The sequence below is a fragment of the Mobula birostris genome, chromosome 17, assembly GCF_030028105.1.
Source record: "Mobula birostris isolate sMobBir1 chromosome 17, sMobBir1.hap1, whole genome shotgun sequence".
NCBI classification, from domain to species: Eukaryota; Metazoa; Chordata; class Chondrichthyes; order Myliobatiformes; family Myliobatidae; genus Mobula; species Mobula birostris.
The window spans coordinates 67,464,348-67,608,526 of record NC_092386.1 but is presented as its reverse complement, the minus strand read 5'-3'; the positions used below and the strand labels follow the sequence as shown (position 1 = coordinate 67,608,526).

General features: G+C 42.4%; 1 protein-coding gene across 6 annotated transcripts; it reads left to right on the top strand.

Annotated features, from left to right (window-relative positions):
- Window positions 1–29,873: 29,873 nt before the first annotated feature.
- On the top strand, window positions 29,874–116,691 carry slc20a2 (solute carrier family 20 member 2). Of its 6 annotated transcripts, none has more exons than XM_072281866.1 (11): window positions 29,874–30,146; window positions 76,964–77,523; window positions 84,831–84,971; window positions 86,889–86,974; window positions 87,064–87,160; window positions 88,599–88,718; window positions 88,809–89,012; window positions 96,314–96,902; window positions 107,302–107,487; window positions 112,170–112,254; window positions 114,704–116,691. In XM_072281866.1, the coding sequence occupies exons 2-11, from the start codon at window positions 77,235–77,237 to the stop codon at window positions 114,866–114,868; spliced, it is 1,962 nt and encodes a 653-aa protein (XP_072137967.1). In that variant the 5' UTR covers window positions 29,874–30,146; window positions 76,964–77,234; the 3' UTR covers window positions 114,869–116,691. The 6 variants fall into 6 exon arrangements, with proteins under 6 accessions (XP_072137967.1, XP_072137964.1, XP_072137968.1 ...); XM_072281863.1 differs by lacking the exon at window positions 112,170–112,254 and adding an exon at window positions 111,258–111,342 and having other exon boundaries at window positions 29,875–30,146; XM_072281867.1 differs by lacking the exon at window positions 114,704–116,691 and adding an exon at window positions 111,258–111,342 and having other exon boundaries at window positions 29,875–30,146; window positions 112,170–112,250.
- The last annotated feature ends 27,488 nt before the right edge of the window (window positions 116,692–144,179 follow it).

The window sequence follows — 144,179 nt, the reverse complement described above, 5'->3', positions numbered from 1 at the left end:
GCCAATCGATATTTGGGAGATAAAAATCTCCCACCACAACAACCCTGTTATTATTACACCTTTTCAGAATCTGTCTCCCTATCTGCTCCTCGATGTCCCTGTTACTATTGGGTGGTCCATAAAAAACATCCAGTAGTGTTATTCACCCCTTCCTGTTTCTAACTCCCACCCACAGAGACTCAGTAGACAATCCCTCCATGTCTTCCTCCTTTTCTGCAGCCATGACACTACCTCTGATCAACAGTGCCATGCTCCCACCTCCTTTGCCTCCCTCCCTGTCCTTTCTGAAATATCTAAAGTCTGGCACTCGAAGTAACCATTCCTGCCTCTGAGCCATCCAAGTCTCTGTAATGGCCACAACATCATATCTGCAAGTACTGATCTACACTATAAGCTAATCTGCTTTGTTCATATTACTCCTTGCATTAAAATAGACACATCTCAAATCATCAGTCTGAGGGCGTCCCTTCTCTATCACTTGCTTATCCTCTCTCTTGCACTTTTTCCAAGCGTTCTCTATTTGTGAGCCAATTGCCCCTTCCTCTGTCTCTTCAGTTCGGTTCCCACACCCCAGCAATTCTAGTTTAAACTCTCCCCAATAACTTTAGCAAACCTCTTCACTGGGATATCGGTCCCCCAGGGATTCAATTGCGGCCTGTCCTTTTTGTACAGGTCACTCCTGCCACAAAAGAGGTCCCAATGTTCCAGAAATCTGAATCCCTGCCCCCTGCTATAATCCCTCAGCCGCACATTTATCCTCCACCTCACTCTATTCCTATACTCACTGTCGCGTGGCACAGGCAATAATCCCGAGATTACTACCTTTGAGGTCCTGCTTTTCAACTTCCTTCCTAACTCCCTGTGGTCTGTTTTCAGGAACTCCTCCCTTTTCCTGCCTATGTTGTTGGTACCAATATGTACCGCGACCTCTGGCTGTTCTCCCTCCCACTGCAGGATATCGTGGACGTGATCTGAAACATCCCAGACCCTGGCACCTGGGAGGCAAACTACTATCCGTGCTTATTTCCCACGTCCACAGAATTGCTTGCCTGACCCGCTAACTATAGAGTCCCCTATCACTGCTGCCATCCTCTTCCTTTCCCTACCCTTCTGAGCCACAGGGCCAGACTCTGTGCCAGAGGCACGGCCATTGTTGCTTCCCCCAGGTAGGCCGTCCCCCCCCCAACAGTACTCAAACAGGAGTACTTATTGTTAAGGGGTCAGCCACAGGGGTGCTCTCTAGCCTCTGACTCCTGACCTTCCTTCTCCAGAGTGTTACCCACTTATCTGTCTCGCAAGGCCCTGGTGTGACTACCTGCCTATAGCTCCTCTCTATCACCTCCTCACTTTCCCTGACCAGACGATGGTTATCGAGCTGCATCTCCAGTTCTATAACCTGGTCCCTAAGGAGCTGCAGCTCGACGCACCCGGCACAGATATGGCCATCCGAGAGGCTGGGAGTCTCCAGGACTTCCCACATCTGACACCGAACACAGAACACTGGCAAAAATATACTTCCTGTCTGTATTCTATGCAGGCAACCTACCTCGCCTCAACCTGTTATTGCCGAAACCCCATTGAGCCAAAGCCTTCCTACTCTGTCTCCCTCTACTTTGTTGCCCGCTCTGTAAAGCTGTCTCCTTTTAAACTCTTCTCGCTGTTCTACCTGGCTGACATCCACACTCTTGCGCTGTCGTGACCCGATCAAACTGCTGAAGAAATAATTGTCTCTTTTTAAACTGTTCTCACTTTTAAACTCTGCTCGCTATTCTAACTGGCTGACATCCAAGATTGACTAACATCTTGGTTGGTAAGATGGGTTCTAAGAAGATTTCAAAAGAGGGGAAATGGGGAAGAATTTAGAGGAACAATCCAGGGACTGTGAATGAGCTACTCAGTCAGCGTGATGTGGTACTTCAAATTGGTATCTTCTGTGCTTGGACTCGTCCTAGCATCCACTTCTGCAAAGAGCTGTTGGTCTAGCCACTTGGGGATGGTGCTAGGGCATTCAAAGAATGGCCAATGGAATAGATGTGCCCTGATGTGTTTAATACCATATTCTACTTACTGATATTTCAGCTTCCCAGTCTTCCAGATTACAAAATATGGTTTTAGGCAAATGTAGAACAAACATTTTCACATCAATTGACATTGCGTGCAACACTTCTCCAACTCCAGGCAAGTCAGAAAACTACTAAGTTTGCAAACAATAGTCACTATGGATGTAGGGAAGTGGTGATCACTGCAAAGATCGAAATAGAGAATAATACATGATGCAGAGAAAGGTCTTGGATTCTTTTTAACAAGTTTCACATTTTTATGTCTACACTGGGGATGGAGATACGTTGGGTGGGAGGAATCAGGTTTTCCCGAATGGAGGTTCTGACACATTTGTGGTTTAAATTCTAGTTGCTTACTCTACAATATCAAAGTGAATGGTAAAAGCTTTTTGCAAAAATAGTAAAAATAAATGCAATGTTAGCATTCATTTCAAGGGATCTAGAATATAAGAGCAGGAATATGATGCTGAGGCTTCTTAAGGCACTGTTGAGGTCTTACCTTGAGTATTACGAACAGTTTTGGGCTCCTCGTCTAAGAAAAGATCTGGCATTAGAGAGGGTCCAGAGGCTGTTCGCAAGGATGATTCTGGAAATGAAAGGGTTATCATTCAAGGAACATTTGATAGCTCTGGATCTGTACTCACTGGAATTCAGAAGGATGAGGGGGGATCTCATTGAAACCTTTCAAATGTTGAAAGGCCTAGACAGAGTAGATGTGAACAGGATGTTTCCCAGGGTGGGGGAGTCTAGGACAAGCGGGCACAGCCTCAGGATAGAGGGGCATCCTTTCAAAACGGACATGCTGAGAAATTTATTTAGCCAGAGGGAGGAGAATTTGTGGGATTTGTTACCACAAGCAGCTGTGGAGGCTAGATTGTTGGGTGCATTTAAGGCAGAGCTTGATAGGGTCTTGATTGGACACAGCATCAAAGGTTACGGAGAGGCCAGGGCTGAGGAGGGAAAATAGCATCAGCCATGATTGAATGGCGGAGCAGACTTGATGGGCCAGATGACCCCTGTCTTATGGTCTTATGATAGGAGTCCCCTAATCTAGGTCATGGAAATAGGTACGTCTGTAAGAAAGGTTGAAAGTAACTTCAATTTCCTAGAAGGATATAGCTTCATCAACACTGCTAATTACATTGGCCATTTTGTTAGCAATATATTATAATGGTTGGTTTTTGGATTATTTATGCTTCTGTCCAAAAGAAGGATTATAATAAAAAGGTCTGTGAGGTATGAAAAAGCTTGAGCGGATTGCTCACGTGAGTATGTAAGGATTGTGAGTATGTGAAAGGACATTAGGACTGATTATGTTTAAAGTTATGAAAGTAATTGTGAGGCAATATGAAAGAACTACGAGCAATGAGAATAGGTCGAAGGATTATTTGTGGAAGTATGAGAGAGGATTGTAAGTATGAAAAGAATTTGGGTGTGTGAGAGTCTGAAATATTGATCAAAAATTATTTAATACCTATCCATGCATGTACTTAAGCACTGTGTGAGACGAAGTACACAACAGTTCTATCTTAACATTGCTCCCATGTGGAGTTTTGATCCGAAATGTCAGCAATTCCTTTCCATTAACACCTTTTGACCTGATCATGGGTCTGGCAGCTCCTTATTCAGACTGCACAACCTCAATGGCCCCTGTTTGAGTGAAATGGGAAAATTGTGGAGGTGTGAATAGATGGTGAAGTTCAGGGTGGTGGTGGGCTTGAGTAGAGAATTGGATCTAATGAACAAGACCAGAGGAAGGAGATTCTCTGATGCGTGGAGGTGGTGGAGATAAAGTCTCCATTGTGGGGGCAGGGGATGAGAGAGATTCTAGTGTATGGGGTCAGGAATTTGGAAAGAAACCCTTAGTGTGGAGTCAGGAAAGAGGAAAACATTCCAGCGTGGAGTTAGGGAAAATGAGGAGAGATCTGTGTGGAACCTGTAGAGTGGGAAAGCCTTTTGTGGGTTGAGGAGAAGAAGAGACCAATTTTGTGGAATCAGAGGAAAGAGGAGAAGACTCTCGTATGGTGTTGGTGGAGAAGATGAGGGTATGATTGAAGGATATGAAGAGTAGTCAAGTTGAGGGTGGAAAGAAGGAAAAAACTCTTGGTAGAGGTAGTGGAGAAGGGCAAACCTTGGAATGGAGTAGGGGGAAAGAAAGGGAGACATTGGGGTAGAGTTGGGAGAGAAGTGAAGACTCTGGAAGCTCAAAAGTGGTTGGAAAGTATGTAAATGCTGCTAAACAACAAATGACATCATATTTCTGAGACCACACTAGCCTTTTAAAATGTTTCAAACAAAAAGCAACTGAAAACCTGCTTCATTAACAACATCTACATTTTCAAATGTTCTACCATTTGTTCTTTTCCAAAGTAGAGATAATGGCTTGGACTCGTGCAGCAGAATTGAATGAATGAGAGTACAAAGGATGAAAATTGAAAGAAAAAATCTGCTGATGTTGGTAAAGTCAAATTAAATAGAAGATGCTGTTAATATTTAATAGGTCAGGAGGGAGAAACAAAGTTAATGTTGCTAGTCAATGACCTTTTATCGGACCTAGGAAAATTTAGAAATCACAGATGTTTTAAGATGCTGAGAAGGGGGAAAGAGTGGGGAGAAACATGTTCTCTAGTCTACAGTAGGCTGGAGACCAAAAGATGTTGAATGACACAATAAGTGATATTGGGGCAGGCTGGAAGAAACTTGGTAACTGTGGTTGATGTAAATAGAAGAGATGATTGAGAATAGAGGAAAGGAAGAAAATATAATGCTGGAACACTGAGATAGGTAACTCTCTTTTATTCATGGTAGCATAGTGGTTAGCATACACTTCACAGTACAGATGACCCAGGTTCAATTCCCACCACTGCCTGTAAGGAGTTTGTTAAGGAGATTGTATGTTCCCCTCGTGACTGTGTGGGTTTCGTCTGGGTGCTCCAGTTTCTCCCACAGTCCAAAGATGTACCATTGGGTGGGTTAATTGGTCACTATAAATTGTCCTGTGATTAGGCTAGGATTAAATCGGGGGATTGCTGGGTGGTGCAGCTCGAAGGGCCGGAAGGGCCTGTTTCATGCTGTGTCTCTTAATAAATAAATATCACACTTCTGACAATAGAGAGCTGAAAATATTCAGTTCAGGCAGCACCTAAAGGCAGAGAAAATCTGAATAATGTTACAGGCTTGTAATCTTACATCACTCTGCTTTGATACAAACTAGACGGCTAGTTCTCCAAAGTTGCTGAATTCAATGTCAAGTCCCAAGGGCTGTAAGATACCAGGACAAAAAGTATCACCATGTTCCTCAGGCTTATGTGGGAATTCACTGGAACAGTATGAGAGGTTAAAGACAGGGATAAAAGAATAGCATGGAGAATTAATGTGATAGGCAACTGGAAGCTCTGCTCATCCTTGGGGACTGAACAGAAGTTGTCTGAAAAGTAGTCACCCAAGCTGTGTTTGATCTCTCCATTGAATAGACCACATTGTGCGGATAGATGGCAATGTACCAAATTGAAAAAGCTGCAAATGAGTTCAGTCACATTAGAAGAAGTATTTGGATTCTGGATAGTGAGAAGGGAAGAGGTAAAGTGAGAATTACCTAAGAATACATTACAAGACCAATGAATGTTGGTAAAGTCAGAAAAGTGAACAATGGAATCACAAAGCAATAGTAAATGCAGATTGGAGTTCACCTTTGAGAACACTGCTACTTAGCCCACAGGGGTGACTATAAGTTTACAGTTACCTATCACTTTAATTTTCCATCCACTCCTACACTTCCTGTCTTTGGTTCTTACACAGCTCCAATGAAACCCTACGTAAAATTGAGGGACAGTTACGTGTTTTCGACCTGGCAATTTACAGAATTCATCAATATAAAATCACCAGTCTTTCCATTTTGTGTCAAAACTAATCATGAACATGCAATGTTAACTACTTTTTCTCTATCCATGGACGCTGCCTGGTCTGTTGAGTACTTTCAGCATTCTGAACTATTTAAGAGAATAAAGCTGCTTTCTGCCCCACCAAAACCATTGCGATAGGTGGAGTCAAATCACCATTAGCTCCATTTGTGAAACTGGAAGCTTGGTAGTTGGGTCACTCTCAGCTTCACTCTAAAGCTAGGAACTTTGAGTCTCTGGCCCACTGTCTCCTTGGCCATTAAGCTCTATTTTTTTATTCTTTCTTACTTCTCTTCTAATACTTGTATATGTGTGCACTTGCAATGCTACTGTGACACTGTAATTTCTTTTGGGATCAATAAATGATCTATCTATCTCAGCAGTTTCAGCCCCACTCCCAAGGCTGGTTCCCTGTTATCTTGGCTCACCTTTAGCCCATGACTGTAGTCAGAATTCTGGAGTCAAACTTGCTATCAACCAGAAAATTCAGGGTCGAAAGCACACTATGCTATGTAATCCCCTTCAATGCTATGAAACCAGAGGGGGGCCAATATTCTCATTGGCAAGATTGTTAGAGCTGTCAGGGAGGGTTTAAACTAATGTGGCAGGAGGGTGGGAACTGGAATGAAGGGACTCAGGATAGGACGAATGGTATAAAAGCAAAGATAGCGTGCAGTCAGACTGTCAGGAAGGGCAGGCAGATGATAGGACAAAATTGCAGCCAGCAGGGTGAGTATCAGTGCATTAGGGATGCAGAATCAAAAAGGGTAGCAAGTGCAGTACTCAAAGTGTTACATCTCAATTCACAGAGTATAAGAAATAAGGTGGATGATCTTGCTGCATGATTACAGATTGTCAGGTATGATGTTGTGGCCATCTCTGAATCATGGCTGAAGGATGGTTGTAGTTGGGAGCTGAATATCCAAGGTAAAACATTGTACAGTATCAGGGGAATAGGAAGGTAGGCAGAGGGGGTGGTGTGGCTCTGCTGGTAAAGAATGGCATCAAATCAGTAGAAAGATGTGACATAGGATGGGAAGATGTTGAACCCTTACAGGTTGAGTTAAGAAACTGCAAGGGTAAAAGGACCCTGATGGCAGTTATATACAGGCCTCCAAACAGTAGCTGTGATATGGACTACAGATTACAATGGGAAATAGAAAAGGCATGTCAAAAGTGCAATGTTATGATAGTGATGGGAGATTTTAACAATGCAGGTTGATTGGGAAAATCAGGTTGATAATGGATGTCAAGAGAGTGATTTTGTTGAATGTCTACGAGATGGCTTTTTATAGCAGTTTGTCATTGAACCTACTAGGGAATCAGCTATACTGCATTGGGTGTTATGTAATGAACTAGAGTTGATTAGGGAGCTTAAGGTAAAAGAGCTCTTAGGAGATAGTGATCACAATATGATTGTGTTCAACTTGAAATATGATAGAGAGAAACTAAAGTCTGACATAGCAGTATTTCAGTGGCGTAAAGGAAATTACAGTGATATGAGAGTTGGCCAAAGTAAATTGGAAGGAGATGCTGACAGGGATGACAACAGAACATGAGTTTCTGGGGAAAATGAGGATGGTGCAGGACAGATATATTACAAAAACAAACAAATACTCAAATGGCAAAATAGTACAACTGTGGCCGACAGGGGAAGTCAAAGCTAATGTAAAAACAAAAGAGAGGGCATACAACAAAGCAAAAATTAACAGAAAGATAGAGGACTGGGAAGCTTTTAAAAACCTACAGAGAGCAACTGAAAGAATCATTAGAAGGGAAAAGATGAAATATGAAAGCAAGCTAGCAAATAATTTCAAAGTGGATAGTAAAAGCTTTTTCATGTATGTAAAAAAGAGAAATAAGAGTGGATATAGAACCACTAGAAAATGAGGCTAGAGAGATAATAAGGGGGTACAAGGAGATTGCAGATGAATTAAGTGAGTATTTTGCTTTCAGTCTTCACTGTGGAAGACACTAGCAGTGTGCCGGACATTGTAGTGTGTGAAGGAAGAGAAGTGAGTGCAAGGGAGAAGGTATAGAACATAGAATAGTACAGCACAGTACAGGCCCTTTGGCCCACAATGTTGTGCCGACCCTCAAACCCTGTCTCCCATATAAGCCCCCACCTTAAATTCCTCCATATACCTGTCTAGTAGTCTCTTAAACTTCACTAGTGTATCTGTCTCCACCACTGACTCAGGCAGTGCATTCCACGCACCAACCACTCTCTGAGTAAAAAACCTTCCTCTAATATCCCCCTTGAACTTCCCACCCCTTACCTTAAAGCCATGTCCTCTTGTATTGAGCAGTGGTGCCCTGGGGAAGAGGCGCTGGCTATCCACTCTATCTATTCCTCTTAATATATTGTACACCTCTATCATGTCTCCTCTCATCCTCCTTCTCTCCAAAGAGTAAAGCCCTAGCTCCCTTAATCTCCGATCATAATGCATACTCTCTAAACCAGGCAGCATCCCGGTAAATCTCCTCTGTACCCTTTCCAATGCTTCCATATCCTTCCTATAGTGAGGTGACCAGAACTGGACACAGTACTCCAAGTGTGGCCTAACCAGAGTTTTATAGAGCTGCATCATTACCTCGCGACTCTAAGGTGCTCAAAAAGCTGAAAGACCTAAAGGAACATAAGTCACCCAGACCACATGAACTGTACCCTAGTTCTGAAAGAGATAGTGTTAGAGATTGTGGAGGCATTAGCAATGATTTTTCAAAAATCAATGGACTCTGATATGGTGCCAGAGGACTGGAAAATTGCAAATATCACTCCACACTTTAAGAAAGGAGGAAGGCAGCAGACAGGAAATTATAGACCAGTTAGCCTGATCTCAATGTTTGGGAAGATGCTGGGGTCAATGGTTAAGGATGAGGTTATGGAGTACTTAGTGACGTGGGACAAGATAGGACAAAGTCAGCATGGTTTCCTTAAGGGAAAATCTTGCCTGACGAACCTGTTGGAATTATTTAAAGTAGGATAGATAAAGAGGATGCGGTGGATGTTGTATATTTGGACTTTTCAGAAGGCCTTTGACAAGGTGCCACACATGAGGCTGCTTACCACGTTAAAAGCCCATGGTATTACAGGAAATTTACTAACATGGCCGTTGAAAGGAGGCAGCGAGTGGGAATAAGAGAATCTTTTTCTGGTTGGCTGCCAGTGACTAGTCATATTCTGCAGGAGTCAGTGTTGGGACTGCTTCTTTCTATGCTGTATATAAATGATTTAGATTATGGAATAGATGGTTTTGTTGCCAAGTGTGCAGATGATACAAAGATTAGTAGGGGACACATACTGTTGAGGAAACAGGCTGCAGAAGGCCCTGGATTTGGAGAATGGGCAAGAAAATAGCGAATGAAACACAATGTTGGAAAATTCATGGTCATGCACTTTGGTAGTAGAAATAAATCTGCGGACTTGCGGGTGTGAATTGGGATGATGTTTTTGCAGGGAAATGTACTATGGACATGTGGTCGATGTTTAGAGATCTCTTGCGGGATGTTAGGGATAAATTTGTCCCGGTGAGGAAGATAAAGAATGGTAGGGTGAAGGAACCATGGATGACAAGTGAGGTGGAAAATCTAGTCAGGTGGAAGAAGGCAGCATACATGAGGTTTAGGAAGCAAGGATCAGATGGGTCTATTGAGGAATATAGGGAAGCAAGAAAGGAGCTTAAGAAGGGGCTGAGGAGAGCAAGAAGGGGGCATGAGAAGGCCTTGGTGAGTAGGGTAAAGGAAAACCCCAAGGCATTCTTCAATTAGGTGAAGAAAAAAAGGATGACAGGAGTGAAGACAGGACCAATTAGAGATAAAGGTGGGAAGATGTGCCTGGAGGCTGTAGAAGTCAGCGAGGTCCTCAATGAATACTTCTCTTCGGTATTCACCAATGAGAGGGAACTTGATGGTGAGGACAATATGAGTGAGGTTGATGTTCTGGAGCATGTTGATATTAAGGGAGAGGAGGTGTTGGAGTTGTTAAAATACACTAGGACAGATAAGTCCCCGGGGCCTGACGGGATATTCCCCAGGCTGCTCCACGAGGCGAGAGAAGAGATTGCTGAGCCTCTGGCTGGGATCTTTATGTCCTCGTTGTCCACGGGAATGGTACCGGAGGATTGGAGGGAGGCGAATATTGTCCCCTTGTTCAAAAAAGGTAGTAGGGATAGTCTGGGTAATTAAAGACCAGTGAGCCTTATGTCGGTGGTGGGAAAGCTGTTGGAAAAGATTCTTAGAGAAAGGATCTATAGGCATTTAGAGAATCATGGTCTGATCAGAGACAGTCAGCATGGCTTTGTGAAGGGCAGATCATGTCTAACAAGCCTGATAGAATTCTTTGAGGTGGTGACCAGGCATATAGATGAGGGTAGTGCAGTGGATGTGATCTATATGGATTTTAGTAAGGCATTTGACAAGGTTCCACACGGTAGGCTTATTCAGAAAGTCAGAAGGCATGGGATCCAGGGAAGTTTGGCCAGGTGGATTCAGAATTGGCTTGCCTGCAGAAGGCAGAGAGTGGTGCTGGAGAGAGTACATTCAGATTGGAGGATTGTGACTATGGTGTCCGACAAGGATTTGTTCTGGGACCTCTACTTTTCGTGACTTTAATTAACGACCTGGATGTGGGGGTAGAAGGGTGGGTTGGCAAGTTAGCAGATGACACAAATGTTGGTGGTGTTGTAGATAGTGTAGAGGATTGTCAAAGATTGCAGAGAGACATTGATAGGATGCAGGAGTGGGCTGAGAAGTGGCAGATGGAGTTCAACCTGGAGAAGTGTGAGGTGGTACACTTTGGAAGGACAAACTCCAAGGCAGAGTACAAAGTAAATGGCAGGATACTTGGTAGTGTGGAGGAGCAGAGGGATCTCGGGGTACATGTCCACAGACCCCTGAAAGTTGCCTCACAGGTAGATAGGGTAGTTAAGAAAGCTTATGGGGTGTTAGCTTTCATAAGTCGAGGGGTAGAGTTTAAGAGTCGCGATGTAATGATGCAGCTCTATAAAACTCTGGTTAGGCCACACTTGGAGTACTGTGTCCAGTTCTGGTCACCTCACTATAGGAAGGATGTGGAAGCATTGGAAAGGGTACAGAGGAGATTTACCAGGATGCTGCCTGGTTTAGAAAGTATGCATTATGATCAGAGATTAAGAGAGCTAGGACTTTACTCTTTGGAGAGAAGGAGGATGAGAGGAGACATGATAGAGGTGTACAAGATAATAAGAGGAATAGATAGAGTGGATAGCCAGCGCCTCTTCCCCAGGGCACCACTGCTCAATACAAGAGGACATGGCTTTAAGGTAAGGGGTGGGAAGTTCAAGGGGAATATTAGAGGAAGGTTTTTACTCAGAGAGTGGTTGGTGCGTGGAATGCACTGCCTGAGTCAGTGGTGGAGGCAGATACACTAGTGAAGTTTAAGAGACTACTAGACAGGTATATGGAGGAATTTAAGGTGGGGGCTTATATGGGAGGCAGGGTTTGAGGGTCGGCACAACATTGTGGGCTGACGGGCCTGTACTGTGCTGTTCTATTCTATGTTCTATGTTCTACTATTTCTAAATAGGGAGAAAATCCAAAAATCTGAGATGCAAAGGGACTTGGGAGTCCTTGTGCAGAACACCCTGAAGGTTAACTTGCAGGTTGAGTCAGTGGTGAGGAAGGCAACTGCAATGTTAGCATTCATTTCAAGAGGTCTTGAATACAAGAGCAAGGATGTAATGCTGAGGCTTTATAAGGAACTGTGAGACCTCGCCTTGAGTATTGTGAACAGTTTTGGGTTCCTCATCTAAGATAAGATGTGCTGGCATTAGAGGGGTTCCAGAGGAGGTTCACAAAGGTGATTCCAGGAATGAAAGGGTTATCATATGGGGAACATTTGATGGCTCTGGGTCTGTACTCACTGGAATTTAGAAGGATGAGGGGGGATCTCATTGAAACCTTTTGAATGTTGAAAGGCCTAGACAGAGTAGATGTGGAAAGGATGCTTCCCATGTTGGGGGAGTCTAGGACAAGAGAGCTCAGCGTCAGGATAGAGGGCCGTCTATTTAAAACAGACATGCAGAGAAATCTCTTTAGCCAGAGGGAGGTGAATTTGTGGAATTTATTACCACAGGCTGTTGTGGAGGCCAGGTCATTGGGTGTATTTAAGGCCAGGATTAATAGTTTCTTGATTGGAGACAGCATCAAAGGTTATGGGGAGATGGCCAGAATATGGGGTTGAGCAGGGGAGAAAAGGATCAGCCATGATTGAATGTGGAGCAGACTTGATGGGCCAAATGGCCTAATTCTGCTCCTAAGTCATATGGTCTTAGGGTCTTTCCAAGAGCAAGTCACTGGATGTACACTCTGAGTCCCAGGGGCAGACAGCTAGGTCACCATCAGACCCACACACACTTTAAAGTAATTGGATGGTGATGAATTGGGGATTGTTGGCTCACTTTACAGTGCATCAGAGTGCAATGATTTGAAAATGTCTTTGACTCACTCTTTCACATTTTATCAAAATTCCCTGCTTTTGTAACACCGAATTCTGTCTGCTATAGTCTCAAATAGTTCGAAAATGTGTCGAATGAAAGGTGTGAAGAGAAGATCTGAAAGGACTCTTTTGCACTGGGGAAATTTCACTAGAAATTCATAATTGCAAAATGTAAAAACAGTTGAGAAGATAACTATATCCAGTGATTGGAAGAGGAAGCAATTTATAAAAGAATTGTCAGCAATGAGGTAAGTTACTAATATACAATCTATACTCCCCCACTTCCCACTAGCTCACCCTTTATTTTTATAACATCCCTACTACAATAACATCAATTACTAGCCACCTTGGCAAGACTGAAATTTCTCAGGAGGACCAAGAAAAGTAAGGTTGTTGGGACAGTGAAATAAAATGAGGAAAAGCTTCAATAATATGTTTATCCTAATTCAAAACAAAAATGATGCCTTGAATTAAATCAATAATCTGCTATAGGCAATGACACAATTTATTTCATTCATTTCTGAAATACATTTAAAAATAACACAGACTTGAAAACATGCAATCTACTAAATTACCAAATTGTGGTCGAAGGATGATGATGTACTTGCTTAGCCTTGAAGTTATTGGTTAGGAGTACCATGGTATTAGGACCCCATCGGGTTAGTCACGGCCATAAAGAGACTGACCAATGCATGACAGAACAAGCAAAAGCACCAGCTTTCCATGATTGTACCTCAGTGACCAACATAATTAGAGGCTAGATTTTTTTGTAAAGTTTGAGCTATTTTGGAAAAGACTTCAGAATTAAATTAAGAAGCTGTGGAGTTATGTATCGTCTCATTTTAAACTCAAATCAGTTACTTAGTAAAGCACAAAAAAAAGCAACAGGCAGTAGCTAATAACTTCAGCCAGTGAGAATACAAAGCAGCATGATCATATGTGTATTTTTAGAATTAGTGAGTAGAATTGACTCAGGACAGCATTCCCCCAACACCGTCACAAATTTTTCTCTCTCACAAATGTAACAAGTATTATAAGATGTCATCTTATGTTACCCAATGTTACCACCCCTTCCAAAAAAGATTAATATTTTTTGCTTTTTAATTCACAATCTTCCCAAATGAAAATGATAAAGCTCATTTATTTAAGTTTCTGCTTAACAAATGGAGCAACATTGACAGCAACTTGAGCTTAATATATACAATATACAAAGCTTCTCTGATGGGTAGGTGTGAGATGACAAAGGCAGCAAACACATGAATGCAATGAAAAGATAATTTCATTTTAAATGCAAGGACTTTGGGATTAGGAGTTAAAGATAAGCTGCAATGTGTCATTTTGTGGTCCCTGAAAGATGTAAAGTATACCTGACACCAGAGATTAGTGCACACACATGTAATATATACAGTGGCATGCAAAGGTTTGGGCACCCCAGTCAAAATTTCTATTACTGTGAATATAGTTAAGTTAGTAGAAGATGAACTGATCTCCAAAAGTCATAAAGTTAAAGATGAAACATTCTTTTCAACATTTTAAGCAAGATTAGTGTATTGTTTTTGTTTTATACAATTTTAGAGTGAAAAAAAGAAAAGGAACGCCATGGAAACGTTTGGGCACCCCAAGAGATATGAGCTCTCAGATAACTTTTACCAAGGTCTCAGACCTTAATTAGCTTGTTAGGGCTATGGCTTGTTCACAGTCATCATTAGGAAAGGCCAGGTGATGCAAATTTCTGAGCTTTCTAAATACCCTGACTCCTCAAACCTTGTCCCAACAATCAGCAGCCATGGGCTCCTCTAAGCAGCTGCCTAACGCTCTGAAAATTAAAATAAATGATGCCCATAAAGCAGGAGAAGGCTGTAAGAGGATAGCAAAGCGTTTTCAGGTAGCCGTTTCCTCAGTTCGTAATGGAATTAAGAAATGGCAGTTAACAGGAACGGTGCAGGTTAAGTTGAGGTCTGGAAGACCAAGAAAACTTTCCGAGAGAACTGCTCGTGGGATTGACTGCAAAAGACCTTCAGGAAGATTTAGCAGACTCCAGAGTGGTGGTGCACTGTTCTACTGTGCAGCGACACCTGCACAAATATGACCTTCATGGAAGAGTCATCAGAACAAAACCTTTCCTGCGTCCTCACCACAAAATTCAGCATCAGAAATTTGCAAAGGAACATCTAAACAAGCCTGATGCATTTTGGAAACAAGTCCTGTGGACTCAAAGTTAAAATAGAACTTTTTGGCCTCAATGAGCAAAGGTATGTTTGGAGAAAAAAGGGTGCAGAATTTCATGAAAAGCACACCTCTCCAACTGTTAAGCATGGGGGTGGATTGATCATGCTTTGGGCTTGTGTTGCAGCCAGTGGCACAAGGAACATTTCACTGGTAGAGGGAAGAATGAATTCAATTAAATACCAGCAAATTCTGGAAGCAAACATCACACCATCTGTAAAAAAGCTGGTGATAAAAAGAGGATGTCTTCTACAACAGGATAATGATCCTAAACACACCTCAAGTTCCACAATGGACTACCTCAAGAGGCGCAAGCTAACAGTTTTGCCATGGCCCTCACAGCCCCCCGACTTAAATGTCATTGAAAATCTGTGGATAGACCTCAAAAGAGCAGTACATGCAAGACAGCCCAAGAATCTCACAGAACTAGAAGCCTTTTGCAAGGAAGAATGAGCAAAATTCCCCCAAACAAGAATTGAAAGACTCTTAGCTGGCTACAGAAAGCGTTTACAAGCTGTGATACTTGCCAAACGGGGTGTTACTAAGTACTGACCATGCAGGGTGCCCAAATTTTTGCTTTGGGCTCTTTTCCTTTTTTGTTATTTTGAAACTGTAAAAGATGGAAATAAAAAAGTAATCTTGCTTAAAATATTAAAGAAATTTGTCACCTTTAACTTTATATAGGCATTCGTCAGTCTCGTGAGACCATGGATTTGCACCTTGGAACGTTAGCAGTAGAAAGGAGAGACAAAAGAAAAAAGATAGGTGCCCAGCATGGAGCAGCACTTTTTAAACTACATAGATAACAAAAATTCCATTCAAATTTGCATATGAGAGTCAGCCAATGAGAACTCCATTATTCAAACAATGCAGCATCAAAAGAAGCTTCCAGAACTTTCCAGAATCATAAAAATGTAACCTCTAGGAGACACGCTGAACATATACTATGACCAATAGGAAGCATACAAGGCAATTACTTATATATAAGTAACTATATAAAATAAAAGAAGACAATTAATTGTTAATCTGCAAAGCAAATAACAATTAAACAGTTGAATCCAGCAATTCCTCCTTTGATTCTAAATCACACATTTAGAATCATTAGTTCTGTAAATTCAGAGGCCTAAAAACCTGTGGTGTCTACATTAAGTATGATGGTGGTGGTTGTCTGTCATGTCCAACGATAACAGAAAACCTGTGCAGGAGAGTTTTAACGTAAAAAAGCCGTTGCACTGGGGTAGTCCCACTCTCTCGACCTCGGAGATCTGGGTCCAGTGGTATGAACGTCACAACTAGGTCTTCCTTGGTTGCAGTAGATGACCATGGCTTCTGTGCCTCGTCATGCCATCACTCTCCACTTAGTGTTGCAGAGCCACTTCTTGGCCATTGGATCTCATGCACAGAGTTAAGTATAAAATAATCAAAAACTACCTAAGTTATGAAAATATCAGAGGGTATATATCTTTCAAAGTATTCGTAGGATTATGTTATGATTAGACAGATTAATAGGCACTTTTACGTGAGTTTAAACTATTTCATTAATGACCGCCCTTAAACAAGTAAAAAAGATTCAAAATATGATAAAGCATATTAGTACAAATATTAGTACACATTGTAAGTAGGGAAACTGGAAAAATATAACAACTAATAAGAAAATAAACTTCATAATGTCCAGTAGTTGTCTACGTGCTTGAAGTCTTCCGACTGTTTAGTGATTTGCTTATGGTAGCCAAGCAGGTTAGGAACTGGGTCAAGAGGTTACTAGCATGTTAATCACACTGCTTGTTGTCCTCGTCATGCACCACTTTAGCTCCCTTGCAGTGGTGAGCATCCACTTACTTTTGCCTTCGATTTTCATTGTTGTTGGTAATTTGATAGGGATCTTCCCACCCAGTGGATTCTTATGCAGTTACTTAATCAGCACCCACTCGCCTGGAATCAGGGTGTGTCGTCCTTCTGTTGGATCACTCCAAACAGCAGAAACCTAGTAAGAAGCAAACTGGACAGTCTGGGATAATTTCACACAGTAGATAACTAAACTGGCTGCCAGAATCAGCCTATCTGAAATCGAGGGCTCCTGGCAGTGACATGGAACACCCTGTTATCACTTAGAACGGACTTAGTTTAGTTTTCTTGTTCGGAGTTGTTCTGATGCTACGCAAGACCACAGGAAGAGCCGTAGGCCATGACACACCTTCCTCATGATACCTAATCAGTGGTTCTTTGATGGTTCCATTCATTCGCTCGTCTTATCCTGATGACTCTGGGTGACGTGAACGTGAAAAGACCATTCAATTTTCATCAGTCGACATAATTCCTGACAAACCCTCCCAGTGAAACGTGTTCCTTGGACAGAGTCGATGTGACATGGCAATCCCCATCCAAGAGTATAGTCCTTGATCAGAGTTTTTGTTGTGTGTATGGCAGTGGCCTTCCCTGCTGGAATAGCTTCCACACATCTTGAAAACTTGTCCATTATTACCAGTACATCTGAGTTTCTATAACACTTTGGTAAAGAAATGCAGCCCACTTGTAAATGTAAAAATGGACCAGGAGGGGCAGGACACTGAATTGTGGTAGCCTTTCTGCTGCTCCAGGATTTGTTTTCTGGCATGTCATGAATCTTTCAAACATTTGTTAAGTTTGTGCCCTGAACTTTGGGTTCCACCACCACTGAGAGATGTGGTGATCATATTTTACACTCCAATGTGTCCTAGGGAGTGTATCTGCTGTGTCTGATAAGGAAGCAATATAGTTGGAGACTACATTCCATAGTCTGGAGATATGGCACTGTTTAACCTCCCACCATTCTCCATCCAGAACCTCTTTTCCTGGTTAGAGCATTGAGCTTGCACCTCTTGAATATCTTCTATGTTAATCTTAGATATAGTTCAACATCATTTCCATAATTCCAGTTGTCACATTAACTGCAGATGTGCCCAGTATTTCTTTTATTTCTTTTCCTTCTTTTACTCCTTCCCATGCAGCCCTTTGTGCAATTTCATCCACGAATGCATTTCCCAGGCTTTCCATAATAGTGATTTTGGATTGGCTTTTATATTTTAATGGAGCAATTTTTGATGAGGATTGTATGACATCTATAAATTCTTGTACTAGTTGGCCATTCTTGGCTGGGGTTTCAACAGCCTTAAGAAATGCCTTTTCTCTCCATAAGTTTCCAAAATCATAAACAACTCCAAAAGCATATCGAGAATCTGTGTCGGTATTAGCTGATCATCCTTCTGCCAACTTACAGGCTTCAATCAAAGCTTTTAGATCTGCCTGTCGTGCAGAGGTGCCAGGAGCCTTTTTTCTGATACCAGCAGCTCATTTCCAGAAACAATGGCCATTCCAATTCCTTTCTCAACCATTGAGAAGTTATCGGTGTACAGAATCAGATTTGGGTTTGATAAAGGTGTTTCTTTGTAATAATTTGCATCTTCATGGTATATTATTGTTCTTACACAGTCACGGTCAACATAGCCTTCCATTTCCAATGGTAACAGTGTGACTGGATTCACTGGACCTGCTCATTGAATGATAATTATACTAGGTAGCTTAAGAGCAGCTGTTAGATGAGAGGACCAACTCTTTGTCAATAAAGTGTGTATTGAGTGTGGACATTGAATACTTAGAACTTGACCAAGCATGATGCTAGAAACAGCCATGACTACCAGATAGGTTGCCCGCACTGCTCGTAAACATGGACTCCCATCCTAATGCTACATTACCCAATTTAGCTGAATATAACCAACAGAACACTGCTGGTCTCCATGTTCTGAGTTAAGACTACCATCATTGGGATTAGCAATGGCTTCATCTTCAGTCCTGCTTGTCTTTACTTCTGGGAAAACTGTAACATAGCTGTTAACCTTATTGTTTTATCACTGTCATCCTCATTTGAGTCACTAGGGGCCACTGTACAGTCCATTTCATATCCAACTGGTAATTCCTTGGAGTTCAGATGGTGCCGCTGTCTCGGAGGACTGTCCGATGTAGGCTACACGTTTTTGGAGTTCAGTCAATGTTGCAGCTTTGGGGGCACTGTTCAATGCAAAAGGTGTTTACACTTCAGAAATAGTGTCACAGAGTGTCACTAGAAGTATCACTATAAACATCACTAGCAGGACTGCCCGCTTGAGGTCAAGGTTCGGTTTCCCCAGGTCGTTTCAGTTTGCTTCTGAACTCTGTAAAATACACTTCGATTTCATCATGTTGCTTTTCTGCTAATTAACAGAGATTTGCTCTTTAGACTTTTCACTGTCTACATCATGTAGTTTTTGTAGTTTGTCACAAGTTTTGCTTTTCACAAGACAGGAGAAAGGAGCAGAAGTAGGCCATTCAGCCCATTGAGTCTGCTCCAGCACTCCACCATGAGCTAAGCTATTCTCTCATCTAGTTCCAATTTCTGGCTTTTTCCCCATATCCCTTGATACCCTGACTAATTAGATACCTATCAATCTCCTCCTTAAACATCCTCAATAATCGGGCCTCCACAGCTGTACGTGGCAATGAATTCCACAAATCCACGACCCTCTAGCTAAAAAAATTTCTCCTCATCTCTGTTTTAAATGGGTACCCTCTAATTCTAAGACTGTGGCCTCTTGTCCTGGACTCACCCACCAAGGGAAACAGTCTTTCCACATCTACTCTGTCCAACCCTTTCAACATTCGAAATGTTTCTATGAGACCCCCTCTCATTCTTCTATACTCTAATGAATACAGTCCAAGAGTCAACAAATGCTCCTCATATGTTAGCTCCTGCATTCCAGGAATCATCCTCATAAATCTTCTCTGAACTCTCTCCAACATCAGAACATCCCTTCCAAGATAAGAGGCCCAAAACCCCACACAGTATTCCAAATGAGGTCTCACCAGTGCCCCGCAGAGACTCATCAACACCTCCTTACTCTTATACACTATTCCTCTTGAAATGAATGCCAACATAGCATTCGCTTTCCTTACTGCCGATCCAACCTGGTGGTTAGCCTTTAGGGTATCCTGCACAAGGACCCCCGAGTCCCTTTGCACTTCCGATTTTTGAATTTTCTCCCCATCTAAATAATAATCTACCCGATTATTTCTTCTTCCAAAATGTACAACCGTATATTTCTCAACATTGTATCTCATCTGCCATTTCTTTGCCCACTCTCCTAAATTGACCAAGTCTCTCTGCAACCTTTCCGTTTCTTCAACACTTCCTGCTCCTCCACCTATCTTGGTGTCATCCGCAAACTTAGCCACAAGACCATTTAATCCATAATCTAAATCATTGATATGCATTGTAAAAAGAAGCGGCCTCAACACCGACCCCTGCAGAACACCACTAGTAACCGGCAACCAATCAGAATAGGATCCCTTTATTCCCACCCTTTGCTTTCTGCCTATCAGCCAATGCTCCACCCATTCCAATATCTCTCCTGTAATTCCATGGGCTCTCATCTTATTAAGCAGCCTCTTATGCGGCACCTTATCAAAGGCCTCTTGAAAATCCAAATACACAACATCCACAGCATCTCCCTTGTCACATCCTTCCTATAGTGAGGCGACCAGAACTGGACACAGTACTCCAAGTGTGGCCTAACCAGAGTTTTATAGAGCTGCATCATTACCCCACATCTCTTAGACTCTATCCCTCGACTTATGAAAGCTTTCTTAACTACCCTATCTACCTGTGAGGCAACTTTCAGGGATCTGTGGACATGTACCCCCAGATCCCTCTGCTCCTCCACACTACCAAGTATCCTGCCATTTACTTTGTACTCTGCCTTGGAGTTTGTCCTTCCAAAGTGTACCACCTTACACTTCTCCGGGTTGAACTCCATCTGCCACTTCTCAGCCCACTTCTGCATCCTATCAGTATCTCTCTGCAATCTTCAACAATCCTCTACACTACCCACAACACCACCAACCTTTGCGTCATCTGCAAACTTGCTAACCCCCACATCCAGGTCGTTAATAAAAATCACGAAAAGTAGAGGTCCTAGAACTGATCCTTGTGGGACACCACTAGTCACAACCCTCCAATCCGAATGTACTCCCTCCACCACCACCCTCTGCCTTCTGTCGGCAAGTCAATTCAATTCTGAATCCACCTGGCCAAACTTCCCTGGATCCCATGCCTTCTGACTTTCTGAATAAGCCTACCATGTGGAACCCTGTCAAATGCCTTACTAATATCCATGTAGATCACATCCACTGCACTACCCTCATCTATATGCCTGGTCACCTCCTCAAAGAACTCTATCAGGCTTGTTAGACATGATCTGCCCTTCATAAAGCCATGCTGACTGTCCCTGATCAGACCATGATTCTCTAAATGCCCACAGATCCTATCTCTAGGAATCTTTTCCAACAGCTTTCCCACCACAGACGTAAGGCTTACTGGTCTATAATTACCCGGACTATGCCTACTACCTTTTTTGAACGCCTCCCTCCAATCCTCCGGTACCATTCCCGTGGACAACAAGGACATAAAGATCCCAGCCAGAGGCTCAGCAGTCTCTTCCCTCACCTCGTGGAGCAGCCTGGGGAATATTCCGTCAGGCCCCGGGGACTTATCCATCCTAATGTATTTTAACAACTCCAACACCTCCTCTCCCTTAATATCAACATGCTCCAGAACATCAATCTCACTCATATTGTCCTCACTGTCATCAAGTTCCCTCTCATTGGTGAATACCGAAGAGAAGTATTCATTGAGGACCTCGCTCACTTCCACAGCCTCCAGGCGTGTCTTCCCACCTTTATCTCTAATCGGTCCTACCTTCACTCCTGTCATCCTTTTGTTCTTCACATAATTGGAGAATGCCTTGGGGTTTTCCTTTACCCCACTCACCAAGGCCTTCTCATGCCCCCTTCTTGCTCTCCTCAGCCCCTTCTTAAGCTCCTTTCTTGCTACCCTATATTCCTCAATAGACCTATCTGATCCCTGCTTCCTAAAACTCATGTATGCTGCCTTCTTCCACCTGACTAGATTTTCCACCTTACTTATCACCCATGGTTCCTTCACCCTACCATGCTTTATCTTCCTCACCGGAACAAATATATCCCTAACATCCTGCAAGAGATCCCTAAACATCGACCACATGTCCATAGTACATTTCCCTGCAAAAACATCACCCCAATTCACACCCGCAAGTTCTAGCCTTATAGCCTCAATGTGCCCTTCCCCAATTAAAAATTTTCCTGTCCTCTCTGATTCTATCCTTTTCCATGATAATGCTAAAGGCCAGGGAGTGGTGGTCACTGTCCCCCAGATGCTCACCCACTGAGAGATCTGTGACCTGACCCGGTTCATTACCTAGTACTAGATCTAGTATGGCATTCCTCCTGATCGGCCTGTCCACATACTGTGACAGGAATCCATCCTGGACACACTTAACAAACTCTGCCCCATCTAAACCCTTGGAACTAATCAGGTGCCAATCAATATTAGGGAAGTTAAAGTCACCCATGATAACAACCCTGTTATTTTTGCACCTTTCCAAAATTTGCTTCCCAATCTGCTCCTCGGTATCTCTGCTGCTACCAGGGGGTCTATAGAATACTCCCAATAGAGTAACTGCTCCCTTCTTGTTCCTGACTTCCACCCATACTGACTCAAAAGAGGATCCTGCTACATTACCCAACCTTTCTGTAACTTTAATAGTATCCCTGACCAGTAATGCCACCTCTCCTCCCCTTCCCCCGCTCTCTATCCCTTTTAAAGCACTGAAATCCAGGAATATTGAGAATCCATTTTGTGCCCTGGTGCCAGCCAAGTCTCTGTAGTGGCCACTACTCATAATTCCATGTATGTATGCAAGCTCTCAGTTCATCACCTTTGTTCCTGATGCTTCTTGCATTGAAGTACATGCACTTTAGCCCTTCTGCCTTACTACCTTTACACCCTTTATTCTGTTTCTCTTTCCTCAAAGCCTCTCTATATGTTAGATCTGGCTTTATTCCATGCACTTCTTCCACTGCTCTATCACTCCAGGTCCCATCCCCCTTGCAAATTAACTTAAACCCTCCCGAACCATGCTAGCAAACCTACCTGCAAGGATATTTCTCCCCCTCGAGTTCAGGTGCAAACCATCCAATCTGTACAGGTCCCACCTTCCAGAAGAGATCCCAATGATCCAAAAATCTAAAACCCTGCCCCCTGCACCAATTCCTCAGCCACGCATTCAACTGCCATCTCCTCCAATTCTTACCATCACTATCACGTAGCACTGGCAGCTATCCTGAGAACGCTACCCTTGAGGTCCTGTTCTTCAGCCTTCTGTCTAATTCCCGAAACTCACACTTCAAGACCTCATCCCTCTTCCTGCCTACATTGTTTGTGCCAAGATGTATCATGACATCTAGCTGCTTTCCCTCTTGTACCAGGATGTCATGCACCCAGTCAGAGACATCCCAGACCCTGGCACCCATGAGGCAACAAACCATGCGGGTGTCCTTCTCATGTCCACAAAATCTCCTGTCTGTTTCCCTGACTATAGAGTCTCCAATGACAACAGCTCTCCTCTTCTCCGTCCCACCCTTCTGCACCACAGGGACAGACTCAGTGCCAGAGGCCTTGCCACCGTGGCTCACACCTGGTCAGTTGTCCCCACCAACAGTATCCAGGACAGTAAACTTATTCAGGGGAATGGCTGCAGGGGTGCTCTGCACTACCTGTCTGCTCACCTTTGCTTTCCCCCCTCTGTCACCCAACGACCTGCTTCCGACAGCCCAGGTGTGACTACCTCCCTGTAGCTCTCATCTATGACTGCCTCATTCTCCCTTATGAGTCGAAGGTCATCCAGCTGCTGCTCCAGACTCCTTACATGGTCTTCCAGATCGCCCAGCCGTATGCACTTCTAGCAGATGTGACTCTGCGGGAGAGGAGAGCTCCCCCAGGACTGCCACATCTCACATGAGGGTCACATCACCGTCTCAGGAGGCGTTGTAAAGACTAACTGGGAGCAAGCTTGTCCTCCGCCTCTTCTCGTCAAAGCCTCTCGAGTCAAAGCTCCACTCCTTCACTGGCCCACTCACTCAATGGCTGCTCCGCTGCAGCTACCCCTCCATTTATTTGTTTGAGCTTTTCAAACTGCTTGGTCACCTGACCTCGTTGCCCAATCAGCTGCTTCCTGCTGAGTCTGAAGTATTCAAATCTTGATTGTCTAATCAACAGCTTTCTGCTGAGCTATTCAAATCTTGATTGGTTTGATTGCACAGTCCAACTGCCAAAACTGCCAGAATCTCTCGAGACAAAGCCTCAAAACTTCTTCACTGGCCCACTCACTCACTGGTGACAATGGTTTGCCATGCAACCAAAATTTTAATGAATTGTCCTGTAACTGAAGTGGATTGCCACCGATATTTTTACAGATCTGTTTTGTTTTTATCACAACAGAGTAGCTTTTCACTCCTAATTTTGATCCAATGGTGTATTGAAGCCAGAACTAAGTTTTCTCTCAGAAAAATTGGAACAGAGGAAGTTTCTACTCCTTTTGTTGCATGCTAAAATTTTCTTCTACTTTGTCTGTGATGCTCCAAGTCCTTAAAGCTTTACAATCATCCTGCTGACTATGCAATTGTTGGATTCTTATGTTTTAAATCCAAGGCTCTCTCAGAAGTCAGGAAAAGGGCACAAACCTTGTTACCTCATAATAATTTTATTAAAACCATAAGATACAGGAGTAGAATCAGTCCATTTTGCCCATTGAGTCTGCGCCGCCATTTCATCATGGCTGATCCAATTTTTAAGTGTAAACAGACAAAAGAAAATCTAAAGTGAACTGCAGCAGTAGCAGAGGCTAGTAGCAGAAGGGAGTTATTTCCCATGGTGGAGGATTCTAGGACAAGAGTGCATGACTTCAGGATTGAAGGATGTCCTTCTAGAGCTGTGGTGCGAAAAAATTACTTTAGTCAGAGGGTGGTAAATCTGTGGAATTTGTTGCCATGAGCGGCTGTGGAGGCCAAGTCATTGGGTTGTATTTAAGGCAGAGAGAGATAGGTTCTTGATTAGCCAGAGCATCAAAGGGTATGGGGTGAAAGCAGGGGAGTGGGGATGACTGGACGAGTTGGATCAGCCCATGATTGAATGGCGGAGCAGATTCGATGGGCCAAATGGCCTACTTCTGCTCCTATATTTTATGGTCTTATGTTAGGTAAGAGCCCTAATTATAACAGAGATGGTTAGTAATTGGTGATTATAGAAATACAGTAAACTGAGAGGTCGGCAGTGGTGGTGCATTTGGTACATTCACTGTTAATTATTTGTGTGAGATCACTGAACAGTATGTTTATTCTTGGGGATAAAATGACATTGAAAACAAAAGGTATAAATATACTCAGGAGAGTGAACAGTTTTGAGCTAGAAGTGGGTCAAACAATTTCTGTATACTTTTTGAAGTTAAAGATGTTCAGTTGAAAGTTTTGTTACTTCAGTGATCTGAGTTAAGAATATAAAGAGCTGCCTTATGAGCAATGATTTGTTCATTTCTCTTTTTTTTTACCTCTGACTACTAATTGCACTCGGAGGTTGAAAAGTGGTATTGGGTGCCACAGAAAATAAAGACCGAGTGAACTTCATAAATTGAAACAATACGGTAAACAATTCTGATTCTCTTAATAAAGGTATTGTCATAGAGTCATACAGCATAAAAACAGGTTCTTTGGCACTTGCATTCTATCAAACATCCAATTACATTCATTTCTGATTAATTCCACTTTATTCTCCCCAAACTCCCAACAACTCCCTTTAACTTCTACCATCTCCTTACATACCAAAAACAATTTACAGTGACTAATTAACCAACCAATTTTCAGGGGATGTAGGAAGAAACCGAACACCAAAAGGAACCCCGTGCAGTTGTAGCAAATACAGTACATGCAAACTCCAGAGAGCGCCAGAAGTTAGGACTGAACCAAGGTCACTGGAACTGTGAGTCAACAGAATCTTTTTAGATGATTGAAAATTATAATTCCACATATAGACAAAATATGAAATATGATAAGTCCCCTGCTGTTGAAATCATAAAACTGCCATCAGTGAATGCAAACACAGTTGAATTATGTAGAGCTGTGGAATGCATTAGCAGTGTTAGTGTGTGAAGAAACAATGGAAAGATCACTGTGTAAGAACTGGTAAGATGGGACTTCAGGAAAAATTGTATATAAGAACAAAACGAATACAGGACTGGACTATGCATGCACAAGACAAGTATTAACTTGGGATGATTAGTACTTATCTGGTATGAGCTTACATTTTTATAAATCCTATGTAATTTTTTGGCAGTCGGAGAGAAGTTTTACTGTTTATCTTATTGAAACTACAACCATAATAATTTGTTTTTCATACTAAATAAGGTAGAATCTTGATAATGGAAAATATTGATGATAAAATGTGAAAGAGGCTCAATTCAAGGGGTTTTTTTTTAGCCTGACTGCTTTTTCTGTGATAAGTTCTACACAGGAGGATTGTTTCAGTGCAACTCTTCAGCAGAAAGTGCATTACAAAACATAAGTGAGAAGAATATATCAGATCCCCATGAAACATCTTAAACTATTTCACTTCTCTAGAACTTGTCAAACTGACCTGTGTGTGTGCTTTTTGCCATTGCTGGTTGTACTATACACACTGAAGGGCAGACTTCCTGGCTGTGTTTGTAGGTGACTTTCTAAAACAGTGAGTAGAGCATTTGCCTTATAAGAGTGTACTGGTAAATTGGTTTATTATTGTCACAAGTACCGAAGTACAGTGAAAACTTTTTTTTGTATGTCATCCACTTCATCACACCAGTTGCAATGCTGATGTTAGTAGAACACTTGTTACTGCTTCATCTGTGACTGAGATAATGTGACTGTGTCATGGTCCAAATTTACAATGTGGCTGGTACTGGTATTTATGACACAGGTGGTGTCAGTATCATACTCGACTACAAGTGATTGCTGATGAAGATGATGGTGTCCGTATTCATACATTGAGGTAGTACAAGGGAAAATATTAATAGAATGCAGAATAAAGTGTTATAGTTACATAGAAAGTGTAGAAACATAGAAACATAGAAAACCTACAGCACAATACAGGCCCTTCAGCCCACAAAGTTGCGCCGAACATGTCCCTACCTTAGAAATACTAGGCTTACCCATAGCTCTCTATTTTTCTAAGCTCCATGTTCCTATCCAAAAGTCTCTTAAAAGACCCTATTTTGTCCGCCTCCACCACCGTTGCCGGCAGCCCGGTCCACGCACTCACCACTCTCTGAGTAAAAAACTTACCCCGACATCACCTCTGTACCTACTCCCCAGTACCTTAAACCTGTGTCCTCTTGTGGCAACCATTTCAGCCCTGGGAAAAAACTTCTGACTATCCACACGATCAATGCCTCTCATCATCTTGTACACCTCCATCAGGTCATCTCTCATCCTCCGTTGCTCCAAAGAGAAAAGGCCGAGTTCACTCAACCTATTCTCATAAGGCATGCTCCCCAATCCAGGCAACATCCTTGTAAATCTCCTCTGCACCCTTTCTATGACTTCCACATCCTTCCTGTAGTGAGGCGACCAGAACTGAGCACAATACTCCAAGTAGGGTCTGAGCAGGGTCCAAATAGCTGCAACATTACCTCTCAGCTCCTAAATTCAATTCCACGATTGATGAAGGCCAATACACCATACGCCTTCTTAATCACAGAGTCAACCTGCGCAGCTGCTTTGAGCGTCCTATGGACTTGGACCCCAAGATCCCTCTGATCCTCCACACTGCCAAGAATCTTACCATTAATACCATATTCTGCCATCATATTTGACCTAGCAACATGAACCACTTCACACTTGTCTGGGTTGAACTCCATCTGCCACTTCTCAGCCCAGTTTTGCATCCTATCTATCAATGTCCCGCTGTAACCTCTGACAGCCCTCCCCACTATCCACAACACCTCCAACATTTGTGTCATCAGCAAACTTACTAACCCATCCTTCCACTTCCTCATCCAGGTCATTTATAAAAATCACGAAGAGAAGGGGTCCCAGAACAGATCCCTGAGGCACACCGCGAGTCACAGACCTCCATGCAGAATATGACCCGTCTACAACCACTCTTTGCCTTCTGTGGGCAAGCCATTTCTGGATCCACAAAGCAATGTCCACTTGGATCCCATGCCTCCTTACTTTCTCAATAAGCCTTATCAAATGCCTTATCTTCTGAACTCAATAGATTGTTTTATGAAGGCCAATATGCCAAAAGATTTCTTTACAACCCTATCTACCCATGACAGTAGTTTCAAAGAATTATGGACTTGTATTCACAGATTCCTTTGTTCTACCACACTCCTCAGTACCTGACCGTTCACTGTGTAAGACCTACCCTGCTTGGTCCTACTGAAGTGCAAAACCTCACAAAAACCTTTCTACCTTACAATCTCTGCACTTGCCTCCTGTCGGGTCTGGAGGAATACCTTGTCAGCACCTGGGGATTTATTCCCCCAACTCGTCTCAGGGTAGCAAACACCTCTTCCTCTGTAATCTGTACAAGGTCCATGAGTTGATGCTGCTTTGCTTCACTTCCATAAACTCTGTATCAGCCTCCCGAGGAAATACAGATGCAAAGAATTCATTTCAGATCTTCCCCATCTGTTGTTGGCTCCACACATGGATGACCATTCTGGTCTTCCAGAGAACCAATTTTGTCCCTTGCAATCCTTTTGCCCTTCACTTATCTATAGAATTCCTTAGGATTCTCCTTCACTTTGACTGCTAGAGGATCTTCATGCCTTCTTTAAGCCTTCCTGATTTCTTTCTGAAGCATTCTCTTGCATTTCTTGTACACCATAAGCACTTTGTTTGATCCTACTTTCCTCTACCTGTTATGCACCCATTTTTAAAAAATCTTAACCAGGGCCTCAATGTCCCTTGAAAATCAAGGTTCCCTGCCCCTGTTGTTTTCACCTTTTATTCAGACAGGCACATACAAGCTTTGTACTCTCAAAATGTCATTTTTGAAGGACTCCCACTTTCCAAGTACACTTTTGCAGGAAAACAGCCTGTCCCAGTCTACACTTGCCAGATCATTTCTGATACCATCAACACTGGCCTTTCTCCAATCTAGATTATCAAGCCGTGGCCCAGACCTATCTTTTTGCATATTTACTTTGAAACTTGGCATTGTGGTCACTGGATGTAAAATGTTCCCCTACACAAACATCTGTCAACGGTCCTGCCTCATTCCCTAATAGCTGATCCAGTATCGCACACACCCTTGTTGGAATTTCTACAGACTGATGAAGGAAATTTTCCTGAACACATTTGACATACTCTATCCTGTCTAGTCCATTTACAGTATTGGAATCCCAGTCAATATGTGGAAAGTTAAAATCACCTACTATAGCAACCCTATGTGTATTGCAGGCAGGCAAAGTCAGATTGAGGTAGATTGTGAGATCAGTGAGATTTTCCCAAGCCCATCTACTGATCAGGGATATCTATGTTAGATAGATGAATTTATCATTGTTCAACTGATGGTGATTTGAGCTGGAGTTAATGCTGTTTCAAGCAGGGTGGTTAATTATGTTTCTGAATGGCTGCAATAGTTCATGGTATCTATGTGGGTGCACTATTTCCTGTTATACTTGAAAAGGTGTTTATAGATATAATCGGAGTGTCTGGTAGCCTTTATGGATAATGCTGCCGATGTTTATAGACTTTCACTGGCTCTATATACCTCTTTTACATTGAGAAACATCGCAAGCTTGTGTGGAAGCTGGTTCTGATTATGGTAGAAATGACCCTGGACTTGGAGTTTGTGGTATGCTGATGCTCGTATCGGTGCTGTAGCTGATTTTGGTGCTTGTGATATACGTTGTGACTGTGTTAATGATGACGACCCTGGGCTGGGTGATGCCAGCATTCAGGGTTTGACTGGTAACAGTTTCTTGAAAAGGCGAGACTTGTGCTGGTGACAAGAGTTCACTCATTGCCGGTTCTAGTGCTGGTGTTAATAAATCGCCTGTTACTGTTTTAGTTCTGACAGAGATAAGGCGAATGTTTATGGTAAAAATTGTGGCCGCATATACAGTGCGGCTGGTGCTGGTATTTCTTGCAGAGGGTGTCTGGTGTCAGTATTCGTGGCTCGGCTCGGCTCGGCACGGATGTTTGGTTCAGTACGGCACACAACAACGCGTAGGGGCGGTACTGTATCTAGTTTCCCCTCTCGCAGTATTAAGCACGGTACCTCCGTGGATCCCTCGTTTCCACCCACAAGGGACTCTACAGCTGCTCCGCCTCCTCTCTCCCTCTGCTATAAAGAGAGTCAGAGCCGCTCCCTCAGCTCGTACTTGGGTTAACATGGCGGTTTAGATCAGTCTGAAGCCTGAATTGGGAGGAAAACCCCAGCAACGGACCTGGGACGAGAGTCTCATAACGTTTGGGGCGACAGACGCGTTTCTGGCTGAGAAACCGCCCCACGAGCGGGCCAGCTTCTGACTTCCAGTGGCCAGGGCAGCGCATCTGGTGAGTACACGCGGGCCCTGCGTGTCGGCAGCGTGAAGTTTGTTTAATGACATTTATTTTTTACTCCCCGTTGCTCTAGTTAAATTTACCTAATTTAAGTTCCCTCTAAGATGCCACACGGTTGGCGGGCCACGACCTCCTTTTCCTCTGTTCATACACCCCCGTCGCGCAATCGATTCTCCCCTTTCCTGATTCATTTGTTGTAAAACTGAGGCGCGGATCCCGCGTTCGGAAGCAAGAGCATAAGGGTCGGACGGCCGAAAGTCCGAACGCTCCGATGTTTTTTTTAAACATTTCCTTTTATGGCATGAGGCGAGCAGGTCGCGTTATAGCGGAATCCCTTCACAGTGGCAGCCACATGGACTGAAAAGCGATCGCCTCCATGTGAGCGCCAAGACCGAACCCGGTAGTGGGAGCTCGGAAGCTGCGTGGAGCCTGGCGCGGCCGTGGGAAGCTGACCCGGGCCTCACGACCTGCTTGTGCAGCCACCCCTCAGCCGATGGGGAAATCCTCGAGTAAGCTCCATCTCCGGCAGGTCGACTACAGAGAGAGCCATTGAATCGGAGCGCTCTCGAGTTTGACACGTTCTCTCATTCGCGGCCGCGGCCCCTCCGGTGAGTTTGAACTGCTTTCACTCTGGCCGTAGCGGTGAGTGAACCCGGTGCTAGTAGCGCCAACGGTTGTGGTCCATGTAAAATTAGGAACTGAAAGGCGATCACCATGTCACTGCTCTTCTCTTTTCCCGAATTCTCCTCTCACCCCCCTGACCAGCATTTCTGCGGAATATAGTTCTCTGTGTTATAACATAGGATGCAGAGCATCAAATGTAGGGGATGTGTGGCATTTCCTGTGAATACATGGTGTCACTGGATGCAACAAAGATGGGATCTATAATAACAAAATTCGAACTGGTGTGAACTGGATGGCATGTGAACACGGTATTTTCCTTGTAAATGTGTGGTTCAGTAGGCTGAGCTTATATTTTCAACCCCTTATCTCCTTAAACATCAGCTCAGTTGTCAGACTCTAATGCTGAGATTGTGCACTAACGAACAGTAGCTTTTATATACAGTATTTCAGTGTAGTTCACATTGATATAAAGAGAAGAGTTTGAGGCTGTTGACCTTCTGACAGAATACTCTAAAACCTTTGAGTTAGAACATTTCTCCATAAATGCAGCTGACCCACTGAACACCTACAGCTTTATATTTTTATTTGAAACTTTCCATCCCCTGTAGTACTGTGATTTTCTATTCATTTTCCTTTCATTAATCCTTTAAAGATAGCTGTAACTAATTAGAAAGTTTGATTTGACATCATCCGTTTGTAGTTTTCAAGCTTGATTTTGTGCTGCCTGACCTGCTCAGTTCCTCCAGCATTTTGTGTGTTTTGTCAAATGAATTTATGTTATTATTGCTGTTTTTAGGGTTAATATTGTGCTGTCATTCATCACTAAATCATTTTTTCTACTCTGAGTTAGTTTTGAAATGTATTGCTTTGGATACATTCTGTTCTTGTGTGTGTGTGTGTGTGTGTGTGTGTTTATCTGTTGTGGCTCAATCTGTAGATCTTCCAGCTAACATAGGAACGAATTGCTGCTGCAGCCTCAATCTGTTCAGTCCTAATCTGGACTACTTTGTAGTTCAGTCCTGATGAAGTATTTCAACCAGAAATATTAACAATTCCTTTCACCCAACCTGTGTTGCTCGACTCGCTGAGTTCCTCCAGCAGGTTGTTTATTGCTGTAGCATGTTATTACAGTATCTTCTTAATCTGTAGATTTGCCTCCTGCCTTCTGGTGTCCTCCCATATTATGGATAGAAAGGCTATTGTAATTACACTTAACTGTAGGTTACAGGCCAAAGAATTAGAGATGATGGACATGTGTGAGGGAATAAACTAGAAGAACTACAGAATCTGATAGAATCTCACTGGCATTATGTATGTTGTGAAGTTGGTTATTTTGCAGCAGCAGTACAGGGCAATATGTAATAAAGGTTGGGGGTGTTGTGGATAGTGTGGAGGGCTGTCAGAGGTTACAGCGGGACATTGATAGGATGCAAAACTGGGCTGAGAAGTGGCAGATGGAGTTCAACCCAGATAAGTGTGAGGTGACACACACAAAATGCTGGTGAATGCAGCAGGTCAGGCAGCATCTTTAGGAAGAGGTACAGTCGACGTTTTGGGCCGAGACCCTTTGTCAGTCCTGTAGATGCTGCCTAAACTGCTGCGTTCCACCAGCATTTTGTGTGTGTTGCTTGAATTTCCAGCATCTGCAGATTTCCTCGTGTTTAAGTGTGAAGTGATTCATTTTGGTGGGTCAAGTATGATGGCAGGATATAGTATTAATGGTAAGACTCTTAGCAGTGTGGAGGATCAGTGGGATCTTGGGGTCTGAGTCCATAGGACACTCAAAGCTGCTGTGCAGGTTGACTCTGTGGTTAAGAAGGCATATGGTGCATTGGCCTTCATCAATCTTGGAATGAGTTTAGGAGCTGAGAGGTAATGTTACAGCTATATAGGACCCTGGTCAGACCCCACCTGGAGAACTGTGCTCGGTTCTGGTTACCTCACTACAGGAAGGATGAAAAGTGCACAGGAGATTTACAAGGATGTTGCCTGGATTGGGAAGCATGCTTTATGAGAATAGGTTGAGTGAACTTGGCCTTTTCTCCTTGGAGGGATGGAGGATGAGAGGTGACCTGATAGATGTTTATAAGATGATGAGAGGCATTGATCGTATGGATAGTCAGAGGTTTTTGCCCAGGGCTGAAATGGCTAAGATGAGAGGGCACAGTTTTAAGGTGCTTGGAAGTAGGTACAGAGGAGATGTCAGGAGTAAGTTTTTTTTTATGCAGAGAGTGGTGAGCACATGGAATGGGCTGACAGTGGTGGAGGCGGATAGGATAGGGTCTTTTAAGAGACTCCTGGACAGGTACATGGAGCTTAGAAAAATAGAGGGCTATGAGAACCCTAGGTAATTTCTAAGGTAAGGACATGTTGGACACAGATTCGTGGGCTGAAGGGCCTGTATTGTGCTGATGGATGCTGCTTTTTTGAGGTATCACCTTTTGAAAGTTGTCCTCTATGCTGAGGACCCTAGTGTCCATGATGGAGCTGGTTGAGTTTGCAACTTTCTGCATGCAGCTTTTTCCAATCCTGTGCAGTGGTCCTGTCATAACAGACTGTGATGCAACCAGTTAGAATGCTCTCCACAGTACATCTGTAGACATTTCATGGAGTCTTAGGTGACATACCAAATCTCCTCAAAGTCCTAATGAAATATAGCTGCTTTTATGTCTTCTTTGTAATTGCATCAATATGTTGGGCCAGGGTAGATCTTCAGAGATGTTGACATGCAGGAACTTGAAGCTGCTCACCCTTTCCACTGCTGATCTCTCAATCAGCTAAGTGGAGAGCCAGTGAGATTGCATCTGTGCGAAACCTATCGTAGCCATAGGCAATTTGTAGCAGGTCCAGGTCCTTACTTTATTCTGGCTGTGACCAACCTGTCAAACAATTGCTGTAAATAGGAGTGCAACTGGACAATAGTCATTGAGGCAGCTCACCCTGCTCATGTTGGGCACTGGTATGATTGTTGCCCTTTTGAAGCAGGTGAGAACCACCAGATGCAGCAGTGAGAGTTTGAAGATGTCCGTGAACACTCCGACCAGTCGGTTGTCACAGGTTTTCAGTGCCGTACCAGGTACACCATCAGGGCCTGATGCTTTGCAAGGATTCACCCTCTTGAAAGATGTTCTGACACATCATATGGACAGAAATCACGTGGTCACCAGATGCTACAGGGAATCGTACAGGCGTAGTTTTATTCTCCCTTTCAGAGTGTGCATAAAAGGCATTGAGATCATCTCAGAGTGAAGCTATTCGTGAGGTTAGGTTTGTAATGGCTTGCAAACCCTGCCAGAGGTGATGTGCATCCAATTCCATCTCCTACTTCAATCTGAGTTGTTTTTTTCTCTCTTAAAATACCCTTCCATTGTACATGGACATTTTAGATCACCAGTCTCTTGATTACCACAGACCTAACCCTCAGTAGACTGCAAATCTCCACAGCATTTGGTTTGGGTATGTATGTCTGGTATGTACTCAAAGGCACACACTCATCCATGTATGTTTTGATGAAATCGATGACAATCATTCAGATTCAAAGACGAATCCCGGAATATTGTCCCAGTCCACCGATTCAAAGCAGTCTGGTAAGCACTCCTTTTTGCCTCCCTCGTCCATACCTTCGTGGCCCTCATTACTGGTGCTGCAGTTGTCAGACTCTGCCTGTGTACCAGGAGTAGAAGTGATCGGACTTACCAAAGTGTGGGCATGGGATGGCATAGTAAGCTTCCTTAATGGTAGTTAACAGTGGTCAAGTGTGTGGGCTCCTCTGGTTCCACAGGTGAGATGTCACTGGTGGTTGGTCAGAGACTTCTTTAAGCTGAACTGGTTGAAAACCTCCCCAGTGATTGGGAAGGCAACAAGCTGCACTGTTTTGTGGCTGCTGATCATGGTGTTTTGTTCCTCTGATGCCTCCATTGGCCAGGGATGGAATGTACACCATTAGCAGGATAACAGCAGAAAACTTCCTTATCAGATAATGGATGGCACGTGACAGGTAGATGTTCCACGCCGGGTGAGCAGGACTGAGACAGAAGCATCATTTCTATGCACCTTGATGAGTTAACCATGAAACACAGCCTGCCACATTTATCTTTAAGAGACTCCGCTGTCCTGTCGTTGCCGTGGATGGAGCTCTCAAGCTGCAGCGCTGCTTCTGAAATAGTGAGGGTGGGCCATGTTTTCATGAAGCGCAGTACACAGCAATCCCTGATGTCCCTTTAGTGTTGCAATCTTGCTCTGAGGTCTTCAATTTTATTTTCCAGAGACTGTACACTCACCGGCAGGATAGTGGGGAGTGGGGGTGTCTAAAGGCTCTGTTTCAATCGTACCTGCAGACAAGCATGCCTTCCCACTTCTGATTTCTTAAAGGGAAATGCACTCGTGAGCTTAGTCTGCCATCTAGGTTCTGTCGATTTTGAGGATCGACAGAATTTCTGTCGATAGATTTTTTAAAAAATCAACTTAAAACGATGTTGCTTACTGAAATACCCATGGCTATGATTGTGGATTTGTCAAGTTCCTAAATGGAAATGTGATGATTCCCTTCCAAGCTGCATGCAGAGTTGCCACTTCCTGGCGCCATCTTGCTGGGGAATTGAAAGGGTAAACGGGATGGATCTGTGGGGAGTTAGCATACACCTAATGGGTTGAATGACCTCCTATGATATAAGTAATTTAGAAGGTTCTGGGTTATTTCTGTTCAGGAAAGTATACAACATCTAGAATGATACTAAAAAACAAGCTGGTCTGCTGCATTATCAGAGATGGTAAAAGATCATGGATAGAATTTCAAAAAAGAACAAGGAGTTAATCTCCAGTGTCCTAGCCAATACTTATTCTTTGCACAATGTCACCAATATAGTTGTAAAATTAATCATCGTAACTATTGTTTGAGAGTCATTTTCCAGCGTTCCAATATCCACTCTTGCCTTTCTTTTACTCTGTATGTGTGTGTCTGTGTGTGTATATTTTTCACCCTCCCATTAGAATATCTCTTTGGTATGTGTCTATCCTGCGCCTTCCAAATTGCTCCCAGAAACTCCAGACATTGCTGCCCCGCTGTCATCCTTGCTAATGTCCCCTTCTAATCATTTTTGGGCAGCTCCTCTCTCATGCATTTGTAATTCCCTTTATTTCACTGTAATCCTGATACATCTGATTTTAGCTTCTTCTCAAACTGCAGGATGAATTCCATCATATTTTGATAACTGCCTCATAGGGGTCCCTTTACCTTAAATTCCCTAATCAAATCTGGTTCATTACACCACACTCAATGCAGAATTGCCTTTCCCCTAGTGGGGTCAACTACAGTCTGCTCTAAAAACTCATCTTGCAGGTATTCTACAGATTCCCTCACCTGGGACCCAGCATCAACCTGATTTTCCCAATGTACCTGCATATTGAAATCCCCATGATTATCAATCATACCATTGTCCTTTTGACACGAATTTTCTAACTCTCACTGTAATTTGTAGCCCACATCCTGGCTACTATTTGGAGGCTAACAAGGTCTTTTTACCCTTGCACTTCTCAACTATACCCATAAGGAATCTACATTTTCTGATCCTACAAGACCTCTTTCTAAAGATTTGATTTCATTTTTGATCAACAGCACCACCCCACCCCACCCCTGCTGCTTACCTGCCTATCCTTTTGATACAATAGGATGTTGAGATTCCAATTATGATCTCCTTTCAGTCACAACTCAGCAATGTCCACAGTGTCACGCCTGATATTCTCTAACTGTACTACAAGATCAATTACCTTATTGCCCTTATATCATGTTTCAAAGCTATATTTAATGTCAGAGAAATGTATACAATATACATCCTAAAATGCTTTTTCTTTGCAACTATCCCCATAAACAGAGGAGTGCCCCAAAGAATGAACGACAGTTAAAATATGTACATTCAAATGTAACACTTTTCAGTCCTGCATTCATCAACTCTTTCAATTTTGCCCCAATTTCAACTCATCACGCTGACTGCAAATTTACCCAGTCATCTGCCTGTCCTTCCTCATAGTCTCAATACACACTGGTTGACTTGAATACCAACTGCCCCGTCTTCAACCCTATCACTCCAATTCCAATCCCCCAAATGCTCTAGCAAACCTATCTGTAAGGATATTTGTTCCCTTCGAGCTAAGGTGTAAATCATTAATCTAAACATCCATTAGGTGTAAAGTAGTCGTAAGACCTCCTTAAAAAATTAGATTAGTTTTCAGACTCTAATGCTGGAATTGTGTACTTATACAAGCAGTAGCTTTTACTTCGACATTTCAGTGACTTGTGTGTATAAAATCACCTGGATTCCTTTGAATATCACTCCCTTTAACAAGTACTCCATGTATCTCTGTTTGCACAACATGCTTTTCCCACATTTTATAATTCTATTCACTGTGTTCACACTCACTCATTGTTTTCCATGCTATCCCCAGTTTATTTGCAGCAAAGTTATTTATATGGGATTTGGCACAATTTACATATTACTATTTAATTATTTATGGTGCAACTGTAACGAAAACCAATTTCCCCCAGGATCAATAAAGTATGACTATGACTGTGACTATGACTATGGTCCCTTCAGACAAATTACCGTGGATAATGAATTGCTGGGGCCCAAGCACCAGTGCCTGTGATTTCTTCGACTAATCACTGGTTGATAATCTCATAAACTTTGTATATTTTCATTCTTTGCTTTTTTGTTCAATAACCAATTCACTTTGCATGGCAATATATGATTCCCAATTCCATATAGATCTGATTGACGGTCTTTATAAAACCCACAGATACATCACATCCACCCATTTCCTTCCCCTTATCTGTTCTATGTCACTTCCTTAAAGTTCATCTGAATAGATAAACATGATCCTATTGTCTTTTTTCATGTTTATCTTCCATATTTCTGATCTGGCTGTATACTCATTGCTATTAAATGCATTGTGATAGATTTAGGTTCTTTTCTTGAGAAATAGAAATAAGTATAGGTCATTTGGACCCTAGTGCTGCACTGCCATTCATAAAATCATGATTAATCTTTTACCTCAGTGCTACTTTCCTGTTCTAACCCCATATCCTTTGATTCTCTTAATATCTACCAATTTCTGTCTTGAAAAGACTCAGTGGCTGATCCTCTTGCAGTTCTCTTGTCTACAGAAGTCCAAAGATTCACCACTTTCTGAGTGAAGAAATTTCTTTTCATCTCAGTCCTAAGTATTTGATACTTTTATTTTGAGAATGTTATCCCCTTAGTTTCAGGGACACCATAGGGGAAATATGCACCCTGTGAAAGATTTTTCCTGCTTACCACCATGTCTCCATGTTTATTATTCTGGTTTGATAATACTTCGATATTGAATAATGTTGGAGGTTACTATTAATGCACCTTCTACATGTCTCACTAATATTTGTGCTTGTTCACTTCACTGTATCACTATCAAAATGCCCATATCTAACAAGTTCCTGCATCTTCAACTGTCCCAGTAAACCCATTTGATTTTTGCTATCTGATCAACCTTGTAGAGGAGGCTAAAGAAATTCGGCATGCACGTTATGTCCCACTCTATTTTTTTTTTGTAGATGCAGGAAGAAGAAGTAATGTGTAGTTATTTGAGCCACCGCTTTTTAACTCCTGCTGTTTTTATTTCATTGGCTTAGCCTGTAGGGACCTTTTGCAGAATGTACTTGCTAGATACAGTACAATTGGCTGATTTTCCCAGAAAAATATGTGCAGTCCCTGGTAAAATAAAATGTTGACAAAGTATCTTTGGTTGAATGCCAAGAGACAGAAATCAGAAAGTGTAGTCTAATCTGTGTGTATTGGTAACAACAACTGTACAGTACTAGTACTGCAGACAGGAGGTAATCTGCAGGTGCTGGAAATTCAAGCAACACACACAAAATGCTGGTGGAACGCAGCAGGCCAGGCAGCATCTCTAGGAAGAAGTACAGTTGAGGTTTTGGGCCGAGACCCTTCGTCAGGACTAACGGAAAAAAGAGATAGTAAGAGATTTGAAAGGGGAGGGGGAGACCCAAAATGATAGGAGAAGACAGGAGGGGGAGGGATGAAGCTAAGAGCTGGGAAGTTGATTGGCAAAAGGGATACAAAGCTGGAAAAGGGGGAGTATCATAGGACGGAAGGCCTTGGAAGAAAGAAAGGGGGAGGGGAGCACCAGAGGAAGATAGAGAACAGGCAAAAAGTTATTGTGAGAGGGAAAGAGAGAGGGAAAAAAATATATATATATATAATGATGGGGTAAGAAGAGGAGGAGGGGCATTAATGGAAGTTAGAGAAATCAATGTTTATGCCATCAGGTTGGAGGCTACCTGACTTTCCTACCCCCACACATGACCCCTTCTCCCATCTTCAACCCTCCTCCTCTTCATGGACACCCCACTCTGATCTTCTGCCTGCTCTGGATCTTTTTATTGCTAACCTCTGATGGGATATCAACTGTCTCAACTTTACCACACCTTGTTCCCATTCCAACCTCACTCCTTCCAAACGCTCTGCTCTCCTCTCCCTCCACACCAATCCTAACCTTACCATAAAACCCGCTGATGAGGGGGCACTGCAGTAGTCTGGTATACTGAACTCTACCTTGCCAAGGCACAGCGACAACTCGCTGATGCTTTTTATACTTTATACTTTATTGTCGCCAAACAATTGATACTAGAGCGTACAATCATCACAGCGATATTTGATTCTGCTCTTTGTGCTCCCTGGAGTACAAATCGATAGTAAATATTAAAAATTTAAATTATAAATCATAAATAGAAAATAGAAAGGGGAAAGTAAGGTAGTGCAAAAAAAAACGAGAGGCAGGTCCGGATATTTGGAGGGTACGGCCCAGATCCGGGTCAGGATCCGTCTGCTGCTAATTGATACAAATCAGGATCAAGTTTTTTATTATTGTCTTGTATGGTGTGAAATTTGTTGATTTTTTTTGTGTGACAGCACTACAGTTCAAAGGCATAAGATTACAATAAATGAAAAAATAATTAGCATAAAAATAAACTTCCAGACAGTTTGCAAGCAAGTTTTTATTGTACCTGTATCTCACTGTACTTGTACACATGACAATGAACTTGAAGGGAAGGGTGATGTCCCTTGGCATCTGCTGTCATTGAAAGTTGTAGGTGCAGGAACTGCTGTCAGAGTTGCTGTGCTGGTAATTAAAGGATTGAGTGTTTAGGTGAAGTATGGGATGAACGAGTATGGATGCCTTAGATAGTGTGGAGCTTCTTGATTGATTGGAAGCTGCAGTGATCGAAGACAGTACAAATATTCCAGTGTTCTTGTGCCTTATAGACACATAGTACTGGTGTGTCCAGTAAATCACTGATCATAGGGTACCAGCCTTTGACTTGTAGCCATAGTATTTGCAGCTGGTTAAGACTAGTTTCTGATTGATGGTAGTTGCCAGGATATTGATGAGGACACAAGAAAGACTGCAGATGTGGAAATCTGGATCAAGACACAAAATGCTGGAGGAAGTAGACAGGTGATGTTTCAGGTTCAAACGTACAATTTAATGTTAGAGAAATGTATACAATATACATCCTGAAATGCTTTTTCTTCGCAAAACATCCACAAAAACAGAGAAGTGCCACAAAGAATGAACGACAGATAAACACGAGAACCCCAAAGTCCCCCCTCCCGCGCGTAAGCGGCAGCAGGGCAATGATGACCCCCCCCCGCAAAAAAAGCGTACCCGCTACCAAGCACAAGTGTGAGCTAAGCAGTAACAAAGACACAGACCTTGCAGTTACCCCAAAGACTATCACAGTTCATCCGGTATTCGACAAACCACAGGTTCTCTCTCTCCCTAATAAGGGAGAGGGAGGTGTCCCCCATTTTCAGGTTGAGAAGGAGAGGAGAAGCCATTACAAAAAGGAGGGGGAGGGGTGGAGCAAGAGCTGGTGAGTGGTGGAATGATGTAAGAAGCTGAGAAAGGAAGTGGAGGTGACAGCTGAAGGAGAGGACAGTGGACTGTGGAATAGAGGGAAGGGACTGAGGAGGGGAACTGGAAGAAGGGGTGTGTGGGTGATGGGCATACGAAGGGAAGCAGAAGGGCTGGTGTGTGGTCACCAATCCGACCACATGAACATGGATTTCCCTAACTTCTGGTAATCACTTCTCTCCTCCCTTTGTTTTCCCTTATCCCACCAGTTCCATCGCTCCCCTTTAACACCCTGAACTTGGAGTTCAAATCCGTCTACATCTGGTTGTGAAATTGAATTTAATCAATCTGGTGTTTTGGCATCCGGCAATTGACCATAATTTTTAATATGTAACTGGTTCACTAATATTCCCTGCAGGATTTAGTCTTTTTAGTTGGTGTGGACTTGGGCTAAAAGGCCCGCTCCGTCCTGTATTTCTGTAACTGTGATACAAGTACATCATGGACATAGAGGTACAGTACAGAAACTTTAATCCAATGATATGCAGCAAACTCTGTCCTTTAAAGAGTACTAGCTAGCTGCTTGATAGATAAATTTGGAAATACTGCATAGAATAATTGGCAATAAATCAAACTCTTGATCGGATGGTTCTGAGCCTGCCATTCTTTCTCAATGATATTTGGAGAATGGTGCCCAAGTAGAGGGAGCAGAATCTAAAACTAATCAAGCAAGTTGTGTCCCCAATCAAGATTGGGATTCTACTGGACAAATGATACTTTGGAAGCATAAATGGATTCTCACTTTGGGTGAAACCTCTAAGTCTGTGTTATCTACCGTGTGAATGCAATGATGTCTCTCCGATACCATGACTAAAGAGGTTGGATTCTGAAAGACATAGAACTGCTAGATTGAACCGAAGGAAAAAAAAATCTCCTGGTGGAACTCAGTGGGTCAACCAGCATCTGTGGAGACAAAGTGACGGTTGTTTTTTTCCAGTTGAGATCCTGCATCAGGACCTAGTGTGTAGAGAATGAAAGTATATGGAAGTGAGAGCAAGGGGTGCATCAGAAGCTGGTGGAACCAGATCTTAGGTGTGTGGGTGAGAGGGTCACAACGAGGTAATGTGGTGGATGGAAGGGCTGGTAAAGGTGAACTGATGGGAGTGGATTACCTCAAACTGTAAAATTCAGTGTTCATACCATTGAGTTGTAGGCGATCGAAGGGCTGCTGTTCTTCAAGTTTGTACTTGGTTTGCCTGTGGCAGTGGAGAAGGTTGGTTGGTGTAGGCAAGGTGACAGCAGTTGAAGTAACATGCATCCAGAAGCTCATGACGGCTGTTGCGGACAGAGTGCAGGTGCTCTGCAAAACTGTTACTGATCTGCCCTTGGTCTTGCTGATGCAGAAGAGGCCATGTCATGAGGACTGAGTACAAAAGACCAGGTTGGAAGAGGTGCACATACATTTTTTCAGTCTAATCCCACTTCCCGATTTTCCTAACCTACTCCCTTGTGGGAGCATCATAATTTCTAAAATTTGTGATTATTAAAGGCTCTCTGATAGTAGCATTTTGAGACGCAAGTGGTGGACCTTGCCTGAATTGTCCTCTTGTACTAGATATGCATTAATGTACATTTTCTAATCTTTTCAACTTTCCTTGGAAACTGTGAAATAGTGGAATAGTTCTGAGCTGATTAATAGTGTGTGTCTTATAAGGATGTTGTTCCACATCTGGGAGTATCCTTGTGGTGATATGTCCAAAGTGCAGAAGTGTTTTGTGATATATGATAAGGAGCTGAGGGTCATGATGGTGTTTGGGTTGGTGTGATTGGTGATGCACACCTCAGACCAAGGGATCTGAATTCCTCACACAATACTTGTGTGAGTCCTGTACCTTTTGGCTCTGGGGGAAAAGAGTGTTGTCACTGAGCCAAGAATTCACTCAATGGTATTGAGATTGATGCAGTCTCTCAACGCATTATATTCTATTTTTTTGTGTGCCAGGGTTAATCTACTTTAATGAAATATGAATCATTTTTTGATAACTCCAGCTACATTAATTGCTGTGATGGAAGCAATGCATGTTCTATTATTGCTCTTTAATTCACCGATAATGCACTAAGAACAATTGTGTAAGTGCCACAAATATCTTTTTTGGATGTGTACAAATACATATGTCCATATTTAAAAGTAATGATCAATGACTTATGAAAATTTTTTTCTATATTTGAACCAATGGCAGTACAATAATGACTTCTTACCAAAGGCAGAGAATGAGCTAAAAAGGTATTTGAAGATGATGTTCTTCTTTTCGAGCCTTAGTGTAGTAACACATTCTCTTTAGAATAATTTTGGTTTACTTTGCAATACATGACCAGACTGAGGTAAAGTCTTGAAAGTGTTGGAGAAATGTAATGTGTGTAGGGACTTAATCGGATGATCTGTAGTTGGTGTGTTTGGGATTGAACACACTTATCACTAATTGCGCTCAGTGTGCTTGTAGCAGAGGTGGTTGCCAGGCTGGTTTGAACCAGGGTTGTTAGGGCAAAGCTCTGTGTGTTTAACCCATGGACTACCATGAGAAACATAGACCAAGTGCAGAGGAGACCAGACATAAGGATGGGGTTAAACAAAGAATTGTTACTTGAGGATTGGCTTGTAGAGAACACAGGTTAGGACTCAAAAATCACTACACACAGGGGAAGTAACTCAATACTAAGCAAAAACAAGCAAAACAAAGAGAAACTAAACAAGGTACAGGTGCACTGATAACTGAAATGAAACACAGGTGAAGGTAACTACCGAATAATCAGGAGGAGGAATATCAGAGCCTGGAGGACTCTGGCGCCCCGGGTGATCAGACCAAAGCATGACAGTGCTAATTTTCTAAGTTCAGAGAACATTTGTATTAACCATATGGTATGGATCTTGGTATGTTTTTATTCATTTTCTTTTGGAGGATGACTTGCTTGCACAATATTTGTGTGGATTATGAGGTGATGAGCCAGTGAGGGCTGTATAATCTAGCACAGATGGGTCAGGAGATATCTGCCCAGACTAGTGCATGGGTAATCTGAAGTGTTCTCCTTTTACTGCCTTGGTTCTACTTCTGTGAATTCAAGATTGTCAGATCATCTTTATTGCTTGCCCAGTATTCCCAGCATTCTGTGAGAATGATCTATCTTTTTTAAGGAAGTTTTAAGAACATAATAATTTTTCTCTGTTTGAATAGGTACTCTAGGTGGAGCACTTTCCCTAAAGGGTGCTGAGGAACTAGTGTTTGCAACTTTTTTGGTTTACATCCATATCCATAACTTCCAATACTTGCATCCACCAGTTTCAATGTTGAATTTTTTTTTAGAAAGAAAGGTTTCTCTCCCTTTTTCAAGAGAAAGCATCTCCTGATAGTGGCACTTTGCACTGAAGTGTCAGTATGGATCATGTATTCAAATCTAAATCAGATATAATCAAAACTATGCATTCAATGACAATCATACACAACACTGATACTTATTGTTGAGACTGCAGATTAAAGCCCTTTTGATGTCTTCTTTTAAATATTATCTTCAAAACTAATTAGTTCTCCTCTTAGTGCTAGACTTGCACAAATTATTTGTGTAGGCTAATCTGGAAATATTAATAATAAACAAATTACATTTGGAGCACACCTTAATACATAAGCACATCCCTAAATGTCAGAAACTACATCATGCTGAAGGAAGTATAAAAATCACAAGTGCTCCACATTGGTTTTTCCAATTTCCTCACGAGGAGCCAAATTTTTTTTTTGACAGAAATAGTATTTGGTTAAAGGTTAGCTTTAAAGATTAAATTTATTTGTTAAATGTACATCAAAACATACAGTGAGATGTGCCATTTGCATCAATAACCAACACAGTCTGAGGATGTGCTGGGGCAATTAATACTGGGAAACAGCATCTGAATGAGAATTAACATACAATGCTGGAGGAACTCATTAGTTTAGGCAGCATCTATGGAGAGGGGTAAACAGAATAATAAAGAATCTCTTGTGTTTATGAGTGAGAATTGAGATGATGCAAGTATGAAGCCCTGGTTGATTGAGCAGTATTGGTCTGGGAACTGTGTGCCACATTCTTATTTGTAGCTTACAACCTTCAGGTGTGCACCTTTATTTTCTGTGGTGGTATCTCTGTTCAGTTGTATGGAGCTCCACCTAGTGGCTGACTTTACAAACACTGGAGATTCTGCAGAAGCAGGAAATCTTGAGCAATATCCACAAAGTGATGGAGAATCTCCACAGCATCTGTAGAGGGGAATAAACAGTCAAGACCTTTAATGGGGACCATTTATTCTTTAATACATGACTGGGAAGGCATGCATTTTTTTGGTAAAGTACTTTGGTGATACTTTAGATTAGGCGATGTCCTAATTCTAATCCAGCATTGAAAGAATGCTGGTGTGTTTGTAGGTTAGAATATTATGTGAGTGTTCCCAAGCAGTGGTGTTACTCTCCAAGGTGGAAAATGGTTGTGGATTTCAAAAGTGCAGATAATGTTTAAGGAAGTGCCAGTTAAGTGGGTTGCTTTTGTTGGAAATAATGTTGTGTTTCCTGTTGTTGAAGCTACACTCGTCTAAGCATGACATGCTGGTGAAGTTACTTTGAGGACTCGGGAGGTGAATGAAGGCTGCCCAGACTCTGCACCTGCTGTACAGGAGTTCCTGTTAATTTTTGGTAAATAATGACTACCTCAATAGCTGAGCACATAGTCCTTCTTTATGACCTAGTTTGAACAACCTCCATTCCATCTCAGTGGATGGAAAAGCTGCAAACACCATTTGGGTTGTGGCTAAAGTGTTTGGCATTCATGTTTGGATCTTGGCTTCCAAACATATACTGAACTAGTGAGCAGTTGGAGATCTTCTTTTCAAGTTAGTACAAGTCTGACATGCTGTTGATATACTGGGAAAACACCAGGATTCCATCATGTGGTGTTGGTTGTGAGGGCCTTGTGGTGAGCAGTTTGACGTCAAGCTCTATCTTGTGCCTGCTGGATGTTAACTACCAAACATTTCCTTGGGTAGAGTTGGCTTTTGGTCTGAGAACTTAAAGTGTATTATCAATGCAATTAGTATATTTTACTAAGGGAGCAATACGGTGACGATTTTGTGTAGGTATTGCATATTCAGTAACCAGTCAGATTCAGGTTTATTATCACTGTCTTATATGGTGGGAAGTTTGTGTTCAAAGTAAATTTATTAATGAAGTACATGTGTTACCATATACAACCCTGAGATGTTTTCTTGCGGGCGTACTCAGTAAATCCAAGACACATATTAGAATCAATGAAAGACGACACCCAACAGGACAGACAAACAACTAATGTGCGAAAGACTACAAACTGGGCAAATACAAAAGAAAAAAACGAAATGATAATAAATAAATAAGCAATAAATATCGAGGACATAAAATAAGTTCGTGAAAGTGAGTCCAAAGATTGTGGGAACAGTATAGCAATGGAGCATTGAAGTTGAGTGAAATTATCCCCACTGATTCAAGAGCCTGATGGTTGAGGGGTCATATCTGTTCTTGAACCTGGTGGTGTGGGTTTTGAGGCTCCTGTACCTTCGCAGCAACAGTAGAGTGTGCAATGAAATAAATGTTACTACAACTTACAGGGCTAGAACTCTGCGCTCACCAATGGAGTCTGTATTTGTTCTGAGGAAACAATTATACTGATACGCAATCATGATTTTTTTAAGTTGCGATAAACCAAACCCTTTAATGACACAAAACATTTCATACGTGCAATGACATAAAGTCTCTCAGTTGTCACGCCAGTGTTAAAGGAGGGAGGGAGGCAAAAATAAACAGGAAAATATAGACCAGTTACACCCTATCCTCGTTATATGCGTCTTCAGACAATGCGGATTCACAGTTATGTGAGGAACCTATTTCTACCAACGTCTCGTTATATGCGTCCAAAACTCACAGTTATGCGAGGAGCACTGCCTTCCCGCCAATACAAGTCACATGCGCACACCTCACAGTCTCACTGTTGGAATGAGAAGCACCGCTTTCCCGCCAATACGTCAGGTGCGCGCGCCTCACAATCTCTCTCCCGCCACTCTCGCATTGGTTTTGGCAAGGTGTGGATGCACGGTCTTAAACTTCTGTTGGTTTTACCTACGGTGCAGCGATTTTATGCTTGAAATATTTAACTATGCCTCCTAAGCGTCCGATGTCATGTGCTGGGCCATCTCTGAGCGGCAGAGAACTGCTTTAACACTTGAAATTATAAGCAGTGCGGCATCATCTAAAGGTAACACAGCTCTGGGATGCTACTGCCGGGAACAGAATCTTGCCTTTTAAAGTTCTTTTGTTGCTTGACAATGCGCCAGCCCATCCTAAACATTTGGACAGCATTCATCCAAACATAACAGTGCGTTTCCTGCCGCTTAACACAACATCGCTGATTCAACCACTCAACCAAGGTGTGATCCACATTTAAGGCGTACATTTTTTTTTACGGTGAACTATCTCTCAGATGCTGCAAGAAACAGATGATTTTGAAAATTCCTGGAGTTTACCAACGGTGAGGGAATGGTGGAAGTTGGAACACTTAACACAAATGGCGATGGACATGGACCCACGTTTAGAACGGAGTCAGCATTTCAGTCGTTCCCTGCCGTCAACCCTTCTTCCCTACAAGCAAATTTAAAACAAAATGCTGCCAAGCAAACAACCCTTACCACTTCATTCAAGTCAGTTAACACCTTCTGCTGCCGGTAGTTCTAAGAGTTCTGTGAGTCTTCCTTCACCCCTTGCTGTGCTTGATAAGATCCTGACGACCACAACCATCCACCTTATCCGTGTAAAGCTGCCCGACACCACAGCAACCACTTATCTCCCGGAGCGAACACACCTGCCACTGTTGGTACTACAGACCCTCAGATGTTAACTTTCTATGATTTATTACATTGAATATTACCTTAAATTGATGAAATATAATACAAATGTTGTCTTGTAGTACTGTTTTTGTGTGGTATTGGTATGAAAATGTGAATAAATTACAGATAAAATATATTTAGGAAGCCCTCTGGAACGCATCCCTATTTTCTCCATTTAAATAATTATTCACATTATGCATCAACTTTGAGGAACATATCCCCCGCATATAATGAGGATAGGGTGTACTCTGATTTCATTGGTTTGGTTAGTAAGACCATTGGAACATTGATTTGTCCTTCTGGTAAATTTTCCCTCCCCTTTCTCTCTTCTCCTATTACCCACCCTGGCCTCTTGCCCCTTCTCCTCACCTGCTTATCACCTCCCCCGATGCCCCTCCTTCTTCCCTGTTCCCCCATGGTCCACTCTCCTCTCCAGTCCTTTACCTTTTTCAGCCACCTGTCTTCACCTACCACCTATTCCAGCTGGTCCTCCTTCCCCTGCCCCCTACCTTTTTACCGTGGCATCTTCCCCTGCCTTTTGCAGTCCCAAAGTAAAAGGGTCCCAGCCCAAAACATCAACTGTTTATTGGTTGTAGTGAGGACTAGGCCTGAAGCCTGTTTGCAGCAGCCTGGAGTGACGGGACGAAGCCGTGGCATTTCACGGGGGCTGTGTGGCACAGTGTCCAGGATGGAGTCGGAGCTGCCCTCCCAGGGTTTTGCCCAGAAGCCAAGTTCTGTTACAGATTTCTTAGCGGCACTCAATGGACTCGAGCCTTGGGCTGCGGGATCACTTGCTTTTTAGCTGCCGGAGGAGAGGAGTCCAAGCCATCGTGCTCTACTGGGGGCAGTGTAGCGCAGTTGTGGCAACGGACGATTTAAAATGGACTGAGGGGTCTGGACTACATACATAGATAATTGTCTGGTTCTGTTTTTACTAATATTCTATATGTGCTCGTATACGCGAGAAGTAGGCCTCAAAGCCATGGATTCACCTAGCGGGTGTCAGGGGCCGGTTGACAGATGATATTGGTGGGGTTGGTGTCTGGACTGTATGTGTGTGTGTGTATATATATATATATATATATATATATATATATATATACATATACACACACAGACATGCATATTCTGCATCGTTATGTTTTTACTGATATTCCATATGGGTTTGTTGATTTGTATGCATCAAATTGCAGCACAGCAGGTGGGAGGGGGGAGATGGGCATCGGGACTCTTATTACGTGTTTGTGATCTTGTGTGTGTGAGACTGTTGGCAATGTCTTTCCACCTTGACTCCGTAGTAACACTGTCTCATATGGCTGTCTTCATGAGTAGTCATGTATGGCTTAATGACAATTAAATTTGAATTTAATTGAACTGAATTTCCATAGATGCTGTGACCTGCTGAGTTCCTCCGTCAACTTTTGTGTGTTTCACTGGTTAATAAGATTTTATGGAGTCCATTACTAAGGATGAGGCTTCAGTATACTTGGAAGCACATGATAAAATAGGCCAAAGTCAGCATGGTTTCCTAAAAGGGAGATCTTGCCGGACAAATCTGTTGGAATTCTTTGAGGATTTAGCAGGCAAGATAGACAAAGGTGAGTCAGTGGCTGCTGTTCATTTGGATTTTCAGAAGGCCTTTGACAAGGTGCTGCACATGAGGTTGTTAAACAAGATAGGAGCCCAGGAAGCTGAATAGCCTAAAGGTAGATAAATCTCCCAGACCAGATGGAATGCACCCGCGTGTTCTGAAGGAAGTAGCTGTGGAGATTGCAGAGGCACTAGCGATGATCTTTCAAAAGTCGATAGGTTCTGGCATGGTTCCGGAAGACTGGAAGACTGCAAATATCACTCCGCTATTTAAGAAAGGGGCAAAGATGCAAAAAGAAAATTATAGACCTGTTAGCTTGACATCGGTGGTTGGGAAGTTGTTGGAGTCGATTGTCAAGGATGAGGTTACAGAGTACCTGGAGGCATATGACAAGATAGGCAGAACTCAGCATGGATTCCTTAAAGGAAGATCCTGCCTGACAAACCTATTACAATTTTTTGAGGAAATTACAAGTAGGCTAGACAAGGGAGATGCAGTAGATGTTGTATATTTGGATTTTCAGAAGGCCTTTGACAAGGTGCCACACATGAGGCCACTTAACAAGATAAGAGCCCATGGAATTACGGGAAAGTTAGATACGAGGATAGAGCGTTGGCTGATTGGCAGGAAACAGAGAGTGGGAATAAAGGGATCCTATTCTGGTTGGCTGCCGGTTACCAGTGGTGTTCCACAGGGGTCCGTGTTGGGGCCGCTTCTTTTTACATTGTACATCAACGATTTGGATTATGGAATAGATGGCTTTGTGGCTAAGTTTGCTGACGATACGAAGATAAGTGGAGGGGCCGGTAGTGCTGAGGAAACAGGGAGTCTGCAGAGAGCCCTGGGTAGATTGGAAGAATGGGCAAAGAAGTGGCAAATGAAATACAATGTTGGAAGGTGTATGGTTATGCACTTTGGCAGAAGAAATAAACGGGCAGACTATTACTTAAATGGGAAAAGAATTCAAAGTTCGGAGATGCAATGGGACTTGGGAGTCCTTGTACAGGATACCCTTAAGGCTAACCTCCAGGTTGAGTTGGTGGTGAAGAAGGCGAATGCAATGTTGGCATTCATTTCTAGAGGAATAGAGTATAGGAGCAGGGATGTGATGTTGAGGCTCTATAAGGCGCTGGTGAGACCTCACTTGGAGTACTGTGGGCAGTTTTGGTCTCCTTATTTAAGAAAGGATGTGCTGACGTTGGAGAGGGTACAGAGAAAATTCACTAGAATGATTCCGGGAATGAGAGGGTTAACATACGAGGAACGTTTGTCCGCTGTTGGCCTGTATTCCTTGGAGTTTAGAAGAATGAGGGGAGACATCATAGAAACATTTCGAATGTTGAAAGGCATGGACAGAGTGGATGTGGCAAAGTTGTTTCCCATGATGGGGGAGTCTAGTACGAGAGGACATGAATTAAGGATTGAAGGGCACCCATTCAGAACAGAAATGCGAAGAAATTTTTTTAGCCAGAGGGTGGTGAATCTATGGAATTTGTTGCCACAGGCGGCAGTGTAGGCCAAGTCATTGGGTGTATTTAAGGCAGAGATTGATAGGTATCTGAGTAGCCAGGGCATTGAAGGTTATGGTGAGAAGGCAGGGGAGTGGGACTAAATGGGAGAATGGATCAGCTCATGATAAAATGGCGGAGCAGACTCGATGGGCCGAATGGCTGACTTCTGCTCCTTTGTCTTAAGGTATTACAGGAGAGATACTAGCATGGATAGAATATTGGCTAGCTGGCAGAAGGCAAAGAGTGGGAATATAGGAGTCTTTTCTGGTTTGCTACTGGTGTCTAGTGGTGTTTAGCAGTTTTCAGTATTCAGTCTACTACTTTTCACGTTATATCTCAATGATCCAGATGATGGAATTGATGGCTTTGTGGCCAAGGTTTGCAGTTGATCGGCTGAGGACCAGATAGTGTTGAGGAAGCAGGGAGTCTGCAGAAAGACTTGGACAATTTAGGAGAATGGGCAAAGAGGTGAGAAATGCAATACTGTGTTGAGAAACGTATGTTCGTGCACTTTGGTGGAAGGAGTGAAGGCAATGTCTATTTTCTGAATGGGGAGAGAGTTCAGATACTAGAGATAACAAGGGGCTTGTTATCTCTAGTCCTAGTGTGGGATTGCTAATGTTTGAGTTGGTAGTAAGAAAGACATGCAAATATTAGCCCTCATTTTGAGAGAACCGGAATATTAAAGCAAGGATGTAATATTAATGTATTATAGACAGCTGGAGAATTGTGAGCTGTTTTGGGCCACATATGTCCTGCTGTTGGAGAGGGTGTAGAGAAGGTTTATGAGAATGAAGGTGGTGAATCTGGAATTCATTGCCACCTGGCTGCGGAGGCCAAGTGATTGGGTATAGTAAAGCAGAGGTTGATGTGTTCTTGATTAGTAAGAGTATCAAAGGTTATGGGGAGAAGGCAAGGAGAATGCAGGTTGAGAGGGAAAAATAAATCAGCTACGTTTGAACAGCAGAACAGATTTGATGGGCTAAATGGCTTAATTCTGCTCTTACTGTGTGTCTTGCGGTGTTCTGGGAAACTTGGCAATGATGAGAATGGCTCTTATTTACTTGATGTTTAATTCCCCTTGGTTAACAGACTGTGTGCCGCTAAAATAGAATACTTTTAAAGTTACTGTTTAAATCTAATGGTCTTAACAAAATTTGATAGAAGTTAATGCTTTTTGTTGACTACAGTTCATTGAATTAAGCAACTAAATTTTATAAAAGACTCAAAGGAACTTGTTAGAGCAATCTTCTTATTTGTGTTGGGATACTCACATTTTAAAACAGCTCTCTATGCTCTCTGAGCAGTACCGATTGAACTTAACAGGAATTGCTGTTGCGTCCCATGGTTATTTTTAAACCTCCCTGAAATACTCTTAGTGAGAACTGAGACCAGTTTTAGAATAGGAGGCATCGATGAGAGAGTTGAAGTTTTCTATAAATTAATTTGACCACATGATTCAGTCCACAGCCTCTATGATGTGAAGCTGCTAGAAATAGCTAATTGTAATCAGGACAAGTAGGGATGCGAATATACTGCAAATGTTGATAAGTTACACATAGTCTTCATTTTTGCTGATAAAGTTATGGAACAGAAGGGATATTGGAGAACAGATTGATTTCAGCATGCAACTGATGAATGGTGGCTTTTGCAATGTGGAGGCAGTTCTAAGTTCATTGTTTTCCTTCTGGTGTAATATTAACTTGGTGTGCACACACCACAATTTATGCCTGGAAGTGATAGTACAGGATGTACCTAATAAAGTGGCCACTCTGTATATTTCTGTGTGTCTGGGGTCTGCTGCCGTTGCTCACCCACTGCAACGTTCGATATGTTGTGCATTTGGAGATGCCCTTCTGCACACTGCTGTTGTAACATGTGGTTATTTGAATTACTGTTGCTTCCTGTCAGCTTGAGTCAGTCTGACTATTCTCCTTTGATCTCTCTCATTAACAAGGTGTTTTCACTCGCAGAACTACCACTCACTGGGTGTTTTTTTTGTTTCTCGTGCTGTTCTCTGTAAAGTCTATATTATTGTGTGTGAAATTCCCAGGGGATCAGTAGTTTCTGAGATACTTAAACTGCCCTATATGGCATCAACAATCATTCCACTGTCAAAGTCACTTAGATCATTTTGATGTTTGGTCTGATCGATAACTGAACCTCTTGACCATGTCTGTATGCTTTTATGTATTGAGTTGCTGCCATATGATTGGCTGATTAGATATTTGCTTAACAAGCAGGTGTACAGGTGTACCTAATGAAGTGGCCACTGAGTGATATTCAAGAAGGCATAAACAGGCAGGCAGAATGGGGAGATACCTGGGAGGTCTTAGGAGAGGACAACTTAAAGAGTACAAATTTTAGGAGGTCCAGGAACAAAAAGCTTTTGATGTAAATATGTATATCTTTGTGGATGCGGGGTTGAAAAGAAACTTGTTTTTATATGTATTATCTTTTTAAGACAATGTCCTTTTAATCTGGGCTTTGTAAATGGAGTACAGTGGTGGTGGAACAGATTCAGTTGTCATTTTTTTTGAAAGGGAGTTGGATACATAAGTAAGGAAGAAAAGCAATTCAAGCCTGTGGGGTAGAATGGGACTGAACAAATTGCTTTTGCAGGGAATTGCTACAAACATTGGTGTGCTAATCCTGTGCTGCAACAGTTGTGAGCCTTGATAATGGTGAATGTGAAGCTCCTTTGAGGAAATAAAACATCAAATTTCCACCTGCACATAGTATTGACATTTTCACTTGTGTTGCTGTGCCTAAATTCTGGAGCAGATTGGGAAGTAGCAAATGTACCACTGCTTTTTAGGAAGAAGAACAAAGAGAAGTTCAAAGTAAATTTATTATCAAAGTACATATCTGCTGTGTATCATTTCTGTATTGGCTGTGATGCAGCCAGTCTATAATACATCTATAGAAGTTTGTCAAAGTTTTAGATGTCATGCAAAATCTTCGCTAACTCCAAAGAAAGTAGAGGTCTGCCGTGTTTTCTTCATAATTGCACTTACGTGCTGGGCCCAGGACAGGACTTCTGGGGAGAAAAAAGAACACTAAGGAATTTAAAGTTGCTGACCCTCTCCACCTCTGATCATAGAAGGCATTGAGCTCATCTGGAAGTGAAACCCTGTTAAGCCTATGTCACATGAGCTTACTTTATTAGAGGTGATATTATTCAAGCCTCACCACAACTGTTGAGCATCCTTTGTTGATTCAAATTTAGTCTGGAATTGCCACGTCACTTGTGAGGTGGCTTTCCAGAGATTGTGCCTTGACCTCTTGTAACTTTCTTGGCTTGGTTCCTCCAGGGCTTCTAGTTGGGGAGGACTCTGAATGATTTTTTTAGGGATACACTCATCTACAACTGTTTTTTAAAAAAAGTCTGTAACAATTATGCTGTATTCATTCAGTTAGAACATAGACACATAGAAAATCTACAGCACATTACAGGCCCTTCGGCCCACAATGTTGTGCCGACCATATAACCGACTCTAGAAGCTGCCTAGAATTTCCCTACCGCATAGCCCTCTATTTTTCTAAGCTCCATGTACCTATCAAAGAGTCTCTTAAAAGACTCTTGTATCCTCCTCTACCACCTTTGCTGGCAGTGCATTCCACGCACGCACCACTCTCTGGGTGAAAAACTTGCCTCTGACATCCCCTTTGTACCCATTTCCAAGCACCTTGGAACTATGCCCCCTTGTGTTTGCCATTTCAGCCCTGGGAAAAAGCCTCTGACTATCCACATGTTCAATGCCTCTCATTATCAAGTGAGGTCTTGTATAGCTGTAACAATATCCAGAAAGGTCCAGAATTGGGTCCTTGAACACAGCTCAGTCCACTAATTTGAGGCAATCTCTGCCTCCTGCGACCACCCCTTTGTTGTGCTCATCTCTGGAGCTTTGCTCTTTAGCCTCTGACTGTGTGCAGGAAGGAGAGGACAAGCAAGTGTCAGATTTACCGAAATGCAGTCTAGGCATGGAACGGTCGGCATTCCTTATCTTAATATAATGGTGATCTAGTCTATTGGGAGGTCTGGTGCTACAGGTTATATACTGGTGGTAATTGGGGAGGGGTTTCTTCAAACAAGTCCCGTTGAAGTCCCTGACTGTGATTTGAACTGCGTCAGGTTTTGGACTCTGAGCTTGAGACGCGGGATCAACTGTCATCTTCTTGAGGATTGAGGAGGTCTGAGGGACAGAGAGACCCACTTCTGGTGTACTTTGTGTTTCTAGAAAAAAATGACTGTCCTGCACAGTATGACCCTTTCAGTCCGTGATGTTTTGCCAACCTTTCACTTACTCTGTGTTGGCGTGTGGCCAAGTGGTTAAGGCGTTCCTCTGGTGATCTGAAGGCTGCTAGTTCGAGCCTTGGCTGAGGCAGCGTGTTGTGTCCTTGAGCAAGGCACTTGACCACACAGTGCTCTGCTGTACGGATCCTAATGCCCTTCCCTTGGACAACATCGGTGGCGTGGAGAGGGGAGACTTGCAGCATGGGCAACTGCCGGTCTTCCATACAACCTTGCCCAGGCCTGCGCCCTGGAAACCTTCCAAGGCGCAAATCCATAGTCTCACGAGACTAACGATTGCCTGTAACTTACTCTTTGATCAATCTAACCCTTCTCTTCTACATAGTCCGTAACACTCCATTTTTCTTCCATACGAGCATCTAAGTATTTTCTTCAATATCCCTTGTGTATCAGCTTCTACCACCCTGCCTCCCCCCTCCCCCTGCTTGCAGTACATTCCAGGGTCTGACATCTCCCCTATATTTTATTTCACTTAATTAAAAGGATGTTCTTTGGTATTGGCCATTGCTGCCTGGGAAAAAAGCACTCTATCTACGCCCCTTTCACACCTATATCAAGCTGCCTCTCATCCTCCTTTGCTCCAAGTAGAAAAACCCTAGTATGCTCAATCTTTCCTCAGAAGCCATATTTCTTATCCAAGCAGCATTCTGGTAAATCTCCTCTGTACTTCCTCAAAAACTTCTACATCCTTCCTATAGCGAGGTGACCAGAACAGAACACAATACTCCAAGTGTGGTCTAACCTGAGTTTTACGGATCTGCAACGTTACGTCACGGCTCTTGAACGCAATCCTCTGACTAACGAAGGTCGGCACACAATGTGCCTTCTTAATCACCCTGTCAACTTTTGTGCTAACTTTAAGTGGAAAAACAGAGTTAAGGATTTTCACCTGAGATTTTAGGTTTCTCTGTAACTCCACACTTCTAAGAATCCCACAATCAACGTGATTCTCTGAATCTTGATCTCGATCAAGTTCAACCTTGCAAAATGAATCACCTCACGCTTTTCTGGATTGAACTCCATCTGTCACTTCTCAGCCTAACTTTGCATCCTGGTTATGTTCCATTGTAAGCTACCCACAACTTTCTACTCCATTCAAAACACCAACCTTTGTGTTGTCTGCAAACTTAGTAACCCACTCTTCCACTTCCTTATCTTAGTCATTTATTAAAATTACATAGAGCGGAGTCCCAGAACAGATCCCTACAGAACACCACTGGTCCACGACCTCTAGGCAGAATACATTCCATCCACTATCGCCCACTGCCCTCTGTGGGTTTATCAATTCCAAATCCACACTGCCAAGTTTCCATGGATTCCTTGTCTCATGACTGTAGACGAGCTTTCTGTGGGGAACCTTGTCAGACACCTTATTAAAATCCTATACTGCACATCCACCATTCTGCCTTCATCAATTTGTCTGTCACTTCCTTGAATACGTCAATCAAACTCGTGAAGCACAACCTGGCCCTCACAAAGCCATGTTGACTGTCATGATAAGGATATATTTCTCCAAATAATCAAGGTGAAATTCATTTAATTGTCATTCAACCATACACATGAAGACAGCCAAATGAAACAGCATTCCTCGGGGACCAACGTGCAAACCACACCATCACACACAGCACGAGGCACATATAATTACGATAGCAGAAAAATGTACATGTAGCCCAAGTTGCTAAATGTTATAGCCTGTAGATCGATCATATCTTTACCTCCCCCTCACTCTCCGCTTCACAGAGGGATCGCTCCCTCAGTGATTCCCTTGTACATTCATCCTTATCACCGACATCCCTCCTGTCACTCATCCCTGCAAGTGGCCAAGGTGCTACCTCCTCCCTCATTTCCATTCAGGGCCTCAAACAGTCCTTCCAGGTGAGGCAACACTTCACCTGCAAATCTGCTGGCGTCGTCTATTGTAGCCAGTGCTCCTGGTGCGGCCCCCTCTAATTGGTGACACCCATTATAAATAGGGGTGCCACTTCGTTGAGCACCTCCGCTCCATTTTCCAAAAGTGGAAATTCCTGGTGGCTAGACATTTTAATTCCCATTCCCATACATTTCGACAACTGAGACCATGGGGCTGCCATGCCGTTGGTCTCATCAGTGAACCAGAGTTTCAGTATTCTGCATTGCCAAAGTCCAACCGAGTCGTGCAATCACAAGAAAATTGTCTAAGACAATCATGTGCCCTGTTTGTTGGACTATGCACTGCGTCTGACGCGGTATAACAGGTGGCAACACAGCAGGCAGCAAATACAGCTCCACCGCTACTGAGCAGCTCACAGTCAGGTAGGCCTGCAGTTCCTGATGTTTTTACCATCCAGCAGTACCATGTGATTGCAAAAAAAAGGTAAAGAATACACGGTTACACCTTTGTTTGGACCTAGAAAGCCCACTGCAAGTGTGCAGCCATCCTACCAGAAGCTTGATAAGTCATACGTCTTATCCCTAACTTAATTTACTGACATAACACTCACTGGTCTGTAAATCCTAGGGTTAACCCTGTTACCCTTCTTGAACAAAGGAACAATATTTGCCATCCTCCCATCCTCTGGTACTGCTACCATGGCCAGTGATGATGCAGAGGTCATCGTCGTCACCCTAGCAATCGTTTCCTTCGTTTCCATTAGTAACATGGGTTGTATCCCATCTGGCCCCAGGGACGTATCTATCCTAATGTTTCTCAAGAGCTGAAGCATTGCCTCTTTCTTAAATTCAATGCTCCAGAATATCAGTCTGTTCTATGCTGACATCAAAGTTCCTCTCCTGATTGTTCATCAAGGACCTCCCCTGCCTCTTCCAACTCCAGGCACATTTCCACCCTTACCCCTGATCGATCAGTTCTGCCCTCACTCCATTCATCCTCCTGTTCTTCACATACATGTCGAATGCCTTGGCGTTTTCCTTAATCCTCATGTCCCCTTCCAGCTCTCCTAGTCCCTTCTTCAGTTCCTTCCTGGCTTATTTATAACTCTAAAGAGCCCTCTCTGATTTTTGCTTCTGGTAGGAACACTGAATATTGTCTATCCGTAAATTGCAAATTTAAAACAATAAGAATATTCAAATGGTACAAACCAAGTGCATTTTTAGAGCACTGTTTTAATGTAAGGCATTTCATTTTGCAGAGGTGTACATTGATTTTAATAATGGCTGGAGCTGCAGTTTTTAATAAGGCTAAATAAATATCAAAGGGTGAAGTAGAAAACTGGCTATGTTATGGATGGCGATTCCAATAGTACATACCTCTGCCACAGGGTGGTGCTCTCATTGCTTCCTTGGAGTTTTCCTACTCCCACCTTCCCCTTCCTCTCAATCTTACATTTTCCCAGCCACTTTAACGGTGCTTTTTATTCCCACATATTCATATGTAAACCAGTAGTTTGCTTGGATTTCTACTCTCTACAGATTTTCTCTTGTTTGAGCTTGCCTTGATCATTTGTTGCTCTTTTTGTTGGTGGGATTGTAACATGTGACAGGAAAGCCATTTGTAATGCTGCAATTTGCTTTTGGTGGTGTGAAAGATCTATTGAATTGGGAGCATTCAACTTGAGCTCTTGGTCTTGCTCTTCTATTCAGTTAGATCTTGGCTGAATTTCTGCCACACCTTTCCTGTTTAATTTCCACATTTTTTGATTTTCTTAGTGCCCCAGCCACTACTTTGAATGTACTCAATAGCCAAATGCCTTTGTCTTTGAAAAGCAAAGTGATAAATTCAGCTATTACAATGGCCAAAATTTATTTCTATGACAACACTGCTAAAATAAGCCAACAAACCCATATGGAATATCAGTAAAAATATGACAATGCAGAATATGCATGTATATATACAGTCCAGACCATCCCAGCGCAGGGATATCATCTGTCGACTGGCCCCCTCCGCCCACTAGGCTCGGAGGCCCAGTCCTCACCCTGGATCTGCAGAAGTACTTTCACATATCAGTGTCTGTGTGAAGTTCTGAAATATTATGAAGAGCCAACTTGATGCCTGAACACTAACGGTAGGCTAATGGTTGCCTGAGTGGTTTGAATTGGACCTTGTCAGAAACCGAGGCTGATGGTCATCAAGGTTGTCGATGAGATGACATGAAAATAGATCACTTATGCTTCAATGTGGGACTGCATAACCAAGTTTCTGATGCCTAATCTGTAGTATGTGGTCTTCCATTTGCCACATTAACAAATTTTATCACTGCTTTAGAATTTGCTCTACACACTGACTTTTCTAACCCTGTTGATTCCTAGTTGGGATTTAGTTCTCTGGTTCTATGCCAGTGCTGGAGTTGCTTTAGATAAGGAACAAGTGATTACATCCTAAGGGAATGCTGGAGACAGGTTGGACGACTTGGAAAGGGAAACAGAATTGAACATGTCATGTTAAAGACCCATGAAGAGGGCAGGGAGAGAAAACTGTGCTGTTCAAGGAGTTGCAACAGTGGATATGACACACATATAGGTCAAGGCCAGGTGGTTGTGTTGGTAAAGCTGGTGATGAAACCACCTGGTTAATGGGTTAATCAGAGCGATCCGTGGGAGAAAACAAAGAAAGGAACACAAACGTTGTGAAGTGCAGGTGAGAGCTGTAAGAGCTGCTGAGCAGACAAGGCAGTGCCTCGAGCCAGTCGGGGCCAGGGGTGGTGGTGCTGGGAGAAGCAGAAGCATAACAAATAGTAACCTATAGAGAATGAGCCATTTCTGCTACAGCCCACAGCCCACAAATACAAATACACGTTGTCCAAATTGGTTGAGTTCGGTATGAACAGGTAAGGCTGCAACATGCCAAATGGAAGAGCTTGAGCTTAACGTTGCCTTCGTTATTACAGTGTAGTAAGCCATAGGTAGATGGCAGTAGGATGTATTGGGCAGCTAGATGCCTTGGGTCACCCCTACAGACAGAAGTTAGGTTCTCCACAATGTGGTCACCCAGTCTGTGTTTCATTTCTCCAATGTAGAGTGTCCATATTGTGAGCATCAGGTACAGTATACTAAATTAGAAGTGCAAGCAAATGGCAGCTTCTCCTGAAAGAACAATTTATCCCTGGATGGTGACAAGGGAAGAAACAGAAGTGTAGGTGTTGCATCTTGATTTTCTTATTTCTGTTATTCTGTTGTCCACCTGCAATATTTACCCCACCAGTACTCTCTGATCTATTGAGCTTTCCCCACATCCTCCTCTTGCTTTTGAGTCTCAGCAGCAAGTACGACCTGCACTTCACAGCTTTTACGTGACCCTACATTTGCTTACTTGCTCCAACTACCCTTGCTAAGCGATCAACCAGACAGCTCCATATATAGAAACAACCCTCAGCTTGCATTGAAGATATTCCCTTCATCCTCACCACTCATCTCCCTCCCTCTCTGCAACTTAAAACTGATTGTTTTCTCAAATGCTTCCACTCAGATGAAAAGTCTTTCACTCGTTTCTCTACAAACGCTGCTTGACTTCAAGCATTATCTATTATTTTTTACATATATTCTGATTCCGCCGATTCCTTTTGATAGAGGCACGTACTTGTATGTAGTGTTCCAGCTATACTGCGATGGATAATGTGCTCAGATCTCTGCAATGAACTTGTGATTTTCCAGAGAGGAGAATAAAACCAGAGTATTAGCAAGTAAGTCATTCGAAAGGGTGAGTTTTAAAGAAGAAAATGGGAGTTTTGGGAGACAATGATACAAAGTGATTTTGAGTGACTGGGCAGGTATGACCAGCGAGGGGTGCAGATAGCAGACTGTGAGGTTAGGTAATGGACAGGCTTGTGAAGGAGGTAGCTGGTATATATCTGCCTAGCTTTCATCTCGTAAGTTGAATGTGAGATTAAATAAGTATGGCAGTGGATGGGGCTGGGTGAGGCTGGTGTTCATATAGATGGATCCAGCCATTCCTAATGGTACACCCCAGATGTCACTCGTGACCTGGCTCCCAGGAAGTGAGTCTCTTCCGTTGGATAGACGCCACTCCCACAGTAGAAACTGTGTCTTCACGTGGGGCCACGTTGATATTCCTTTAGCTGAAGTGGAACTGATGTAATTAGACCCCTCTGCTATTATTTCCCAAGATTTGGGCTCTTCGCATTCTCAGTGAGGTTCATCATTTCTGGGAAGCCTCAGAACACTTCAGCGTGTTTTTAGTATTTTTGCCCACCCTTAGTTATCCTTAAAGGTGATGGTGAACATTATATTTCCGTATCATCATGGTGTGTGACTTAGAACCTATGGGTACTGGTTTTCCTCATGTTTTTTGTTCTGGATTTGTGCAGTTGGTTCAGTTGAATTTCTGGTTAATGGTGTGTCCCCAAGATGTTAATAGCTCAGGGATTGGAATGTTGTTGACTATTAAGGGTAGATTAGATAGTCTCCCTCTGGAGTGTGTCATTGTCCAACTCTTTTGCGATGCAAATGTTACTTGCAAATGTTACTTGCAATGTATCAGCCTCTTATTTAGAAAGAACGATGAGAGTATCCCCAACTAAAGTCACTCGGATTATTGAGCGATTTATTTGTGAGTTGGTTCAAAGATTAAAGTACATTTATTCTCAAAGTACGTCTACACTATACAACCCCGTGATGCATCCTCCTGCAGGCATCCATGAAACAACGAAACACCATGGAACCTGTTCAGAGAACATCAAGCAGTCAACACGTGAAAAAAAGAACAAATCACGCAAGTAGCAAAAAGCGAACGAGTAACTCCCAACATATATTAAATGTCAAACCGCAGAGTCCTCAATGGTCTAGGAGTGTTCAGTTTAGTTCAGTTCAATTTGGTTTGGCGCTGTGTTGTTTCTTGGCCGCAGAGCTAGTCTGCACCAAAGCGCTACAGTCTGTGCCAAAGCACTATGATCAAGCCACACAGGATAGCATACAGAATAACCAGAATCCAGAAACATGTAACATGAACTGCAGAGTCCTCCAAAACAAGCCTACAGATAGGAGTTGAGCCAATCAAATTCTGCAGCGTGGGACCCAAGACACCATCCCTCATCAGCAATGAGTGAGAAGGAGAGTGAGACTGGTCAAAAGCAGCCAGAAGATGCTGAACACTCACTTGTCTTCCGCTCTCGTCCACGTCGATTTCAGTCTTGCTCGATGCTTTAATTGGCGAGAAGTAATGGAGCCGATTGTGGGTTTGCACTCCGCCTTTAGGTCGCACACTCCACTCTCGACCTCACTGAATTCCCCCTTAGACAGCAAAAGCACCAGATCATTCAGTCAGCCCAAAAACACATCATCAAAATATAAATTACAGGCTCCAATCACACGCAGTTTAGTAGAAGAGGCATTTTAAAAGAAAACTTGGCTTCTGAAAGTTGAGTAGTGTTTAATAGATGAGACTTCGCTCCACTCCCAGATTGGTGGGCTCCCTATGTGTGTAGAGTATGGGGTCAATAAGTAGAAACTTTGTCCCATCAATCTTGGAAGCATCATATTAGTAATTGGATCTAATCTTAATTCAAAATCATGAGGGTGGGGTGAAAGGTGCTACTTTTTCAACCTGTTGATATATCAGATGTGCTTTAATTTTACAATAGTGTTGTAAACATCCACTAATCCCCCATTTAAAGGGTGGTGTTGCATATTTCATTCATGAACTGAGCAAGCTGCCTGTAACACAGGAGATTCTGTTGATGCTGGAAATCCAGAACAACACAAAATGCTGGAGGAACTCAGTAGGTCAGGCAGCATCAATGGAAATAAATAAACCGTCAATGTTCTGGGCCAAGGTCCTTCTATGGGACTGGAAAGGAAGTGGGAAGATGACAGAATAAAAATGTGGGGGAAGGTGAAGGGGAAAGAGGACTAACTAGAAGGTGATAGGTAAAGCCAGATGGGAGGAAAGAGTAGAGGGCTGGAGAAGAAGGAATCTGATTGAAGAGAAGAGTGGACTATGGGAGATGAAGGAGGGGTACTAGGAGGAGGCGATAGGCAGGTGAGAAAAGATAAGAGGTCAGATTGGGCAATAGTGGAGGGAAGGGGAGGGGAATTTTTACCTAAAGGAGAAATCAATGTCCATGCCATCACGTTGAAGGCTGCGTAGGTGGAATATGAGGTGTTGCTTATCCACCCAAAGCGTCACCTCATGGCTAAAAAAGGAGACCATGGATCAACCTGTTGGAACAGGAATGGAGATAGCAATTCAAATGGTTGGCCACCTGGAAATTCCACTTTTGGTTGATGGAGCAGAGGAGCTCAACAAAGCATTCCCCCATATGTCGACTCTCACCGATGTAGAGGAGGCTGCATCGGGAGCACCGAATACAGTAGACAATCCCAACAGATTCACAGGTGAAGTGTTGCCTCACCTGGAAGGACTGTTTGGAGTCCTGAATGGAGGTGAGGGAGGAGGTGTAGGGGCAGGTGTAGCACTTCGGCTGCTTGCAGGGATAAGTGCTGGGCGGAAGATTAGTGGGAAGGGATGAATGAACAAGAGAAGCACGGAGGGGGTGCAGAATGGGGGGTGGGTAAAGATGTGTTTGGTGGTAGAATCCCTTTGAAGATGACGGAAGTTGTGGAGAATGATGTGCCATATGCAGAGACTTGAGAGATGGTAGGAGAGAACAAGAGGAACAGTGTCCCTGTTAAGGCGGTGGGGAGATTGGTGAGAGCAGATGACTGAGAAATGGAGGAGATGCAGGAGAGGACGGCATCAATAGTGGAGGAAGGGATATCACCTTCTATGAGCAAGGAGGATCTCTGATGTCCTGGAAAGGAAAGTCTCATCCTGGTAATGAGGTGAAAATGAAGGAACTGTGAAAAGGAAATAGTAGTTTGCAGGCAACAGGGTGAGAAGAGGTACAAACAAGAGAAAATCTGCAGATGCTGGAAATCCAAGTAACACACACAACATGCTGGAGAAGCTCAGGAGGCCAGGCAGCATCTGTGGAAGTAAGCACAAAAATTAGTCCTGCCAAGGGTTCTTGGCCGGAAACATCAACTGTACTTTTTTCCCATAGATGCTGCCTGGCCTGCTGAGTTCCTCCTGTATTTTGTGTGTTGCAAAGGGGTATAGACAAGATAGCCCTGGGAATCAGTAGGTTTATAAAAGATGTCAGTAGACAGTTTGTCTCCAGAGATGGAGACAGAGAGATTCGGAAAGGGGAGAGAAATGGACCAAATCAGTAACTTTACAAGCAGGGTGGAAGTTGGAGGCAAAGTTGATGAAATTGAGCTCGGCATGGTTGCATGAGTCAGCACCGATTCAGTCATCAATGTAGTGCAGGAAGAGTTGGGGAGCATTACCAGGGAAGGCTATGTAGCCAGAGAAAAGGCAGGCATAGCAAGGGCCTGTGGCTACCCCTTGAGTTTGGAGAAAGTGGCAGGAGCCGAAGGAGAAATTGTTGAGGGTGAGAACCAGTTCTGCCAGACAAAGGAAGGTTGTGATGGAGGGGAACTGATTGGGTCTTTTGTTGGGAAAGAAGGTGAGAGCTCTAAAGCCTTTTTGATGGGTAATAGAGCGTTTAGGAGCTGGACATCCATGGTGAAAATGAGGTAGTCAGGGCCAGGGAATTGAAAATCATTGGGGATGTCTTTATTCTTTCTAAAGAGCAAGGTGATGTTGTGTACAAACATCTATTGATGCTTCTGGACACATCTTCAGTGATGTTCCTGGAATCATTGGGTGTTTTGGGTCTTTCAACATCATACACCCTCCTCCAGGTGACCCAGCCGGGGCTGATCAGACCCCAGCTTGTGTCCAGATGGCTAGCTACTTATGACTCCATGGCCCCCCTCTTTTGAGCCACAGCCATCTTGAGGCCCTCTCTGCCGCATCGGTGGTACTGCGGATGGCTCTCCTCTTCCTCTCTCCCTCGATGCCCGAAATGCTGAAGGCTCTAACTAAAGAACGGGCTACGAATCCCCTACAACCAACCTCCACTGGGAGACACCTCGCTCTCCATCCAGCCTGCTGACAGTTGCTGACCAGTCCTGCGTACTTGGAGAGCTTCCTTTCAAAGACCTCTTCTAAGCTATCTTCCCATGGGACTGCCATGGGAATGTAAACACTTCGTGATTTTCATTTCAAAGATCAAAGTACATTTTTTAAATCGAAGTATGTATACCATTACAACCGTGAGATTCACCTTGCAGGCAGCCACAAAACAAAGAAACACTAGAGTTAATGAAAACCAGACCACACAGCAAAGACTGTGTGTGGGGGGGGGGGGGGAGAAAAAGAACAAACCATGCAAACAATAAAACAGTAACCAGATAATACTCAGAACACGAATTGCAGAGTGCACAGCCGCAGAGTCAGTTCAGTGCTGAGGCAAGTGACTGGCTTCAGGCCGCAGTGGCAAAGCCAGTTCAAACTACTTAATGGAATGGTTAAGAGTTTTGTTTGCTTCCTGCAAAATGTCTCCATGCCTTATGAGTGCCTTGCCTTTGTTTTTGGTACTTCAGGCTTGGAAGGATTAAGGGCTGCACATTGTGGGAGCAAACGTGCTTGAGTCGTGATGAGCCTGTATTTTTGTATGCAGATGGATGCTGGATATACGTAGAGACCTGTGTTTAATGTTATGGTCACATTTGTATGGAATGTAAACTGCTGAAATGCAGGTTTTACACCTCTTGGATTACTGGTCCATTATTGTAACCATTGTACTGTGATTTCCATGATCCATGTCACGGTAGCACAGAGACAATCTAAAAACGAAGTGCTATCTTAATGAAGCTACAAACCAGAATTGTGAGTCCTGTCAATGCAGCACAGTCTGCTGATACATGGAATGCTTCCATAGTCTGCCATGTGCAACTGTGAAAGGTGCAAACTGAATAATGAGTGCAAGAACATTCTTCTCCATCCTCGTTTAACTTATGGCTGGGTGCCACACCAAAGGTTTTTTTAAACAAGTGGCTGAAGTGCTTGGATCCGTCTTTGGGAAAAGCATATCTGTCTCTTCCTGCTGTCTCCAGCTCACAACTGGTCACAGATGAGCAGCCACGTAGTGTTGGTGAAACCCCAAATGAGCAGTGATGAAACTTGATGGCATTGTTGAGAACAGCTTTAGAAGTCGATGGGAGTGACAGCTGGCCAAAAATGGATTTGTCCTAAAGCTAAACACCACAAATAATTAAAACAAAATATTGGAATCTTCAGCAAGTCAGGCAGCAGCTGTGAGAAATTATTGAGCTGTATCATTCCCTCTGTTTCTCTCTTCACACGGGGTGCTTGATTGAGTGAATATTCCTGCATTTTGCTTTGTTAGTTTTCAGATAATCATTCTGTATGTTGGCCACTGTATAACTGGTAAGCTGTGGAGGATGGCTTTAAGTAGCATCCTCTCTCCACGAGCAATATCAACCTTGGTCCATGTAAGCAATAGGAGCAGGGCCAGGTTGATAACCTTGAGGCCCAGTGATAGATTTTCCATGGAGCCATTGGTGCTCCTGTAAGAAAGACTGATGTCACAGTAATCTTAGTGCAATGTTGGACAGACCATTGACATTTGAATATACATTCAAAATAGCCATGATCTAAGGTTGTATAAAAACTTTTTCAGCTGTTGAGCAACTTCTACCCTAATGGGTTAGAAACTGAGACATTTGCCCAGTATCAGGTCTACCAATAATGAATGGAGACTCCATCACTTTTGGGTGAGTGTTGATAGGCTGTCTGGTGCCGAACTGTGGGAGCCTGCCCTCAGAACCTGGAGTTTGAGCTGCTCTTTATCGTTTTCCCCTCACTCCAGCTGCAGGCTAATACAAGCTTCATTTTCATAAGCCATTTCATAGTAGAATAGCTGGCTGTGGGAAGTGTGTTCGCTTGTGTATTTCTGACAATGCACAGCACTGAACTTCGAAGCAGATGTCCCTGAATTCAACCCCAGCCTGGTCCCAACCTGGACAGCAGCAATATCTGTGCGGAAGAAAGGTCTGTTAATCTACTTCCGTATCTTACCACGAAAACCCTATGGACCCTATGGAAATTTAATTGGTTTATTATTGTCATATGTACCAAGATGTAATGAGAAGCTCATATTGTAAATGTTTCTTACAGATCAAATCATTACACAATGCCTTGAGGTAGAACAAGGTAAAACGATAACAATGCAGAATAAATTCTCATTTGCCAGCCTATTGATTATCTTACACTATTTTACAGTGTGGAGAGTGTACAGATAAATCTGTGACTCCAAAACATAAAACTAACTGAAAGAAAAACAAGGGAGCCCGAGAGTTGTGTGTAAATTTCATTTTTACTTTAAGCGAGGCACACACTTACAACGCCGTGGCGTGATGATGTACTATACGCTATTCATGCACCTCGTACAGATAACACAATGAATTATGCAAACAAAAAGAATGCTTAATCAAACAGTATATTTACAATATTACTGAAAGATTAAATACACAGCAGATTCCACTATAGTATTTGACACCTAGGGTAAGGTTTATGCTATTTTATACACGTAACGACATGGAAAATGATCATAGTGCCTTTGTTTACCTTTTCATCCTTCCTGGCCATCACCTGCAGCAGTCTTGATGTGCACTCCCTTAAAGTGGTGCTAGAAGTTTGGGATAATAGCCCCCGGGCTCAGTGGCCAGTGCCTTTTATCTCAGTACTGGCAGCATCAAGAACATGTATGCAACCTTCCTGGCTTCATGGCTCAGATTAACGACATTGCCATTTCTCAACTTTCTTTGGGTGGAGGAGATGCAGACTGTTTGTATAATGTAATGCTGACTTCCATTTCCTTCCACCTGACCTACTTTGTTCTCCATTGCCTTTTTCATTTTGGTGCAGATGTTAACCTTAGAAGGAGGCTCAATCAACTGCCTGCTGATAGCACCAGGCAAGGTTGTGTGATCTGTACCTTTTGGCTTTTAAATGTGTAATGTCCTGGTTGATATTTTTTACTGATATGCTGTATGTATTTCATTTTGTGCTGTTCTGTGCAAGCTGCTTGTTTTCAGTTGATGTTTGTGTTACTGTTGAAGATGAGAGAGAGGAGAAATGTGTGCCATCCAATTAGGATGGTCCGATTAAGGGGAGGTTTCCCTGTTGAGGGACACTAAGGTTGGGCTTGGGGCTTTTGTTTGAGAGGAGATGAAGAGAGAAGGCACTGGGGAGAACCGGTTGCAGCGTATAATCTGGTGGGAGACCCGTTTGTTCGAGATGGATTGTGAGTGACGTTCAGAAGGTGGTGTGTGCTTTCATATTGACCGAGGGCCCAGTGCGTGAGTGACTGAGAAGTTCAGGATGAGCTCCAACTTGTACACATTTGACTGTTTAATTAGAATGGAACCTTTTCATTTTGTTATTCTTTACTAACCCTTTAGTTAAGATTCATAAATATAATTCCTTTAATCGTATACAATGTACTGTCTGTTATTTTCGTGGCATTAATTTGTAACGGTAGTAATTTACACGCATCCACCGGGAGTTTGGGGGGGGGGGGAGGTGGCTCACACCTCAATCTCACACGTTTGTCTTCCCTAGACTTCCGAGGAAATCAGCGTGTTTCACATGTACAACCAACGATTTATTGATAACGACACCTCTTCTATGCGAGTAATTGGACAGTTGGGATCCTTTCCACTCTGGGTTTACATTAAATCATATATAAGTATTCCTATTCAACAGTTTCATATACGGGATCAAGTGAGTCATCTCCTATTATGTATAGTATGTAAATTGGACTTGTGCCCTGCATTCCGGATCAGTGAGTGGCATCTATATGCACAACACATGCTTGCTTGGGGGAAAGCCAAGGACCTCCTACGGCACTCTCCACCTCCTCCTGTTTTTCTGTCATGTGCCGTGGCACTGGGTGACAGTCGTGGTGTTTGGATTATAAAAGTGCAGAGCTCTGCTCTGCTTCCTCTGCTAGGCAGGCTGTGAGGTTTAAGGATCTTCTCAGAACAGCTGACGAAGAAAAAGGTTGGGAGACAGCCGGAATATTTTAAACCGTGGGCTGATAGATTGCTGCTTCTGTTCAACTTGGTGAGCTGGACCTGCAGTTTGCATTGGTCTTTACAGTGAGACGGTAAGGCAGCTACCACACACTTCTCTGGTTTCTTTGCAGCAGGTTCTTTTACTTCTGCCAGGTAAATAACTACAGTATATTACAAATATGCTAAGCCAGTATATATTTTGTTCTTAAAGGCAATATATAAGTGGAACTTTTTTTAATGAAACATTGTAAAAGCAGAACTTTAGGCCGAGACCAGCTTTTTCTTGTTGACTATCCAGTTTTCATATTGGCTTGATGTTAAATGAAGGAAAAATAACGGCTAACTTAATTGGCCTGAGTTTTGCCATCAACTGTGAAGAAACGGTGTTTGCTGCTGGCCTGTCAAAGTTGGCCACAAATACTTGGTGGTCTCTGTGGTATTTTTGTTCTGTTTCCCTCACCACCACCCTGCTCTCCATCCTGCCCTCCTCCCTCCTCCCTCCTCCCCACCTCCAACCCCACCAGTACACACTGATGTGACTTCAGTATGCACCACCACTGCAGGCTATGTGTCACCCAGCAGCAGGCAGACCCGAAATCTGGATTTAACTATTGTCTGAACCACATAAATATAAAGTTTGCAATACAATTAACTTATAAACATTGAACAAAAAGTTAAGTTGAGGGATTTGCTCATAATTAAAGGAGAAGCTGAAGTGGCAGATTTCACTTTTTAAAATTTGCACATTACAGTTAGTTGGAATGAGATTGTCTGACTTTGAGAAAGGTCTCACAGTATTTATGACCCCCAGTTTCAGTAAAATGTAGGCTGTTCAGTGGAGTTTTTACAAGAACAGTGTCACATACAGTTCATCATTGGGAAATTACTGGACAACAGTTTTCGGACTAGTCTGTGTGAATCTCTGGGCATACTGGCAGTGTTGTTCAATATTGTCTGAAATTATTTACAGTCACATGACCTGTACATTGTAGATTTAAATTTTTTTGTAGGGTAAAAGTTTATCTTGCCGTGGTTTAAATTTTGAAGTAAAAAATTGCAGGACAATTTTGAATAGTGAAGAACAAATTGGGAATTTGTATTTCTTCCCCTGCTCTGTTTGTAGGGTCTGTGGGATCCTGTTAGCATCATGTGGAGGAGCATGCCCAGCGATTTGGGAGGGGTAGAGATGATCTCTTCAATTGAAGTGACTCAACTGGCTGGGATCAGCTGCATGTGGCCCCCTCCTTTAGAACTTCAGAGATGAGCTTCTCGGTGTGAACTGTGATGGTTTACAACCTGTGCACACCTTGAGCAGTGTTTAGCCTGTGAATCACTTGTGTTGCATCTTAAATGCTCAGATATCTGAACGTTTACAAGCTATCGGGGATAAAATCCCCAAAATTCATTGTATCTTTTGTGTATTTATACCAAAAATTAGATTTTTGGATGAAGCTTAAAAAAATTAAAATTTTGTCTTTTACCTCTCTTAATGTAATATCGGTTCCAAACATGGTTTGAAAACTCTTAGGGCTCCTGGGCATACAGTCGATCTGGTCTCTACCACACAGCCCCTTTCTAATTAGCTAGCAGAAATAAGTTGGAGAATGGTTACGTAATTTATTCACAAAGACGAGTCTTGCTAAACATGCTGCACCCAAATAAAACAAGTTTGGCGGTTTTAAGTTGCCTTTATGTGGTGGAAACTGGGCACGTGTACATGCATTGATAAATACCTCAACATGGTTGTAAAAGAGTAGTGGTGGAAATCTCAATGGGTTGGGTGCCTATAGATGTAGAAGTTTAATTTATCAATAATGAATTATCCTACATCTGTAAAAGAACTATGTTTAATATCTGGAATCTGTGCATGCACATGTCTAATGATGTTTTCAAAGTCATTACATCTGGAGTAACATAGCACTGAGAGCTCTTATTTTTAAATAAAAGAATTACTGTGTGCTGGTTTTATTTGAAATGTTTCTGTGACACTTTGTCAGAATCCATCCACTGAACCATGGCTGTATGGTAGCACTCACAGGCGTGAGAGACTGAGTGTCACTCCAGCAGCTTGAGTATGTAGGGGGGCATTTTAGTGCAGAACTAATCCAGCACTGAATTGTGTTGGAACGTGGTTAAGGCGATCGTCTAGTGATCTGAAGGTCGCTAGTTCGAGCCTCGGCTGAGGCAGAGTGTTGTGTCCTTGAGCAAGGCACTTAACCACACATTGCTCTGCGATGACACCGGTGCCAAGCTGTATGGGTCCTAATGCCCTTCCCTTAGACAACATCGGTGGCGTGGAGGGGGGAGACTTGCAGCATGGGCAACTGCCAGTCTTCCCTACAACCTTGCCCAGGCCTGCGCCCTGGAAACCTTCCAAGGCGCAAATCCATGGTCTCACGAGACTAACGGATACCTATATATAATCCAGCACTTCATTAGCAGACAAAGTCTTTTTCTAAAAAAAACATATCTTAGTGTTATCCTATTATTGTTTATGGGAGCATGTTATGGCATATCTTTATCTCAGAACGTAGCAAATAGCAGGAGTAGGCAATCAGGCTCCTCACATCTGCTCCATCTTTTTTCAGTATGATCATTGCTGATGTTATGCTAACTTCAACTCCTCATCTTAACCCCTTAACCCTCGATTTCTTGATTGTTCAAAATATATATTTGTCTCAATTCTAAATATACCTAATGATCTGGCCTCCACCACTTTCAGTAGCAGAAAATTCCAGAGTTTCACTGCCTTCAGGGAAGAAATTTGTGCACAACTCAGTTTTAAATGATAGTTTCTATAAGATTTTGTAACTTTACCTTCCTTATTCATGACTGCCACTAGTAAGTACATTACAATGTGCACCCTGTCAGGCACCCTCAAGATCTTGTGTTTGAACAACTATTCGGGGTGTTGATGAGGTCACACCATGGATAGGATGCTGATTGCAGAATTGTGAATGAGCTGAAGTTCTGTTGTAAAGGAGATACAACGTGGTAAATCACTGGTGTAGCACACAAAGATTTCAAGTTTTTTATTCAAAGTGCTAATTAGGTCGTAAATTCTACCAGTCCTGCTGAAGGGTCTCGGCCCGAAAACGTTGACTTTACTCTTTTCTGTAGATGCTGCCTGGCCTGCTGAGTTCCTCCAGCATTTTGTGTGTGTTGCTCGGATTTCCAGCACCTGTAGATTTTCTCTTGTTGGTAAATTCTATTGTTCTTCAGTGATTCCAGCCTACGTATAATGTTGTTTAAACCCAATTTGTTCTCTTCAGCTGATTATTTTTTTAAACCATCAGATGACATTTAAGACACTTAAAAGGCTTCTAATTGTCTCCTCCCACTTCTTTGCTCTTTCTGCTTCCCACCCATGCCCTTTTTCCCACTTTTCCCCTTTTGCTCTTCTTATTGATGAAGCTTGTTTATTTCTGCCGTACATTTGACAACTGGTGTGGCAGTTAAGGGCTACTGTGGTGGCCAGTTTCCATGGTAGTGCCTCTTAGGGGTTCAGGGACAATTACTTTTAATGATATTTTGCAGTTTGAGGGGTACTAGTCTCAGAATGTATCCTCATGATTCCTTTTGATTTTCTCCTTCTGTTGCACGGCAGAGATCTGGTCAGCATGGATGTGACATCAAGCACCCATTGTACTCTCAAATCCAAAATATTCTTGTGTGAAATGAATGTGTTACAAAGCCCAAACGATTAACAGCGATAATTTGTGTTGCACAAAAAATACAGATTTTAATAACCAAAGCAAATTCCAGTCCAAACCCCACAAAGGCAATAATAAACGCGAGAAATTCTGCAGGTGCTGGAAATCCAGAGCAACACACACAAAATTCTGGAGGAACTCTACAGGTCAGGCAGCATCTATGCAAATGAATAAACGATCAACATATCGGGCCGAAACCCTTCTTCCGGACTGCAAAGGAAGAGGGAAAACTCCAGAATAATAAGGGAGGAGGGGAACTGTAGGTGATTGTATGCTTTGTTTGGCAGCCTCACTGCAATGTCTAGTCGCTCCTATGGAAACAAACCCATGTTCAGAACCAGCTTTAATATCACCAGCATGTAGCATGAAATTTGTTAACTTTGCAGAAGCAGTACGATGCAATACTTGATAAATATAGGAAAAAACTGAATGATACTAAGTATATATATGTATGTATATCAAGTAGTTAAATTAAATAAGTAGTGCAAAAACAGAAATTAAAAAAGTAGTGGGATAGTGTTCGTTGTTTCAATGTCCACTTAGAAATCAATGGCAGGGGGAAGAAGCTGTTCCTGAATTGCTGAGGGTGTGCCTTCAGGTTTCTGTCCTCCTTTCTGATAGTACAATGAGAAGAGAGCATGCTCTGGGTGATGGAGGTCCTTAATGATGGATGCCACCTTTCTGAGGCATCGCTCCTTGAAGATGTCATGGATACAATGGAGGCTAGTTTCTATGATGGAGCTGAGTAATTTTACAACTCTCTGCAGTTTACTTCAATCCTGTGCACTAGAGCCCCTCCCGCATACCAGATGGTGATGCAGCCAGTCAGAATGTATATCTGTAGAGTTTTAGGTGACAAACCAAATCTCCTCAAACTCAAAACTCAAAATATAGTTGAAGACACAATAGATTACAGATGCTGCAATGCGGAACAACAAACAGTTTGCTATTCTAAGCCAGTTGAGCAGCATCTAGTGGAGAACGGGATTGCCGGCATTTTGAGTTCAAACCCTATGTCGTGACGTTATAATTATTTAGGATTTGTGATCCTAACTTTTGATCCTCAATCAGAAGCTACAATTTGAAAATCAATAAAGATTAGTGTTTAATTTCCTTTCTGTCTAAACTTACTAGGCATATTTTTTACTGAGACATGTTTAGTGAAATATTTTAAAAGTTTGTGATTGTTTAGAATTGTTCTATTTGTTTATGCTTGAAAAATATAATTTTCTGAAAATGTCAAATGCAGTGCATGCAGTCTCTGGGTTACAATAGGGTTCTGTTCACAGCCGGAGCTGTTCACAAGTCAGAAATGAACAAATATAATGTATGGTAGCTCACAGAAATTGTTTTGATTGGAGAGCAAGCAGGCACAGAAAAGCATTGGGCAGCCAGCCTCACTGACTCAGTGTGAGTGGGTCTGCTCAGCCCTGTTCAGCTCAACCCTGCCACGAAAGTTGGAGCCTGTGGTGCAGTGGGGGGGGGGGGGGCGGGGGAGAGGTGGGGAGGGAAGAGAAGGCATATGGATTGACCCATTCCCAGCTGTAGAAGATGCCTGCAGCCCTGCAAAAGCCATCAAATTCATCCCAGCAGACCCCCAAAGGCTTGTTCCTAACCTGGGGAAAACTTGTAAATTCAATTAAGCTATTTAACAGCGGGTGAGAATCCAAACAGTAAACAGTGTCCCTTGTAGCTCTTTTTTTGTTAAACCCACATTTTGTCTTTATCTGCTGATGGATTCTGGAACATTCTTTTTTACTCTGTGTATGAATGCTGTTTCAGCTAGTTCATTGATTGGATTTCACATGCAGTTTGCAGAATTTCTGAGTTGGGGCAATAGCTTTTCTCAACCTATGAAATGGACAGAAGTCAGCTGTACCATAATTGATTTAAAGCTAAGTCCCTTGAGCTTTATCGTTTTGATTTACCTTTTTTATTCCACTGAAATGAGTTTTGTGCAGATGTAGTGGCTAGCACAGGTTTCCCCCGCCATCCGAAGGTAGAACGTTCCTATGAAACGGTTCGTAAGCCGAAATGTTGTAAAGTGAAGAAGCAATTACCATTTATTTATATGGGAAAAACTCATGAGCATTCGCAGACCCAAAAATAACCTACCAAATCATGCCAAATAACACATAAAACCGAAAATAACAGTAACATATAGTAAAAGCAGGAATGATATGATAAATACATAGCCTATATAAAGTAGAAATACTTCTCTACAATTATTGCGCTCTGTTCTCCGTAGCGAAAATCTCTCGCAAGCGCTCTCGGCAAAAACACGGTGCAAGCACTCTCCAGTAACCTTTAAGCTATGAAGCTGCCAAATCATACCAAATAACACCTAAAAATACACAGCCGATATAAAGTAGAAATAATGTAGGTACAGTGTAGTATCACTTACTGGAATCGGGAAGACAGCACGGAGCACACTGATGATGGTGTGTTAGGCTGAGTCGTCGGAGTTTGGGTGGTGCAATGGTCCCCACCCTCCGGGCAGCGAACCGATACCGATCCACGAAGCATTCAGGGGTACGGCGGTAGCCGGGACGCACCCAGCACATCTTTAAGAAAAAAAGCCAAAATAAACAAGCTAATTAATTAGGTGCCACCCGGTACATAAATGTCGGCCCAGATCAGAGGCGACACAATCAGCAATCGCCTCTGATCTGGGCCGACATTTACGTGCCGGGCGGCACCTAATTATTTAGCTTGTTTATTTCAGCTTTTCTCTTAAAGATGTGCTAGGTCCCTCCCGGCTACCGCTGCATTCTCTGCGAATCAGTATCTGTCTGCGGCCCGGGGGTTGGGGTGGTGGGACACTGGGGTGTCATCTCGTTGTCGTTTGTTTCCATTAGGGCAGGCAGCTCATCTTCTCCTATGTCTGCCTGCCTCGATGTCGAAGGTCGAGGTTCGTCGTCTGCTGAAGGCTTGCTTGACTACTAGCCTCGCGCCTTTTTCTATCATACAGTTCTTTGTAAGCACTCAAACCATCTTGCAAATATGCCCTAAACCGACGTACCCTTTCAAAATTAAAGTCGTACTTTTCTGCAATCATTGTTGTCGATTGCAGTGAAAATCTCACGCAGTTGCATCACGTTCAGTTCCTGGACGACTTCACTTTCGGTCCGTTCGCTACTGCATTCAGTTTCAATTGTTATCCTTTCCTCTTCCAATTGCATCAGCTCTTCATCTATCAGTTCTTGGTCATGGGGTGCCAAAACCTGTTCAACATCTTCATCAACTTTCACAAGCCAAACTCACTTTATCTTTGCTTCGTTCACCACGATCAAAACGCTTAATTATGTCCAGTTTTACGCTAAGTGTAACACCCTTACGAGCTCTTTTAGGCTTTTCTGATACCTTAGAACTCATCCTGCTAACGGCTGCTCACAGGCACGTGTTTAAGCAACGCCGGCGAGAATGCAGTTCCGAATCTGGGGGAGGAGCAGCTGCTCGGGGCGCACGCTGCCTTTTTTCATAACGGTGAAAACACCTTCTGTTAGCGAAAACAGGGAACTAATGTAGGTCTTTCGTAACAGTGAGGTTTCGTAAAGCGAATGTTTGAAAAGCAGGGGACACCTGTATTGCTAGTTATTAGCCACAGAAACAGGACTAATATGCATTGCCATGAAACCTAGAAACCTGGCAGATTTGGAATGTCCTGATGAGGTGTCTCAACTGGAAACATCGACTGTTTATTCCTCTGATGAGCAGGTCACGCAGTGTCAATTGAGGGGAATAAACAGTCAACATTTCCAGCTGAAAATCTTCATCAGGACTCACAATTTAAACAGTGCCAGGCCACATGACACAGCTCTCTTCTCCATTCAACACCCATAGTTACCAAGGTCAGATGACTTGCATTTGTATCTGATGGCAGTTTTCCCCATCCCCAAAGAGAACAAAGCCAGAAGCTGCTAAAATTTACTATCACCAATTTTAATGGTTATTTAATAGGTGCATCTGATATTCAAATATTTAACTGAGAAAATGGAAAATTAACTTTTGGAAAAGCAAATGGTATTCATATAATAGACATTGAAGTAAAATCAAATAACTGTTCTGTATTTTCACAGTGGTCTTAAGCAATTAATTCTCCACTCACTTTCCTTTGAATGAACCCAAAGGTTTAAGCAATGGCTATCTAGCTAGGACAGAAGGTGGAGTTGAGATAGGATAGGAAACAAGACTTGATGTCCAGCCAGTGTAAGACTGTGCATATCTTTACTACGTTCACAATATTATATGAAAAGGATATAATTTTTTTCAATCACTTCATTACAACAGTATAAAATATTTTGTTGATCTTTTTCTATTGTAGGAGTTGGCCACCCCTGTCTACCGAGCTGGACACTTAACTATGGAATGCATTCACCTGCTGATATCTTCAACCTTAAGAAACTGTGTTATCACTACCCAGAGAAGTATTAGTTAGCAGTACAACAACTCCAAACACTACCAAGCACTTTTACGGAAGAAAACTACAGTTTACAGAGCTTGGCCTGGGTTGTGCGTGTGCGTGTTTGTGTGTGGGTCTGTCTGTGATTCTTCCAGTTCACTTCAGTGCAAATACTTGAAACGTAAAATCCAAAATGGTGCTGGAAAATTACTTGTGGATGGTGATAGTGGGCTTCATAATAGCCTTCATTCTTGCTTTCTCTGTGGGTGCGAATGATGTGGCCAATTCCTTTGGTACGGCTGTGGGATCTGGGGTTGTGACGCTGCGCCAGGCCTGCATCCTGGCTTCCATTTTTGAAACAGCTGGGTCTGCACTACTTGGAGCAAAGGTTGGAGAAACCATCCGGAAGGGAATCATCGATGTTAACCTGTATAACGGAAGTGAGAATATCCTTATGGCTGGTGAAGTCAGTGCAATGGTTGGTAAGTAGTCATTGGCTTTTTCTGTTTTTTTGAGTTTGTAATGAAGCCATGGAAATAATCAACCAGAGAGAGTTCTCTCCCTTTTTAAGCATTGAGTGGAGAGCAATCTGAACTGGTACTGGAGCTTCTAACATTTTTTCTATTTTAAGAATCACTGTTGTTAGTATGTCTGTGATAACCACCAGTGTGAAATCATTGGTTTAATAATCTTGAGTTTTCTGTAATGGGACTTTCTGCATAATTGAATGGAGTACAAGGAAAGCAAGTTAATTTGTTGAAGCTTCTGTTACAAATTGCATTATCACAAACTCATCCCATTGACTGACAACTCTACATCACAAAGGAATAAATTGTTGCGGGTAAAACTGCCACAAAGATGCCAGAAACGTTTCCTGGGCCATGAAACATAAATGTTAGCACCTTTGTGCTTTGTTAAACCCTCCCATATGGTGAAGCAGGATGCTGGTAAATGTTCCAAGCAAGATCTAGTGTTCAGTGACAACAGTGAGATGGGCATCATGCGGACGTTTTCTTATCATCTGTACTGTAACACCACCCAATCTGCTGGAGGAACTCTGGGCTGAGCAGCATGCTCCTTGACCTGCAACATTCTTCCCACAGATTGTGTGTTGCTGCAGATTCTAGCATTGGCAGTTTCTCTCATTGTAACTTTAGCTATTAATTAATTGAGCTGGTTTGTATTTTATTAGATGTTTCTGATGGGCATTATTCATGCTGTTTCCCATTGTCGACTAGCACATCTAATTTTGTAACATGTATACAAATCAAATTCTGCAACATTTTGCTTCATATCCATCCCTCCTCATTTTGCCCATTTCTCCAGCTGAAACCATTCAGTAAAAATCCTACTGAGCCTTCATCCGTGTCCTTGGCTAAAATATATTACTCTAACAAACCAAAAATTGCAGTTCAAATCTCACATGGCAAGTTGTAAAGTTACTTTCAAGTAATCTGACCGGAAGGAAGTCCTAATTGAGCGTTGATCCTGCAAGCAATATCCTGTCGACAATGCAGGTGGTTAGAAATTCAGTGATGTGCAACACACCTTCCCCATAGCTCATCTTGTCATAGATACACCTTGAAGGTGACTTCCATGTTCTGGAAAATGGAAGTTGCATATATCTAAGTTCCTTTAACATGGGTTGTCAGTTGTACATACACTACCACATGATCCTGACAGAGTTCCTGGTCAAATAACAAGGCAATTCAAGATGATTGGAGAGAAACGAGTTTCTCTGCACAGACTTGGTACTGACATGTACCCACTTACACGAAGGACAAATGCGCTCTGATATATAGATACACCATCTGGTTACCACTTTTTTTTATCACTCCATCTTCTGTTTCTCTACTTTTTGCCCCACTTTCCTGAACAACTTCCACCCATCATCGCCCTCCCTTACTCCCTCCTCTTCATATCTCCATCCCTATTCCTTCACTCCCAGCAGATGTTTTGTTACTTCTCCCCTTCCACCACCCAGACTAACTCTTTAACTGCTACATGTACACTCGGTCTCTTAAGAGTGAGACCGTCCACTGCCACTTGCCCTCTGTGGGGCAGATCCCTGGCCCATCTCAGAACCCCAGAAATTGTTCCAATAAATCTTCATCTCCTACCTGGTATCTGAACATTCCAGTCTCCTGGTGCTCATTGGAATTTTCCAGATAATAAGACAGGTTCAACCCGTAGAAACTTTTCACTCAGCTACCATCTCTCTGCATGTGCAGTGACCCTAGATGCACAGGCTCTCTGTCCATCTTCAATCTCCAGACGCTGGTTCATGTAGTTGTCCACTTGTGTATTCTGCTCTCTAATATCTGCATATATCTGTTATATGGACAAACAGTGACCAGGCAAGGATGTAGCACATGGAATGTAGTGGAGAAATGAGGTTGTCCACTTTGCACTAAAGGGAAGAGTAGATTATTTTTTAAATGTAACAGTTCATGCATAGTGATGCTCAAAGGTGTCCTTGTTCATAAGTCACTTCCCGCCAACAAGCATGTAGAGCAGAGCATCGGGATTGGAGGATTTGAGTACAGAAAGTACAAGGAAGTCTTGCCTCAATTCTATGGGATATGGATATACCACACCTCAAGTATGGTGTACTCATTATGGAGGCAGCACAGAGAAGGTTCACTGGACTGGTTCCATGAATCATAAGCTTGCCATGTGAGAAGAAATAAAGTAGACTGACCAGTATTCTGCAAGGGTAAAATGCAGGTAGATCTCATTGAAACTTCCTAAAGTTAGTATTTGCCTCTTAATACATCCTAATAGTTATTGTTTGCAAGAGAATTACATAAGTGACTCATTATAACAATTAAAACTGGAAAGTTATCCAGGTCCAAAGATCAGAACAGTTTTGTGAAGATGGTGTAATCACTTGGGATAATGTGTAATTTAGGACATGTTTTGTAACTTCACATGCCAGGGAGAAACATGGGACTTTAGACTTATGGCTTCCAAAGATCTCCCCGGTGTTCCTGCCTATCTGTTATTGATAAAATCTAATTAGTCATAATTCCCATTGCAGTGTTGCAGCAAATAGAGCTGCTATCTCTCAGCTGTAACAATCCATGTTCAATTCTGATGTTTACCTGGAGTTGCCAGATTCTCCCTACGACTTCAAATGTCTCCTCTGAGTATTCTAGTTACTTCCAACATCCTAAACGTGTGGATTGGTAATTAGTGGTAGTGTGTGGATGAACCGGCGGGGGGGTGGCGGGGGGGAGGAGTCTAGTCGATGTGAATTTGGTGAGGATAGGATACAGAGGAAATTAAAGGGAAGAAGTGACTGATCTGTGAGCTGACGCAGATTTAGTAGGATTAAATGGGCTCCTATGTCCTATGTGTCAGGAAATGTGACAGCTGATAATGGATTTTTTGTCATTTTGTCTGACAATTCATTTACTTTAACTACTTCTATAGAGAGAAAACTGTTTTGATTTAAAAGGATGGTGCTGGGAGTTAAGGGCCTGAATTATAGGGAAAGGTTGAAAAGGTTAGGACTTTACTCCATGGAACATAGGAGAATGAGGGGAGATTTCATAGAGGTATACAAGATAATGAGGAATATAGACGGGTTAAATACAAGCAGCAGACTCAAAATGCTGGAGGAAGAAACAGGCTTTTTTTTCCCCCCACTGACATTGGATGAGACTTAACCTAGAGGTTATAGGTTAAAGATAAAAGGTGAAATATTTTAGGGGGACATAAGGGGGGGGATCTTTGCTTGGAAGATGGTGAGAATGTGGAATGAGCTTCCAGTGGAAATGGTGGATATATGTCTGAATTTCAGCATTTAAGAGAGGTTTGGGTAAGTACTGGGTGGGAGGGGTGCAGAGGTACAGGTTGATGGGAAGAAGTAAAATAACAGATCGGCACGGACTAGATGGGCAAAAGGCCTTTATCCGTGCTGCAGTGTGTCTGTCCCGATCTTCCTCATCAGATATAAGTGGTGACTATTTCAAATTCCTGCTTATATGCATGCTTTCTTGAAGGACTATTGTTCTGAAAAGGAGCAGTATTTACAAATTATGTGATACATTAATATAGTGAAATGTCTAAAGATGTTTGACAGAAGTGATCAGAATTTGACACAACAGCATTAAAGGAGATAGTGGAACAAGAGAGTGTAGTATGATTTAAAGGGCATCTTAAAGCAGAACTAAAATAAGATGGAAATGACACAGCTTTGCCTCTAAACAGATTACTGTCATTGGGCTTTGTATTCTTTTCCCAAAGGAAATATATAATGGATGGCTTTTCTTATACATCATAAATATTCTTTTAAAGCCTTCGGAATAAATATTACTCAAGTGCTGTTTGAGACAGTGACTCCTCCACTAGGCATATTTTTGTTTAAGAATACATGCTGGTGACAGATTGTTGGCTACTGTTCAGTGCAGCCGCCATATTTATGGAAGTTTTTCAAAACGTTGTTCTTATTCCATGAGGATTTGGTTCTCCTGATGTTCCCAGTAACTTATGGGTGGCTGATTTTAGAAATTTATTTTTGGCAGGCAATCAATTATTACTGCCTTTTAAATACATATTTCCCTGTCATTAAGATAGATAAATAAGACAAATATTCATTTAAATGTACATGCCAGTTTTCTACCCCTACTGATCTTAACGTTTTTTTTTCCTTTGAAGGTGTTATCTAGTCTTATAATCTCCTGTGCTGCCTATTACTTGAATAATTTTAATTGATTTACACTTGTTCTGCTTGTTCACCATTATTGACTCCTTGGATCTTTTTGAACAACAGCTTGTCATGTACTTTATTCTCTGCCCCCACGTACCTAACATGCTTCTGGCATAATGTTATCAAGTCCTAATGTTGTGAGACTCTTCATTTAGTAGCATAACTGATTTTTTTTAAGCAATAAACCATTTGCTCCATCTCTTTTACCTGTTTCTCCAAACCAGCTAATCTGCTGTATTTGGCTTACTTGTTATGGATATCTGTTACTTTGAAATAGTGTTTGAGAAGGAGCACGTTGTCAGCCCATGTGCCATATGCACTGCGCTAAGATAAAATTCATTTTAACAACTTTTCTAATGCCCACAAACTTTCTCCAATTCCTGCTGTCCTTGCCCTATAACCTACTAATTTCTTTCTTCTTTCTTCATCAGATACTAATCCCCTAAAGCTCCTATTTACTCCAGCCACTCCAAATGCCATTTCATTAGTATTTTCATGTAAAGAAATTTTCCATAATTTTCACTTGATCTGTTTGTGAAAGGCCTTTTTAAAGTAATGGCCTGTCAATCTGGGAACTGTCCATACTATCCACCTCCTCTTGTAATCTTAATGTGTTCTGTTATATATCTTAACTTCCTTTTTCTCTAGGAAAAAAATTCTCCCTGCTTCATGTTCACTGAGTCTGGTCTCAGTTCGGCTAACGTTTCAATTCTTGCCTGTAAAACACTTTGCTCTAAAAGTGGACAAACCTGGAGCTTCTATTTCGATTTTACCTCTTGTCCAATAAAGCCATTTTGTGTTAATCTGGAATCATCTGGCCCTCTGAATTAAAGGAAGATCACCAAATGGAAGAGGCCACATCAGCATTTTAAGACTCATTGTAAAATGCCCAGCTTCCTTTCACGTTGCACAGAAGTGAGGTGGCATGTATTATTATCTGGGAAGATAAAATGTCAAGACACCTCAGTTCTGTACTTTAACCGTGCTGATAATATAAATGGTGCATTATGTCTAGAGGATAAAGACATGGGAGAAGGAGGAGGCCACCAGGCCCCTCAATCCTGTTGCTCTACACAATATGATCATGGCTGATGTCCATCTAGTAGTTAACACTGAGCATTACAATTGAAATGGAAAATGAAAATGGCAGAGAAATACGCTGGCTCTTTTTCCCCCAAGGATACCCACATAGGAAGATCGGTATGCCTTAGATATAGCAGTATTCGTACATTGGGAAAAATGCTGTCTGAGAAGAGTAGACATTTAAAAACAAACTTGGTTCTAGGCCATAAGACAAAAATGTAAACACTTTTTTTTAAAGAAAATTCTTAGTGCTCAACATTTTTTAAAATGTGCAGTTCAAAAAGGAGTTCTTGCACTTAATTGCAAACTCTTGCAAAGCATAGAGATCACAAACAGCAGTGAAATGAACATCACCTGGTTACAAACTCCATGAGCTGGGAAGAACAAATAGAAGATCAGCTAAAGAATGAGCCATTGCAACTCTGCTGAGTATTGATTCAGGTCACCGTGACCCAACTGGATTATCTAAAACTCACGTCACACACAATTCTGATCTGGAAACGGATCGCTCTGACTAAATCACAACTCCATAGCACTATAGGAGCATCAACATCACATGGAATGGATTATTGAATTCTTGTGGATAACAAAAACACCTGTTCTTTTTACATTGCTAGTAATGCACCAAGTAAGTATGCTTAAATATGGGAATGGGTTGCATCTTCTTATTTAAAAAAAAAGAACAGGGAAATTGAAGATTTGCTTCAAGTTACTAAAACTGCATTTCAAACTGCATTATCTAAAACTTCAGTGAAAATTGCCTGGACCTTTTTTTTTATTTTTTAAGTTCTGCGGGTCATTCTTCTCATGAAATGAGACTCCTATTTGGAAGACAACTTGGAACAGGAAAAGTTGGCATAGTTTTAATTAAAACTACAGTACTTTCAGTTATACATTTTTGTACACTACTTCAATACTTTTTTTGATTGTGTTTTCTTTCAGTATTTTTATTAATATATAAATTGCATGAATACAAATACAAAATTCATAAGGATACAAGTAATATGAATTACATTACATTTAAATCACAGTAATATGATCACAGTATCCCATATTCCAAATCAATCATGTAGAAAAAAAGATTGAATTATGAAATAAGTAAAATAAAATAATTGTATTTTATTTTTAAAAAATCATGATTGTGTTTTTGCTAGATTCAAAAAAATCAACTATTCTTCCAGTAGTGGGCAAAGGAAGGAGTTTGCGTTAGAACTCCCAAATCTGTTTAAGCACCACTGAAGGACAACCATAATCCTTGGGGAGGTGTGAAGCTTAGGAAGGGAAATAGACCATTGAGATTGGTAGTTTTTTTGTTTTCCCCCCCCCCTTCCTGCCCGCCTCTTACTCTCCCCCCCCCCCCCCCCCACACACACACCTTTTATCTAAATCTTGACAGGTTATTTTCCAAAAGCTGCTGATAGTGGAACTTTGACTACATGGTCTTTGCTTGACTGGAGGTCTTAGTGCCCAAGATTCCCTTTAGTCCCCGCACAGTTTTTTTTGTAGTGTGACCACTCATGTTGCCTCAGCTTAAGAAATGTCTGCTCACAACAACTGAAGTTCCTGCTGAAAGAAGGCTAACCCAATTGCTGGACATCAATCCTCCACCTCGTTCCCATTGGGCTCTCAACACCCATAAACAGAGTTTCAAATGAGAAAGACGGTGTATGAGGTAATAGATGGTAATTTATGGAAGCACAGCTCTAAAGACTCCAAAGTCAGTAGTTGCAGAGTAAATGCATGCTTTCTGATAGGCAAAGCAAAGTGCCACAGGAGCAAAGCACTCCACAGTTAATAATTTATTTTTTTGAATTGTAATCACTGCTGTTAAGAGTGCACAATTTTGAATCCCTTTGTGTGACTTGATTTGGTGATCTCGGTTTATTTTGACTTGTTCTCTTTAGCCAGAATAATGAGTGCAGGAGCAAAGCAACATTGAACAGCAAACTTTAATTCCTTGCATTTTATCTTGTATTTCTTGTTTTTGATTAGGTTCTGCGATCTGGCAACTGATTGCTTCATTTTTGAAGCTTCCAATTTCGGGCACACATTGCATTGTCGGAGCCACCATTGGTTTCTCACTTGTTTCATTTGGCGCTCATAGTGTCCAATGGATCCAACTCGTAAAGATCGGTAATTGAGCTTCTCCTTTCGTATGAGATTATTGTGCACGCAAGCAACAATTCATAACATTTAACAACCCTTCTATTTAATTGCCTCATTTTTCTGCTCTGACGTAATTCTCTGCAAGTACACGGTGTAACCATTCTCTTGATTTTTCTTCAGAATGATCAGTACAATTAGAGTTTTGTGCTCTTTAGTAATGTTACATGACAAACAAACACTCAGCAGAACTCAGAGCCAGAAAAAACCTCCCCTCACTTCAACTTGTCTTTTATTCATACGTCCCTCTTGTGCTTTCACCCTCATACTATCCGACTTCCTTATAAATTCATCAATGTGTACCATTTCTAGGTGAGGTATTATGTTCCATATTCTCAGCACCCAGAGGAAAGAAATTTCTCCTGAATTTGAGTGACTTGGCTTACAGTTACCATTTGACTTTGGACCATTTCTGCATTCCCCTTAAATAGAAACTTTTACTAAATCCACCTTGCAAAGGCCAATTTTATATACTTCCTGAGCACCTCCTATTCTGTAATTGTTAAGCATTGAGGTTTCAGTTTTAGAAGGATGGGTGGAAGAACATAGAGAATTCCTGGGGCAGTTAGTTTGATACAGTGGTGGAAGGTGATTGGAAATGTACAAGCTGTGTGTGATGTCACGCAGGGATCAATGCTGGGGCCTTGGTTTGCCGTGTGAATGTAGAAAGAATGAATAGTAAGCATACAAATGACACAAAGATTGGAGGTGTTCTGGATGGTAAAGAAGATGGGCTAAGGCAGAATGAAAATCAGATTGAAGGTTGGATGGAGGATTGGCAGCTGGTACTTAATCCTGACAAATGTAAGTCAAGTGGGAGTAGGCCATTTACAGTAAACGGTAAGCCACTGGGGAATGTTGATGAACAGAGAGACCTTGGGGCTCAAGTTCATGGTTCCCTGAAAGTGGCAACACTGGTAAATGGAGTTTTGAGCAGGGCATATAGCATGCTTGCCTTTATAGGTCAAGTTATAAATGTTGGGACACTGCAAATTTACTGTTAAACTGCAGAATTGGTCGTAATTCAGGTCGCTACATCATAGGAATGATGTAGTTGCACTAGAGACATTGCAAAGGAGATTGAACAAGAAGCTGTTTGATTAGAAGTTTTAAGTTATGGGGAGATAGTAGATAAGTTCTGCTTGTTTCTCTTGGAACTAAGGAGGCTGTAGGTTGAGCTGAAAGGGATGTATAAAATTGCAAGGTACATAAATGGGGTTGATAGTCATGCTTTGAAGTTCAAAAGATGACCAGTTTGTGATGAGAAGAAGTTTTAAGGAGAATTTGAGAGAAAAGTGTTTTACACCGTGAATGGTTGACATCTGGAACTTGCTGGCAGAGGAGTTGGTGGAATCCAATACAGTCACTATGTTTAAGAGACATTTGGGCAAGTATTTGTTTAGGCAGGGCATAGAAGGATACATACCTAATGCGGGCAAATTGGGGTATTGTGGATGGGTGAAAAGGACAGTATGGGCACCTTTGTTTCTGTGCCGTGAAACTGCCGTAAAACTGCATGACTAAGATGCTAGAATCCATTATTAAGCATGTATTAGTAGTTCATTTAACAATATATGATATAATCAAGCAAAAACAACATTGCTTTATGAAAGGGAAGTCATATATTATCAATTTTGAGGAGTTAATGCGTGAACTAGTATATTGAGTTTCCCTGAAGGTATTTGACAAGTTGCCACATAATGCACAAGGATTAAGGCATTGTGGGTAATAGCATTGGGAGGATCAGATGGACTGCATGTGGGTTAGGGTCCAATTCAAATTTCACCCCAAAACTGTATTTTTCCATTAAAGCTTTTTTTTTGGGTAGATTGCAATTTCACTTCTGATGTATTTTTGTTTTGTCTTTGGTGGGGTTTACCATTACAGTTGCCTCCTGGTTCATTTCCCCACTTCTATCTGGGATCATGTCTGGAGTGCTCTTTATCCTAATTCGATTCTTCATCTTGAAAAAGGTGAGTATTTTCTTAAAAGTTATTATTGTGAGTTACTACCCACCGCCCCCCCCCATTTTTTACGTACTAATTACATATCATTTTTGCAGGAAGATCCTGTGCCGAATGGCCTACGTGCACTTCCACTCTTTTATGCTGCTACTGTAGGAATAAATACTTTCTCAATCTTGTACACAGGAGCACCACGTAAGTACCATTTGTAAATTGGTTGCAGCTCAAACTGATATGAAAATAACCTTAAGCAATAGAACATCTGCCTTGCCTCCAGTTTTGGGAAAGTTGACCATAATGTAAAATCAGCTATTACCCATAACAAAGGTCGATTTCACCCCATTAACATTTTACCACTTTTAGCTCAGTGATAGTAATGGTAAATTTTTTTTTAAAAGTCAAAGGTGACCTCTCAAGCTATAATCGGCTGATGATTTTATCCTTTATCAGTGCTGATGTGCTTGTCATAATTGGCTCTCAAAAACAGGACCCAGGAAGTTGAGGCTTGCTTCATACTGGCTGTGGTCTATATTTTAATACCTGGATAGCTTTGTAGCTAAGCAACACATTGCAACAGAGAAACATTGTATAAATTAATGGCCTTGGGTCTATCAGAAGTAATGAGTCAGTTGTCTAAGAAAACTGCTATGGCTTCTTAAATTATGACAGAGAAATGACATAAATTCTGTTTTTTATTTGATGGGAAGTTTTGTTACCAACATTAAATGTGAATATTGTTATCAGGAAATATTGGTTAGAAAATATCTCAATGGGGTGAATATAGAGGAATTTACAAACCAGAACATTTTCCAGTTGTTTCAGTTCATGCAACAACTGCAGCTCAGCTGAGGAGAATTTTTGAGCTGTCACTTCATGGGCTACGTTAGAATTCCTGTGCCCTTCTAATTTGTTGTAGACAAATTGATAAGCCACAGGTGGAGGAGGTGCCCGGCATTTGGTGTGGAGTTGGGTGTGTTTGAAATATTCAGGAGGGGACTAGGGTCTTTCTGACACACAGCTGCTTGGGGTGGAGGGGGTAGAACTACGTGGAGAAGGGTCACATAATGAGCTCCTGCCTTTCAATCATCCTCATCAATCTTTTGTGTTTCAACCAGTTGTCCTTTCTGAAACCCCAAATTTTCCAGTGTTTTTTTTTAAACTAGGTGGCAGACGCCAATAGCAATACCCCTCCCATCCCAAAAACAATTTTAGTACCAAAGTAAAAAAATGGGTTGGATCTTTTTATTCTCTTAAAAGTTGTTGCACTTATATTTTTTTTCCCAGTCGAATATCATCCGTTTCTGTTTTGTATTTGAATAATACCGAAGGTTCGTAAATATCTCTGCCACAGAAAGCTTGTGGTGCTGGTGTGATTGAGACAGCTGATTTTGTTTCTCCTTTGTTTATGCAAGGCTTTCTCTGTTCCTGAATCAAAAATGTGTGAACATTGTTGTGCTGTAGGTCATTCCTGATGTTTAAGGTAATGGTGTAAGAAGCTTAAGGTTTCAGCACAAAGGCTAGAATGTACATTGTGTGTTTATAGGTTTTAAAATTCAATCTCTGAATGTAGAGGGCCCTTACATTGATAACTGAAAGCGCAGCAGAACAACGAGATTGTACTTCTTTCCTCTAGTGCTGGGATTACACATGCTCCCCATCTGGGCAATGGTGTTAATCACCTTTGGTGCAGCACTGCTGTCTGCACTCGTGGTGTGGCTGTTAGTCTGCCCGTGGATGAAGAGGAAAATAGAAAGTAAGTCCCAATCTAAAATCATGAACAATATTTTTTGATGGAGGGAAATTGAGCCCTGCTTGAGTTAAAATGACCTCATCTGTCTTGCAGGTAAACTAAAGCAGAAAGGACTGTCCAGAATATCGAATGAAAGCCTTGATAAAAGCCAAGAAGAGGAAATGCCAGTATTTAAAGACCTGCCTGGCACAAAGGCAGCAGATGAGTCTATGCTGCCTCTCACTGCTGGAGTCTGTGAGGCATGTGGTGGTGCCTCAGATGGCCATGTCATTGGTGCATCAACAGGAGTTTCAAATGGTGAGTCAGACTGACCTGGTGCATGCTGGCCAACTGCATAGTCTCTTCTAATTACATTAATATACTTCAGTTGGAATCTTCTGTGCCTTGGCTCTGTTGCTACTTTGACATTAATGATAAATTGGAGTTGTTATTGACAGTGGGCACATCTTTACTCCCTTGAATAACTTGAAGCAATATCCTAAATTGCATTTCTTTTTGGTCTTGTGGATCTAAACTTGACGGTTGATTTCTTATCTTTTTTTAATTTGCCTTGGCTCCACACTGAAATTTGAAGGGGGAACATTCATGAGCCTACACCAAAGATCCCTTAATGAACTCTATCTCTTTCTGCTTCCGTCATTTTTACTTTCTTTTATTACTATAGTTGGAAAAGCAAAAGTTTAAAAAGCAAATCTGGCTATGTTTTCAGGATGGGTGCATGGGTGGTGATGCAGTTCTGTTTAGGATTATAAGTAACGATGTCCATGTAGATTGTTCATCCTGGTCTGTTCTAACATGAAACAATGAATATAAGATTTCTCTGCCAAATTCATTCAGTTCCATTATTTAAACACAAACAACAGGAATTCTGCAGATGCTGGAAATTCAAGCAACACACATCAAAGTTGCTGGTGAATGCAGCAGGCCAGGCAGCATCTGTAGGAAGAGGTGCAGTCGACGTTTCAGGCCGAGACCCTTCGTCAGGACTAACTGAAGGAAGAGTGAGTAAGGGATTTGAAAGTTGGAGGGGGAGGGGGAGATCCAAAATGATAGGAGAAGACAGGAGGGGGAGGGATGGAGCCAAGAGCTGGACAGGTGATTGGCAAAAGGGGATACGAGAGGATCATGGGACAGGAGGTCCAGGAAGAAAGACGGGGGCGGGGGGGGGAACCCAGAGGATGGGCAAGAGGTATATTCAGAGGGACAGAGGGAGAAAAAGGAGAGTGAGAGAAAGAATGTGTGCATAAAAATAAGTAACAGATGGGGTACGAGGGGGAGGTGGGGCCTAGCGGAAGTTAGAGAAGTCGATGTTCATGCCATCAGGTTGGAGGCTACCCAGACGGAATATAAGGTGTTGTTCCTCCAACCTGAGTGTGGCTTCATCTTCCTAGTGGAAGTTAGAGAAGTCGATGTTCATGCCATCAGGTTGGAGGCTACCCAGACGGAATATAAGGTGTTGTTCCTCCAACCTGAGTGTGGCTTCATCTTAATCTTCATCTTCATCTCCCTCCTGGCACTTATCCGTGTAAGCGGAACAAGTGCTACACATGCCCTTACACTTCCTCCCTTACCACCATTCAGGGCCCCAAACAGTCCTTCCAGGTGAGGCAACACTTCACCTGTGAGTCGACTGGGGTGATATACTGCGTCCGGTGCTCCCGATGTGGCCTTTTATATATTGGCGAGACCCGACGCAGACTGGGAGACCGCTTTGCTGAACATCTACACTCTGTCCGCCAGAGAAAGCAGGATCTCCCAGTGGCCACACATTTTAATTCCACATCCCATTCCCATTCTGACATGTCTATCCACGGCCTCCTCTACTGTAACCTATTCTGGTATCTGTCCCCCACTTTTCCTTCGCTACATTGACGACTGCATTGGCGCTGCTTCTTGCACGCATGCAGAACTCGTTGACTTTATTAACTTTGCCTCCAACTTTCACCCTGCCCTCAAGTTTACCTGGTCCATTTCCGACACCTCCCTCCCCTTTCTAGATCTTTCTGTCTCTGTCTCTGGAGACAGCTTATACACTGATGTCTACTATAAGCCTACTGACTCTCATAGCTATCTGGACTATTCCTCTTCTCACCGTGTCTCTTGCAAAAACGCCATCCCCTTCTCGCAATTCCTCCGTCTCCGCCGCATCTGCTCTCAGGATGAGGCTTTTCATTCTAGGATGAGGGAGATGTCTTCATTTTTTAAAGAAAGGGGCTTCCCTTCCTCCACTATCAACTCTGCTCTTAAACGCATCTCCCCCATTTCACGTACATCTGCTCTCACTCCATCCTCCCGCCACCCCACTAGGAATAGGGTTCCCCTGGTCCTCACCTACCACCCCACCAGCCTCCGGGTCCAACATATTATTCTGCGTAACTTCCGCCACCTCCAACGGGATCCCACCACTAAGCACATCTTTCCCTCCCCCCCCCCCCTGCATTCCGCAGGGATTGCTCCCTACGCAACTCCCTTGTCCATTCGTCCCCCCCCATCCCTCCCCACTGATCTCCCTCCTGGCACTTATCTGTGTAAGCGGAACAAGTGCTACACATGCCCTTACACTTCCTCCCTTACCACCATTCAGGGCCCCAAACAGTCCTTCCAGGTGAGGCAACACTTCACCTGTGAGTCGACTGGGGTGATATACTGCGTCCGGTGCTCCCGATGTGGCCTTTTATATATTGGCGAGACCCAACGCAGACTGGGAGACCGCTTTGCTGAACATCTACGCTCTGTCCGCCAGAGAAAGCAGGATCTCCCAGTGGCCACACATTTTAATTCCACATCCCATTCCCATTCTGACATGTCTATCCACGGCCTCTACTGTAAAGATGAAGCCACACTCAGGTTGGAGGAACAACACCTTATATTCCGTCTGGGTAGCCCAACCTGATGGCATGAACATCGACTTCTCTAACTTCCGCTAGGCCCCACCTCCCCCTCGTACCCCATCTGTTACTTATTTTTATGCACACATTCTTTCTCTCACTCTCCTTTTTCTCCCTCTGTCCCTCTGAATATACCTCTTGCCCATCCTCTGGGTACCCCCCCCCACTGTCTTTCTTCCCGGACCTCCTGTCCCATGATCCTCTTGTATCCTCTTTTGCCTATCACCTGTCCAGCTCTTGGCTCCATCCCTCCCCCTCCTGTCTTCTCCTATCATTTTGGATCTCCCCCTCCCCCTCCCCCTCCAACTTTCAAATCCCTTACTCACTCTTCCTTCAGTTAGTCCTGACGAAGGGTCTCGGCCTGAAACGTCGACTGCACCTCTTCCTACAGATGCTGCCTGGCCTGCTGCGTTCACCAGCAACTTTGATGTGTGTTGCAGTTTCATTATTTATTATTTTAAATGATCCCACAACCATGCTACAGCTAACAGATTGGATAGGAGCTCTATAATTTGGAAACATCTGTTTGTGAATGGTGGTGAGCAATTAAACAGCTAATCAGAGAACATCTGTATCCTCAAAAACAAGGGGACCCAGCGTGTGAGTGCCAAAGACCAAGGTGAAGCACTGAACCAGATTCAATCGGAGGTACCAAATGCGTTTCCATCCAAGATCGTCAGCAGCCTCTCATCAGCCAAGTTGATTCACGTCACCACCAGAGTCCGCTAGATGTAGCAGGGTTGTGAGAACTAACATCTTTCTAACTTTAGTATAAGTACATGCTAATTGGACCTTCAGCCAATCTGTTCCAGTATATTTGCATACTGGCATCTGACAAAACGTGCCCAGGTACATCCTGCTCACAAAAGGCAGATTAGGTTCATTTCCACCCAATGAATTGACTGTCTTCAGCAGTGATGGTTGGTGCCAACAATAACACTGTCGAGCAGTACACACCATAGCTCAGCCTGGGTTTACAGAGACCACTCAGCTCCAGAATTTATCACACCAATGGCCAAAACCTGCTTAATATCAGAGCATAAAGGCAGTTTCCCTGATAACAACTGAAGTCGATAGACATCAAAGAGAATACACTCCTGTAGTGGGAGATCAATTATCCCAGCCACAGGTCATTACCTCTAGAATGCCTGTCTGTACTTTCTATAGCCTAATCAACAGTTTCTTCACCAAAGCCCCGTCATTCATTGTGAATGGGGGAATGTTTGCTTATCGCACAAGTGTTCATCCCCTGGCAGCGTGTCTGTGTGTTCCAGGCACCTACTACTCTATACCAAATAAGTATTTGCTTTGTAAAACTTTCACTCTCTCACCTTGAACTTGTGCACTCTGGTATTTGATATTTCCATCCTTGGAGAAAGCCTCTGACTATCTCCTGTATCAATGCCTCTAATAATTTTGTATACAGTACGTCAATCAGGTCAAGGTCAAAGTGGACTAATTGTCTTCTGGACAAGTGCACATATGCACAGGTGCATTGAGAAACAACCACATATTTGATGCTATGTGCAAGTGATTCCATAAGCAGCATTCACAAGGAAAACATACGCTATACAGAATTTTTACAAGAAAGAATACAATTCAAACAAAAACCCAAAGCTGTCACCCCTTGCCCTGCTGCCTTCTAGCAGAAACAATGCAAGCTTGTCCAACCTCCTTGTAGCCAATGCTCTCCAATCTAGAATATAAGAAATGATTTTAGATTGCCAGTTACTGGCACAAATTTGAAGTAATCAATAATGCATCTTGCAAGATGATTACCTTCATCTGAACTTGGGCCTAATAACTGAGTACGTGCTTCAGATAATCTGTTGGATGGACATGCTTTTTATTCAAATAATGATGACCTAGGCCCAATATGCAGAAGTGTATCCTCCCCAGGGATGCCTGATTTCTGCATTTAAACTTATCCATGTTTGTGATATAAGTTTTAAACTGTAGGGGTAAAACAACCCATTCTATCCAAAATAGAATGTGGTAAATGATGAAAATAAGAAATAAAAATGGAGAACTCTTTTAAGTACTCAGTTGGTCAGGCAGAATCGGTGGAGAGAAAACCTGTTCAAATTTAAGGCCAATAACCCTAAATATTGGAAACACTGGTGTGGAAGGTGGTGTCATGAGAAAAGAAAGTCAATGATTTGAAGTAGTAACACATTTTACGCTTTCTAGATGCCACCTGACCCGTTTTCACATGTTTTATGTTTATAACCAGTATCCAGCAGCTATCTACTAACCAAAGCAGTTGTGGAGGAAACCAGCTGTGTGGGAAGCTGGAACTAGCCAGACTGTCAATGAGTAACTTTACTTCCTTTTCACTCTGGCATAAACAAGGTGATTTCATGAGTTTACTGGGTTGGCACAAATTTTGTCCAACATGTACAAAAAGGATGTAAAGGCTCTGCTTTAGTTTACAACTTGATGCTTGTCATAGCATCAGAATTCTTTCTGACCAGAATTGAAAAACCTGCTTTGAGAAATATCTTGGAGATGGAAATTTGGGGCAGTGATATGTCTTATATTAGATGAATCTGCGTGCCAAGTGTTACGTACCCCGTAACTGGGTTGCCAAACCAGCAGAAATGGATCACTCAGTTGGAGTCTGGATTACTAGAACTAAGAAAGTTTTATTAAAGAAACAAGCAACACAGTACTCTAATCAAAAGGATAATAAATGCAACAGTTCAGCAATGATAAACACACATGTACACAGAATTAAGATAACAGGATCAATCAAGCTCTATCGTTGTCTAGGGGTAAATGACCAGTTTCAAAGTGACGCAAAGTTCAGTTCAGTTCACAGTAATCGCTGCCGTTGGAGATGGACAGTGGGGGGAAGGAGAGAGAGAGCAAAACGAATGAATATTCAAACGGCTTCCACACAGACCTTCGCAGTCAGCTTTCGTGCGAGCCCTTTGTGATGTCATCTGAGGTCACCGACCGTGACCCCTCCGTTTCCAGATACGATCGTTTCTCTGCGGTGAACCTGGCACCCAGGCAAGGGTGGACACACACCAGGTTCCCGCCGATCGTGCCTTTCCACCCTGTACGTCTATGGCTTGATCCCGCGACCAGCCGTCCAAAACTTCCCACCGACTTGTGAGAGACGCACCGCTTCCAGGGTCTCGTTACCTCGGGGTGTCGTGTGTGTGTTGCCTTAGCGAACCTGTTCCTTTTTATCCCCCTGCTGGGGTATCGCCTTGTCCATCACTTCAAACAGTTCAGGGCTCAAAGGGTGAGCCGATCTTGACAGCTCTCCTTCCGTTACTCTCTCCCGTCCCTTCATTAACATCTCCAAATGCTGCTCCATTGTTTTCCTTATCTCTCTCTCTCTCTCCTGAAGACAGGTGGCAGACCAACTGCTGATCCCACTGTTGCCAGCACAGGACAGCTAACATCTTAATCTATGTGTATTCTCGTCACACAAGTATGAATGTTAAATTCCCTCATTTGCTTGCACTGCATACTCAAATCTAAACTCATGTTTCACAATCCATAAACCTCGCAATATTATTTTTAACGAAACTATCTAATTTTTTTTTAGTATTTTAGGATGTGTTTGTGGCAGGCATTACACATTTGATTTAATGTTTTTGTAAAAAAAAACTTCTCCTCCTCCCTTTTATCTTTGACTTGCTGTAAATAGTATACTTTTATTGTCATTTTATCAAAACTGTTTAGCAGTTGATATTTCCCATTTTGATAAATTTCCTCTAAGCTGTGACTTGTGCCCTTTGCCAGTGTCCATTTGCAGGGAGGTATGGTTGCTTTTGGCTTGCTGGTCTTTATCATTCATGTAGCAATCTTGTGTCAGTGAGAAGGGAGGGTATCTATCTTTTGTTATGACAAAGCTAGCATACATCAGCTCTTTTTGGAGATCCTGATAGGACATCACGTAATGTTCAGTGGGGCCAAATTAGAATCTCTGCCATTTTAAGAAGACTTTGTGGGGAGTCGAGTCAAGTTGGGATGCAGCGGAGTGTGTTGGGTTTTAATGGGTTCCTTACAGCGAACACACAATTTGAACATACCTCGAATTCCTGAATCCACAAACAGGTATTTATAGGTGGTACACTTGGAGAGATGTATCTATAACCTGATGTGGAAGTGGGTCCTTTCTTGGATTCCCAAACAATCAATTAACCGTTATACAGCCTTTGTGGACCATCCAGAAATAGTGTAAAAGAGGCCCAGGAAACACTGGAAATACTAACCGAGAAGAGCACTGAAGCATCAGTGCAGCGTTGTGTGGCCTCCTGAGCCAGTTGTGCACCAGGTGTCTGGTGGGGTTAGTGCAAGTGCATACAGCTGTACGTGAGTGCCACCGTGGTCTGCAGTACTGTCCACTCTTGATTTGGTCACCCTTTCATTGTACTCAACAGGTCATAGGTTAGAATGCATCCTCCCTGGCCTTTTCATTCTCAGGAGTTTAGAGATTGATGGTAAAGTTGTTATCTATCCCAGGGTGCCCCATGGGTTGATAGACCATCTTCTGTCGGCTTGGTAATTCATTTGCCTCCTTGTGTGTGCAGTTAAGCAGCTACTGATGGCACACGTTTATCTGCCAGGGAAAGGTGGTAGCACTTGTGTTATAGCTGATTTATGGGAATTTCTTTTAGTCCCAGGAACTTGTGCCAGACTGGAAACTAAATGTTGACTGTTAACCCGAAATGTGGTGATTTATTTTTACAGGTAGAGCTGCATCCCTTACAAATGGCAGCGTAAAATCTCCTTTTTCCAATGGTACATTTAACTTTGAAGGGCATACAAGAAGTGACGGCCACGTATACCATACAGTGCACAAAGACTCTGGGCTCTACAAAGATCTCCTGCACCGAATACATTTAGACAGGATCAGCGATGATCGGGCACAGCCAGAGAACTCCTACAGACTTCTCCGCCGCAATAACAGCTACACGTGCTACACAGCCACTATTTGTGGTATGCCTGTCCAGACAGCCTTCAAGTCCTCAGACTTTGTGGGGCTGGAAGACAATGAGAAGCTTGTAGATGATGTGGCCTCCTACTCCAAAAAGCGGATTCGTTATGACAGTTATTCTAGCTACTGCAATGCAGTAGCTGAAGCAGAGATTGAGGCCGAGGAAGGAGGGGTGGAACTGAAACTGGCCAGTGAGCTGGGGGACCCCCTGCCGTCAGCAGACAATGTTGTGGATGAAGATGGCGAGGAGAAGGAGAAGCCCCAGGTTCATCTGCTCTTTCATTTCCTGCAAATCCTCACTGCTTGCTTCGGATCATTTGCACATGGTGGTAACGATGTCAGGTAAGTTCACTCTCAAAACCATGACTTGTTTCAGCTCATTATGTTCCTCAGCATTTGTTAGTTTGTGTCTTGGTTGGTGTTGAGAAGCAGCTTTGGTGGGATTGTAACATTGACTGTTGCTTTCCAAATCACTGCTTTTGTTTCAACTTTCCTTCAATCTACGTTAGCTCTGTCTGTGCTATCGATGTCAATTTCTCTGCTCCTTAACTTGGCTGTAAAAAGTGTTGATCTTTTATCAGTTTAAGCTGCAAAGAGAATTGGATTGTCTCAGCATTATTAAGCAATATGCTCCATTTTAAAGTGGAGAAACTGAATAGAAGTTTGTGATAATAATGTTTAACTTAACCAGTGTACTAACTGCCTGTCTGTCATGGTCGTGGCAGGCCTTATGCATACCTTTGGAGATGCATGCATCCAGGCATTAGTTTCTGAAGTTGAAAGTTTGCAGTAACTCAGTGAACTCTCTCCTATTGATCTTGACCATTAGTGTTGCTTCTGATTTGTGTTTTTCATATGCAAAGAATTCAGAGTTTAACTTCTCAAGGTGTTTCAGACAAGGTTCCACACAAACTAGGCGTAAAAAGTTTACCCAGTCCCAAACTGTGGCTTAGGGAATAACTATGAATATTGCAATAAACTGAGTAGATTTTATAGGAACCGCAGGTTTAGTTATTTTGGCTGTAATTCAGCAAGGCACTTTTGGCTGAATTCAGCCACCAAACCATGTGGAGTGCCAAAGGTTTGCTGAAGATTGAGACATCAACAGCAGCAAGTTGTAAATATCTTTGTATCTATTATACATGATGGTAGCATACATTTCCTGTCAACTTTTGGCTAAAATATTTGTCACCTTAAAACTCATCTTGGGAAACATTCTTGTTCCTATTTCAAATGATAGTAAATAACTCCATGCAGTAGCTTATTGTATTTATATTCAATGTGGGCATTCTAATCTTAATTATTTTTAAAACTACCCCATTCCCTTCCCACACATATACGTTTGTGTTTTGGAGTGTGGGATAGGAAATTTGTGGAGAGCAGTACACCTCAAACTGCAGTGAAATGGCTAACAGATGTTGTGATACAGGATGAGCAGCAAAGGACGATTGGGAGAATTCCTCTTGACCAAACCCACGGGGACATTTTCTCACCAAACTAAGGCTGGGCCTCAGCTTGACGAAGGTGGCACCTGCAGCAGGGCAGCAGTCCTGCCTTCTTCCTGCACTGGATGACCAACTTTACCCAATGTAGGAGACAATTACTAATAAGATTACAGTTAAGGTAGTTTTGGTCGCTCATCACAGCCCCTTAATGATCCATTTACTCCCAACCTGTGCTGAAGGTTCGGATTATTTGTGTGAGGATTCAAAACGGAGCTGCTGGGGAGATTATTTCAAGTTAAGGGGGAAGGATCATTAATCGCTATGTCCAACTTAATTTTTGTTCAAAAATAATGGGATGGGCTTGTTTCGGTTGTCAGGAGTTTATCTAGGATGATATTCCAGTGAAGAACGTTTAATTGTGCCTTATTTTTTCTGTTGGGTCTTAAACTGAGCTTCATCCTACAGCAGTGTGTCAGAGAAGGGCATAGTGTCCTGTCCACTTCATTCCCGTATAGCTAGTACCAGTTATAAGCTTGTTTATCCCATTACTATTTGTGAAAGCCTGTGTTAACATTATCAAACTCTAAATGACCTTAAAGTGATATGAAAAATGTGCAAAGGTGCTGAATAATGGCAGGTTCTATTATTGCTCTCTGGATCAGGAAGTACTAATCTAGATCTTGGTATTTGCAATGCCCTGAAGTACAAGAGAGGACCAGCTCCAGGTAAGTTATGTAAGGAAACACCAAGGGGAAGAGTATAAAACGTAACTGAAGACAAACTGGTAGAGTAGTTACTAATTATAGATTTATCGGTCATTTTCACCTCTCTGTTCAGCAGAGTTCTTGTTCAAGGTCATTGATGCCTTGCTGGCAATTTAAAAATAGTTCAAACATGTGTCGCTGGCAGAGTTTGATGCTGACTTTAATTGGCTGCTTCCTGGATAAGTGTTTTTCTATTTTACCTGAGTGAGAGTGTGTAAAAAATAATTATGAACTTTCAGTTTCATCTTTATTGCCTCTTGTTATGCACCCTTGTATGTTATTTTCCAATCACTAACCTGGCAGGTCTGTGAATAGTGGTCTTGTATTTCACACATGATCCACTGTTGTAGGTGTGAAATTACCAGGAATCCTCTGCACAGGAGCAAGTTTTTCATTGGAAATCAAAGCAGATGTCGGCCATTTGTCATCTGTGCCTGTTCTGCCAATCATTAAGATAATGACTTTGATCTTTTACCCTCAACACTTCTTTCCCAGAATAACCCCCCTATTACTTTACTACCTAATAATCTTCTGATTTCTCTATAACCTTTTTGATTCAGCTATTTTATCAGTGATCATAGTCTATCTAAGCCTAACTCTGTTTATCACTGCCCTTCCTGTCACCGTATACCTTAAATTCCTTCTCTTTGTGTCTATGCTGTAACCCCTCAACATATTTTGTGTCAAGCACTCCAAGGCATTGATTCTCATCATCCTAGAACCAAAGGATTCCTCCTATAATCTGATGCTGAATAGCTAGTGAGTCTTATATTATTGTCCCCTGACCACAGCCACAACTGTTATCTTCCCATCCACCGTGCTGAATATATTCATTATGCCTGGCGGAAGAACCCTCAAAATGTCTGATCTCTTTTGATAAATAAGAGAAACTCTGCAGATGCTGGAAATCCAAGCAACACGCACAAAATGCTGGAGGAACTCGGCAGGCCAGGCAGCATCAATGGAAAAGAGTACATTTGAGGTTTTGGGCCAAGACCCTTTAGCAGGATCCCTTTTGATACTCGTAATAGTTTTCATAAAGTCATAGAGAGGTACAGCATAGAAACAGGCCCTTCGGGCAACCTAGTCCAACCAGTTAAACTACCTGCTCCCATCACCTGCACTGACCATAGCCCTCCACACCACTACCATCCACGTACCCACCCAAACTTTGCTTAAACGGTGAAATCGAGCTCGCATGCACCACTTGCACTGGCAGCTCGTTCCACACTCTCATGACCCTCTGAATGAAGATGTTTCCCTTCATGTTCCCCTTAAACTTTTCACCTTTCACCCTTCACCCGTAGGCTCTGGTTGTAGTCCCACCCAACCTCAGTGGAAAAAGCATGCTTACATTTACCCGAACTATACCCCTTATAATTTTGTATACCTTATCAAATCTCCTCTCAGTCTTCTATGTTCTAAGGAATAAAGTCCTCACCTATTCAATCTTTCCTTATAACTCAGATCCTCCAGACCCAGCAACTTCCTTGTAAATTTTCTCTGTACTCTTTCAATCTTATTTACATCTTTCCTGTAGGTAGATGACCAAAACTGCATACAATACTGCAAGTTAGGCCTCATCAACGTCTTATACAAATTCAACATAACATCCTATCTCTTGTACTCAGTGCATTGATTTATGAAGGCCAATATGCCAAAAGCTTTCTTTACAACCCTATCTACCTGTGACACCACTTTCAATGAATTGTGTACCTGTATTCCCAGATTCCTTTGCTCTACCACACTCACTAATGCCATGCCATTCACTGTAAGACTTACCCTGGTTAGTCCTACCAAAGTGCAAAACCTCACACTTGTCGGTATTAAATTTCATCTGCTATTTTTCAGCTAATTTTTCTAGCTAATGTAGATCCCTCTGCAGCCGTGATAGGCTTCCTCACTGCCCACTACACCCCCCCCAGTTTGGTGTCATCTACAAATTTGCTGATTCAGTTAGGTCCTGATAAGTCTTTACTTCTAGTACTCGGATATTCTCTTGTAATACCAAACTGCACACAGTAATTCTTGCAATTTAATCCACGCAGCAGAATAGTCTTGGCCCATTTACCATCCTTCATTTCTAACTTTGGGACTCTGTGCTTCTTGCTTCCATTCTTCTTACATGTATAGAAACATGATTGGAGGGAGAAACTGGATGTATGGAAAGGATAGGGTTGCTTCTCAACACTGAATGTTGAAAAGTGTCTGTCAACCTGTGATTTATTTGAAATTAATATTTAACATCTGTTGATATTTGTTCTGATTCTTTTTCGAGAATGGAAGACTGAGATGAAAACATTTCAAGTGACTTGTGGATTCATACTCAAATGTTTTAATAGTTTTCCCTTATTTAATTGGCACATTTTAAGATCCTGGTTTGGTGGTAGCAGATTTGCCATTGGATTGGAAGGTTGTGAATTTTAAGTCACACTCCACAAACTTGAGCATGTTATCCAAGCTAAGGGAATGCAGGACTGTCAGAAATGTAATCGGCCCTCTATTGAGAAATTCTAGAGGGCAAATCTGTGCTGTGCATGCTCACAGCTCTATTTATGCAGCCTGGACTTAGCAGCATTTTAAACACGCCAGCCTCATTACAGTCATGAGCAGAAAAGATCTTCTCTTACACTTCTAGGAAAGGCAGTGTGTGAGAAATACTCTGGCAGGTTAATTTAAAATTGCTTGAGATCCCTTTGTAAAACATGCTGTCAAATTGTAGTGTGTTTTCTCCAGCCAACTGTTGAGTACTTTTGAGTACTTGTAACACAAATACTCATTTGTCTGCTCTCACTGGTGTGTGTGTGTGTGTGTGTGTGTGTGTGTGTGTGTGTGTGTGTGTCTGTGTAAACATGAACCCCATGCCTGCCCAACTCCCTTCCCTCATCAGCTTGGGACTGAAGAACAGGAGCAGTTTGCTGAAGTCCTAGTGAACTTTTTTTTTCCATAATGATAAACAAAATGAACAACTAACCACCTTGGAGTTGATTTTGAAATTTTGCCTAAGCAGGATTAATTTTTGTACTTCCCATATCACATCTGTTTAAACAGCAGCAAAATTATTTCATAGAACACTTTGGAATGTCCCGAAGTTGTGAATCTCATTCCTTTTGGTTGATAACTATCATAGTTCCCAACCATACTTGCTGGCACTGCATCAGAAGCATGGTTGTTGGGCCTGTAGCTATACATGTGGTTGCTTATATTGCAGTCCCACAGCACCATCACCTGTTCCCTGGTGTGGATGATGGGGGGGGAAGGAATCATTTGATGTTCTGTGGTTCCCTCAGCTATGAAGCATCAACAGCAGGAAGAGAACTGTACTCCAAATCTTTTTTTTAAACAAAATAGTTTCTTCTTTATCCTAAATAGCTGGTGGATTTTACTTACTCATTCTCTAGTTGTACGAGTTCTGGCATTAGGTGTTCATGTATTGAACTGGTACTTCAGAGGACAGAAATGCTAGTTGGTGCATTTTTCAAATCAAAAGGACCTGGGAATTGCTGATATCAGTTGCTGTGTAACCAGGGTACGATTTCATGAGGAAAATAAATTGGTTCGCTAGTGGGTGAAACCCTGTCATCTTACCTCACCTTACCTATTTCTAGCCTTACCCAATGTGGTTGACATTTTCTTGCCCTCTGAAGTGGCCTGGCACCAAACACCAGAGATTAATAGTAAACAACATAGCTGTCATGTGTGATTTGCTATCTGTTGTATAATTATCCAGTTGTTGGATGGTTCAGAAACCCCTGCTAAACCCCTAGATTCCAAGTTTTAATCAACTTGAATGAATAGGTTAATGTCTACTTGCACAATGAATACTTGTTTCATAGGTTTAGAAAATTCCCTTTAAACTTGTCAGCTTTAGGAATGAACAGGAGGAGTGGAGGACCAGTACTGTGGTCAGTTCATAACAACCACCGAGTACCCTGCACCCACACCTCAGCTGGTCTCCACATAGACTCCTACACAACATGTGCAGCCTTCTCACTCACCAGGCTGGTGTACAAGTTCCTGTGGGTTAAGCTTATGCTGGGGGGTGGTGGGGCTTCCTGGTTGCTGCTATTGCTGGTTCTGGCAGAGCTACATCCTGCCTTGTTTTTGTAACTGAAGAATCATGTTAGGAAAATCAACTATTTTTATATATCTTTTTTTTTTAAAGTGGGATTGCATCGTAAATGTAGAAAGAAGGATTTGTGCCCAGAATATGGTTGCACAGGTTTTGCTAATCATTTGTGTCAATCTCTAAAGGGTCTGAGCACGAAGGCAGCCGCTGCAAGCATTCTGTTAATGGACCACAATTCTAGTTGTGAATCTGGAATGTTTCTTAACCTTTGTATATCACTTTGCCTGCTGCAGTTGCAGCTCAGTTTAAAAATAGCAGTGACTTGAATGAACTAGTTTTGCAGTGCAGCTTAAAAATACCAGTCACCAGCGTCCGGAGGCCCTGCTCTGACTGACCAGCTTCATCAACGTATAAGTCTGAAATCCTGCTGGAAATGTTGATGCAACACTAATCCTTTGAGACTCTCATTTTAATCCACAGAAATGGCTAGAAAAGATGCTTTGTAAAGGCTGTACTAGACTGAGTTTTAATTTGGAGTTTTGTTTTGCAATATCTACTTGCATTTATGGTTGTGTAAACGAATATTAATTTTACTTGCATTTAAAATACTTTGCAGTATTAAAATAATATTCTGGGGTGTCTTTGCTGAATGTAATACAGGGAAGGATTGTGGAAAGCAAAATATTGTAGATACTGGGAGTCCGAATTTAAAAACTCAAAATGCTGTGAATACATAGCCAGGCAGGCATCAGATTAATACTTCACGTCATGTATTTGAGAATAGATCTAGTATTGATGGACAGTATGGTGCTGATATTGGTTAAATATTCTGGAGAACAAACACTCCAATTCTTAAAACAAATTGCCCGCAGTTGCCTTATTTTCATGTTTTTATGTTGTAGGTAGAGATGAGTTGGTGTGACCACATTTTGAATATTGTGTACAGTTCTGGTATCCTGTTGTACAAAGGACATCATTAAAATGAAAAGAGTGCAGAGAAGGTTTATGACGATGCTGCCAGGACTCAAGTTATAGGGAGAGGTTGGGCAGTATAAGACTTTAATCCCTGGAATATAGGAGATTAAGGGGTGACCAATCACAAACAAGAGAAAATCCTAAGGGGTGACCTTAAAGGTGTATAAAATCATGAGGTGTAGAATGTGTGTGTGGGCACGTGGCCAAGTGGTTAAGACTAGCGACCTGAAGGTCGTGAGTTCGAGCCCCAGCCGAGGCAACGTGTTGTGTCCTTGAGCAAGGCACAATCACACATTGCTGTGCGACGACACTGGTGCCAAGCTGTATGGGTCCTAATGCCCTTCGCTTGGACAACATTGGTGTCGTGGAGAGGGAAGACTTGCAGCATGGGCAACTGCTGATCTTCCATACAACCTTGCCCAGGCCTGCACCTTGGAGAGTGAAGACTTTCCATGGTCTCGTGAGACTAACGGATGCCTTTACTTTAGAATGCATAGTCCATCTCCCAGGAAAGGGAACTTAAAGACATGGGTTTCAGATCAGAGGTGAAAGATTTGAAAGGGACCTTTGGGGCAACACCACACAAGGTGCAGCCAATATGGGATGGGCAGACAAAGTAAGTGTTGAAGGAAGGTACAATAATATTTTAAAAGACATTTGAATCAGTATAATGATAGGAGGTTTTAGAGGGACCTGGTCAAATGTGGGCAAATGGATTAGCTTAGTGGGCACCATGGTTGGCATGGGCAAGTTGAACCCAAGTTCCTGTTTCCACATTGTATTAATCTGTGGTTCTCCTCTTTGCTATGGAGAACCTAAATAGTCACAAGACATATGTCAGGCTGCTGTTGATCGATTACCAACACCATTATTTCCTCAGTACTAATAACCCAAGTTTGAAAACCTAGATCTCTGTACCTCCTCCACTTCCTTATTGGGAGACAACAGTCAGTGCGGACAGATAATAACATCTCCTTACCAGAGCGAAGTAGATCAGCTGGTTGAGTGATGTTTCAACAGCAACCTCACTCTCAGTGTCAGCACGACTGAGGAACTTCAGGAAGGGAAGACTGACGAAAACATACCAGTCCTCATTGTGGGGTCAGTGGTGGAAAGAGTGGGCAGCTTAAAGTTCCTGGACATCCGTATCTCCGAGGATCAACACATCAATGCAGCCATGAGAAAGGGGGTACTAATGGCTTTATTTCAGTAGGAGTTTGAGAAACTTGGTATGCAGCCAATGATTCTCAGAAATTTCTATAGAACTATAGTGGAGATCATCCTAACTGGTTGTGTTACAGTCTGGCATGGAGCCTCCAGTGCACAGGATTACAAGGGGATTATAGGCTTGCCATTTCCATCATGGACGCAACACTCCCTATCATTGATGATATCTTCAAAATATTGTGCATCAAGAAGGCATTGTTAATGACCCTCAGCATCCAGGAATGCCCTCTTCTCATTACTAGCCTTGGCCTGAAAACTCACACTAAATGATTTAGGAGCATCTTCTTCTCCTCTGCCATCAGATTTCTGAATGGTTCATGAGCATTACCTTATTATTCCTTTTGTTTAGTGCTGTATATTTGTTTTTGTATTTTTATAGATGTTTTTCATCGTTGTATTGGTCTGCTGCTGCAAAACAACAATTTTCATGTCAATTACAAGTGATGATAAATCTGATTATGATTGTATGAGCATGATACTGTTGCCTTGTGTGAAACTTCCAACAGTGCAGGAAGGGCAAACACCTATCTCACCTGGTCTACATTGTTTGAGACTCTAGTCCTGCGATTTGATTGGTTCTTAATTGCCAACAAAAGTAAATAAGCAAACCACTGAGTTTGGAGTGAGACAATAAATCCAGGCATATTCTGAGTCTGAAAACATGGATCCAAGTTTCAGAAAAGACACAATTTTCTGAAGGAGCTCAGTGGCTCGAGCAGTTTCGATGTGAGGAGAGGAATTGTAGACATTTCAGATAGAGACCTGAATCATGAGTCCTCTTGCTTTTTCCACCTAACCACCCCTCCCTCCCCACCGCCAGTCTGAATGATGATTAACCCTTTGAGTTCCTCCCACAGTACTTTTTTCTTTCCAGGTTCCAGGATCTGCAGTCTGTTGTGTCTCCAATGGATATAAGTTTGACAGTAGTCAAAGTAACTACTGTTCTTGAAATTATTTATCCATATGTCTTCGGGAAATATCCAAATGTGTGGTTAAATGTAATGATCCAAGAACAGCCTCCACATTGTGGTGTCCCACCAGCTTCACAGGATAAAATGAATAGGAAATGCTGGAATCAGTTGTAAAACAAAGTTAATGTTTCAGGTCATTAGACATAGGACCGTTTGTGATTAATGGGGCTTTAACTGCAGAAGAAAGAGGGTTTTCAAGAGAAGAAAAGTATGGGGAAGGGTGGGGAGAATAATTAAAGTGAAATGATGGTAAAGGGGTAAGTGAAGAATCAGGAAATGAATAGAGTTGTAAACTGTTTCAGACAGAACAAAATTGTGTCTCACCATTGTTATGAATTTTGTTTCCATAGTGATCCAAATTAAATCTTGCACAGATGAATGAAGCTAGTAAAGATGGATTTTTTAAAATACAAAATTTCAAAAATTCTGTTTCAAAAAAATTATTCTGTTTTTCCCTACAAGTAAAAGCAAAATGTTAACTTATCGCAGTGCTGATTTGTAATGGATAAGATTTTCTGCTTGTTTCTCCATGCACTGGACTATGGCTGCCCTCCATCCCTCAGTGTGCTCCTTACAGCTTGCACTCATAGCCCCTTTTACAGCAGAAATGATGCCCTGCTGTAGCAAATTCCAATACAGTAATGTTCTCTGTGAGGGGAGCAGAGGGGAGTAAACGGTTGGCATTTCAGGCAGACGCCCTTCTTCAGAACTGGAAAAGAAGGAGGCAGAACCCAGGAGAAGAAAGTGGGGAAAGGGGACAAAGTACAAGTTGGCAGGTGATAGGTGAGACAGGTGAGGGGGAGGTTGGTAGGTAGGGAAGGGGAGAAGCTGTGAGGTTTTTAAATATTGCACAAAATTCCATTTTTGTTGTGTTTGAAGTACAGTGGCCAATAAACTGAAAGATGTCAATAGCTGTTCTTGAAATAGTAATCTTTTTCATTTACTCTGTTGGCCAGTACCTCATCCAGAGGGTTATGTGACAAGAGCTCATTCACAATTGATCACCATGGTTTTATTTTCTGCCCTAGATCTTCCTCTGCTTTGCATATTGCTGCGATTGTGAGAATTTCTCAGGAAATTGGGTCTTTTCCAACACTGCAGGCAGGCAAGAACAACATCAGTCTCCACCAAATGTGCCTCAGTAAAAAAATGCTGGATTTAAATTGTCTCTGGGGAACAAAAACTATATCACTTCAAAACCTCTATTGCTTTAATGTTTAAAATATTTTCCATTTCTGTGCATTTATTGTTTTACTCTTCTGCTGAGCGTTCTTTATTTTCTTTTTTAAGCAATGCAATTGGTCCTTTGGTTGCTCTTTGGCTGATCTACCAAGAAGGAGCTGTGTTGCAGAATGCCTCCACGCCAATCTGGTTGCTGCTATATGGTGGCATGGGAATCTGTGCTGGCCTCTGGGTCTGGGGCAGGCGAGTCATTCAGACGCTGGGCAAAGATCTCACTCCCATCACCCCTTCCAGGTGAGTATGGCACACACATTGTATCCTATTTGATGCTGCACATATAATACTACACTAAGATGGTTAAGCGAAGAGACCTTACTGCAGAGTACATTGTTTTCCCTTCAAAGCCCCCCAACTGAATTTTGGCCCTTCCAAATTGAATAAGGTTGTATTTTTTCTTCTCCTCCTATCTTTCTTTTCCTCCATCCCACTCTCGATGAGTAAAAGGAAAGGTACGTCATATCCAGAGTTTCTCCGGTTAGATTTCCCTCCATGCCTCTGACGTTGTGGAGAACCGCGTATGAGGCAAGTTACAGTGGTTTGCCATTGCCTTCTGCCGGGTGAGTTTCCAAAGAGATCACCAGCTCGTAACCCAGCACGGATGGAGAACATGCAGGGGAGCCGGCTTTATTCGAACTCGGGACCTTTCGTCCCGAAGTCTGACGCTGATGCCACTACGCCACCAGCCACGTAATTAATAAAGACATTACCCAGTACAGAACTTTTAACCAAGCATATCTATTGGAACAGAGTACTGGGCGGGCCATCCTGCCCATGGTGTGCTGGTCTTGATGACCATTTATGCTAAATGTCCTCCTCCATATCCCTTTACATTCATGTGTCTATCTTAAACTCTACCATCTTATTAAAAAAGTTACGATTGAGATACAGCACAGAATAGGCCCTTCTGGCCCTTTGAGCTGCTCCTCCCAGCAATCCCCCGATTTACCCCTAGCCTAATCACAGGTCAATCTACCAACTGATACTGTGGGAGGAAACCAGAGCACCTGGAGGAAACACACACAGTCATGGGGAAACAGCTGCCTATAACTGCCTAGATTATCCCCATTTCCTTCCTTAAACAAAGACACAATTTTTGCTACACTACTTTCCAGGCTTCTGGGACATCGCCAGTTGCTAGTGAGGACACAAAGATCTTTGTGAAAGCCCCTGTAAACTCTTCTTTCAATATTCTGTGCCATCAGGCCCTGAGGATTTGGCCACCTTAATGCTTTTTGGAAGCCCCAGTACTACCTCCTTCATCTCCAAATGCCCCACCACACCTTCAGTATCCTCCAAATTCTTCCCACTGATACAAAGTGCTCTTTTATTACTTCAGCCACTTGCCCTGACTACTTTATCCTTAAAAGGACTTACCCTATCCTTTAGTTATAAGTACAATGAAGTATAAAACACCTTGAGATTCTGCTTGACCCTGTTTGTCAACGATGTTTCTTGACCTCCTTTGGCCTTCCTAATTGCCTGTTTCAGCATTTTCTTTATATACCACAAGTGCCCCAGTCTGATTTTTAACTTTTTAAACCTTGCGTATGTTTCATTTTACTTCCTAAATAAGTTTAGGAGCTCTCTGGTTATCCCAGATTCCCTTGCCTTACCATCCTTGTCTTACTCTTTATGCTGGTCCTGAACTCCGATTAGCTGACCTGTAAACAACTCTCACATGTCAAATGTGGTCTTGTCCTGCAGCAGCTGCTCCCAATCAACGTCAGTCCTGTCCCTGTAACTACGTCTCTGTAATAAGAACAGCATTGTAATTTCATGTACTAATCCAGGCTCTAAGTTCACCCTCTTTACCATAACACTCTTAACATTGAAATAAGCACATTTCAGCCTATCAGTCCCACCGTGTTTATTTGCTGTCCTTTCAGACTTGTTTATTATGCCATCTTTCTTGCCCTCAACCCCACCACCTGTTGCCCTACTGCTATGATCCTGCTCCTCTCAAGTAGTAATAGCAAACCTCCCAAGGAGGATATTGGTCCTCTTCCAGTTCAGGTGCAAACTGTTGTATTTGTTCAGCTGTCACCTGCCCAAGAAGGAAGCCCAATCATCGAAAATCTGAAGTCCTCCCTCCTGTACCAGTCCCCCTGCCACGTGTTGAACTACTTTACCTATTTATCTATTTCTCACCTCACTGGCACATGGCACAGGTAGTAATCCTGAGATTTTATCCCCAGCTTTAAATTTCTGCCTAGCTCATATATCATTGGTACCTATATGGGTCACAACCTCTCAGAATCTCCTGCACCCTCTGCAAGATATCTTTGACCCTGACATCAGTGCCACTTTGGAGTCTGTACCGTGGCCATCTGCATCCCCTATCACTCTCACTCTCACTCTGACTTCATCCTTCCTTGCCTCAGAGCCAGGCACGATGCCACTGGCCACTACTGCTGATGGCCTCTGAGAGCTCACCGCCCCAACAGTATCCACTATCTACTTATTTCCTTTAATTCTCCAGGTGATCATCCATTTATCCATAACCTGCACTTGAGGTTCACAAAACTCTCATCTTTGATCTCCTCAACCATCCAGCTGCCTGTATCTTAAGTTCCGTGACCTAGTCTGTCAGAAGTTGCACTTGGAATTATTTAATATCAAACAGTACACCATGGTATAGGTCTTGTCCACATTTTCTGGTGTTTCCAAAACTCTTCCCAGTGTGTAGTGGTGATGATTCAGGTTCTAGTAGGCTCTGAGTTGCTAAGTCTAATGACTGTTAAAATGTAAAGGTCCCTTGAGTATTTTCTACTTCCCTACAATGCACTGGGAATGTCCTCAGCAGGCCCAAGCCTTGACCTCCACTCCTGGGCCATCCCATCTTCCTAAAATAACTAGCCATCACAAGTTGAAGTTCTAGAAGCTGGCCCACCACTACCTTATTGGTATCTGAAGAACAGCAATGATTCCCTAGTGTGCCTGTGTTCCCAGAATAATAAAAGTAACAATTACAAGCATGTTCTTTCATTTTGATATTCTCCATTGTGCTGCATTTTGTCCAGATGTCTTCTATCCTCCCAGCCTCTGCAGAGCATTGTCTGGAGTTCCACTTTTATATTGAGCCCGAAATATGACCATATTTGAATGCTGCAGTCTTCCTTCCCTGCACCAATTTTATGCAACCTTGCTTAAGGATCAGAGCTCTCCATGAGTTAGATGGCTAGTTATTCCTGCCACGTGCAAGATATCAAGTTGGATCAATTAAGTCTTCACAGACATAGAAGCGAGCTGTGTTTGTGCTGGCTTGTAGATGATTTTACAGTCAGATATTCAACAGTGGCTCCTGTTTCATTCATCTCCTTCAGAGATAGAAAAGGATCAATTCTTCCCACAACAACCAAGTCGTTTTGAAGGGTTTCTTAATTTTCCCGGGCATGCATCATTCCCTGTAAATTAGGTGCTATCTGAACACTAGTATTTTCTTTGCCTTTAGCTTGCTGAATTTAAATGTTCATAATTGTTCTTCGTTACTTGAGGATAATAAACCATATATTATGGAGCCCTCAGAAGGCTAGGGGATAGTGCTTACACCAATATCAGTTGTGCACAATTACTATGATTGTGTGCTGAGCAGGGGAAAGTAATTTGGGGAGAATATAATGGCTCTGTATGCATATTGCCACATTCAGAAGCTTGTGTATATTGTATGTCATAATACATTCATGCTGCTAACCCACAGTTACATGGAACTCTCTCTACTGCCTGAGTTAACTTCATGCATGCAGTGCATTTAGTCAACCATTTCCAGTACCATTACTGGGAATAACTGCATCAGCACAAAGGTGAATGCATTATGCCTTGAATAATGACTTAATTCGCTCATTTATAAATATTTTCTGAAACCACACATGGCTGCTGGATATCCCTGGAATTTTGTCTAAAGCTGTGGTAAGATTCTTGCATGCTGCCTGAGGCTTCGTAGTAATGATCTTGAGACTCGCTGGTACAATGAATGACTGTGAAGTATTGTTTTGTGCTTCCTGCAGCGGGTTCACAATTGAGTTGGCTTCGGCGTTCACAGTTGTGGTTGCTTCCAATGTTGGACTTCCTATCAGTACCACACACTGCAAGGTATGCGTATGCCCTGTGACTGCACCTTGAGCAGTTCACTCTGTACTACCCTCCAAGGCTTGCTCGCAACAGTTTCTGGTGGCACGGAGAAGCGGAACCAGTACCTTAATATATTCTGATTGGTTCAAGCCCTCGTTACAAAGAACATTCTTTGTGGTAATTTAAGACGTGGCAAACCCAAAGGGAATAGACTACTATTCGCCATCTAACAACTTGACAAAACTGAACAAATGATCCTCTCTGATCATTCACCACCTTTAAAGAAAGAATTTGCATTGATGTAGTGCGTGTCGCAACTTCAGGATGTCCCCAGGTTCTTACAGCAGGGAAGACATTTTAAAGTATCGTTGGTAGGGTGGTTATTAATCAGATTGTGTGGAATAAGGTGTAACCTCCTGCAGGCTCAACATGCTCAGGCAACTATTTTCAATAGTTTTTTTAAAAAAAACAGTTTTAGTAACATATGCTACTTTTTAGTCAGATTGGATTGATTCCCTAAAACCCTGAAAAATTCTGTGCAGGCAAAATGCACTAAATGGACATCATAGGATCTCATAGTGAGGTCCTTTATTGCAAATGAATTGCCCAAAAAATGTTTTTTGTCACTGAGTGGCCTAAAAGTTCCAGGTTATCTGACAGCAGCAATGTTGCATTAGCCCATGAGCTTTTCCTGCCATTATGGACTGATTAGCAGCACGCTACTTGGAGCAGGGATGGTGTCTACTGGAACCTCTCACCACTCAGACTCTGTTTTACATTGCATGTTTCTGATGGGTTGTCTTTCACGTGCCTTTCTTACTTCAAACTTATTTTCTGTTTCTTCACAGTGGATTTTGCATTGAAGTAATGAGTGCGCTAACTGTACTTGTAGCCTCAAATGTGGGCATTCCAATAAGTTCCACTCATTGCAAGGTATTCTTGTGTCATGTTAATGCAACAACCATGTCGCTAGCACTTTTAGCAAACCAGATGATTGAACTAAAACCACTTTAACTATTGTATTCTGCTGTCTCATGTCTAACTTGCAACAGGCTTCACTTTAAATCAGAAGTTATTTAGAGAAAGATACTTCGAGCTTTGTTTGTTTAAAGTAACATACAAAATGCTGGTGGAACTCAGCAAGTCAACGATTTAAGGGGAATAAATAGTTGCCATTTCAGACAGAGACCCTTCATCAGAACCGGAAAAGAATGAGGCAGAGCCCAGAATAAGAAGTGCAAACAGGCAGATGATAGGTGAGACCTAGTGAGGGGGAAGAGGGGTGAAGTAGGAAGCTGGGAGGTGATAGGTAGAAAAGGTAAAGGGCTGAAGAAGGAATCTGATTGAACGGTGAACCATGGAAGAAAGGGAAGGAGGGAAGTGATGGGTAGGTGAGAAGAGAAGGGGTGAGGGGGAAATCGGAATGGGGAATGGAAAAAGGAGAAGGGGAGGGAAAGAAGTTACTGGAAGATAAGGAATCAATGTTCATGCCACCAGGTTGGAGGCCACCCAGGCTAAATATAATATGTTTCTCCTCCAATCTGAGTGTTTTCCTCCTTTTTCAGCCACTTACTTCTTCCATCAATCATCTCTCAGTTTCTTTCTTCTTCCCCAACCAACCAACCTTCCCGCCTCACCTGGTCTTACCTATCACCTGCCAGTTTCTGCTCCTTCCAGCGACACCCACCCCGTCTTCTTTTTCTGACTTCTGCCCACTTCCTTTTCTGTCCTGATGAAGGGTCTTGGCCTGAAACATCAATTGTGTATTCCCCTCCGTAGATGCACCTGCCTTGCTGAGTTTCTCCAGCATTTTACGTGTTTCTCGGTCTTCCAGCACCTGCATACCTCTTGTGTTTATGGTTTGTTTGGGTGTGCATTTTTATAGGTTGCTTTATGTGGATCAGCAGAAGTGGAGTCAGAGTATGAGATGATTGCACCAGTCACGCGGATATAATTTAATATGACCTTGTCCCATAATGATGTTGTGGTTGGAATTACTCTGTAGCATTAATAATTCTTATTGTAAATGGTAGGACTGTGAACTAATGGTTCACAAGTTGCTTTGGGTGTTGATGAGGGTAATATCCTGTCAACAAATTATTTTCCTCAACTATGTCTGGCATTAGAATTGATGGTTCCGCTGATCAGAGACCAGACAGATATAGTTCATGCAAGTTTCCAGTAAGTTCAGGCTCTGAATGGTGCCACCTGAGAGTTAAGTTCTGAAGATTTGAGACAAAGGGGATTGTGAAGGTAAAACATCTTTCTCCAATAGTCCAGATTTTAGAATCCCGTTTTTAATGTGAAACAAAGCTCCATTTCTTCTTTCTCTACAGCAAGTGGTTATTATGCACAATGACAGGCATTCTGTAGAAAATAAATAACCGGGCAGACCTTGCCTGAAATATGTTTGAAGGACTGGCAGGAGCTGCAGAAGGTAATATGACCCCCCTCCGACCACCTGCAGGATTGTTCATCCAGGTCAGCATCTTAGAAAGAGAGAGGTGCAGCCATGGATAATGACAGCTTGAACCTTGAGGATGGTGAGGAGGTATAGAGATTGACTTGGTAGGTGATGCTAGAGCAGCAAGGTCCATATCTCATAGATAAATTAGGTAGGTAGGTGAGAAGAGAGGGAATTATTGAATTCAAGATCATATCCAATCTGGTTTTGGAAGATTGTCCCACTTGCAAAGTCTGTATAGATGTGTCCTTTGTACATTATTTCTCAATGTGAGGGAGGAACTCTTTAAGGGATAAGCATGATTCTGTTCTGTTTGTAACAAACTGCTTCAGATAATTCATTCTGTTTGAGGTCCTAACTTGCTCACTTACCAACTGTTTGTCAACTTTGGTTTTCTGCCTAATGTGTCTCTAAATAAATCTTTAGTTGTTGGGTTGTTAACTAACTTATTTTTGATTTTGTTGAAAAGAGTAGACCGATAACTTCAAATCTGAAATGCCGATCCTGCACTCTTGGGAGTGGAGCTTCACTGAAAGGGTTGCTGAGCCGTGAGAGAGGGCTTAAATGTTTTAAACTTACCACGGACAGGCTCTTGATCAGTAAAGCTTCTACATTAGAGTGCAGGATCAGAGAACTGTCTTTAAAAGCTATATACCCAGATAACTGTTTACATTTTAAAATTTTTTAAATAAATCAATAGTTCAAATGCTTGAGTTTGCTGAATACATTCTGGATGCAATCTCTGCTTACTGTAATAGAATGAAATAGTATCAGCCATCTTGCTTTTGGCTGTTGATTTCTATTTTGAAGTGGTCTCTTCATTGAATATTGGTTTCCCCCTGCCTCAGTTTACATTTGTATCCTTTCCACACTCGTCTGCACTCCTATTCATTTTTGTTCTGGCTTTTGTTTGTCCAGGTTGGCTCTGTGGTCTCTGTGGGATGGATCCGATCACGCAAAGCTGTGGACTGGCATTTATTTCGTAATATCTTCCTGGCCTGGTTTGTGACCGTCCCAGTCTCTGGTCTCTTCAGTGCTGCTTTTATGGCACTCTTTGTATATGGAATATTACCATATGTTTAAATTTGATTTTTAAGAAGGTTTTTAACCAGTGGCGTGAGGTGCCCCTTTTCTTCAATATAGCAGTCTCACCCCCTCCCAAAAGTTGGTTTATTCCTTTTTTCTTTCTGTTTGCTGTTTTAAAAGGAATTAAAGAGCTATAAATTAATTTTATATTTTCATCTTATCTGTTTTCTCACAGACTGTAATTTACACTACATATTCTCATTTTGATAACTTGGTAACTTGTAATGCAAAGCCCTATTTTGTGGTGTATGTGTACACCTGTAAATTGGGCTTCAAAGTCATGATGTTTGTGGAATGAATGGTATTGCTTGGAAGATTTTGTACCCATGGATGTTGTAAAGATGATGTATATATTGTATTATTAATCACTGGAAAGCTTTCCTTGGTTTGGACCCAAGAAAGAATTTTTAAAACAAGATGGTATGCTTTGCTTTATTAAAATCTGGAATAAGGTATAAAACCCTATTTCAATAATCAGCCTCTTTTTTTTGGCAAGGTGCATTTCTCCATGCATACTCTGCGTGCTACAAACATCATAATCAGAATGGGGAGAGATTCATTGTGATAGGTTTCATGGAAACTTGATTTCATCTTATAAGATTGACAGTTGTATTATATTGTAATTTCCAATGTAAATACTATCTATGAAAGATTTGAGTTTGCTTGTGTGTGTGTGTTTTTAATTGGTACAGATTTCACTCACTCATTTAAGGCTTCAAAGCTATATTGAATGTACCAAAGATTCAAAAATAAAGATTTGTCAGTATTTCCACTTCAGTTGTTTAAAAATGCCTATTTATAATTTTGGGTTCCATCTCAAATTCTTTTGAAATTCAATGACATTTTGCTTTAACTTGAACTGGAAGAAAATGTTAGTTTCCTGTAAATTAAAATGAAAAGTATTCCTCAATTTCAAATACGACATCAAATCAATATTAGCCGAAATGTCTATTATGCTCTTCTGTGGTTTCTATACCATTGGATATGGTATCCTGCATTCCAGAAGTGCAGTTGATTTTTTTTAAACTAGTGAAGCAGGGGTTCCTTTGGCTGAGAGATTGGTGGAAATAATCAAGAAACTGGATTGAATGCATTTCAGAGAGTTCACACCAAACTTTCAATTCTCAAGAATTCAGCCCATTAGTTGGCCCCACCATGCTCCTGGTTATGGTTACCTTGGGTTTAAAAGTTGCCTCCAGATAATAGTTTTTTGAATTGACCTTACACAATATTCAGTTAGATCCTTAGTCCTTGTCTTGTTCTGTATTTTGGGAGGTATACAGGGAACTGGTTACTAGTGACTTATACCGTAAAATTCACAATCAGCTTCTTACTATCTGAGGTTGATAGCTGCATATTATGAGGTGACAGCTTCTAGTTGAGATTGTTTCCTTGTTGAGTGGAATGTTAAAAAAGATACCATTTTCAATGAATAAGTAGGACCCTAGCTAATACTCATTTCACAGTGAACATCATTGAAACAGATTATTTGATCATTGCTGATTGTGGATTTTGCCAAAAGTGATTACTATTCTGGATTAGAAAGCACATTTGGGCACGTGTGGTAAACAACATAGATGCCAGCTACAATAGTGCCCAGTGTAAAAAATAAGTTCCATTTGGAAGTTCATTTCCCTTGTTACAGATGAATTTTTCTCCATTGTGGTCCAAGTTGGTGTCTTCCAGGAATCTATCTACTGTAAATGTATTATTTTTAATACTTGTATCTTTTTGGTAATAGCTGACGACTTTCCCCTAAAAAATCATTCATGTGGTAAAATGATGGAAAATATTTTAGAAATAAAATCTTCACTCTAAAACATTTTTGTTTTGACTGATTATTTAACACAAGGTAGGAACAGCCTGTACACCAATTCAGAAGTAGCAGAAGATAACCAGTTCATTTTATAGCACTGTCAATGTATTCTGTCTGAGGTTACCACAGAGAGTTCAACCAATATCAAATTAATTAATGGTTTTAATATCTCCTGGAATGTATCTGGCAAAATCAGTAACTGCTGTGGCTCATGGATATGATGCTTCTCCATGCAAGGTGATCTACAATGAGCTTTAAATACAACCAAAAAGCCTTTGTCAAAGATAGAGATATAACATAGCTTTTTATTCAGCCCAGAATTTGTATCCAATATGTAACTTTTTCAAGCAACAATTAGAGGTCTAGAACCAATCCCAAGACCGGCAGTTCATTTAGGGGCTAAAACAAGTAATAGAAAGATGCGACAAGACCAAGTAGCCTCACGGTTGCTGCATTAACACAACTGAGGAATCGTCCGTCAAAGTCCAATCAACTCTCTGGGATTATTATGGGCTCCCATGTTACCTCCTCTTGCAAAGTCCAGTCACCTCTCCCATGTTACCTCCTCTTGCAAAGTCCAGTCACCTCTCCCATGTTACCTCCTCTTGCAAAGAGGCTTTGAACTGGAACCTGTTGGAGTTCTGAAATGATCTCTGATTAACTTGAGCATGGGTTCTAAAGCATTGCCTTCACAATGACCCACATGGTACAGGTGACATGATGTACAATGCCTCTGATGGCCCTCTGGTATCCGATGCACAATAGTCAAACGAACACTCATGAACAGCACTGTTGAATACACGAGTGTGCATTCCTCCCAGATGGATTTGTCCTATTGTTCTCATTTTCAGATAAATCAAAGCCTTACAACTTGTAAGGTTGTTTTGCCACAATTCTATTCAGTTACGCTGTTGTAGAGCATGTCATCTATTCAACTGTTTGATTTGTTGGGAAATGTGCCTTAAGATTGGACATTTCCTGGTGTTTCTGTCTGCCCTGCTGTCTTAGACCCCTATTGATGGCTGGATCTCCAAGCAATGAGGCAAAGTATGGGAGCGGGAGTCAGCCATTCATTCCCTCACGCCTAGTACCAGCTGTTCTTATTATTAATTGTATCTATTTCCCTTGATTTGTCATGTTAAATAGCCCTTCTTGCAAAAAGAAACATTTTTTCAGAATTTCCGTTCACCATCTCAAACATCATTTTCGATATTTTACATTTTTTAACTGAAGAAATATTTCTTAATCTCCCCTGAGTGCATGAATGCAGAGCATGGAAGTATTTTCAATAGGCAGCGTCCTAATGGTCTTGTTGCATTTCATAATTTGTCACTGCAGAACTACAGAGTTTTAACTATACTGGTTAAAAAGGTGCTTTCAGGAAATACATGACATGCTAATTGTATGTTCTGATACTTCACTGAACTGGTCTGAAACGTTAATACATAGAACATTTCAGCAAAACAGAACAAGGTGTCGGGGCAATGCTTTAGGAAGGTTCCTCATATGAGCAAATTCTTCTCAAATCTTCTACCACCCTGGCTGATCAAAATCTATCTTTCATTGGATGGTAATCTTTAAAACCAAGAAAATAATGAGATATTTAATCAGGATAATCAAATTTTGCGAAAATTAACATCATTTGGATTACTAATCCATTTTCTGTTGCCACAAAGACTAACTTATTTTAACCAAATGATGCTACTACTGTCATTTTGGGATAGTGGTTTTGCGAGCCACGCTGATGTGTATTTAGCCTAGTTGCTGTTGACTATTTGGCAAAGGGACATATACAAATCCTCATAGAGGGATCAGAAGTGTTGAGAGTGAGCAGTTCCAAGTTCCTGGGTGTCAAAGATCTCTGAGGACCTAACCTGGTCCCAACATATTGATGCAGTTATAAAGAAGGCAAAGAAATTGACTATACTTCATTAGGAGTTTGAAGAGATTTGGTATGTCAACAAAAACACTCAAAAACTTCTATAGATGTACCGTGGAGAGCATTCTGGCAGGCTGTATCACTGTCTGGTATGGCGAGGTGGGGGGGCAGCAACACAAAGCACTGAAAGAAGCTGCAGAGGGTTGTAAATCTAGTCAGCTCCATCTTGGCTACTAGCCTACAAAGTACCCAGAGCATCTTCAAGGAGCGGTGTCTCAGAAAGGCCGTGTCCATTATTAAGGACTTCCAGCACCCAGGGCATGCCCTTTTCTCACTGTTACCATCAGGTAGGAGGTACAGAAGCCTGAAGGCACACACTCAGTGATTCATGAACAGCTTCTTTCTCTCTGCCGTCCGATTCCTAAATGGACATTAAACCCATGAACACTATCTCACCTTCTTAATATATATTATTACTGTTTTGCATGATTTTTAATTCATTCAGTATACATATACTGTAATTGATCGAATAATTTCAGAATCAGGTTTAGTATCACGTTCATGAAATTTGGTATTAGGTGGTAGCAGTACAATACAATATATAGCTATAAACTGCAAATTACAGTACGTATATATATATATATATATATATATATATAGATAGATAGATAGATAAAGATCTAAGTAAGTAGTGCAAAAAGAGAAAAAGAAGTGAGTGAGTTAGTGTTCATGGTTCAATGTCCATTCAGAATAGATTTCCTACTCTGATTACAACTAGTTTTTCCGGGGAGATTTGTCATCATCTGTTTCTTGGTCATTTTCTATCCATTCTTAACTCGTGAAACTTGAAGGAAAGTTAAATTCTCTGAGTATTATGAATTCTCTGTATCACTAGCTCAGGTCCTGCATTACATATCAGCTGGGTAGAGGATGCGATAGGATACTGTGCTCTTAAATTTCAGGACCAGGCATTTGAAATAAAATCCACGTTCACTGGCTTGGGATTAGAGGGCTTAAGCAGTAAATATGTAATCTGCAATGAACTTGTCAAAGCTATTGTTTTGGAAGCTCAAGAGATTTACAAAATCAAATCTTTCCTGAGGACTGTTAGCTCAAGCCAACATATTCATGAAAAATAAAATTAGTTTTTAAATTCCTGAAAGCAAGCTGAACTCAACTAAAACAAAGTCTTTAATTTTGCTTTGAGCATGCTCTCCTCGCACTGCTGCTGTCAGGAAGGTGGTTGAGGAGACTCAGGACTCACACCATCAGGTTCAGGAACAATTATGATCCCTCAACTGTCAAGTTCCTGAACCAGAGGGAAATAACTTCACTCAACTTCACTTGCCCCATCTGTTCCTACAACCTCTGGACTCCCTTTCAAGGACTCTTCATCTCATGTTCTCAATATTTGTGTGTGTGTGTGTTTGTTTGTTTGTTTGTTTATTTATTTATTTATCTATCTATTTATCTCTTTGTATTTGTACAGTTTGTTGTCTTTTGCACTGGTTGTCCACCCAGTTGGTGCAGTTTTTCATTGATTCTATTATGGTTATTGAATTTATTGAGTATGCCCGCAAGAAAATGAATCTCAGGGTTGTATTTGGTGACATATATGTACTTCGATAATAAATTTACTTTGAACTTTGAGATAATAAATAATGAGATTCTTTATTATTCACTCCATGATTAGGGCTTCATACTTCCCACGTTTTTCAAACTGAAATTTACATCTTCTGTGGATCTAGATTCAATGAGAGAAAACAGAAGTAGTTAGATTAGCTTAATTGTTTCACTGAAATCAGCCCATCCAAAGACTGGTTACTGGAACTGACAACTAATGTCAGACAGTGTCCATGTATGGTAGCTTCACAGCCATCCATATTCACTGGCTTGGGATGAGAGGGCTTTAGCAGTGAATACGTGATGTGCAATAAGCTTGTCAAAGCTCCTCCTTGTGAGAGTGTGGATTTCACCCAGATGCTCCATTTTCCTTCTGCTTCCTAAAGACATGCAGGCTGGTAGGGTTTTTGGCCACTGCAAAATGTCCCAGTGTGAGTGGAAGTGGAAGAATCTCTGGGAAGATGGTAGGAATGTAATTTTACAGGGAAAATTAGAGAGAGGAATAGAATTGATCCATGATTACGTATAGATTTAATGGACCAAATGACTTTTTATATCATTAGGAAACGTGGAATTTGGATCATTTTCCAATTAGTGCATATATGAGGGGTGATTGATAAGTTCGTGGCCTAAGGTAGAAGGAGTCAATTTTAGAAAACCCAGCACATTTATATTTCAACATAATCCCCTCCTACATTTACACACTTAGTCCAGCAGTCATGGAGCATATGGATCCCTTCTTTGTAGAAATGGTCCACAGCAGAGGTGATTGATAAGTTCGTGGCCTAAGGTAGAAAGAGACGAGTTATTAACTTCAAACTTTCTGCATTATCACTCAAAGAGTTGAACTGCACGTGCATGTAACGAGAGTGTCTTGGGCCTCCAGGTGGTCCACAGCAGGGTGATTGATAAGTTCATGGACTAGGGTAGAAGGAGAAGAGTTATACAGCTCTCGTTACATGCATGTGCTGTTCAACTCATTGGGTGAAAATGCAGAAAGTTTGAAGTTAATAACTCATCTCATTCTACCTTAGGCCATGAACTTATCAATCACCCTTGCTGTGGACCACTTCTGGAGGTCCATGACGCCGACTTCTACAAAGAAGGGGCCCGTATGCTCCACGACCGCTGGACTAAATGTGTAAATGTAGGAAAAATAACACCTTTGTCAAGTGCATGCACATTTGCATTTGAGTTTACTCAACTGCTAGCTGAACTCCCAGACCACATCAAGCTCACGTTCTCCACTAGAGTCGCAGAACATGGGGTCAAGCACCACATTTCTACAACAGGCCCACCAGCCCATGCCTGTGCACCTAGATTGGACCCAGAAAAGCTGGCAACCGCAAATGCTTTATTTGCCAACATGGAATTGTACGCTGGTTGAACAGCCCCTGGAGTTCACCCCTCTATATGGTCTCCAAGTCCAATAGTGATTACCGATGCCTTAACAAGACCACAATCCCGATCATTATCCACCCCCACACATTCAAGACTTCTTGGTATGTTTAGCCGGAAAGTTAGTTTTTTCCTAAGTCGATCTAGTTAGGAGCTACCATCAGGTGCCTGTGTGCTTGGAGAACATTCCCAAAATATAGTTATAACACCGTTTGGTCTTTTTGAGTTTCTGCACATGCCATTTGGACTGACAACTGCAGCACGGATTTTCCAACAGCTAATGGACTCTGTATTAAAAAAGACTTATATTTTCTTTTTGTTTACCTGGATGACATACTTGTCGCCAGTGCGCCCAAATCCAAACACATATCTCATCTCTGCACACTTTTTGAGTGCTTTAGCCAACACAGATTCATTATTAACCCTGCTAAATACCAGTTTGAGTTGTCAGCCATTGCATCTCCACAGAAAGTGCAAAAACCCTGCCATCAAAGGTAGCTGCTAAAAAACTGCAGGAGATTTTAGATCTGCCAAATTTCTATCACTGCTTCATTCCGTGAGATCTGAGATAATGCTCTCCCTGTATAGTGCACCTAAAGATAATACCCCTAGTCAAGTGCTTGATTGGTCAGTGGAATATGCCAAACAAGCTTGCTTATACCTGACGAAGGGTCTCAGCCCGAAACGTCGACTGTACCTCTTCCTATAGATGCTGCCTGGCCTGCTGCATTCACCAGCAACTTTGATGTGTGTTGCTTGAAATTCCAGTATCTGCAGATTTCCTCGTGTTTGCTTATACCAAGCAAGCTTTCTAAAGTGACCCCACTGGGGCACCCCATAGCCATTACTACTGACGCTTCAGACTATGCTGTGGGTGCTGTGCCTCACCTTTTTCAACCAGCAGCTCCGTCCTCTGGAAAGGAAGTACAACATGTTTGACCGTGAGCTTCGCAGTCTCCATCTGGCTGTCTGCCATTGTTGTTTTCTTCTAGAGGGTCACCATTTCACAGCATTCAATGACCACAAACCCCTCGTGCACGCAATGGCAAAAATATCAGACCTTTGGTCTGCATGGCAGTAACACCACCTGGCCTACATATCAGAGTTCATGGCTGATGTACAACATATCATGGAGAAAAATAATGCCGTGGTTAATTGTCTCTCACGGTCAGCCGTTGAGGCCATACACACAGGGGTTGACTCTGCTGGCATGGCAGCCAACCAAGCTACTGACGCAGAGGTCCAGGTTTACCGAACTGCAGTCACAGGCCTGCGGTTGACTGACGTTAAGTTCAGGGAAGCTGGGGGCTCTCTCTTGTGCGATGTCTCAACCGGTCACCCTCGTCCTATCGTGCCCACAAACTGGAGATGGGCTGTTTTTGACTCCAGACATGGCCTCTCGCATCTGGGCTGAAAGGCCTCACAGAAAGTGATTACACTATAGTTTTTGTGGCACGGCCTCGGAAAGGGCGTGCATGATTGGACTGCAGTCTGTGGGGAGAGCCAGTGACAAAAACTAAAAATTCACACCTTTTGAGGTCCCTGATGGCTTGACCATGTCAAAGTGGAGCTTCTTGCTCTGTTTCCCCGCTCCTGCGGTTTCATGAACCTCCTTACCATGGTGGACCGTATCACCAGAGGGCCAGAAATCATCCCTCTAGCACCAATGATGGGTGCAGACGTGGCTCGGGCTTTCATTAGCACCTGAGTTGCTCAGTTTGGCACGCCATCTGATATTTCTTCTGACTGCAGTCCCCAATTCATTTCAGAGCTCTGGGCTGCAATGGCCCAGAACCTCAGCGTTAGGCAAATCACACCATGGTAAATCACCTACATCTTATGCAAGCGATTTCACCGTTCCTTAAAGGCTGCTCTGAGGGCTTCCCTGACAGATGAGTGCTGGCATAATTGTCTCCTGTGGATCCTGCTGGGGCTCAGAAAGTTCCAGAAGATGACCTGCAGTGGTCCACGGCTGAGTTGGACTTTACCCCTGTTGCCACGGCTACCTAATCGGCTCCTCAACAGCATAGCACCCTCCTCAGTAAATTCAAAGGTTCAAAGGTCCAAAGGTACAATTTAATGTCAGGGAAATGTATACTATATACATGACAAATACATCCTGAAATGCTTTTTCTTCACAAATATCCATGAAAACAGAGTGCCCTAAAGAATGAACGGCATTTAAATGTTAGAACCCGAAGTCTCCCCCAGCTCCCCTCCCTCCTGCACATAAGCAGCAGCGAGCAACAATTCCCCCTCACCCCACCAGCAGGAAAAAAAGTATCAGCACCTGCCACCGAGCACTCAAGCATGAGCAAAGCAACAGCAAAGACTCAGACTTGCAGTACTCCAAAGACTTCGCGTTTTACCCGGTACTCAATATCCCACAGGTTCTCTCTCTCCCTAAAAAGGGAGAAAGAGGTGTCTCCATTTTCCCAGCGAGCAGGGAGACAAAACAAACAACTCACTGATTTACGATGTTAAAAGTCTGTTATGTCGCTTTTTTCGAGTTCTGTGCCCGAAGATCTCAAAGATCTCGGGTTTCCAGACACAGAGTCATAAATATTCCAACTCTTCCAACGACATACGGGTGGCCTACACTGACCCTCAATCCACCCGTCTCCAGAGCCTCGAGATCCTAGGCTTCCAAATACGAGTCGGAATCTTAGGCTGAGCCCTTGGCGTGCCAAACAACAATAGCCGGTTATGAAACTCCAAGAACGCGTCCTATTCCTGCAAAAAAACAAAGTCAACATGTAACTCCAGGTCAGGGTCTTCAAACAAACCCTGAAATGGAAAAATAAAGATATTAGAGATGGAAATAGAGCTGTTTCCGAAGATGCCATCAAAGGAATCGCCATTTAGCGCCATCATCACTTTGCTCCGCCTCTTCAGGGGCCAAATCCTTTGTTCATATTCTTACCTCCCATCATGGCGAACAATATTCTTGGGTTCCTGTTGACCTACATTCCACCTCGTTTGCTTTCCTCTGCCATGATGCACACCCGTTAGGACCCTTATGATTGCTTGTTCCATATTGTTAAAGAAGAAGCAAAGACCTTTATCATCGATGAGAGGGGTAAACCTGAACGTATTTCAGTAGATCATCTTAAACCAGCCCACCAAGATTTGGAGGATTCTGCTGCCATACCCCTGGTGTCCCAGGGTGACCATGAGCTTGTCAACGCACCTCTGGACGAGTCAGAGGAATCTGCTGTTCCTCCAGCCATGGAACATAGGACTTGATCCAGCTGGATCATCCAAGCTCCAGACGGACTCACAATGCCAGTTTCACTGAATTCTGGAAGGGCCTGTGTAGGGTATCATAACTGGGAGAAATGTGCATAATTCACAACCACCGACATGGAGTTGGGGTTTCACTTTAAGAGGCTGGTCTGATGTGAATACTTTATTACGTAAAAGGTTCCAAGGGTGATTTTGTCGTGTAAGTTTTGGAGTTCAATAAAACGTGTTACAGGTTTCGTCAAACATAAAATGCCTCACTTTGTTTTATTTATGGATACCTACACCTACACTGTATTCCATCTGCCACTTTTTTGCCCATTCTCCAAATCTGTCCAAGTCCTTCTGCCTTTCTCAACACCACCTGTTCCTCCACTTATCTTCATATCATCCACAACCTTGGCCACAAAGCCATCAATTCCATCTTCCAAATCATTCACATGTAACGCAAAAAGAAGTAGTTCCGACACCAAAACCTGCAGAGCACCACTAGTCAGCCCATCTGAAAAGACTCCCTTTATTCCCACTCTTTGCCTCCTGCCAGTCAGCCGATCTTCTATCCATGTTAGTGTCTTTCCTATAATACCATGGTTTCTTATCACGTTTAGCAGCGTCCTGTGTAGCACCCTGTCAAAGGCCTTCTGAAAATCCAGGTACACAATATCCACTGACTCCCCTTTGTCTATCCTGCCTGTTATTTCCTCAAGGAATTCCAACAGATTTGTTGGACAAGATTTCCCCTTCAGGAAACCAGGCTGATTTTGCCCTGATTTATCACATGCCCCCAAGTACTCTAAAACTGCATCCTTAATAATAGACTCCAACATGTATCCAACCACTAAAGTCAGGCTAACTGGACTATAATTTCCTTTTTTCTGCTTTCCTCCCTTCTTAAAGAGGAGAGTGCCATTGCAAGTTACTGAAGAGAAGGTGCTTGGGAAGATGAAAAGTCAGAAAGTAAATAGACATTTGCAATTTTCCAGTCCTCTGGAATTATTCCAGAATCCAGAGATCTTGAAAGATAACTACTAATGCCTTCATAATCTCTTCAGCCACCTTGTTCAGAACCCTGGGGCGTAGTCCTTCTTGTACTTACCTTCAGATCTGTCATCTTCCCAAGCACCTTCCCTTTACTAGTAGCAAGAACCCACACTTCTGCCCCCGGCACTTCTGAATTTTCGGCATACTTCTAGTGTCTTCCACAGTGAAGACTAACACAAAATAACTTCCTCTGCCATTTTTGTCCCCCATTACTACCTGTCCAGCATTATTTTCCAGTGGTTGAATACCCACTCTCACTTCTCTTTTACTCTGAATATATTTGAATTAACAGAATTTCCTTTCTGAGGAATGGGGTACCACCCCACTAACTAACTGAAAGGAACCTTCATCATCCTATGGGATGGATAGCCAGAGAGAGAGAGAGATTTGAATTAACAAATAATAAGGTGCATGTATAACACAGGTTAAAAAGTAAATGGTATAACACTACTGTCATTTCACACGTGATGAGACCTGGGTGGTGGCAGGAAGTTCAGTAGTCTTATGGCCTGGGAGAAGAAGCTGTTTCCCATCCTAACAGTTTTTGTCTTAATGCTACGGTACTTCCTGCCTGATGGTGGGGGTCAAAGATATTGTTGGATGGATGGGAGGGATCATTGACAATGCTGAGGACCCTGCATTTGCAGCATTCTTGATAAATATCTCTAATGGGTGGAAGAAAGACCACAATGGTCCTCTCGGTAGTCTTTGCAATCCTTTGTAGGGACTGATGCTTGATGTTTAGCAACCCATTACAGACAGAGATGCAGTTGCTCAGGACACTACTGCATGTGCTCCTGTAAAACTTGGTTAAAATGGGGGGTGGGTGGGTGAAGGAAGCCTCACTCATCTCGGTCTCCTCTGGAAGTGGAGATGCTGCTGTGCTTTCTTGATCAAAGAACTGGTATTGAGGGACCTGGTGAGATCATCTATTATGTGCCCTGAAACTTGGTGCTCCTAATTCTCTCCACAGAGGAGCCATGTATGTTCAGTGAGGAGTGGTCAGCCTAATCCTTCCTAAAGTCCACAATCATCTCTTTGGTCTTGTCCACAATGAGACTCAAGTTGTTGTGCTTGCAGCATTCTACTTGCTGCTCTACCTCCTCTCTGTACGCTGTCTTGTCATTGTTATTGATGAGGCCAACCACCATTGTGTCATCAGTGAATTTGACTCTCCAGGTCGGTAGAGGCTTAGATGGTTGTTGAGTGATTGTGACCTTCCGCACGCTGTGCTAGAAGTGCTTGTAGGGCCATGTGCGCAGGTAGTGCAGTGGCAGGCAATTCCTTCTGTCACTTTAGCTGCGCTTCTATGTGCTTCAAAGAAAAGTCTCAACGTTCTCACTTACCATCCAGGATTCTTCTCCACATTCATCAGATATTGTCTTCCCATAACAGAGCTGAAAAGTGGTTGTTTCAGGTATCTTGTACTTCTGGACTTCATGGAAAAAATGTGACCTACTATTAGAATTGGCTGTAATTGTATCCTCAGTGGTGCAGATGTTGGCCTGGAAAAGGATCCATTTTCCTGCTGTGGGTTCAAAAGATTGTGGAGAGATAGCATTGGTGGTATCTCTGCATTTCCTTGAGTTCCTTATCTTTGATCGCTGTGGTGAAGAAACAAAACTGATAGATCACTAACTTTGTTCTACTTAGAGATTTAGAGCCCTCAAAAACTCAGTTAATGATTGTTCATCCTAGCTGCCTTTCAATTCCATCTCATCATGCACCATCTAGGGCTATGATATTCTTCCCAAGATAGTGATCAGGTATAAATAGAACACTCCACCAAAGGTGAAAGCAAGAGTTTAAAAAGAATTTCCATAACACACTTGCTATTGTCATCTGTTCATTCAGACTGTCATAATGAGCAGATACAAGCAATGAATCAATATCATTGACAGTGTGACAGAATACTGGGAGTAACGATAAGTATCTGAATCTCTACAAGAAGCCACTGAGTAATTGTGTCACACCACTTTTGCCTGATGCAATTAGTTCAACCCCACCAACATGTTTCTAACTCTCTGATCAGTCAGCTTGCAAGTAGTTACATGTTTTCTTTCTATTGAGTCTGTTCCACCAACCTTTCAGGATCAAAGTGACATGGTGCATCTGGCTGTGTATTTAAAATGATAACAGAAAATCCCCAAATAACTCAACCGATAAGTCCACACCCGTGGAAAGATAAACAGATTTAATATTTCAGATTGATGACCTTTCATCAGAACTGGGAAAGGTGTGGAGAGATAAACCAATGTCGAAGTGCAGATAAACCAAGGTGGCGGGCGAGGAAAGCACACAAACGAAGTCTCTGATAGGCAGAAGATGAGAGATTAAATGATAACTGATGGTCAGGTTGAAAGTAAGGGAAAAGTCCAAGCTATATAGATATGTATATGGGAAAAGCAGAATTGTTATCTGAAAGCACCAAATAAATAAACTGTGAAAACAGGAATTCTGAAAGAAATTTACTGGATCAGGAGGTTCCTGAAGCTTGCACAGTGACCTACTGTCTAAGTACAGGATCCTGAGAAGAGAGCATTAGAGCTAGCACCTGCCTCAGCCACCTCCCCGGCAGTTCATTTCATTCCAGCACCTATCACTCTCTGTGTAAAAAAATACTCACCTCTCACCTTAAAGCTGTGACATTTCCACCCTGTGAAAAAGGTTGTGACTACCTATGCCTCTCGAAGAGGCTGTGGGGAAAGTTGAAAGGGCACTTGTCATGGCTGTGTGACAGGGGCCTCTCTGATCTACGAGCTGTTTCCAGGGACACACACACACACACACACACACACACACACACACACACACACACACACACACACACACACACACACACACACAGACAACCATCAAGTGCTGCTGGCAGATAATCAGCTCGGTGAAAGACGCTCTTTGGTCGGCCTGAGACTTGTTGTTCTGCCAGCACATCGAGATGTCTGTGGAGGAAAGCTGCCAGCCGGCACATTCCAGGCTGCAGGACGACGTGCTGAGGGTCCCACTGAAGTTTAGTGCAGCCACTGCAAGGACTGGGTGGGGAAGGACCACAGTGTGGGCTTTTTTCTCAGACTGGAGGGGGAAGGAGCGGGCTGGGGGAGGAAGCCCCTCAGGTATTATCGTAGCAGTGTGCCACCTCAAAGTGTCACAAGTGGCAGCAGAGTTGTTGGTGCATATGAATGAAATACAGCAGGACAGAATGCATTGACCATGAATGAAAAGGCATTGAACAGTTTATTTTTGAAAATAAGTCTGCTGCAGGGAAACCAATCCCAAGTTTCTCCATCCTCTCCTTCTACTTTCTAATACAGCTACTCCTGTACCCTCGCTAAAGCCGCCACCTCCTTGCTGTAATGCAGCAACTGGAGCTACACACAATGCAGGCTAAACAATTACAATATGACCCCCCAATCCTTATACCCCACACCATGATCATTGAAACCAATTACAACAGCTGCCTTCTTTACCACCCTACCTACAGCAAGTGCAAGGCCACTGTCAGGGAGATGTGGATTTGCACTCCAAGATCTCTCTGTACATCAATACTCTGAGGAGTTTTCCCAATTGCTGCATACTTTCCTTTGCATTTTGACCGCATTTGTCTGGATTAAACCTTCCTGAATATCCGCAACTCCACCAATTCTTATGTCAGAATGAGAATCAGGTTTAGCATCGTTGACATACTGTATGTGGTGTAAAAGTTACTCCAAGTTACAAAAGCAAATACATGTGGGAAAGAGGAATAACAAGGTACTCAGCAAGCCAGGCAGCATCTTTGGAGTGGAATAAACAGACAATGTTTTGGCTAAGACCACGCATCAGGACTGGACAGAAAGCAAGTAAAAGCCAGATGGGAGGAAGGAGAGAAGTACAAACTGGCTGGAAATAGGTGAGGGGGAAAGTAGGTGCTGGGGGGGTGGGGGTTATAAAGTAAGAAGCTGGGAGGTGATAGGTGGGAAAGGAAAAGGAGTATAGAAGAGCACCTTCACTCTGTCCACTACAGTGGTAGGATCTCCCATGGCTACCCATTTCAATCCAAATTATCGTTCCCATTCTGACATGCCTGCCCATCACCTCCTCTATAGCCATGATGATACCAAACTCAGGCTGAAGGAGCACACCTCATATTTGATCTGGGTAACCTTCAACCTGATGACATGAACATCCATCAATTTCTCTAACTTCTGGTAATTATTCCCCCTTGCCCCTTTCTCTCTTTTCTCTATTCCCCACTCTGTTTCCCCTTCTCTTCTCCCCAGCTGCTCATTTCCTCCTTCTGGTACCCCGCCTCCTTCTCTTTCTTCCATGGTCACCTACTAGATTCTTTCTTCTCCAGCCCTTTACCTCATCCTCCTATCAACTTCTGGCTTCTCACTTCATCCTCCTCCCCAACCCACCCACCTTCCCCCTCACCAGGTGTCACCTATCACCTACCATTTTCTACTCCTTCCTCTTCACCTACCTGCTCATTCTAGCTTCTTCCCCCCCCCCCCACCTCCACAACCCCCACTCTTCCTCTCCAGTCCTGATGAAGGGTCTTGGCCCAAGGTATTAACCATTTATTCCCCTCCATGGATGCTGAGTTCCTCCATATTTTTCCAGCTTCTACAGAATCTCTTATGTTTAATGAGATAGTGTTCACAGGTTCATGGACCATTCAGAAATCTGATGGCGAGGGGAAGAAGCAGTTCCTAAGGTTCTGAGTGTGCGTCTTCAGGCTCCTGTCCCGCCTCCTAATGGCTTCCAGCACTGATCTTTGCAGAACACAGCTGGTCACAAAAGCTCTAGTCATAATAACAGTCCTCTGTCACTAGTCTCTATCTCAGGGGTTCCATGGACCCCTTGCTTAATGGTTTTGGTCCATGGCATAAAAAAATTTGGGACCCTTGCTCTATCTTCTATGGCCAAGCCAATTGACAGAGGAAGCTCAGAGAATGATGAGGTAACCATGGCTGCGAAGGGAAGTCAGGGACAACATATGAGCTCACACGAAGGCATACAATTCGGCAAAAATTAGTAGGAAGTCAGAGGTTTGGGAAACTTTTAAAAACCAACAGAGGACAACTAAATATAAATATATGTAAGGGAGGAGAACATGAAATAAAAGGGTAAACTAACCAATAACCTAACAGAAGATCAGAGTGAGTTAAGAGTGGGCTCTGGACCACTGGAAATTGACACCAGAGACGTAGTAATGGGGAACATAGAAGCAGAGGAGGAACTGAATAGGTACTTTGTGTCAGTCTTAGCAATAGAAGACACCAGTAACATGCCAGAAATTCAGGAGAGTCGGGGGCAGGTGGTGTTGCAGAATGACTTATAGAGGTTAGGAAAGTGAGCGACAAAGTGGCAGATGGAATACAGTGCAGGGAAGTGTGGGGTTATGCACTTTGCCAGGAAGAATAAAGGCTTCATGTATTTTATATAAGTATTTTATATGAGGGAAGAGGTTTTAGAAATTTGATGTGCAAAGGGACCTAATTCTGGATTGCTGTGGTCTGCTCCCTTAGAGTATCACAAAGTGGACTGGTTCCTGACTGGACAGTTGGTGGGCTGTCTGACCACACACACCAGTCCGAGGCCAGGGACCCAAGGACATGTTGTGGTCCGGCCCTGACCTGACTCCACTCCCCTCATGGCCATGCTGAAGCAGGGCCCCTTTTGTTCTTGACAGGACTGCGGTCTGCCTGTGTTCTGTGCATGCATTTGTGGAGGGAGGTCAAACTCGGTCACATCTTGGTTGCCAGCAGGAAGCCACTTCCTTGTCTTATCCTCGCCGGCTGACACACGGTTACTGAGTTTGTGGAGCCAACTTGATGAACCAAATGGCCTAATTCTGCTCCTGGGTCCTCCGGTCTTGCATGTCGAGTCAGTGATAAGGATGGCAAATGTAATGCTAATATTTATTTCGAGAGGTCTGGACAAGGACATACATACTAACGGCCAGACCACATTCCGAATACTGGGCCCTGTATTTAAGGAAAAATTATGCTGATCCTGGAGAAAGTCCAGAGGAGTTTCACAAGAATGATCCTGAGAATGAAAGGCTTCATGTATGAGGAACATTTGATAGCTCTAGGCCCATACTTGCTGGAGGTCAGAAGGATGAGGGTGGATCTCATTGAAATCTGAATACTGAAAGGCCTGAATGGAATAGACACGAAAAGGGTCCTCTATCTGTAGGAGAGTTGAGGATCTGAGGAAACAGCTTCAAAATAAAGGGACATCCCTTTAGAAAGGAAATGAGGAAGAATTTGTTCAGCCAGGGTTGGTGAAGCTGAGGAATTTTTGCCACAGAGGGCTATGGAGGGCAAAGCATTGGGGGTATTTAAGGATTGATAGGTTCTCGATTGCTTAGAGCATAAAGGGTTATCGGAGAAGTCAGGTGAATGGGGCTGGAAAATCAGCCATGATTGAATGGCAGAACAATCTCGATGGGCCAACCCATATGGTTTTAAATGATATGGCCTTATTGTATTTTATGGTCTTATGGAATCCTTTCTACAAGGTTTCCATGTGACTAAATAATTTAGTGTATAAAGAGACCATTTGACCTATCATGCTATCCCAGTTTTTTGTTATGGTAATCTAATCTCTCTCTCCACATGATGCTGTGCTTTTTCTCTTTCAAATACTTAGAAAATTCACTTTTAAGTTTTACAATTGAACCTGCATCTTCTTCCTGCCTTCCCCCATAACCTTGGACATCCCTGATGAATCAAGAGCCTATCTACCTCCGCTTTAAATGTACCCAGTGACTTGGCCTCCACAGCCAGCTATGGCAATGAATTCCACAGTTTCACCACCCTATGGTTAAATAAATTCCTCCTCATTTCTAAAGGCACAACTTTCTATTCTGAGGCTGTGCCCTCTAGACCTAGATTCCCCCACTAATGGAAGCATCCTCTCCGTGTCCACTCTAGGCCTTTCAATATTTCAATAAGGTTGCCCCTCATTCTTCTAAATTCCGGACTTGTGATGTAATTCATTTGATGCAATGAGCTTTGAAGCACCTCAAAGTTGTAAAATGGACAATAAAATTAGAAATCTACCTTTCTTTTACACTACTGCTATGCCTGATGCATTGTGTTGAGCTCATATTGCTGCAGTTCAGGCTGGCAAGATATAGGCTTCTACATCTCTATGTTACTGACTTCCAGATTGTTATATATTCATGCGTGTTTTGCCCCTCACTGGTGGCTGTCAAGCTTCCCTGTGTGTTACGTACTGAATGTAATGTGAGAGGGCATTCTGGGTAGATGACTTACAAGCAAAATAAACAGATGCGTGTTTCTTCCTCACCTTTCCATCTCTTGTGTGTTATTCACAGTCATCCAGCTTCCCAGATCCTCAAACATTACAACTTCCTCATGTGATACTTATTGTTTTGTTCCTTTCAGCAAGAAAAGTCCGTGTGCCACGGGGCTTTGTATCACTGGGTAATGTGATTGAGTGAAAAGAAAATGGCCGCAGAAGGCGCGTGAGAGAAGAATCCGCAAGAGAGGACAAGAAAGGGACAATTAAATGAAACAAGTAAGAGAGAGAGAGAGATGGATAAGACTCATTAACTTTCCTTAATGTAATTGTGTTTGAAACAATATTTGGAAGCATGGGGCCGTATGATGAAACAACAGAGCACTGGAGTTCACATACTGAAATATTTGAATATTTTGCACTGACAAGTCAAATTTCAGATTATTCCTATTTTTCTGACTGTGATAGGTACAAAAGCATTTAATTTATTACACAGTCTAGTGCAGCTTGCTAAGCCTGGCGTTAGGTCTTATGAGGACATAGTTAAAGTCTTAAAGCGCCACTATTCTCCTAAATCTTTGCTTATTGCTGAGAGGTTTTAGATTTCATAGAAGGAATCAAGAGGAAGGCGAGTCTACCAGTTTGTAGTGCTGCTGAAGCAATTGTCTGAACACAGTGGTTTTGGGCAGTCGCTGAATGACACGTTATGGGATAGACTCAGATGTGGTCTGTATAGTGAGGTCATTCAGAAACATTTGCTTCTAGGAGACAGACTAACATTGCAGAAGGCAAGTGAGATTAGTCCATCTATGGAGCTAGCAACTAAAGAAATGCAGCTATTAAGTGCATCTTCCCAAGTTCATAAAGTTTCTAGCGACTTTAAGAATAAGACACCTATTGTCAACCAGTGTTACTGTTGTGGCAAAACTGGGCATTCAGCAAAAGAACGTTGGTATAAGGATTTAGATTTCCAGAGCTGCAGCAAAAAGGGACATATGAATGTGCCTGTAAAAGTAAGAAAACACTGTCAACCAAAAACATTGTTATAAAGAAAAATGAGTTTTGGTAAAACAAAAAGAAACATGTGCACAAGATGGAGCATACTGAGGGCAGACTGAGTGACTCTCACTCTGTGGTTGAAGATGCTTTGCATGTTTTATCTGGTTTGGACACAAAGACGTGCTTTGGTTGGCCCCACAGTTGGATGGAATCATAGTGATGATGCAGGTGGGCATGGGGGCTGCAGTATCATTGGTGTCAGAGACAGTTTACCAGGAGAAATTGCAGCATCGCACCCCAGAAGGGGCAAGAGTGACTGGCGAAGCTGTTCCAGTGAGGGGAGGAGTACATGTTACAGTACAGATTAACAACCAGAGAAAGACATTTCCACTCTACGCCGTTAAAGGTACTTATCCAGCACTCTGGTTGGAGCAGTTCAGTCTCAACCGGCACAAAGTGCTCCGATCAGGAAGAAAAGGCAATGGACAAGGCAGTGTGACTGGCTTTCCAAAAGGCAAAGGACGTGTCAACTGCAGACACTGTACTCACACATTATGATTCACGCTGTCCGATGAAGCTTGCCTGCGAATCCTTGCGCTATCTATAGGTGCAGTCATGTCAAGTCAAGTCAAGTCACTTTTTATGGTCATTTCCACCATAACTGCTGGTACAGTACACTGTAAAAATGAGACCACGTTTTTCAGGACCATGGCGCTAAATGAACAATATAAGAACTACACTGAACTACGTAAAAAACACAAAACTACACTGGACTACAGACCTACCCAGGACTGCATAAAGTGCACAAAACAGTGCAGGCATTACAATAAATAATAAACAAGACAATAGGCACAGTAGAGGGCAGTAGGTTGGTGTCATTCCAGGCTCTGGGTATTGAGGAGTCTGATGGCTTGGGGGAAGAAATTTTTACATACTCTGGTCGTGAGAGCCTGAATACTTCGGTGCCTTTTGCCAGACGACAGGAGGGAGAAGAGTTTGTATGAGGGGTGCGTGAGGTCCTTCATAATGCTGTTTGCTTTACGGATGCAGCGTGTGGTGTAAATGTCTGTAATGGCGGGAAGAGAGACCCCGATGATCTTCTCAGCTGGCCTCACTATCTGCTGCAGGATCTTGCGATCTGAGATGGTGCAATTTCTGAAACAGGCAGTGATGCAGCTGCTCAGGATGCTCTCAATACAATCTCTGTAGAATGTGGTGAGGATAGGGGGTGGGAGATGGACTTTTCTCAGCCTTCGCGGAAAGTAGAGACGCTGCTGGGCTTTCTTTGCTATGGAGCTGGTGTTGAGGGACCAGGTGAGATTCTCCGCCAGGTTAACACCAAGAAATTTGGTGCTGTTAACGATCTCTATGGAGGAGTTGTCGATGTTCAGCGGAGAGTGGTCATTCCCTGTCCTCCTGAAGTCAACAACCATCTCTTTTGTTTTGTTCGCATTCGGAGACAGGTTGTTGGCTCTGCACCAGTCTGTTAGCCGCTGCACCTCCTCTCTGTATGCTGACTCATCGTTCTCGCTGTTGAGACCCACCACGGTCGTCTCATCGGTGAACTTGATGATGTGGATCGAGCTGTGTGTTGCAGCACAGTCGTGGGTCAGCAGAGTGAACAGCAGTGGACTGAGCACACAGCCCTGGGGGGCCCCTGTGCTCAGTGTGATGTTGTTGGAGATGCTGCTTCCAATCCGGACTGACTGACGTCTCCCAGTCAGGAAGTCTAGGATCCAGTTGCAGAGGGAGGTGTTCAGGCCCAGTAGGCTCAGGTGCTGAGGAATGATTGTGTCGAATGCTGAACTGAGGTCTATGAACAGCATTGGATCGTACGTGTCTTTTCTGTCCAGGTGGAGGGTGATGGCAATGGTGTCGTCTGTTGAACGGTTGGGATGGTACACGAACTGCAGGGGGTCCAGTGAGGTGGGCAGCAGGGTCTTGATGTGCCTCACAACGAGCCCCTCGAAACACTTCATAATGATGGATGTGAGTGCGATGGGATGGTAGTCGTTGAAGCAGGACACTGAAGACTTCTTCAGCACAGGGATGATGGTGGTGGCCTTGAAGCACGTAGGAACGATGACGCTGCTCAGGGAGATGTTGGAGATGTCAGTGAGAATTTCAGCTAGCTGGTCTGCACATCCTCTAATCTGTCATGTCACATGTTATGAGTGATGGAAGTGAACGTCCCATAACATTTGCACCATGTTCCCTGACCGTAGCAGAGAAAAGTTACACACAGATTGACAGAGAGTCTTCGGGTCTGGTCTGGGGTGGTAAAGCATTTCAACCAGTACTTGTATGGGAGACAGTTTACCCTCATTACCGATCATCAACCACTGGTGTCCATGTTCAGTCCACAGAAGGGGGTTCCACTAACAGCAGCGGCACAAATGCAGAGATAGGCACTGTTTCTGGGAGGACACAATTACAAGGTCGAATTCAAGAGGACAGCTGATCATGGAAATGCTGACGGATTGTCCCATTAGCCATTGGAAAAGGAAATACCTAAACAATTACAAAAGAGGACACTAATCTTGACGTACTTTCCCTAGTGCAAATCGAAAGTCTCCCTATTACGACGGAGATGATCCAAAGGGAAACAAAAAAACCCACCTTGTCTCAGGTCTACATGGCCGTCCAGAAAGGCTGGAATGTGCAACAGAAGCTCCAGTTCCCCTATTCTTACCAGTGCCAGGATGAGCATGCCCTTGACAGACTTTGCCTTATATGGGTATTGAGAGATGTTGTACCTTCCAACCACCACGGCGGAGGCCCCAGAACCCGAGATTGCTTCTCAGCCACAAGTCCCTCTCCTAGTAAGCAAAGTAATTCCCCTTGTCAGGAAAGGCATTATCCCTCAAGAGTAAAAAATCCTCCACAGCAATCAAATCTTCAGGTCTGAATGGGACAATCTAAAATTTGGTCGTGGATATCTATATGGTAGTTGTATTTTTATATGGGTTATATGTAGAAGTACGTGAATGGCGTACGTCATTATGTCACCGCGTCATATTTGCACTCCATTGTTAAAGTAAAAAGCTAAATGTACATTGGTTATCCTCGGCTCTGAGTTTTTCTTTCAATTAGTTTTATGTTTTGGAATTACAAAGCATAACACCCTCAGCACATGGAGCAGAACAGTCCCAGGGTTATAGAGCACCTCTACTCTCTTTCCCTAGTTTGGAAAAAAATGTTTTTTTTGTTGTTGCTTGAATTTGATGATTACTCAATGGAATGTTAATAGTTCAGCATCTGGTCTGTGTATGGGAGGGGGGAGAAACCTTTAAAATAAGGGGGAAGGAAATGTTATGTATTCATTTGTATTTTGACCCTTACTAGTGGCTCTCAAGCTTGCCTGTGTGTTACGTACTGAATGTAACGTGAGGGAGCATTCTGGGTAGACGACTTACAAGCATGTTAATTCATCACCTCTCCATCTCTTGTGTGTTATTCACGGCCACTCAGCTCTCCAACATCACAAGCATAACACGGAGCTTGTCCTTGCCACAAACATTGTATTTCCCTCTACACTTGACAATAAAGCTGCCATAAATCGGTCATTGTTCACCGCAGGCAAACCTGTCATAAGTTATCTGGGAATTGGCAGCAAATTGTCAGAAAGGTCACTTATCAAGGTTGCTACCACTTGTAAGTTAAAAGGATGGTCTTCCATTGTCATTTTTATAAATTACATACCTACATTCTTAGAAATATCTTTAAACATCTGAATATAATTGATCAAACGTAATGCTCATTAATTAAGTTAAATGCTTAAACTTCCAATTAAGTAAGTTAGTTATGATGTCTATTTGAGCTGTTGTGTCTGTCTTACAACATTTGTATCTTCAAGGCTCATTTCCCTCTATTTTTATCTGGCTGTTTTTCCATTAGACTTAGCATTTCCACTGTGGCACAACCTTCTCTGAGGTGAGATGGCTCCCTCTTATAGTATCTTGACTTCTGTGGAAGGACAAGTCCTGGGTCCATGGTTGCTCTAGGACAAGGGTGGCAAACCTACGTGCCCAAGATGCACAACATTTTGTTGGCATGCATCATGTAGTTCTGCCCCTTGATTCTTAAACCACACCCATAAAAAAAGTTACATGATGATTTTCTTTACTGCCAAATGAAATAGCAAATGATTTTTTACAAGCTGAGAGCAGCAAGATGTTTTCACAGGACACATCTCATGCCAGCTAGATGATTGTGAGAACATTGCTAGAACTGGTTTAGGCATTGGTATTTGGATAGTAAATGGTTTAAAAATATGTTATTTTTCAACTCCCTTCATTTAGCTCAGTCTGTCTCTGTCATACTTTTATTAATATAGAACAATAATACATATAAATAAGCAACAGGACATAATTTTACAATAAATCAATGATCATCTCTGCTCAAAATTACCTTGGCACGCAAGAGAATTTTTTAGAAGATTATCACAAATTTTGGCTCACACTCTCAAAACAGTTCTCCACCCTTGTCCAAGGATATGGAACTTCAATGTGACTGACACAGCAAGGATATAAGAAGTTGAAGTTGTTGTTAAATGGAAAAAAAAATTAGCTGAAACAATTATGTTAATTGAACAAGTTATACAGGATAAAGCAGATCTTCATTCCCTTGAAACAATGGATGATTTCGCTGAGTTCTTTAAGTTGATTGAAGGAGTTAAGAGGTAGATGGTAAGGCATGTTTCCTCTGGAAAGAGAGTTCAGAATACAATGAGATAATGTTAACATTAGGGCCAGGTCATTTAGCTGTGATGTCAGAAAGCACATATATTTTTCAAGCCTTTTGAAGCTTTCTCTGCCCAAAGGTTGTTGAATCTCAGTAAAGTAAATATTTAAGTATAAGGCTGATAGAATTTTATTAATTTGAGGTGGTAACTATTAAGGCATTAAGATAAATGATCTAAGTGAAGATAGAGATTTTACATAATTTGATGATGGAACAGATTTGTAGACTGAATGGTCTCCTGCAGCTGCAACAGAATTGTAAAGACAAGAACTCTTCAGAGGATCTAAGGAAAATGATATCTTTCCAGTTGGCAGAATCAACCAAAGCAAGCAGGAAAGAAGCATTTCATTAGTGAGAATACAAGAGTAGGATCCTCAACAGACTGTGCACAAAGTACAAAAGTTGCAAAGGGGAGACTTCCTGAACAACTCTGATTAAATTCATCCTCTATTGCAGTCGGTTTTGTGTCATCTCTCACTATCTACTGGAATATCTTTCTACCATCTAATGAAGGCCCTCCTTTCTGCTGTTCATTTTTCTGTTCAGCATCTCCATCTGCATCCAAGTGTATTGAGTGTCCTGTTACCTGCAACTCTCCACAAATGCTTTTCTTCCTTGACCAATAAAAAAAAACATCTTTTCTCTCAGCTCCTGTGAGCCTCTTTAAGAATCATCAAGGTTTTCTAATTTTCACCTTTTACTATTTGACTGGCCAACGGATTGCATAATTGATCTGTACAAGAAACCTGCAGACTGCCTCTCCTCTCAGCCCTTCCTTTGAGAGATCAAATTTTCTCACACCTCCAGAATTTTCTGCTTTTGATAGATGTGCTTGACTTTGCACTCAATATCTTTCCATTTGTTACGACAAGTTATCAACCAACACAGAAGAAGTGCTTATTCAGGAAGTTCATTTGAAGAATTTCATCTAATAAATGATTGAGATTCCTAACTGACTGCCAGCTGTTAGTTACAACCTCTTGTATCAGGGATTGAATATTCAGTATTCATATCTGAAGACTAAATATATTCATTCAACATCAAAGGAGAAAATATATTTCAAAAATAGCCAGGCTAATTCTGCTATTACATATTTTGACTACACATAGTATAGATTACTGAGACAGTTGGAACTTTTCCATTGCAAAGTGATGGGAAGCAGTAACTTAGTTTTTCAGACATCCCTCAATCTTAAGGGACAGATGTTGAAGCTGTTGACACCATTATTGTCCTGAGATGTACAAAACTACAAAGCCTCAGAGGCTGTATGAAACACTTAAGGCTGCCCTACCGTTTATTTCTAAATACCTCTCTTTGCTGATGTAAACAGGCACAGAGTTCAGAATTGTATTTGTTTACAGGTAACAAGACTAATTTTCCAGGACTACTAAACTCAATTTTGTCTTTAACTTTTATCCGCTTCAGCCGTGAGCGAGTTGCAGCAACTTTCATTAATTGAGAAGTCCTTTATAAGACCCTTTATCTGTTTGCCTTACATTTGTTGGTGTCTTGCTAGGGGCTAGAAAAGGGCAGTAAGCTGAGGTTTGACTACCTTCTCCTGGCTCTACAACCACGTTCACCATGATCATTCTCTCTGCAGTTAAAACAAAGAGCAAACAGTGATTTTTGCAACACAGACTATTCATATTTGGAGCAAAAACATTCAGAAAATAGAGTTATCATCATCAGCTGGAAGCTTGCAAGATGTAACTTTGACATCACTGCCCTAAGCAAGACAAGGCTAACTGGATTGGGAGAAGAGGAGGAGGGATGTCCATTTAAGCGAGAAGCATTCAAGGTATCAAATCCGTCAAGAGCTTACTCACCAACTTCCTTTCAGAATTAATTCATTATCATGAATGAATGTCTCCCAGAAGCATGTGGGGACACAAAGTGGTGGTTCACTCATCAACAGCAGCCAACCACAATAGACTCCTTCTATTCCAACTCTTTGCCTATTGCCAATATTCTATCCATGCTAGTATCTTCCTTGTAGTGTCATGGGCTCTTTTCCTGTTAAAGCTGTGGCACCTCGTCAAGAGCCTTTTGAAAACCAAATTAACAACATCCACTGACTCTCCTTTGTCTATCCTCCCTGTTGTTTCCTCAAAAAATTCCAACAGATTTCTCAGACAAGGGCTCCCCATAAGGAAACCGTGATAGCTTTGACCTACTTTATCAGACTCCTTAAAGTGCATTGAAATCTTATCCTTAATAATAAACTCCAGCATCTTCCAAACCATTGGCTAACTGGTCAATAACTTATCTTCTTCTGCCTCCCTCCTTTCTTAAAAAGTAGAGTGACATTTACAGTACTCCAGAATTAATCCAGAATTTAATGATTCTTGAAAGATCTTTACTAATGCCTCCACAATCTCTTCAGCCACCTTTTTCAGAATGCTGAGTGACGTCCAAGTGATTTGTCTACCTTCAGATTCTTCAGCTTCCCAAGCACTTTCTCCTTAGTAATAGCAACTACACTCATGTCTGCCTCCTGTCGCTCTCGAATTTCTGGCATTCTGCTAGTGTCTTCCACAGTGAAGACTGATGCAAATACTTGTTAAGTTCATCTGCCATTTCTTTGTCCTCCATTACTACCTCCCGCAGTACAATATCTACTCTCGCCTCTCTTTTACTCATCATACATCTGAAAAAACTCTTGGTATCCTCTTTGATGTTTTTGATTACCTTCATATTTCATCTTTTTTCTCCTATTGGTTTCTTAGTTGCTTTCTGTTGGTTTTTAAAAGCTTCCCAATCCTCTAACTTCCGGCTAATTTTTGCTCTATCATCTGCCCTCTCTTTTGCTTTTATGCAGTCTCCGACTTCCCTTGTCAGCCACAGTTTGCTCATCCTCACTTTAGAAGGACTCATCTTTGGGATGTATCTATCCTGCACCTTCTGAATTGTCCCCAGAAACTCCAACCATTGCTGTTCAGCCATCATCCCTGCTAGTGTCTCCTTCCAATCAAATTTGGCTTCCTGATTATTATCTTATAGACATAGAGTAGAAGACGATGAGATGATTATGAATTGAGAGATTATTTTCCCTAGCCCACCTCTTCTGAACAGGAGCCTTTCTGCTTATGTCTGGTCACAATTGTCAGCCTGCTTCACCTTAGCACCACCTTTCTTCACCTCTCCTCTATTTTTAGGTGTTAAGCTGCCTACATTAAGGGTTTAATGAGCAGAAATTACCTCCAGCTAAACACAGGGAAGAGCAAAGCAAAAATCTTCAGTTTCATCATGAACTTTAGTCCTCAGCCACCAAAACTATTCCACTCTCTGAAAATTGTAAACCAGATTGTTTGCAAGCCTGGTGGAATTTTTGGTGCTGAGTTGAGTTAGACCAGATATCCCTGCTATCTATAAAACTCCTGTCCCCATCAATGTGCCTTGCCTAGTTCTGGCCCTGCCTTGGCTCCTTCCCACTAGACCTAATTCTTCTAAAGTACACCTGCCTGGTCTTTATTAGGATTATTGTTTGTCACATGTATGTCCAAACATTGAAACACACAATGTAAAGTGTCATTTGCATTAATGGCCAGCATTGTTTGAGGATTGTGCCAGGGGTTGCCCCCAAGAGTCACAATGCTTCCAGTATCAAGACTACTCACTATCAATAACCCGACACTATACATCTTTGAAACGTGGCAGGAAACCAGAGAACCTGGAGAAAACCAATGCTGTCATGGGGAAAGCCTGCAAACTCCTTACAGACAGTCAGGAATTAAACCCTGATCAGTGCTCCTGGTGTGTAAAGTGTTACACTAACTATTATACAACCTTGCATCTTCCTCAGTCAACTCCCTGTGAAACTGTGGTCATTCAAAATTCTGCTGTCATGGCAACCACCACTCATCCATCTCCTCTGTGCTTTCTGGCTCCCAGTTAAGCAATGCCAGGATTAAAAAATTCTCATCTTTGTTTTGAAATCGCTCCATGGCTTTGCCCTTCACTTCTTCCCACCATATAACCCTCCAGAGTAGGTGTAGTCCTTTAATACTAACTCCTTCCTGCAGTTCATTGTTACTCCATTAGCGTCGAGTTGCCTGGGATGAAGATTCTGGAATTCCATCCCTTTCTACATTTCTACCTCTCTTTCCCCAAAGGGGAATCTCTTTAAATTCTGTTGCTTTGACCAAATTTTCATTATCTGCCCTAATGGCTGTTGATGTGATTCGCTAACACATTTTTGAGTCAAAAACTTCAATGGAATTCCGTGGATTGATCGTGCAACATTGCAGGCACCGAATCAATGAAAGTTGCTGCTGGAGTAACACATAAATTAATATTGTTTGGCACTAAATCTGAGTCCTCAAGGAGTGTTATTGTGTGAGGGGAACAAATGGACCATTGTTGTTGCAACAAAGTCTCTGCTTTCAATGTGGGTGAGGTTCACTGTAATCGCCAGTCTCCAACATGCCATTTCAGGCAACACACAGTGTGTGTGTTTCTAACTGAATCAATGGAGTTAAGGTTTCAGGAAAATTGCAAGGACTGAAGGTAAAATTATTTTCAAAAACATCTGAGACTGTTTCACACATTGCCAAAGAGGCACAGTTTTCGCTCCCACATTTCATGTACAGTAAGAGCTTTTGTTCAAACTGAAAACTGTCCCCGACCACTGAAACCAACCTCACCTGCAAGTCTCTGAACAGCTGTGAGCTCCTGTGCAAAGTGGCAAGAGCAACAGAGGTGGCCCAAGCTGGCAGCAGCACTGTCACTGACGTTGAAATGCCGAGAGGAGACTGACAGCTGTGAGGAGGACTTGCATACTCTCCTGGGAGGCTCACTTGTCCTGAATAAAGTAGCAAAAGATGAGATGGGAAGCAGGATCAATGCAAGGCATGAGACACCACCAACCCGATAGCAGGGCAGAAAAATATGAATACCTCTCTTCCTGGTCAAGGTCAGTGGAAACATCTGCTGATGCCACCTCTCAACATGTCCATTTCTACATTCACTCTCTTACCGCCTTTCCAATTCAAACATATTTCATGACTTTTGCATGTTTACATACAGTGAATAACCTTAGCAGTTCAATGTAGTTACTGTAACTCTTCTCTCTCTCCCCCACAGGAAAAAAATCACTCACATTAGTCAGGGGCAGTTACAAACATAAGTGCCCCCTCCCCAACTCAGCAACTTAGAAAAGTTGTATTCATAATCGTCCAGTCACCTGTGTCGCACTCCACCCCATCTCGTCGCACGGTATCTTCTGCCAGTGAGCAACATCCTGGCTATTCATGCATGCATTTAGGCCTTTTTCATTCAAAATTTATAGAATAACCTGTTTTTGTAAACACTCC

Excerpts from the sequence above, each read along its gene's own strand:
- slc20a2 (XM_072281866.1), top strand. The coding sequence starts at position 77,235 with ATGGTGCTGGAAAATTACTTGTGGATGGTGATAGTGGGCTTCATAATA. Across the intron at positions 88,719-88,808 it reads GATGAAGAGGAAAATAGAAA|GTAAACTAAAGCAGAAAGGA; the intron begins GTAAGTCCCAAT and ends TCTGTCTTGCAG. Across the intron at positions 96,903-107,301 it reads CATGGTGGTAACGATGTCAG|CAATGCAATTGGTCCTTTGG; the intron begins GTAAGTTCACTC and ends TTCTTTTTTAAG.